Source organism: Vulpes lagopus, chromosome 19, assembly GCF_018345385.1.
Source record: "Vulpes lagopus strain Blue_001 chromosome 19, ASM1834538v1, whole genome shotgun sequence".
Taxonomy (NCBI): domain Eukaryota; kingdom Metazoa; phylum Chordata; class Mammalia; order Carnivora; family Canidae; genus Vulpes; species Vulpes lagopus.
This window is the reverse complement of record NC_054842.1, coordinates 35,243,742-35,351,851: the sequence shown is the minus strand read 5'-3', so window position 1 is coordinate 35,351,851 and position 108,110 is coordinate 35,243,742. Positions and strand designations below refer to the sequence as shown.

General features: G+C 48.0%; 2 protein-coding genes across 11 annotated transcripts; one reads left to right on the top strand and one right to left on the bottom strand.

Moving 5' to 3' along the window:
* Positions 1-8,926: 8,926 nt before the first annotated feature.
* Positions 8,927-64,688, bottom strand: MRAS (muscle RAS oncogene homolog). Of its 4 annotated transcripts, XR_005984573.1 has the most exons (7): positions 64,539-64,688; positions 39,956-40,166; positions 20,255-20,408; positions 18,809-18,908; positions 13,446-13,525; positions 11,427-12,238; positions 8,927-10,321 (listed from the first exon to the last, which is right to left on the bottom strand). XR_005984573.1 is itself a non-coding variant. In XM_041733900.1 (6 exons), exons 2-6 carry the CDS (start codon positions 40,146-40,148, stop codon positions 12,139-12,141), a joined length of 627 nt encoding a protein of 208 aa, XP_041589834.1. In that variant the 5' UTR covers positions 40,149-40,166; positions 64,539-64,688; the 3' UTR covers positions 8,927-12,138. The 4 variants fall into 4 exon arrangements, 3 of the variants coding, with proteins under 3 accessions (XP_041589834.1, XP_041589835.1, XP_041589836.1); XM_041733900.1 differs by having other exon boundaries at positions 8,927-12,238; XM_041733901.1 differs by lacking the exon at positions 11,427-12,238.
* An 8,464-nt stretch (positions 64,689-73,152) lies between these two features.
* On the top strand, positions 73,153-107,907 carry NME9 (NME/NM23 family member 9). Of its 7 annotated transcripts, XM_041734600.1 has the most exons (14): positions 73,153-73,324; positions 76,079-76,113; positions 86,479-86,515; positions 91,140-91,197; positions 95,281-95,384; positions 96,530-96,601; positions 98,476-98,592; positions 100,125-100,200; positions 102,558-102,640; positions 102,933-103,025; positions 103,970-104,124; positions 105,379-105,515; positions 107,343-107,420; positions 107,633-107,907. In XM_041734600.1, the coding sequence occupies exons 3-14, from the start codon at positions 86,483-86,485 to the stop codon at positions 107,662-107,664; spliced, it is 1,038 nt and encodes a 345-aa protein (XP_041590534.1). In that variant the 5' UTR covers positions 73,153-73,324; positions 76,079-76,113; positions 86,479-86,482; the 3' UTR covers positions 107,665-107,907. The 7 variants fall into 7 exon arrangements, with proteins under 7 accessions (XP_041590534.1, XP_041590537.1, XP_041590532.1 ...); XM_041734598.1 differs by lacking the exon at positions 76,079-76,113 and having other exon boundaries at positions 73,154-73,324; XM_041734601.1 differs by lacking the exon at positions 91,140-91,197 and having other exon boundaries at positions 73,154-73,324.
* The last annotated feature ends 203 nt before the right edge of the window (positions 107,908-108,110 follow it).

The following is a 108,110-nucleotide window of genomic DNA, read 5'->3' as shown; positions in this document are numbered from 1 at the left end:
GTGCCTGCTTCTCCCTCTGCCTGTGTCTCTGCCTCTCTCTCTAGCTGTGTCTCTATGAATAAATAAATAAAATCTTTTTAAAAATAGCTGGGTTGTACTCCATTCTGTGGGTATAGCATTACTTATTTAATCATTCTCCAATTATTGTTCACTTAGATTATTTCAATTTCTTTTGGCTTGTAAACTCAAAGATCATCTTTATTCATGATTCTTTGCATGATTTTTTTAGTGGAGGGTCCCAGGAGAGGATTTTTTAGGAGGGGGGGGGGCGTTTAAACCTCTGGATGCAGGATGCCAAATTGCTTTTCATGAAGGTCAAATCTGTTTTGATTGATATGGGGAGCTGGGTCAGAGAAGAGCTCAGACCGGGAAAGGAGAGGACAACAGGCAGAGTGAGTGGAGTGTGGAGGCCACTTTGCAGAACACTGGGACAGGGGAAGTGAGGCAGACCATTGAGAGGTAGGAGGACAGGAGTTGTGGCCAGAGGATGTGGGTGCAGGTCAGAACCTTCCAGGTTGGCCATCCAAGGGAAGGAGGACGATGGGGTGAGGCTGAGCCTCCCTGCTGATGCCCAGCTCAGGACCTGCTCCACAAGGGAGGCAGAGGGGGCTGTGCAGAGCAGCTTGGCCTAGACTGGCATCCTTGCTTGCACCCCACTTACTGGGGCTTGTGTTTGGGCAAGTTACCCAGCTCCTCCAAGCCTTAAGTGAAATGATCCATGCAAAGCACAATGACAGGTGCTTGCTAAATGTTCAATAAATGGCAGCTGGAGTTACTGGTAGATACTCCAAAAGCGTTTAGTGATTGGATTCTGGGATCTTGGCTAACATTTATTTTTTCTTTAATTTTTTTTATTGGAGTTCAATTTGCCAACATTTAGCATAACATCCAGTGCTCATCCCACCAAGTGCCCCCTCAGTGCCCATCACCCAGTCACCCCAACCCCCCCGCCCACCTCCCCCTCCACTACCCCTTGTTCATTTCCCAGAGTTAGGAGTCTCTCATGTTTTGTCACCCTCACTGATATTTTCACTCATTTTCTCTCCTTTCCCTTTATTCCCTTTCACTAATTTTTTATATTCCCCAAACGAATGAGACCATATAATAATTGTCCTTCTCCGATTGACTTATTTCATTCAGCATAATACCCTCCCTCCAGTTCCATCCACGTCAAAGCAAATGGTGGGTATTTGTCGTTTCTTTTTTTTTTTATTTTTTTATTTTTTTATTTTTTTTATTTTTATTTTTTTGTATTTGTCGTTTCTAATGACTAACATATAAATACAGATTCAATGTGCCAGCCATTATTCTAAGGGTGTATATCAGATTCAAACCTAATAATAGCCCAATAGTCCTAAGAAGTACAATTATTATCATCAACTCAATTTGACAAATGAGGTTATCAAGGCACAGAGTGGTCGGCAACTTGCCTAAGGTCCTCAGGCAGCATTATAGCTGGCAAGACCTGGACAGCCATGCTCTTACCCCCACCTACAAACCTCTGGGTACCTGTAATACTGGAAATGTCAGCAATCCCAACCACAGATAGGGAACAAAAGTCTGGATTCATTTGGGGGTGGGGAGGAGCTGTTAGAGTCCCAGAAAAAACAGTTGTAATGTCCTGCATCAAGGGTTCCCCCTGGCAGCCTTCAAGGGGGTAGGACCAATGTGGGGTGCCAGGGATCCCTAAATATGGGGTGCTCCTGTGGGCTGGAAGCGAAGGCCTCCAGACTTGAGGCCTCTGGGGTCCTATTCTACTCATTGCCAGGGGCTGGCCTGGCTCAGAAAAAGGTTGGAGAAAGGGGCAGGAGGGACAGGACTAGAGACTATGTCTCTAGGTTCCAAATGCTGCTGCTGAGTCACCGAGGGGAAGTAGATCTGCATTCTGCTCACGTGGAAGAAGACGGGATGTGGGAAATACAATGAACGATTTTCCTCAAACGACTTAAAATTAAAGAGGGTGGCGTAGCTAGCTGAGCAGCAGGTCTTCAGTGTAGGGAGGGGTGGCAGTGAACTGAGCGTGTAGCTTTGCAGCCGGATAGAGGGTAGAACCAGGTGCAAATCAGGCCCGATCACTTGGCTGTCCCCCGACTTCGGTTTCTCTTTCTGCAAAACACGCATTGTCTCACCTACTGCACAGAGGGCCCATGAGGATTAATGAGGTAACGTGTGTGTAAATAGCATAGCTTCCGGCCCACGGTCAGGGCGCGGCCCAACGCTGCTGGTAGCCGGGGTCCGTGGCACGTGCCTCCCGTGCCAAGCCCTCTGCTGAAGGCGTTACGTGCATTAGCTCATTCTGAGTTCTCAAAGTGTGCTACCAGACCTGCCACATCATGTCCCCGGGAAGCTGGGAGAAAGGCAGGTCCCCAGGCCACCCCACACCTGCGGCATCAGGAATTCCCACGTCTCTACCAGGCTCCCAGGTGCTTACGAAGGATGCTAACATTCAAAACTAAACCGCCTAGTTCAGAGCTACTGGTACGGTTGCTATAGAACAAGCAGAAAAATTTCAGGGTGCATCAAGGGCTCCCTTGAAGTAGGGTGACCAACTTCTGAGTTTAGCACTGAAAGGCCCACATCCTGGGAAACTCCTCAGTCCTGAGCAAACTGGGACTTTCAGTCACCCTATTGACGGTCAGAATGATATCACAGCCTTGGAAGGGATTATGGCGTTGTGGCACAAGAAAGCAAAGCACGCACAGTGAGGGAATCTGAGGGGTGGGTGTTTAGCTGCTCCGGGGGCTGATGGTGGTGGAAAGTCTGCCATGGCAAGGGAGAGGCCCTGACAGTGGAGGGGCCATCCTTGGGACCCCCAAGTCCTCAGCAAACTCAGGAATGGTTGCTAAGGATGAGCTTTCTTTGTGGAAACTGACAGGGGTTGAACTTGAGAGTGGGGAGGCTGTGGGATGAGTTTATCCGACTTAGGCTTAAGGCACGGAGGCCCCCGCTGAAAGCTGTAATAATTATTAATTCATGCAATAAACATTAAGCTTTGTACTACTAGGCTTCCACCAGGACCTGGGGATATAAAAATGGAAGGGATGTGAATTTGTCGATTGTGACCAGATGAATCAACAAGTCAAGCCAGGCTCCGAGAGGACCTGCTGTAACGAAAAGTGTTAGTTTACAAAAGGTTGGGAAACTGGGGTCCTTTTTAAAAAAACTTCTTAAAAGATTTTATTTGTTTATTCATGAGAGACACACAGAGAGAGAGAGAGAGAAGCAGAGACACAGGCAGAGGGAGAAGCAGGCTCCATGGAGGGACCTGGAGTGGGACTCGATCCCAGGACCCCAGGATCACACCCTGAGCCAAAGGCAGATGCTCAACCACTGAGGCACCCAGGCGCCCTGAAACTGGGGTCCTTTAGTAACTTCAGACACAGACAACTCCAGGCAGCTGTTTCTTTTATTCACTGAAAAGCCAGTGAATGCAGGGGACCAGATAGAGTGGAACCAGCCAGTGGTCTCAGCCCTGGCTATGGAGCTGAATCACCCGGTGCACTTAGAACAGTCTTCGCATCTGGGCCCCAACCCAAGCCACCCACACCAGATTCTCTGCGGTTTCTTCCCCAAGCTCCAGGGTGATATTAATACTAACGCGCAGCCCTCTGCAGACCCCTGGCCTAGGTAGTTATGAATTCAAGAAATGGCATCAGATGTCAAGTGTCTTTGCTACATGCCTTACATCCTTCCTCTGCCCCCCTTCCCCAGCGGCTTCCAGTGGCAGGCAGTGGCAGGCAGCCGGGTAGTCCTGGTGCTGTCAAGCATCCCTAATGTCCTGTCTGCATTTCATCAATTCTGGACCAGGAGGTGGGGGCCTGAGCGGCAGGTGAGGCAGACCACGGTGCGGGGGAGGTGAGTGAGTCATGTGTGGGTCACCTACTTAGTCATGTGGGGAACTGCGAGCAGGGGCACGAGCCCCTCCCTCAGGATATTGTGGGGGCAGGTTCAAGGATGTGTCAACCAATGAAGAATTTTGTCAGAGCTTCTTAGAAAAGTATGTGGATCTTTGCTCCTTTCATTTCCTCTTCCCTCTCTCAGTGCCTGCAAAACTGCCAGAAGGTCCTCAAGTCAGAAAAGGAGACTTTTTTTTAATAAATTTATTTTTTATTGGTGTTCAATTTACCAACATACAGAATAACACCCAGTGCTCATCCCATCAAGTGCCCCCCTCAGTGCCCGTCACCCATTCACCCCCACCCCCGCCCTCCTCCCCTTCCACCACCCCTAGTTCGTTTCCCAGAGTTAGGAGTCTTTATGTTCTGTCTCCCTTTCTGATATTTCCCACACATTTCTTCTCCCTTCCCTTATATTCCCTTTCACTATTATTTATATTCCCCAAATGAGTGAGAACATACACTGTTTGTCCTTCTCCGATTGACTTACTTCACTCAGCATAATACCCTCCAGTTCCATCCACGTTGAAGCAAATGGTGGGTATTTGTCGTTTCTAATGGCTGAGTAATATTCCATTGTATCTGTACAAAGATACATAAACCTGGTACATAGGTACATAGACCACATCTTCTTTATCCATTCATCTTTCGATGGACACCGAGGCTCCTTCCACAGTTTGGCGATTGTGGACATTGCTGCTAGAAACATCGGGGTGCAGGTGTCCCGGCGTTTCATTGCATCTGAATCTTTGGGGTAAATCCCCAGCAGTGCAATTGCTGGGTCGTAGGGCAGGTCTATTTTTAACTCTTTGAGGAACCTCCACACAGTTTTCCAGAGTGGCTGCACCAGTTCACATTCCCACCAACAGTGTAAGAGGGTTCCCCAGAAAAGGAGACTTAAGGTTCAGCTTTTGTTGGATAATACACAGCGGTACAGTAAGAATCTGATACAATATGAGAGGCTCCAGAAGGATGCATGTGTGTGTATATATATAAATTCTGCATATGATTTTGGGGGAGGGAAGGCAGGGTCAGCCACTCCACTGTCACCCCGGGGAGGTGAGGTTACTACCCGCCCCCCCGCTGGGATCCCTGGGTTCTAGACCTCGAGGGAGCCTCATAAACCCAATGCCAGAAGGACAGGGGCAGGACGCGGACACCTCTGTCCAGATTGCCTGCTGCTGTCCTGAAGATGAGACCAGGACAATCTGTCATTTACCTGTATGCGGTGGGGGGTTTTATTTTTACTTACATGTATTAATACAGAGGTTTTCAAACTTGAGGGAGCACCATAATCTCCTGGAGGGCTTGTTGAAACACACATTGCCAGAATTTCTGACTCAGTAGGTCAGAGATGGGGCCAGAGAATCTGCATTCCTTTAAGTTCCTTTAAGGATGCTGAAGCTGCTGGTCTGGGGACCACACTTTGCAAATCACTTATCACAATTGTTTTACTTCTGTTCATCAGCCCAGGCGTGGGTGCCAGGACTGTCTAGGAGGCGGAGTTTGAGTCAGAGTCCGTGGTTTACGACATCATTGCCAGGATGTACATTCTACTGGAAGTGTCCATCAGTGCTTGGCTCCATGTGAACTCAGTTTTCTTTTTTATGTTTACATTTTTACATTACCATGATAACGAGCTTTTTGGCATGCTGTTGGAGCTTTGCAAAGTCAAAGTCCTGGGGAACAAGAGTGTCTGCAGCTTGCATAGAACATCCTACCTGCCAAGTGCCTGAAGAACCCAGAGCTTTCCTATGTCCTTAGCTCAGATTGTGAGTTCTCTTGTTCTTTACACTAAACATAGCTGTCCACACTCGAAGGCAAATACTAGAGTGTTTGATAAGCAAACTGGGGTCCCCTTCCCTTTGTGTAAAATCTCCCTCATAACTAAGGGTGTCCCGCTGACCAGGGTTGGGGGGACACTTGTGAGCACACTGCCTTGCCAGGCAGCTCCTGCTGCTGCTACAGGCAGAGGAGCAAAACTCTCACAGCCAAGCTGAATGCCAAGGAGGCTTCGTCTGGCTGGACGTGGTTGAACAGGGTCTGAGGCTCGTGAGTCCAGGACTAGATGGTGTCCTGATGCTGGGCTGATGTTCTAAGGCATTGATAGACTTCGCTGGGCTGCACACATGGATCACCTGCAGATCTTGCTACCACGTGGATTCTGAGTAGGTCTGAACAGGACCCAAGAGTTTGCATTTCCAAGCTCCTGGGTGATGCTGACATCCATGGGACACCTGGGAACTGCCTCTTCAGATGTGCGTGGAGATGGAGGCGGAGTTTATTTTAAATAGTCCTGGGAACCTGGGCAGTTAAACCTTTAATCTTCACAAGTGATGGAACGACTGGGCCCAATATGTACCTGAAATTCTCATCTAGTCAGTGAACAACCTCCTCAACCACGGAGTACTAAGTTTATGAGAGCCCCTTGTGGCTCCCCCAGGTGGAGGGATTCCTCTTAATGCACAGATCATAATGGTTCATCATCCCCATTGGGCTGTGAATCCATGACGTGGAGACTTTTTCTAATTGAAGTATAGTTGACGTACAATGTTATTAGTTTCAGGTGTACAACATAGTGATTCTACAAGTCTATACATTACCTTGAACAAAATTCTTTTAAGTGCAATTGACACACAATGTTATATTATTTCAGGTATACCAGTTAGTGGTTTGACAAGTTTATACATTATACTATGTTCACCACAAGTGTAGCTACCATTTGTCCCATTACAACACTTATAGTTTCATTGGCTGTATTTTTTATGCTGTGCCTATTATCCCCATGACTTACTCATTCCCTACCTGGTAGCCTGTATCTCCTTCCTCTTGCCCCAATTCCCACCCTAATCTCCTCTGGCAACAAAGGTTTGTTCTCTGTATCTGCAGGTTTGATTCAGCTTTTCATTTATTCACTTTCTGTTGTTGTTGTTTACATTCTATTTGTGAGTGGAATCATATACTGTCTTTTTCTGAGGGGCCTATGGGTCTTCGTTCACTTAGCAAAATACCCTCTAGCTCCATCCATGTTGTCTCAAATTGCACAGTATCATCCTTTTTATGGCTGCATAATGTTCTTGTGTGTGTGTGATTTTTCTTATCCATTCATCTATTGGTAGACACTTATGTTGCTTCCATATCTCGGCTACTGTAAATAATGCTGCAATAAAATAAGGGTGCATACATCTTCTTGAATTAGTGTTTTGTTTTCTTTGGATAAATACCCAATGGCGGAATTACTGGATCATATGGTTGGTTGAAGACCAAGGACTGAGCGATGGGATGCTCCAACAGAGGAAGAGGATCCAGCAAAGGGGGTTAGGGAGTGACCATGAGGAAGGAGAAAAACACACAGGTATAGAATCCTAAAAGCCAACGGAAGAAAGTTGAACAAGGAAGTGATCAACTGCACTAATGAGATCAAATGTGAAAAGACTGAGAACCAGCCACTGAATTTAGCAAGATGGAAGTTATGGCTGACCTTGAGAAGAAGGGTGGTAGTGGCAGTAGAACGATGGGTCAAAGTCTGTTTAGAGTAGTTTAAAGAGAAAGGAATGCGAGCAATTCATGGACTGAGTGTAGATTACCCTTTAAAGATGGCTTCCTACAAAAGGCAACAGAGAAGCTAGTGGTAGCTGGAAAATGCAGTGTATCAAAGGAAAGTTTTGCTCTTGTTTGAAGATGGGAAAGATCCAAGAGAGAGAACAGATGATGTAGGGGAGAGAGAGATGAAGAGCCAGAGGGAGGTCCTGGATGTGTTCTCATACCCATGAGAAGGGACTGGCTTCAGCCAGGAGCATGGATGGTTTGCCTGTAGCAGCCGAGAAGGCAGTGTGTGGGTGCAGATGCTAGGAGGTGGGTGGAGGCAGTGGAAGGAGGCTGTGGAAATTCTGTTCAGCTGGCTTCAACTTTCTCAGTAAGGAAGGAGCATCAGCTCAGAGGGACGGAGGCTTGCCATAGGGAGGGGAAGGCCATGTGAAGATAGAGAAGACAGAGATTTGAAGATGTTGGCCTTGAACACTGGGGGGAAATGGTCACTAGCTATGCAATGCCAGCAGCTCCAGAAGCAGGTAGAAGCAAGGAGTGGGTTCTCCCCCAGAGCCTCCAGAGAGAGCACAGTCCTGCCCACACCTTGACTTCAGCCCACTGGTATTGAGTTTGGACTTCTGGCCTCTAGAACTGTGAGAGAATAAACTTCTAAGCCACAAAGTTTGTGGTAATTTGTTACAAGAGCCACAGGAAACTAATTCAGGACTAAAGGAGAGCTGATGACCAGAAGACTGTCTGCTCTGCTCACTATCATAGACCTACCACCCAGCCCAATTCCTGATAAATACGTGAATAAGAAATGCACAGGCAGTCAGCCCAGTGGCCACACCACTGCTCCTACACTGGTCTGCTCCCAGTCCAGAGGGTTTGAGAAGAATCTGGGTCTACATGCTTTAGCTATCACCCCCCAAAGACGTCCCGAGAGAAGGATATGGTCAGTTGGTCTCTAGTCCCTGGATAAAGGACCTAGAGAGACTCAACTTGGCCAATTGCCCACCAGGTTCAATTAATAGAGAAATGAAACCACAATGAACAAAAGACTTTGATCTTGTGGATGGGGGCAGGGGGCAGCTTCCATGGAAAGCAGTATCAGCCCAGTGTCCTTTACAGAGAGCACCATCTCTGAGATCCATACCATAACTTAGCTTCAACCTCAGTCCAGTTAGGAGGTGCACACTATTATCCCGTTCTCAGGCAGGGCAGCTGGAGACTGAAGCATGGACTTGCTCAAAGGCACATAAAAGTCGGTGGCAGAACTCAAATCTGGGGCTGCCACACATCAAGAGGCTGTGTCTCTAATCACCATACCCACTTGCCTTCATCCTCTGGCTCCTGAGAGGAAGGAGACACTCCTCATGGCCACCAGTGGTCTTCTCCCCACTTCAGGTTTACTCTGATAGGTCTCCCGGGCCAGACACGGACAACTTATAATGTTCTCAGCAAAACTTTAGGAATATCTGAATAAGAGGATATAAGACAAGTGTTCTTCTTTTCTTTATTAATGAGTTGAGATACACAAAGACTTAATAAAAAGTTACATAAAAGGCTCAAGCATCATCAAGACCCTCAGGCATCACTCCCATTTCACAACAATGGCCATCTGTTAATACCGGGTAGCAGAAGCTGTGCACTCACGGGCGCTCAACAATTCAAGTATCTTTCGTTCTATGTAAACCCAACATGGAATTTCTAACCCAGTGGGCTGCTAATGGAGGGAATCTGTGGCTCCAGATTTACTGTCACATGACTGAGGGGCCTTTGGGTCAGAGCTGCCACGTGTTAGTGGGTCACATCTCCCGGCAAAGTGAGATTGGCCACACTAGGCTACCAGGCACTCTGCACAGCAGACAACACAAGGTGGGGTCAAAGTCCTAATATAAACCATCCAAGTGACCTCCATGCGTCAAAGTATAGGAAAAGTCAGTGGCTAGAGCCCCAGGCTGTAGGGGTGGGGAAGATGGCTAAAATTACCTGTTGGATAGAAAAGTAGCCCTAGTTGGGGGTGTCAAAATTTGAGGAGGAGATTTGAGAGCACACAGTGGCAAAGGCATGGGGTGAGGGGATTTTAGGAAGCGTGTGTTCTGGGAGATGTAAAATTAGCACTATTTGGTGGTCTGGAAAACCAGTGGAAACACCAAAATGTCACCAAAGACACAAGTCCCATTGGACACCTCAAGTCATGGAGTAGCATGGCCAATGGGTATCCCAGCTGACCCTGCCACATGACCATGGAGAAGATATTGTACGGGGGATGCCCGAAGGTACACTCCATTCTGGCCTATCTGGAAGCACACAATTCTCTAAAACATGAAGAACGGTCTTTGAAAAGTGTCCTCTGTCTCACCTATGGGGAACACAGGGTGGTCATGGAAGCTGAAGCCTGACCCCTGACTCAGCAGAAGAAGGCCTTTCCTTAACCAGTTTCTCCTTCGAGCATTGTGGAGCTGAGCTGTGGGCTGACTGCAGGACAGATGTCCCGGAAGATAGGGTCGGGGTGGGCAGATGCACTGCCCCTGTTGAGGGAGGGACCAGAAGCAGATGGAACCCCTTTATTTGGTTACCTTCATGGCTAAGGGCTTCATTCTAGGTCAGCTGATCCGCCTCCAACAGGATCTCGTGCTGCCAAGAAGTTGCAGGCTCTGCAGACAGCAGGGAGCAGGGGCACGTGGTGGTCGTCTGTGCCCAGGAGCTGCTTTCCAGCAGTGGCCGCTCCCCTGTGCGCAGGGCTTCCCGCCACACTCCACCACTCCTTTGCGCAAAGCAACTCCATCCATACTTCTTCCCGCCTGTCTTGCTGCAGTCTCCTCATCCCCTTTGCACCCGCAGCTGTTGTGGACTCGGCTCAGAGGAGCAGAAGGGTCGGAAAGGGCCTTGTCCTGTGAGTGTTTAAAATGCCCATTAATATGATCGGATCTTGGGACACGCTGAAGTGCATGACCTGGAATGTTCTCTGTTCTCTTTCTTTTCAGGGTCAGGGGGAAAAAGGGCCATTTGGACAAACAAAGTTTGATTTTCCAATTAACCCAAGTCCCAATTATTTCATTCGACACAGAGTCGCTGGGCCCCCTGGTGCTGGTGATCTTGCTGAGTTAGGAACGCAGCACACTCTCAAAACCAGACAAGAATGCAGGTGTCTTGATGTCCAGTTGGGTGTTCACTTTCTCAGGGTTTCTTTCACCAAAGAGGAAGCCAGGCCACCTGTTAGGGATGCTCTAGTTTGCCTAGTGATCTGATCTGTAAATGGAAAATGAGGCCACTAGCCATGCTGCCTCATCTTCTGACCTTCTGTCAGGGGTGCACTGTTGTTGCTGCACCTTCACCCTCCCTGGCTGGGAAAATCCAGTCTTTGGATCATACCAGCAGCACCTGAGAGGGACGTGGCATCGTCAGGAAGCTGGGGGGAGATGACCCCTTATAGAAACATGACATGTGGGGGCCATGTCATCACCCCAACCTTTCTTTCTCCTCTGATTATTTTATAGTTAAGATCCAAGAAGCTAAGAAAAGTGTGTGCCAGAAAGGCAAGCTAATCGTAGGGTTGCAAATGCTCAGCAGGGTTTGCTCATTTACTGGGCTTTAAGGAGCGGTGGTTAGTGGACTCAGATGGAAAAGGCTTTGGGTCTTGGTGCTGTTTTTAGCAATAACAGTATTGGATCATTTTTGGTTAAGATTCAGCAAGAACTAGAGCCTTCTGGATGGCATCCACATGAGCCTACCGTGACGTGCTGAAACCTCCATGCCCGTGGGTTTGCATCCAAGAGGCACCAGGCAGTGCAGGTGGTGGGAAAGCAGGAAGAGATACATGCAGGAGAGCCCTCGGAGCACAGAGCTTGGTCCACATTGTCTGCAATGCAGACGAACGCTTTTGCAAAGCCAATCGGCTTAATTTCTCTATTTCCAGGATCATGAAAACCCCTCTTAAAACTGACATGCTCTTGCCAGCCTCTCCGCTCAGCAAAATACAATTCTGCTTCCTAATACCTGCAATCTCAAGCACAGTAAAACCTTCTGGGTGAACGTGTCTCTCTTCTCTCTGGTTTGGAGGCCATGAGTGGGGTGCTTCTCCCCAGGCCTCCGGCCACGAGTCTCTCGGTGCCCCCTCTTCCATGCTGAGCTGAGTTTTGGCACTGCAGGGGAAAACTCAGTTAAAAACAACAACAATATTCCAGACGTGGTCTCAGACAGGCCTGCTGAAGATACGAAGCTCTGCCAGTCAGTGGGCACAGACCCCTTTAATAAAATTATAATCACTAAAATAATTTAAAAATCTACAAAAGACACCCAAGCTCAGACTTTGGGCTGGGGGCAGGGGGGTGTGGGGGAATCGATCATGGCTTGTTTGGTACTCTGTCCATGGATCCTCGCTTCCACATCCCGCTGATACCGTGTACTTCAAAGCCACCACACAGCCACCCAGAGATGAGGGACAGCTGCTTTGAATCAACATGAGGGATGCTTGGATGCTGCTTCTGTTTCGTGTTGCTTCCCTGTCTCTTGTGAGACATGGGAAGGCTTGTGCCGTTCTGGCAAAGCCAGAGCCTACCTCCTCCCTGCCCGCCCTCCCTTTCTCCCTTCTCATGCCAGGTCCTCGGGCCAAGGGTCGTGGTTAGAAATGGTTTTCAGTGTGGTTAGGCAGTGGAGGGTCCCAAGGGCTGGCCGGTCCACGGTCACTGTCGCCAGGGCCTCAGGCCTGTCACAATATCACACACTGCAGTTTGTGGGTGCCGGTGGCCCGGTCTCCCCGCCATTTGGTTTTCTTCTTCTTCTTCTGGCTCTTTTCTGGAATCTGTTGCCTTTTGAGGACAGCAGAAAAACAGAGTCAGAATGGTCTCTGCTCCTCCTTTGCCCCTGGGTGTGCAGGTGGCAGGCCTGTTCTGGACCCTGGGGGAGGGCCTCGCTTGGAGAGTGTCTCTGGGGCAAAGAAAGTGGGAAGGCAGAGAGGACAGGGCAAAGCCTGTCTTAATACTGGTGAGAATTCCTGACATCATGCTGTGGCTGCAATTATTTAAATCATGAATTGCATTATGAGCTATTCAGTATTGGCCGCTATTTTTGTGTTTTGTATTTTAAATAAAATGGCAAGCCCCTCGAGTGTAAAAGCTTTTTATATGTTTTCTGTTAACTCTTCCTAAGTCTAAAAACCTGCCCTGGAACTACCGGTCCATAACCAAGACACCACCAGCTCTGGGCAGGGTGGCATACCCAAACTGGAGGCAAAAGCTCAAGAGAATGCAGAGCTGCCAGCTAAAGCCTAAAACGAGGGCTGCACTATCGCAGTCCATACGGGGGAATGATGAGAAAAGGGGTGTGTGTGTTTGTGCATGTGTGTGTGTGTGTGTATCCGGGGGGGCCGAGAAGTAGCAGGGGAGAGCACGAGTTCATAACTAACCGGCAGCCGTAGAACTCGCCAGCACATGGCCTCACACTACGTGCTTATGTGAGGACCACTGGTTAAGCTGATCTGTATGTTGCAGATTTAGGAAATGGGCAGATGGGAACACTTGGACACTGGCAATGTGTGCAGTCTGCAAAGCAGGCACATGTGCAACACCTCAGCATCTTGAGCTTAGGAACCCAAATGGTAGCTATTTAGGTGAAATGTTGCAGGGTGCGCTGACGTCGGTGGGTAGGGGGAAGAGCAGAGCGGCCTACTTCCTCTGGTGCTGACAGGCATGGTGTTGGGAGAACACGGAAGGCAGGCAGTGCAGAGGGCAGCAGGAGCCTGAGCTGCAGCGCCCAGGGGAAGCCAGAGAGGAGGCTGAGTTGGTACCACAGGCAGGAAGGCACCTCCCTCCAGCTTATGCTTCAGGCTTCACCTGGGGTGAGGGTGCATGTGCAAAGGTGGGTGGGAAGGGTGGGAAGGGCAGGGGAAAAAAATGGACAGAGGGATAAGAAATCCAAAACAGGCCCAGAAGCACGCAGCCCAGGCCTTGGAACAAGAAGCTGCACCCTCTGGTCCTCCTGGGGCCCACCTTGCCGCAGAGGGCCTGCTTCACTCACCTAATTACCCTAACCAGGTCATGGAAGGCTTTGTCCACGTTGAGAGGTGGGTCCTTGGCACTGGTTTCTATGTACGGAATCTGGAAGGCAAAGCTCAACTTGGTAAAAGTAGCACTGAGGTCCACAAAGCCCTATTCCCTAAAACTGTGAATTCTCAGAGGTCCCAAGAAGCCACCTGCCTTTAGAGATCCCCACAGGACCACAGCTCTAACAACCTCAGGCCCCTTGCTCTTTAAGGGTGGAAAATTCTACTGACAGCCTTTCTAATTCCCTCTTATTCTCTAGTCATAGAGATCTTTAATAGCCCCCTAAAAATAGAAAAAAAAAACCCTGATCTTTTTATATACTTGAAGACTAAAGACTGCTTCATCTATCAAACCAAAATAGGTTCTGATGTTATTCTTTTTTCTTTCTGAGGCCTGTTTCTCAACCATGAGATCTGACTCTTACCAGGCTCTCTACAGGGGGGACCTGGGTGGGAAAGGCTGAGGTGAGGCTGGGCCGTGAGCAGGACGGTGCCCCCTGGTGACCCCGAGCCCCCTGGTGACCCCGAGCCGGTCTGTGCCTCCTCATCCCCCTCCACCCCCTACCCCTGCAAGCTCGCCGGGCTCAGCTCTTGTTTGGTCTGCATCTACGAGTCCGGGAGCTTAGCCATGTTTATAGAAGGCTCATGTCTGCACGTTTAATACTGAGGAGTCATCACCCAGCTGAAAGGCAACAGACATCAGCAGTGTGGCCGAGGTAGCCCCACAAGACAGGTGTTGAGGGCCGTGTCTACACCATGTATTGGGCTGGCATGGAAGGAGAACAAAGGTTGCCTGAGGTTAGGATGCAGTCCCAAGCACCCCTCTTCTCCTGTATCAGGGACCCCACAAAGGCAAGAAGGGTTTGTGCCCACTCCCCCATGAGGGGAGAGAGTGTGGGGTTCATACAAAATACGCGGGCTTCTATGACCCAGCAATTGCACTGCTGGGGATTTACCCCAAAGATACAGGTGCAGTGAAATGGCAGGACACCTGCACCCCGATGTTTCTAGCAGCAATGTCCACAATAGCCAAACTGTGGAAGGAGCCTCGGTGTCCACCAAAAGATGAATGGATAAAGAAGATGTGGTTTATGTATACAATGGAATGTTACTCAGCCATTAGAGACGACAAATACCCACCATTTCCTTCAACGTGGATGGAACTGGAGGGTATTGTGCTGAGTGAAGTAAGTCAATCGGAGAAGGACAATCATTATATGGTCTCATTCATTTGGGGAATATAAAAATTAGTGAAAGGGAATAAAGGGAAAGGAGAGAAAATGAGTGAAAATATCAGTGAGGGTGACAAAACATGAGAGACACCTAACTCTGGGAAATGAACAAGGGGTAGTGGAAGGGGAGGTGGACAGGGGGTGGGGGTGAATGGGTGATGGGCACTGAGGAGCGCACTTGGTGGGATGAGCACTGGGTGTTACGCTATATGTTGGCAAATTGAACTCCAATTAAAAAAAATTAAAAACAAAATAAAACCAACAAAAAACCCAAAATACACGGGCTTTCCCAGGCCAAAGGGGTAGGCCAGCTGTGGTCAGACTGAAGAACTTCGGTGTAGTTCAGGGGCACCTGGTGGCTCAGCGGTTGAGCATCTGCCTTTGGCTCAGGTTGTGATCCCGGGGTCCTGGGTTGGAGTCCCGCACTGGGCTCCCTGGGAGAAGCCTGCTTCTCCCTCTGCCTGTGTCGCCGCCTATCTCTCTGTCTCTCATGAATGAATACATAAAATCTTTTTTTTAAAAAAGAACTTTGGTATATAGTTCAAAACTTTTTCCTAGTTACAAAATTAAGGCATTTCATTATAACACTGTCAAAGAAGAAAAGCCCAGTGAAGAAAACAAAAATGATCAGTTCAAATGCACGGCTGGGATGGGTGACAGGGTGAGCTGTTGTTTTAGAGGAGCATGTTGTAAACGACTGCCCAGAACAGATCCTAAAGTATCTTCACACACTGCCGTGGCTCCAAGCAGAGGTCTCGTAGCTGGCCAGGACACAGGGGAAGAGCGCACAAAACATGGCTCAGACTTTTGAAATGATCATCCAACAACTCTTTGAGCCTCTGCCCTCCACTGTAGGTCGTTTGATTGAGATAACCATGGGCCCTTTTGCCTGCCATGTATCAACATCGCTGAGCCCACTTAATCCCCACCTCAACCCTCCGAGGTAAGCAAGCATCTCCACTGTGCAGCGAGGGAGACTGAGCTCAGGGTGGTGACGTACTTGCCCAAAGCCACATGGCAGCCAGCAGAGAATCAAAGTTTGAACCAGGTGCACACTCCACTTCCTGCCTGGCTGCCCACGGACAGGTAGGGGTGTCGAGGGCAGCTTCAGGGCCTCTCCCAGGCATGGGGGGGCACCCCTGCTGGGGCCTTAAAGCCAGAATCCTGTGATATCCTGTGGTCAGGACAATGCACTTCCATGTGCACACCCAGAGTGGGGGCAGGAAGGTGCCTGTAGCTGGGGCTGGGACCCACCTGGAGCTCCTTCACATCCTGTGACTCCGGGGGCCTCAGATCACTGCTGCCTGCCATCCCACTGTGCCACTCAGAAGTACAGGAGTTGTAGCATCCCCCCCAAAGCCTCAAGAGCCCTCTGCCTTCTTTCTGGGGGTCCTGCCTCTACCACTGAAGAAAGGCTGAAGTTCTTGGAATTCTAGGGTTTCATTAGCAAGGACACTTAAACCAAGGGGAACCTTGCGATAAATGGTAGCACCATCTGACTCTACCACAGGGCTAGGAAATGCCACCTTCCGGCGCCGGGTGGGGCGCCTGCCTTGTCCACTAAGGAGGAACTTGCCTTATGAGCTCTAAAACAGGATGTTGTCCATAGCACCTCGCAGAGTCGCTTGGTCAAATGATAAGTGAGGCAGCAGGATTTGCTGCAGGAGAAAGGCAGCTGAGAGATGGGAGCCCCAGGTTGCAGTAGCAGGGGCCGTAGGGGCAGGCTGTCACTTCTCTGCACCCCCCACCCCGCCCACCCCGCTGCTTGGGAGGGTCACGCAGAAGGGGTTTGTGAGAGCCCTGAGGAAACCGCAGGCCTGTCTCTGGTCAGAGAGAGCTGCTGCGAAGCCAGCGGTCAGTCTCCAGCCCTCCTCTGGAGAGCGTGGGCAGCCCTGTCCCAGTGGATCACTCCCTCTTCCTTGGGACACGTTCTTCACTTGGCTGCCACCATGCTCCACTGTGGGCCTCAAGTGTCACCCACAGTTCAGGCCCTTTGGTGGCCTCCTCACCTTGCCACATCACTAGGTGAGGTATCCTGGCCTCGGTGCTAGGACCCCTGCCCTATCTACACTGGCTCCCTTGGCGTTCACGGCTCCAAATGCCATCTACACGCTGCCGATTGCCAATACTTACCCCATATGCTGTCTCTGACTGCTGCCTTGGCACCATCTGATTATCTACTCAGCTCCTCAAACCCCGCAGATCTGCAACCAAGTTCCTGTCTCACACACTTACTCCTACTGTCTCTCCTGCCCAATCACCGACACTCTGGTCTTTTTTTTTTTTTTTTTTAGATTTATTTATTTATTTATTCATGAGAGAGAGAGAGAGCGAGAGAGAGAGAGAGAGAGAGAGAGAGGAGAGAGAGAGAGAGGGAGAAGCAGGCCCCATGCAGGGAGCCCGATGTGGGACTCGATCCCAGGACTCCAGGATTACTCCCCAGGCCAAAGGCAGGCTCTAAACTGCTGAGCCACCCAGGTGTCCCATCCGACACTCTGGTCTTCAGAAAATTGCTCACGCCCAAACCACAGGGTCGCCCGCCATAACTTCTTTCTCTCTCACCCCACATCCAATCTGTGGATGTATCCTGTTGGCTTTCTTGGAAACATGTCCAGAATCCAACCACCTCCTTGCCACCTTCACCAGCAGCATCCTGGGCTGTGTTGACCTGTATCTGGGTTATTGTGGGAGCCCCTAACTGGTTTCCCTGCTCTCATGATTGGCCCCTAGCATCCTTCTCAACATGACCACCAGAGAGAAGCTGTTCAGCCATAAGCCAGACCTCGTCATCACTCCTCACTCAAAGCCTCTGATGGTTTCCCCTCTCCCTCTGAGTAAAAGCCCATAAAGCCTTATAACCCTCTTCTGACCTGGTCTCCTACTACCCACCCCTCCCACTTCTGCTCCTGCTGGCCTCCTTGCTGATGCTCAAATTCCTGCCGTCGTGTCTTTGCACTGATTATTACGTTGGCTGGAACATTCTTTCCCCAGAGATCTGTAGGGCTTACTCCCTCACCTCCTATAAGTCCTTGCTGAAATGCACCCTCCCTAGCAAGGCTTTCCCTAATCGCCCTATTTGGAAAAGCATCCTTCTCCACCTCAGATTCCTGACCCCCTTCCCTGATTTACTTTTTTCCATAGCACATGTCACGCTGTGTAATCTGCTTTGTTTATTATCTGTCTCTTGTCATAAGAAGTAAGCACCATAAAGTAAGTTTTATTTCCCCAGGTCTAGGGCAGTTAAATGAACATATGAATGAATACAGAAGGCAGAGATGAGGAGAAGTAACTTGGAGTGAGTCCCCTTCCTCTACTCACAGAGCTGGGCCCACCAGGCAGAGGGAAGGGGTAACCTTGCAGCAGACCTCCCAGCAGGCCGAGTGGACTTCTACATAACTGACCAATGGGGCCAGGGGCTTGGGCTGTGCCCGTGCCAGGGAGGGGTGAGAAGAAACCCAGTGACCCCACCCAGTACATCCAGAGGGCAAAGGGGCATCACAGTGAACTGAAAACAGACACACACACACACACATACACACACACACACACACACACACACACACACAAAGATGTCTGCTGGTATTCACTGTGTGGCCTGGGCAAACCTGCTTGACCAACTGTAAAATGGGCAGCCCTACCTCAACATGTGGTGGTGAGGAGTGAATGCTCCCCGGCACAAAGCCTGGCACAGAACAGGGCTTGGGGAACTGCAGCTGGTCCGATGATTCTGAGCATAATCAGGCGGCTGGCTCAGAGAATGGGACAGAAGCCAACCCTCTGCACACCCCAGAGATGAATCTGCCGTGTTGGGGGCCAGGAGGTGGCCTGAACGCCACTGCTCGCAGGCCATGAAGGTACCTGGTCCCCACATCGGAGCTCCCAATGACTGAGAAGAGGGTGCTTTCTCTCCAATCTGCTGTTTTGTTTCACAACATAGCCCTCAGCACATATGCGCTGCCAGGCGTCTCTGCAGAATCTAACCCGCTACCCAGGAGGCCCAAAGGACCACAGGAGGGATGGGCACGGACCTCTATACATCCCTGACTGCCCAGTGCACACACGCGCGCGCACACACACACACACGCACGTGCACACACGCCACCTACATTGTGTTTGGTGGCCATTTCTTTTCCTTGCTCCCTGGTGATTTTCCTCAAATGCATCAGATCGACCTTGTTGGCCACGAGGATCATCGGGAATGACTCTCTGGGAAAGAAAGGAACAGCAGCTCATGAAGTTTCGCTGCCCCACACTTGGTGAAGGTGACATAGTCACAGTACAGGCATAACACAGCCCCCATTGCCTCCCCAGTGGGCCTGGAGCTACACAACTCCAGGCAGAGGAAGGGGGGCCTGGGGTGTCTTGGTTGGCTGTCTTGGTTTGGAGTTTAGGCTTCTTGCAGGGAGAGCAAAGGGGTCCTCCCGGTAAACCCCTGGCTGAGTACCATGAGAGAGGGCCCCGGGGGGGGAGCTGCTCGAGGCGGGGGGTCTGGCTTCCCAGACCTGCTCCCTTATCTCCTGGTCACCCTGATGCACAAGCCATGCAGGGCTGCTGCAGCCATCAGCAGTGGCTTGGGAAGCACACCAGGGCCAGCACCTGGTACACAGCTGGCACTCAATAAATGGCAGCTGCAAAATTGGGATGGCTCCCAGGAGAGGAAGGGAGGGATCACAGCCACAGCTGCCTTAAAGATTCCCATCCATCTACATGGCCACACTGCTGTCTAAAGGTGAAAGAAATGCCAGGCTTATAGTATCTTTAACATCATTGGGCATTTTCATTTAAATAATTTATAATTTAACAGGTGAAAAATAATACTTTCTTATTTTCCTTTGCCCTTTGGTTAGCCAAAAGGTTGAATATTTTCCTACTTTAGAGTTATTTATGTTTTCTCCTTTGAAATTCCTATAGTCAGGGGCGTAACTGATATTACCGTCTTGGAGTTGTACATATGTGTATGAGTGTGTATAGTGTGTGAGTGTGTAATCTGTTACCTGATAAAACTGTTAACACTTTGCCAGGTATTTGGACAGGTATTAAGTATATTTTTCTGAATTTACTGAGATTTGTTCAAAGCTTGCTGCTTTCCTGTTAATTAAGCCTTTTACTCTCTTTACGATGCCTCTTTAAGAGCCAGTTAACTGAAAAGACCAGTTAGGCTTAAAAGAGACTACAAATTATTTGATTACTCCATATAATGCTAAGGAAAACAAAAACAAGCCTTTAATTAGGGGCTTGTAAATCTCACAGTCAAATGTGACTTAACCAATTGCAATGGGTACTGGAGAGGAAATTCACTGTTTCTTCGGACATGATAAGATTTGGTTAAACTAGTTAAACAGTCTGTCATTGGGGACTGTAGGAGATGGGAGGGGGCTGACTTAAGGCCCTGGAAGCAGTTTGGCCCCGTGGAAAGAACTGGGAGAGGAAGCAAAGGGACTAGTGTTTGAATTCTCCGCCCTTTTGTGCTTCAGGTCTCACCTGAGACTCAGACAGACAGACAGAGCCGCCCTGCTTCAGGAGCTGGGAGGTCCTGGCCCGGCTGCCCTTACCTGTCCTTGACACGCAGGATGAGCTGGTGGAAGCGGTCCACGTGCTCGAAGCTGGCCTTGTCCGTGACCGAGTAGACGATGAGGAAGCCGTCCCCCGTGCGCATATACTGCTCCCGCATGGCGCTGAACTCCTCCTGCCCGGCCGTGTCCAGAACTGGGGTAGGATCAGGCCACTCAGGGGCTGTCACCACCCATGGTGGAGCTCCCATGGCCTGCAGATCCCCATGCTGCTGCTGCTGTCCCCCAGGAGAGGGGGACCAGCCACCCCCAGAAGAGGCTGCGTGACTACCCTGGCTGAGGGGTGAGGGACCCAGCAGGGCCTCAACAGCTCAAAGCATGAGGCCCTAAGAGACTCACTTGTGGACCTGCCAGTTCCAACCTACTTACTTCCTGGACTTAACTGTGTGTCTGCAGAAAAGCCTCATAAAGCCAGCAATCAGCTCTGCTACGAAGTCCCTCTGGGGTCCCCACACCTGGGCTTGGATCCTCCCTGCAGTCCTTACAGGCTCATTCGTGGAAGTTTCCTGACTCTCTGAGCCCCCTTTCTTTGTAAGCTGGGAATGACGCCTCTCCCTTGCAGCCCCTAGGGAGGAGAGCCCCAGGACATGCGTTGGGGAAGCCCTGAGAAAGCCATCCCCGGTCAGGGAGGGTCCTCAGTCCCAGTGTGGCTGGAGGGCAGGCAGGAGACAGGAAAGGAGAGGCCTCTGAGAGCCAGGCTCACTTGGCCCTGGGATGGGGCTGTCACAGGGGTGGTAGGAAGGGGAGCTGAGGCAGGAAGCAAGAACAGTTGGGGAGAAGGACGGGGGACCCTCTCAGCAAAGGCTCTCTTCTTAACCCGTCCTCCCCCTCTCCCTCCCTCCATCCCATGGACTCCTGAAGCCCACTCCCCTTCAGCTTCTTCCTGCTGAGATAAAATGCTCACCCCAGGATGTTTCAGAGTGGCCACAGCCAGCTGGGGGATCTCCCTTGAGATGTGCAGGCCTGAGCCCTCAGCATCCTGCCAGCCCCTGCTGCCAGCCAGCCTTTCCAGTTTCCCAGCTCACTCTATTCTCTGACAGGCCCATTTTCTTTCTCCCTGGATTCAGAGGAGCAGGTGGCTATAGATTTTGAAGCCAGATTCTGGGATGAGTCTGGTTCTTTATTCTTAGAGTATGATATTGGGCAAACTCACTTCTCTGAGCCCTCGCTTCCACGAATGAGGATCCTAAAGGTTGTTTTAAGTGAAAATACTAAGACCTTTGGAACCATGCCTGACACAAAGAAGCCCTACAGGAATGTCTGGTGTGGGCTTGTCCTCCTCCCCTTGCTCTGGCCACCTCTGGGCCATCCATCCCCCAACCATCCCTCCTCTCCTGCTCCCTTCGCCTTGGCCAGCAGACTCTGACTCACTGCATTCGACTCACTGCATTCTGCTGCCTGAGCTCCCAGGGACACTCTCCACCCCTGTACAGACTCTTCATGGCCCACTGTCCTTCCTGCCCATTTAACAGGCCCCCAGTTAGACTATCAGCTCCAGAGACAGGGGCTTGGCCTTCTCGGAACCTGGCACAAACAGAACTCAAGAGTAGTTGGATGAATAAATGAACGTGAAGTCTACCGAATTTTGTTCATATATTCACTGAAGAAATATCTGAGAGCCTACTATGTGCCAGGCAGTGTTCTAGGCACTATAGATCTAGAGTGAATGAGGCAACATCCTTGCTCTCCTGGGCCTCATAACCTAGTAGGGAGACTGACAAACAAATGAATGGGTGATATGATTTCTGGTGGAGATAAGTATGTACTGTGAGAACAATACAGCCAGTTGAAGGTACTTGGTGGAAATTGGTGTCACCTTAGGTAGGGACCAAGGGCAACTAAATAAATCCCACCAGCAAAACAGATGAAAATGTCACAGATTTGGTTGAAAGGATGGGAAGGTGAATGGGACAGCAGAAGACATTCAGGTGATATGTCATTAATGTATTCACAGATTTCAAAGGTATGTATTGTCCAAAACAAAAATTAGAGAGATCTAGGATATGTGAAAATATGATCATTCAGAATTTGAGAAACCCAATTCAATAGAGAGCTAAAAATCAAAATGGACCCTTTGGAGAGGAAAAACGGTTATTTCACACATTGATTACCTTAAGAATAATATTATCCATGCTTTCTAAAAGAATTCTTTTTTTTTTTCTAAAAGAATTCTTGTTGGAAAAACTTCAGCAGAGTGAAAAATAGATTCATGAAAGAAAAAGATGAGTCACGTTATAAACAACGATAAACAGGGGACACAGCAAAACATAAGAATTAAGTTTAAGTAAATGCCGTGACACAATCTGAAGAAAATGAATGATAATTTAGAATTAAAATCTGTGATAACCCATATATGAAGGTAGGAACAGGGGAAAAGTAAGTTACTACTAAATTTCTTGCCTCATTTGGGAAAAGGCTGAAGATATTAATTATATCCAGATGTTAATAGAAAAAATATAGGGCAGCCTGGGTGGCTCAGCGGTTTAGTGCCACCTTTAGCCCAGGGAGTGATCCTGGAGACCCAGGATGGAGTCCCACGTCCGGGCTCCCTGCGTGAAGCCTGCTTCTCCCTCTGCCTGTGTCTGTGCCTCTCTCTCTCTGTGTCTCTCATGAATAAATAAGTAAAATCTTTAAAAAAATAGAAAAATATAATTATACATATACAAACATATGTATGTATCTAGAATAACCATAAGAAATAAAACTGAAAATTTCCTAATCATCATCAGAAAAAAAAAAAAAAAACAGAACAAAGTAAATGAGACCAATCCAACAAAAGGCAAAAATAAACTACCCCAAAATAAGAAAACTAAAAGAGGAAACATGGAGGAAGATGGTAGATGTAAATTTAACTATGACCGACAAATGCAAATGGGTTTAAGCCCACCCATTAAAGCAGACACCCAATACAAAATCCATTTGTCTGCTACTACAATTGTCTGCTACTACAAAAGACACATATAAAACAAAATGACACAGAAAGAATAAAAAGTGAAAGCATAGAAAAGGATATGCCAGCCACATATATCCACAAAATAGGATTCAAGGCCAACGCACTGAATAGGACAAACCAGTGTATTTATAATAATGGAAAAAGTACAAGCATCAAGAAATGTCAAAGTCATAAATCATAAGCATATAAAAATGTTGCCTAAAATGTACATGTATAAAAACCTGATTTTTAAACACGGGAGGTTTAGACAAATCCCATTAATCATTGTGAGGGAACTTGAACAGGCCTCTCTCTTAGAGACAGACAAGACAAGTGGTCCCCTGAAAAGTAATGATTTAAGTAATGCAATTTAAAAACTTAGTCTGAGAGGGGCGCCTGGCTGGCTCAGTCAGTAGAGCATGCGACTCTTGATCTCAGGGTCATGAGTGGGAGCCCCATGCTGGGTATAGAGATTATGTAAATAAACTTAAAAACAAAAAACCTTAATCCGAGAGAACAAACTTTACGCTCAATCAGTAAATAAGCACTTCCAAACACACATGAAATCGTCACAAAAACTGGCCACATATTAGGTCATAAATAAAAATTTCAGCAAATTCCAGAAAGCAGTTCTATGGCTGTCTTTTGCTTACATGCAATAAGATCAGAAATTAACAGCAACATGGGTATAAAAGAAACGATCCACTTGAAAGTTTGCAAAGCTATACTGCTCTATAATGCTCTAGTTAAAGAGAAAAGCAAAGCAGAAATTACAAACAATTTAGAATTGAATGACAATGAACAATAATAAAACCTCTGGTTTGAGGCCAAAGTGGTACTCAGAGGAAAATTAAAGCTTTCAATGCACTTCCAAAAAAACGAGAGAGACTGAAAGTTAACTCAGCTTTTAAATCAAGGGGTTAGGCAAGGAAAAATAAAACCAAAGAAAGAAGAAATCATCAATGAAAGTAGAAACTAAGAAAATGAGAGGAAGGAAAAAGTAGTAGATATCTAAGAATCAAAAGCTGATTCTTTGAAATAAAAAAAAAAAGCTTTTAGCAATTCTTACTAGTGACAAAAAGAGAAAAAAGACTAATAAGCCTTTGGAAAGAGGGAAGGCCTATGACTATGGATCCAGACATATATTTAATTCTGAGAGAAAACTATATGCAGTTTCGCAGCAAAAGAATTTCAATTCTTGATGAAATGGACAATTTAAGAAAATATAAATGAACAAAACTGGCTCAAGAAAATATATAATACTTGAATAGGCCAATAATTTCCCATGAAATTGAAGAGACAAATCTCCCCCATGAAAGGCACAAAGCTCTTTTTATTATCACAAACTGCTCCAGAGCCCAGAAAAGGAACTTTCCAGCTCATTGTAACAGCCCCAGCATACTCCTAATAACAAACCACCCAAGGGTGGCATGTGGTTGTGTGGCAACCGCCAGGCCTGCCCCACCTTTCGGGAAGGAGCAGCCTGGATGTGGGACCCCAAGAGGTGCATCAGTCATCCATTTGCCAGTCTTCTTCTGAGCACCTGCTCAGTGCCCACCACTCTGCTTGGTACTGGGGGTGGTTAAAGAATAAGCCGCGTCTCCCTATCAAAGTACGAAGAGGCTCCTTGGGCTGGTACCTAAAGGAAAAGAATAATGTGGGACAGAAAGTGACACATAATATCAGAGATCTAGGGAAGGGTTGGGGAGGTCCCTTCAGCTTGGAGGGATAATGCAAGGTGTTAGCCAAGAGGACATATTTATTTTGCCCTTAAAAGAATAGCATTTGACATAAAAAAAGACAGGGTCTAGGGAAGGCCTTCCGGGCAGAGAAACAGCATGAGCAAGGGCCTCGGAAGCAAACACTTGGGGTTGGTTATGGGGCCGGTGTGTTGGCATAAAAGGTCTATGGTGGGGAACAGGCAGGAGAGGGGAGACAGGGAGGCCAAAGGCTGGGGCCCTTGGATCCTGAACTAAAATGTTTAGGGGCGCCTGGGTGGTGCAGTTGGTTAAACATCTGCCTTCAGCTCAGGTCATGATCCTGGGGTCTTGGGATCAAGCTCCACACAGGGCTCCCTGCTCAACTGGGGAGTCTGCTTCTCCCCCTCCCGCTGCTCCCCCTGACTTGTGCTCACTCGCATTCTCCCTCTCAAATGAATAAATAAAATCTTCTTTAAAAATGAGCTAGGGGATCCCTGGGTGGCTTAGCAGTTTAGCACATGCCTTCGGCCCAGGTCGTGATCCTGGAGTCCCAGGATCAGGTCCCACGTCGGGGCTCCCTGCATGGAGCCTGCTTCTCCCTCTGCCTCTCTCTCTCTCTCTTTCATGAATAAATAAATAAATCTTAAAAAAAAATAAAAAATAAAAATAAAAATAAAAATGAGCTAAAAATTTTTAACTCAGTGGGTACTGGGGAGCTACCAAAGGTTTCAGAGGGAAGAGATGCAGTCAGAGAAGGGTGAGTTTAGCAGCCAAAGAGGGAAGGGCCTGGAGGGGGAGGCTGTGAAGAGGTGGAGGAGGGGCCAGGGCAGAGGCCACCAGGGTATCAGCCAAGGTAGGTGTGCCTGAGTGAGGAGAAAACAGTGAATGGGGAGACACCGAAGATGCAGGACATGGAATGGGGGCCGAGGGGAGAGAGGAGAGTGCAGGGAGCCGTGGGAATTCTAATTGGAGCCCCAGCAGGGCAGGTGCCACCAAGGAGGAGCAGTCAGGGGCTGACCTGGGCCTAGTCCCTCCCCTCCACATACATACCCCAGAAGTGCCTGGGCAACGCCCCCTGTCAGCCACTCCCTGCCTCCCAGGGGAGTAGGGGGCAGCTACACTTTTAAGAAATGATGTTTCCACCTGCATTTCCCAGGCCTGATGGTAGGAGGACTCTGGAGACAGAAAGTATTAGTCACTGGAGAGAAGAGGTGTTGTTCCAGTGTGTGTGTGTGTGTGTGACAGAGAGACAGAGACAGAGAGACAAAAAGGCAGAGGCAGCCAGAAGCAACTCACTGTGGGAGGAGGGAAGAAGACAGAGCGATTTTGGAGACAGAGGGTGCATGCTGTGCAGCTGTGGGCCCTGGCCCAGCCTTCCCACTCAGAGGCTGCTGGGGGCCCTGCAGCGAGGCTGAGGAGGGTCTACATGGAAACCCCAAGGCTGCTCTTAGATCTTACGGATTTCAGAAGCTCAGCCCCACCAGCTGGTGTGGCATTGGGAGCACCCCCAGTAGGTGAACAGCAGGCATGCGGGGGCACCAGCCTGGGTCCTGGCTGGGCCTCCCTCCTTCCCCCGCCCTCTCTTCCTCTTTTTCCACCTCCTCCTCTTCTTCCTCCTCAGGGCTTCCAGAGGGAGGCACGCCCTGGCATGGGCTTGGGGCTCGGACACTGGCGGCGGCCCAGGGTACAGTCTGAGCTCTTTGGTTGAAAATAGGCCTGCCCACCACGTTCCTACTGGCAGCAGGCACTGTGCTGGGGTTTTGTACACACACACGCCCTCTGAATCCTCTTCATGGCCTAGTACAAATGCGGAAACTGAGGCCCAGGGAGTTACAGGGATCTGCTCAAGGCCACACACTGGGAAGGAGGCCACTCCAACTTCCCCGAGGCCCAGCTGTCCCTGCCCATCCAGTCTTTTATCTTCAACCGAAGTGTGTGGGGATGGCCACCCAGAACCAGCCAGGCTGTGTCTCACTTCTAAGACTTTGCACAAGCCGTAACCTCCAATGAGGATGCCCTCTCCACCAGCCACCCCAGCCTCCCCTGAGCATGGCTATACTCTACGTCCTTTCCTAAGGGTCCTGCCTCTGACCTCTGTCTTTGAACCCTTCCTATTGTGTGTGTCCTGGGTTCTAGGAGTTCTTTGGGGTCTCCAAGTTGGTGCCTCTGGGCCTGGCTCAGCTTCCCACCGGGGGGTGGCGTTCCACAGGATGGGGTGGGAGGGGAGCCTGGCTTTCATTTCCTTGGGTCTCTCGAAAACTTCAGCACCCAATGCAGGTTCAAAAAATACTTGCAGAATGACTAGATGAATCACGTGCATGCTATAGGAAATGCAGTTGCCATGTTCAAACAGTCCTTGCCAGCTTTAAGGGAAATCACAAAAGAGTGACTTTTTGACTTGTGTAATGCACCCTTCATGGTGAGGAAAGCGTTCTGGAATATGAAACAATACAGAAAACAATTCCCAGAGATATATGTCTCCAAGGACCATGCCTGGTGTTTTCTTTCTCTAATCCACAGACCCACAGTGGGAGGCAGGAGTGATCGTGTCCATTTTACAGGGGAGTCAGGTGGGGAAGCCTATGCTCTTCCTTGGAGAAGACTCCAAGAAAAACATGCCACCTAGTCGAGCATCGGTAGTGATGTGGGCACTTGACTATTTTTCTTGTGCTCCCCTTTCCGGGTAAGAGTGCGTATGGAGTGGGCTGGGCGCCAGGCAAAAGGACTAGACCCATTGACCATGTACTGTTTCCAGAAAAAGGGCTGCTTTCTTCTCCAAAACACTGGCAGGGTGTGGAAAGTCAGGCCACCTGGGACTTTCTAAGGGGGAAGGGAGGCTAAATACTGCGGCCAGCGCGGCTGGCTCCCTGGCGATGGGGAAGCTTCCCTCTGGCAGTGGCCCCAGCGTCAACTCACTGACCCCAGGATGGCATCAGGGGAGAAGTGCTGGCCACCAGCCCCAGGGGATGCTTGCTTCCAAGGCCACACTCCTGCTAGCTAGCGGAATGGGGCAAGGAAGCTTCCATGAGGTCCCCGGATTCCCTGGCTTGGTGAACACATCACCTGTGTGGGTACACATTCTTTCAGGGAGATGGTCCATAGCTTTGTGGAATTCTCTGAGGAGTCAGGAATGCCCCCACCCCCCAAACAAATGTCACTCTTGGGAGGGTAGGGAAGGAAGAGGAGAGAGGCGGGGGGGGGGGGGGTCTCTCAGTTGTGTAACCAGTTACATCTCAGAGAGGGACAGTAGCCTGGGAGGGGCCTGGCAATGGAGGGGAACAGGAAGGCAAAGCACTGGCTTGCAACCCCATTTCTTCCTCTTAACCACTCAGGGTGAGGTGGGGAGGCAACATTTTACAGGTGACCTGCTCGGGTTCACACTGCTAGTGAGCAGGAAAGGCAGATCTAAACACCAGGCTATCTGGGGCCAAGCCTTGCTCTGTTCCTGGCACCAGCCTATCTTTGAGTGAAGAGCCAGCAGAGTCCTTGAGGCCTGTGAAGGGCAGGTCTAGACGGAGGGGGTGAGGACAGAACACTGAGGTGTGCAGAGATAGAAGACAAAGGCCTGGTGGCGATGCTTCTGACACTCACCCCACCTGTTTACCCCAAACCCTCCACCTACTTCACACCTGCCAGACCACAGCCATGGCCATACGTGGCTGGGAGGAGAGAACTCATGGCTATGCACCTGCTTCCCTTTAAAGTCCCAGCATTGACTTTTGGGGCCCTTAGATCACCCAGCAAATCTAAACACATTCCCATCCAGTGCTCTCCCACTCCGGGGCCACGGGGCCACCATATCCCACTGCCTCCTCTCCTCTAGCTTCTACTCGCTGCTGAGGGTGTGAAACAGAGATCACCAGCTAAATTCCACATCATCCCACCTCACAGACTGGCACACTGCGGGGGTGGGGGGGCAGGGGAAGCAGGTGCGACCACGGCAGAAAACAATTCTGAGTTTTCCTCAAAAAGCAAAACGTAGAGTTACCATATGACCCAGCCATCCCACGCGCAGGGACATACTCAAGAGAAGTGAAAACAGACCACACAAAGACTTGCACAAGAATGTCCACAGCAACATTATTCACTGAAGCCCCAAAGTGGAAGCAACCCAAACATCCACCAGTGGAGGAGCAGATAAAGAAAGCGTGATGCATCTGCACACCGGGATATTATTCATGTGTTAAAAGGAATGAAATTCTGACCAGTGTTACATGATGCACCCTGAAAGCAGCCTGCAGAGTGTGCAAGAGGCCAGCCTCAAAGGCCGCTTACTCTATGGTGCTGTTTATATGAAGGGTCCAGATCAGGCCAATTGGTAAAGACAGAAAGTAGATTGGAGGTTTTAGGGCCTGGGGGAAGGTGGGGGGAATAGGGAGTTGACTGTTTTAATGGGGTAAGTTTTCTAGGGGGAGGTGATGAAAATGCTGAGGAATCAGTGGTGATCAAGAGCATGCCGATTTGTGAATAATCAGCAGTTGTGGATGAACAACTGTGTACAGATACTAAAAAAACACTCGATTGTACACTTTAAAGGGGGTATTTTACTGGTGAGTTACATCTCAATTAAAAACGCTTGCATGAGGACCCTCCCCTTCTTTTCTCTGCAACACACATTCTACCTGTCTTCTTGCTGTGGGGGATGACCTGGCCCTGCTCCTGTCCGAGACCGTCCCCTCCACCTGGGCACTGGACCCTGGCCTCTGTCACCCAGACAAGGACACTGCTGCTACTGCAGCCCCTTCCCTCTCCAGCATCATCCATTTCTCTTTTGGTTTGTTTCATCAATATGTAAACATACTATAGTTTTTCTCACCTTAAAAAAAACAAACAAAAAAAAAACAGAATAAAATAAAGCCAAAAAGTAAAAAGTAGAAACCCTGCCCCTTGACCTCACATCTCCTTCCAGCTACTGTCCATGTCTCTGTTCCTCTTTCCAACCACACCCCTTGACTTGTCTATTCTGCTGCCCGCTCTTCCTCCCCTCCACTCTCTCAAACATACTATATAATCAGACTCCCATCGCTGATCACTCTATCAAAATTGGTCTTGTCAAGTCACCAACAACCTCCATGTCACTAAATCCAGTGGGCATGTCTCAGTCCTCATCCCACCATGCCATCTGCTGACACTGGAAGTGGTGGATGGTTCCCTCCTTGTCAGAGAGCCTTCTTCACTTGGCCTTGGGACATCACTCTCTCTCGGTTCTTCTCCTATTGCCATGACTGGTCCTGCTCTGTCCCCCTGTCTCCCTGTCCTCTAAACATTGGTGGGTCCCCATGCTCCGTCTCAGGACCCCTTCTCTAAACCGCGTTAACCTCATTGGCCATCTCTCCTCACATGGCATTACACGTCCATTCCCAAATTTCCATCTCCAGCCTCTACATTTCCCTTTACTCCAGACTCCAACATCCAGCTGCCTGTCTGACTTCTATTTGTATGTGAGAAAGGCACCTCAGATTTAACATGTCCAAAATTAAACTCTTGATTCCCCTCCCAAACTTGCTTTTCATCAGTCTTCCTAATGTTGATAGACACAGCTATCCTACCAATTGTGCAAGCCAAAGATTCCTCTCTCTTTACCCCACCCTATGCCATATATTCCATCCACAAATCCTGCTATTTCCTCCTTCAAAACACATCGAGAAGCGGACTCCTTCTCCCTACCTCCTTCAGCGGTGCCCCAGTCTGCCTACCTTCTCAATGGGTCCCTCTGATTCTGCCCTGGTTTCCCTGTGGTCTATTCTCCACTCTTCCTAAAACAGTCAAACTATGTCCCTCCTCTACTCAAAACTCCACTGGCTTCTTATTTTTCTACAGGGGCCTATGAGATCAGTGCCTCCCAGCTCTCTCTCTCTGACCTATTAGCACCTCTTCACTTGCTCTGCACCTTGGCTTCCTACCTATTCCCCCAAAAGGCCAAGCTGACTGCTGCCTCGGGTCCTTTCCACCTGATGCTCTCTCTGTCTGAGCAGATTCTCTTCCTTCAGGGACAGATACAGCTTTATCTTTCTGTCTCTGCTTCTACATCACCGTATCAGAAAGGCCTTCCCTGACTAGCCTACGTAAGACAGCAAGCCCTTCCTCACTGTTTCCTTTACTTTGCCTTATTCTCCTTCATAGCATTTATCATCCCCTGACACATTACATGTCTGTTTATGCTCTGTCCCTCCCATTCTAACATAGGCTTCATGAGAACAGAGACTTTACTTTGTCAAAAGCTGAGTCCTCAAAGCCCTAACGAGAGCCAGGCACATAGCAGGTACCCAGAAGTGTTTGTTGAACTCATCTGTGTACACGAAACTCAGGGGCCAGTCCACACATCACTGGAGAGGAGAGGTTGGTCGCTCCAAGTCAGGGGCTCGTGTCTCACTCCTGGAGCTCCCCAGAAGCAGGCAGATGTGTTGGTGGCCTCTCATCCGCACATGTGATAGGGCCTATCTTGAAAGCACCAAGCCACCATCATAAAGACTAATATAAATCAGAGCAATCACAGCAACAGTAGGCATCTCCTGAGGTTTACTATGTGCCAATTCCCTCACAAAGTACCTTATTCCCTCCCTCACCCTAAGTAAGTGCCAGCTCCAAGCTGGCATCAGATACCATGGTGGGCAAAGGACAGCCTCCCACAAGGAACTTAATATTTTGTATCATTTCATTTATTCTTTGCAACAACTCTGAGGCTATATCCCATTTGGGGCACAAGCCTCACCAACTGAGAGCACTCAGTCTTGGTCCAGAGACTGTTGGTGCCCAAGGGAAAGAAGAATTCACACCTAGGGCATGGTGACAACAGGCTGACAGTGGCTATGCTGGGGCTCTGGGCCTGGTGGGATTATGTAACACATAAGAAGACAGGTAAGATCTCAAACTTACTAACCTGGCTGCTGCACTCAGCCCAAATAGGTCACATGACTAAGAGCAATCAGCATGAAGTTCTGAAGTCAGGGCAAAACCCAAAATTAACTGCAGGAGTATAGGATCTGTCAGCAATATGAGAGGAACCCCACCTAGGGTTTAGAGTGCAAAATCCCCAGGACTGAGGTGTGGCTGTGTTGTGCCTTTGAAGGGGGAGGGGTGCACGGTGCACACACCTCATCACGCAGCCTTGCTGAGCTGACTCCAGGACACTGGCTGATGCGGGGGCCCCTCAGCATCCAGGCTGGGAGGCCTAAGCTGGCACAGAGCAAGACTATCCTTCACTTCGGGGTTGGAGGAATGGGGCTTTCATCAGCCATGTGACCTCGGAAGTGCTATTTCCCCTCGATGAATCTTGGTCCTCCCCCATAGGGGCCTGACCCATTTGAGGGCTGCTAGGTAGGCTCTGGAGCAGAGGGCGGGGCCCCCGGGGGAAGGGCCCTCAGGGACACAGGACAGCAGCAGTAGTGATTTTCCAGTGGCACCCAATGGCATGGACGTAGCTCACCATTTTATCAACCAACAGGGCAGTGCGGGCGCACACTGGCTGAGGTGTGGCTGTGCTCAGCGGGAAGGTGGAGATGCCAGTCTCCATGTGGCAGAGCTATTACAAGGAGAAAATAGAACAATCCCTAAAAGCCCTCAGCACAGGCTTTGGCCTTCCAGAAAAGTCTGGTCAGGAGACACTGCTCCCACTGCTAGGAACCAGAAGGAGCCACAGTGAGAGAGGGTTCGGGAGGCAGATCTGGCTTCAGGGTACCAAGAAGCACTGCCCTAGGCACTGGGAGATCAGTGAGTTGCACGTTACTGGAAGTGAGCAAGCAGTGATGGCTGATGGAACCAGGATAAAGGGTTAGGCAGGGGCCTGCAGGGCTGGATTTCATAATCTGGGGCCAGTGGCCATGTTCCCTAATAAAGGGAAAAAGGGAAATTCCTCCCATGTCACTGCTAGTCAAGAAAGTGGAGGATGGCTGGAAGGTGGATGGATAGGCCAGCTCTGTCTCTACCCCATTCTCAGTTGGGGGCCCATGGGGAAGTGCTTACTCTGAAGCTGGCCCCCCAGTAAAGCCTCTAAACCAGAAGCTTGATAAACTCAATACATGTTCGTTTTCCTCTTGCTGCCCTTCCAATATCTTCCTTCCCTCCCCCTGCCCGGAAAGAATGTGGATTCAAGTGTTCAGGGAAAAGCCAGGTCCGGGCTGCTCCGAGAAGACAACAGCACTTGTGTCTGAGGTTTGGGCAGAAGCCAGGGTGGAAACGTCCCAGCTTCTGAGGGTGCAGGAGAAGAGCTAGAGCTTTACTCTTTGCAAAGCCCAAGCTGTTGCTGGGGACACAGGGGGACAGAGTGGCTGCAGAGCTGGGCCCAAGAGCTGCAAGTGGGAAGAGGCGTTAGGAAGTTCAGCGCCACCGCTCTTCTCTGCTGGTGGAAGGAAGATGCAAGGTTGGGCAGAGGGCAGGACTGGGAACCATATGGGAGAGGAAGCTCCGCAACACCTGCCCCTATTATAAGTGGGCAGAGATCTGGTCAACATCCTACCCTGCAGGACCAAGGTTTGGGCCAAATGGGAGGCAGCCTGACAGGATGGGGTGGGGGGAATGTGCTGGGCAGAGCCATGAAGCCCTGGGCCTGGCTCCACCTCTAGCTGGATCTGACCCCAGGCAAGTCACTTCACCTGCACCAGTCTCCTCAGGTATAATGGGGGTGGGGGTGGGGGGTAGGGGGTGTAATACCAAAGAGCTCAGGAACCTTGAGCCCTGGCCTAATAGAAAAAAAAAAAAAAGGCACATGAGGACTCCAAGACAGAACAACTGAAGGCATGGATTAGAAAAGGTATGTGTGCACAGGATCAGTATTGACAAGAGCCAAAAAGTGGAAGTCACCCCCATGTCCTTTGCTAGATGAATGGGTAAACAAACCGTGATATCCACACAGTGGAAAACTGTTCAGTCTTAAAGAAGAGATGCTGACACACGTTATAACATGCATGAACCTTGAAGACGCCGTGCTAAATGAAATAAGCCAGTCACAAAAGAATGAGTACCACAGGTGTCTGCACAGAGGAGGTGCCTGGAGTGGTCAACCTCAAAGAATGTGGAGCGGTGCTTGCCAGGGGCTGGGCAGAGGGGAGCAGGAGTTCCTGCTGAGTGGGTACAGAGTGGCAGGGGGACATGAGGAAGTCTGTGGATGGACGGTGGCGGTGGCTGCAGAACAGCAGGGATGTACTTAACGCTGCAGAGCTGCACACTTATAAATGGTCACAATGGTACGCTTTATGTATATTTTACCACAATAAAAAAAAACCCCACAAGAATAAATACAAAACTTCAAGATGCTGCCTAAGGTTTGGTTCTTCCTGATGCATGAAACTTGAGAACTGGGGTATGGTGAATCCCATAACTGAAAGCCAGTGTGAGGTAGGGGTCCAAATTCAGAGGCCAGAAGAGAGAGCTGGAGCACTGGGAGGTCAGGGGGCTGGATGCAAGCCCGCAGCAGAGAGGTGGGCACCAGACAGTGAGGAGATCCTTCCAGAAATGGGCCTGCAACAATGACAGGTGAGACGGGGGTTGGGGTCCCAAAGTCCCGGGGAAAAGAACTCAAAGCAGGCTTGCTCCAAAGCTGGGGGTCCCAAACACTGGGGAGCCTGCCTGCCCGCCCCTGCCATCTCTTAGATTCTTGGAGAACCAGGGAAATGAGGTCTCTTGAAAGAAAGCAAGAAACAAGTTTGTAAGTAACCAGGAAGCTGTGAGAATCCTCAGTGTGGCAACCACAGAGAAGGCTTTTTGAACAAATTGAGGAAGAGCACACAGCCCTCTGAGGGGGCCTTGGGGAAGTTGTAAGAAGGGCAGGTAAGGGTGTCTGTTGACCCTGATAATCCAGGTCACAGTCCCCTCTCCCCCGCCAGGATTTCAGCCCCCATTCCCAGAGGCACAGGGATCAGAGTGCAAGGTGGGAGAGGATTTTCCCACCCAACCAGAATAACAGAGAGAATCCAGGAGACAAAGTGGGGTAGTTTAAGCTATCACTAGCTATGCAAATCTCCCTGCGCTTTATTTTTATGAAGATAACAACAGTAGCAAGCACAACAGTGTTTTAAGGATTAAAAGAGAGCATATACAAAGTGCTTAACATAGGGCTTCCACAGTGTAAGTGCTCAATAAATACCATTGCTGCTCTCATAATCCTCCTCCTCCTCCTCCTCATGATCAAGCTGTCATGTTTTTGCTCTTTCTGAATATGGAAGAAGAGCAACTGCAGAGTTCAGAGCACTTGGAAGGCATTCCAGGCTTAGCACCTCACTCAGGATGGTAGGGCTCCAGGGAAGCAGGATGTCAGGGCTCTGGATGCCCTGGGGAAAGTCCCGTCTATTCCAGGGCTGCCAACCACCCCAGAAGAGTCTAGCCCCAGAAGGTATCAGAGTTACATTTAGGCCTAAATACAACCAGCTTTTGATTAAAGTTCCCAAAATATGGGACATCCTTTTAAATTCCAGACTAATTAATATTTAGCTGTAATGTTTTAAGCCTTCCTTTTCTTAATATGAGACCTAATTGGGTGGAGAAATGTACTAATGTGGGCATCTCGTATCTGAGCCTGAGGCAGGCCCTGGTGGGCAAGGCCCTAAATTAGGTTTGATTCAGGTGGCAGGTTTAGAGGCATAGCACCCAAGGGGAGCCCAGATCCTGCGGAACAAAAGCTTTGCAAATTCATGCTTATAAAATAATTTGACCATGCATCCCTTTTCCTTACTGCTGCAGCTGCTATAAATGTTATCACAGGGGCACCTGGGTGACTCAGTGGGTTAAGCAGCTGCCTTCGGCTCAGGTCATGGTCCCAGGATCCTGGGATCAAGCCCCACATTGGGCTCCCTGCTTAGCATGGAGCCTACTTCTCTCTATCCTCACTGCTCATGCTCTCTCTCACTATCTCTTTCTCTCTCAAACAAATAAATAAAATCTTAAAAACAAAACAAAACAAAAAAAAGGGAAAAGAGTCGATCAGGGGGACAGAATGATAAGAGCAGGGTGGGTACTAGTATAGATGGTTTCGGCAAGGAAGGCCTCTTTGATAAAGTTAACATTTGAGTGGAGACCTATGCAAAGTGAAATATATATTTCTGAAGGAAGAATATTCTTGGCACAGAGAATACCAATGCAAAGCCCCTGAGGTGGTGCTTGGTTCCTAATGAACTATTCAAAGTTTCAGGGCTGCAGATGAACCCCTGAAGGATGGTGCTTTTTAAAATTAAGATAAATTTTTTAAAAAAGATTGTATTTATTTATTTATTCATGAGAGACAGAGAGAGAGGCAGAGACACAGGCTGAAGGAGAAGCAGGCTCCATGTGGGGAGCCTGATGCGGCATTTGATTCCAGGACCCTGGGATCACGACCTGAGCCGAAGGCAGACGCTCAACCCCTGAGCCACCCGGGTACCCCCAACATACACCTTTTTAAAGTACACAATTCAGTACAGATACAAAGTTGTTGCATTTTTAAGAAAGTAACGATTTGAAAAAAAAAAGTAACGATTTGATACTGGTTCTGACCACGATGGAGTAACAAGGATCAGATTTATCTTCTTGCCTGAAACAATAAAATATCAGACAAAATAACAGACATTCATAGAACACTCCACCCAACGATGGCAGATTACCCATTCTTTTCATGTACACATGGAACATTTACCCAGAGACACCAAATCCTGGGTCATACAAGAAGCTTCAGTAAGTTTACTGTATGTTCTCTGACACAATGAAAATAAAACAGAAGCCTATGACAGAAGGGTCCCTGGAAAATACTTGAAAACTAAATATTCCTAAATAACCTATGGGTCAAAGATGACCTCAAAAGGGAAATTAGAAAGTATTTTGAACTAAATGAAAATGAAGACACGGTCTATTAGAATAGGCGGGATGCTGCTAAATAAGTAGTTGGGAGAATTTGTAGCATCAAATGAATACCTTAGAAAAGAAGAAACGTTCCAATCGATGACCTCAGCTTCCACTTTAAAAAGAGAAGAACAAATTAAATCCAAAGTAGGCAGACAAAAGGAAGTAATGCAGGGAAGAGTGCAATCAATGGAACCAAATGGAAAAAGTCAAAGGACTCAAGAGCTGGTTCTCTTGTGAAAATCAATGGTATGGCTCCATCTGTAGCCTGCCTGATGAGGGAAAAAGGAGAAGACACAAATTAACAAGATCAGGAATGAGAGAGGCAACATCACTACAGGCCCTACCAATATTAAGAAAATAATAAGAGACTATCATGAACAACTTGATATCAATAAATTTGGTAACTCTGATGAACTGAACTTTTTTTTTTTTTTTTAAAAGATTGTATTTATTTATTCATGAGAAACACACACGCACAGAGGCAGAGACATAGGCATATGGAGAAGCAGGCTCCCTTCGGGGAGCCCAATGTGGGACTCAGTCCCAGGACCCTAGGATCACGACCTGAGCCAAAGACAGACGCTCAACGGCTGAGCCACCCAGGTCCCAAATTGAACTTTTTGAAAGACACAAACTACCAAAACTCATGAAAAAGAAACAGATAACCTGAATAGCCCTACATTTATTAAAGGAATTGAATTTGTAGCTAAAAATCTTCCAACAAAGAAAACTCCAGCCTCAAATGTCCTTGTAAGTGAATTCTACTAAACATTTAAGGAAGAAATAATATAAATTTTATTCAAACTCTTCCAGAAAACTGAAGAAGAGAGCATATTTCTCAATTAATTCTATAAAGCCTGCAGTATTCAGACATGACAAGAAAACTACAGACCAATATAGCTATCAAGAACATAGACACAAAAATTCTAAACAAAATTTTAGCAAATCAAAGCCAACAATATGTAAAAGGATAATACATCATGACCATGTGAGATTTATCCCAGGGATACACTACTGGTTTAACAGTGGAAAAATTGTGATTTGCCATACTGACATACTAAAAAAGAAATACCATCTCAATATCTCAGTAGACACAGAAGAAGCATTTGACAAAAGCCAACATCCACATCTCATAAAAATTCTCAGCAAACTAGAAATAGAAAGGAACTTCCCCAACCAGGGATGCCTGGGTGGCTCAGTGGTTGAGCGTCTGCCTTTGGCTCAGGGCGTGATCCTGGAGTCCTGGGATCAAGTCCCACATCAGGCTTCTTGCATGGAGCCTGCTTCTCCCTCTGCCTATGTCTCTGCCTCTCTCTCTCTGCGTCTCTCCTGAATAAATAAATAAAATCTTAAAAAAAAAAAAAAAAGGAACTTCCCCAACCTGATAAAGGGAATTATAAAAAGCCTATAGCTAACATCATACTTAGTGCTGAAAGACTAAAAGAAAGCTTTCACCTTAAATCAAGAACAAGTATGTCTGTAGTCAGTGAAATAAGGCAAGAAAAAGAAACAACCCATCCAGACTGGAAAGGAAGAAGAAAACTATCTTTACTCACAGACCTGACTATCTCCACAGAAAATCCAAAGGATCTACAAAAGAGCTACTAGTGCTAATAAGTGAGTTTAGCAAGGTTGCAGGTTACAGTTAATATACAAAATGCTACTGTATTTCTACATACTAGCAACAAACAATTGAAAACTGAAATGAAAAACCAGTATCATTTGTAATACAGAGTATAGATAGAAATCTGACAAAATACATAAAAGACCTATGCAAGCAAATCCGCAAAACAATTGATAAGAGAATTAAAGGAGACCTTAAAAAATGGAGAAATGCTGCATTCAAGGGTTGGAAGGTTCAACGTCGTGAGGATGTCAATCCTTTTCCTATCTAAAGATTTAACACAATCTCAATCAAAATCTACAATTTTTGAACTTAATTGACTCTAAAATTCATATGGAATACAAAAGACCTAGATGGGCCAAAGCAACTTAAAAAGAAAACAAAATTGGGAATTTAACAGTATGTGATCTTAGGACTGATTATAAGGCAATAGTTATTAAGACAGCATGGTATTGGTGCTAAGAGAGACAGATCAAACAAAAAGCATATATGGGCAACTAATTTTCATCAAAGGTACAAACGCAATTCAGTGGAGAAAGGACAATGTTTTTAACAAATAGTGCTGGAACAACTGCATCTCCATACACAAACAAACCAAAAAAAAAAAAAAAAACTTTGTTTCATACCTCACACCATATACAAAAAATTAGCTCAGGGTAGATCATAAACCTAAATATAGAGCCTAAAGCCATTAAAACTGCTAGAAGAAAACACAGAAAAAAACCTTTGTGACCTTGGGTTAGGCAAATACTTTGGACATGATACCAAAAGCACAATCCATAAAAGAACAAACTGAAAACTGGACTTCATCAAAATTAAAAATTCTGATCTTTGAAAGACACCGTTAAGAGAATAAAAAGCATGCCACAGACTGGAAGAAAATACTTGCAAATCACATATCTGACAGAGGACTGTAGCCCAATGGTTTTCAAACCTCCCCTCCTACAATGACAGTCTATCCTTAAGGGCTCTTTGTTTAAGAGAGAGACTCGGTATAAAGTCCTAACCGGTAAGAATCTGGAGCAGTGGCTCTCTACTTCAACATCACCTGGAGGGCGTGTTAAAACACAGATTGCTGGGCTCCTCCCTCAGAATTTCTGATTCAGTAGAGCCTGGGGGTTTTCATTTCTTGTAAGCTCCCTGGTAATGCTTAGGCTGCTGGCCTGGATATCACTATCTGAGAACTGCTAATCTAGACCAATTTAGACCCAACTAGAAACAAAGTCAAATGCAAGATTTTCCCTCCAAGCAAAACTAAATTATGCTCACTAAAAAAATAATTTATCCCCTTGCCTTATTTTTTTATTAGCCAGAGACATCTGTAGATGCTAATCAGCATTTCTGATCAGCAAGAAATAACAAACATGACATCACTGAATTGGCATGATTCTAGCCTTGCCTCTGTTGAATACACATCTTGGTTTCCACAAAGCTGTTCAGAATTCACCCTTGGAAAACATACACGGCCTTATACCAACCATGCCGTAATGGCGACACAAAAGAAGCCATCCCACCTCAGTGAAGTTCATCAACTTCTCCTGACCCTCCACCTAACATGGTTCCCCTTCTCCCACTCCCACCTGGCCCCAGCCCCATGCAGGGCTGCCACCGGGTCTCACCGTCCAGGATGGCCCACTGATTGTCAATCTCTGTGTGTTTCAGGTAGGAGTCTTCGATGGTGGGGTCATAGTCAGGCACAAAGATCTTCTGGAAAAACTGGATGGTAAGGGCACTCTTGCCCACACCCCCATCTCCCACCACCACCAGCTTGTAGGTGGGGAGGTTGTCACTGGGGACGGCACTGGTTGCCATGTTTCTGGTAGGTCAGACCTGCGGAGACAAGACATGTATAATGAGGGGATTTTCTCCTTTCTGACCTTGGAGGAAAATACTGAGTTTCCTCCCACCTCACACAGTGACAAATACTCTCAATTATATATTTGCTCAATCATTTGTTGAATACCAACCATGTGCCACACCTGGTCTTGGGGACATAGTACTATTAGACACCATGAGGTCTTTAACAGTCAAAGCCACATCAAAAAAGCTTTTCCACCACCAAAGTCTGCCCTATTCCTGTCCAGATAAACATGCGGATGCTAGTCCGAGCAGGGATGGCACAAATGTTTGACTCTGGTCACAGGATTGCTATGCCCGGGAGGATCTGATGCTGTCCAAGCTAAGGGAAGGCCGGCATCACAGCCTCGTGCACCAGAGTTCAGGATCTCCGTGCCCACCCCCCTCAGAATTTAGTGATCATGGCTCCTCTCCCAGTGTCTCCTTACCCCTTGTTATATAGAAAGTTGTGCTAAAATCTCTTGACATCTGGTCAACCTCCCTGTTAGCTAGGGAGGAGGCAGGGAGGAGCAGGACTCAGTTTTGTGTTAAAGATGTTGAGTGCAGCTAAGGCAGGGGTCTCAACCAGGGGCAATTCGCCTCCCGGGGACATTTGCAACATCTGGAGATAATTTTGGTGGTTAAAGCCAAGAGGGTGTTCCTGGCATCCAGTCAGTGGAGGCCAAGGCCACGGCTACACATCCTACAATGCACAGGGAAGCCCCCCACAACAAAGATTTATCCATCCCAAGGTGTCACTAGTGCTAATGAGCTAAGGTGACCAGGTAGGAGCCAGAAACATGCGGCCTGGATTCTAAAGAAAAATTGAACCTTAACAGATAAGGCCTGATTGTGAAGAGGTCGTGACAGTAGAAAAGGGAAGAGTGATCTCTGAAAGCAGTGTCATAAAGTGACAAGGAGCAGAGGGAGGCAGGCAGCACAGAAGGAGCACTCAGAAAAGGGTGGTTGTAGGGACCTCGGCTGCTCACTGCGGACCCCGCCAGGGTGCCAGGGAGAACAATGCCACCCCCTGCTGTGGAACTCCTGGGTAGCACGAAGGCTGGCCTGGTGCCGAGGGGGTGCCAGCTTGATCCTGCCACACAGTACTAGGAAAGAAAGAATCTCTGCAGAAGCTGGGAGGCAGAAAGGCATGGCATAGGTGTGACGGGGACACTTAAGGGTGTGGGGACAACGGACTGGGTGTCCTGCATGCCTCGCTGCTGCTTGGGAAGGCCACGTCGAGCCATACTTTCCTTACCTATCAGATGAAAGGGCTGGATTTTTTTTACAGTTATTTGCGGCTTTTAAATAGTCCTCATTTCTAGATATCAACAGAACGGGTGATAGACACCACTGTGGGTTATGTGGCCACACTGATTTGCATGGGGCTACGGGCGAGAGTCATTGCATAATGCTTTGCAATTACTGAAGCTTGATGTTGACATTTAGGATTTCCCTGCATCATGAGGAAGTATAGAAGCTTTTATACACAGCAGCTGAGTGTGTAAATCTGTCCCGCCTGGACTGAGAATATACTTGCATAAATATATCAAAATTTAAAATGACATACCCTCTCTCAAAGCTATATGGCCTATGAGAATTTATTCTAAGGAAATAATCAGACAAGTGTACAAAAAAATATGAAGAACTGGGAAAATGGAAATCACTTAAATATTGGGAAAGTTAGGGATCCCTGGGTGGCGCAGCGGTTTGGCGCCTGCCTTTGGCCCAGGGCGCGATCCTGGAGACCCGGGATCGAATCCCACGTCGGGCTCCCGGTGCATGGAGCCTGCTTCTCCCTCTGCCTATGTCTCTGCTTCTCTCTCTCACTGTGTGCCTATCATAAATAAATAAAATTTAAAAAAAAATTAAATATTGGGAAAGTTAAAGAAAAAGCTTATCTACACAATGCAATACTATGCAGCCATTAAAAAGGATGATAGTCACTAACCTAGAAAAAGTTTATTCATGTAGGGAAAAAAACCCAAACAGGCTGCAAAACAACAAGTACACATGACTGCACTTCCATGAAGTCACTCATCTATGAATCTGTATGTCTAGATGTGGTTCTAGGCAATATAGGTTCTCAATTTTTCTCAATACTTGCTACAACAAGCTAGTATTATATATACATATTGGGAAAGCTTGATAATATTAAAATATTCCCATCAATGGGAATAAAGGGTACGGCATAGAGAACGTAGTCAATAGTATTACAACAGCATTGCACGGTGACAGATGGCAGCTACATTTGTGGTGAGCATAGCATGGAGTTGGTGAATCACTATCTTGTACACCTGAAACTAATATAACATTGTGTGTCAACTATCCTCAAATTTTTTTTTAAAGATTTCATTTATTTATTCATGATAGACATAGAGAGAAATAGAGAGAGAGAGAGGCAGAGACACAGGCAGAGGGAGAAGCAGGCCCCATGCTGGGAGCCCAATGTGGGACTCCATTCTGGGACTCCAGGATCACACTCTGGGCCAAAGGCGGCGCTGAACCGCTGAGCCACCCAGGGATCCCCAACTATCCTCAAATTAAAAAAAAAAATTAATGTTTCTGCCAAATAAAATGTTCAGGCTACCCAAAAATGTATGACTCCATGTCCTTCGGGGAGGGATTTAAGCTGCAGCCCCAGTATCTGATGCCCTGTCTCCCCAAGTGGGGTAAAGGTGGGAACAAGCTGAGGCTTTGGTGAACTGAGCTTTCCCACATGACAAGAGATAGTGCTCCAACGGGGCCACAGAGCAGTTGGCAGGAAACAGGAATGGGGAGAGGAGGACAAAAGTCATCTCTCCCTCTCCCTCGCCTCTCAGGTAGGGGGAGCCAGGTGTAGCATGGTCTCTTCACGGCCCCTCCTTACCCCCACTGTCTTGGCCAAGGGTGGAAAGTGAGTGACACAGGGCCAGGGTGAGCATATTTGCTTGTGAAAGAGGCTGGTTTTAAAGCTCCCCTATGGGGCTCCTGGGTGGTTCAGGGGTTGGGCGTCTGCCTTTGGCTCAGGGCATGATCCTGGGGTCCTGGGATCGAGTCCTGCATCAGGCTCCCTGCAGGGAGCCTGCTTCTCCCTCTGTCTATGTTTTTGCCTCTCTGTCTGTGTCTCTCATGAATAAATAAATAAAGTCTTCAAAAAAAAAAAAAAAAAGAAAAAGAGAAAGCTCTCTTCCATTCTCTGCTGGCAGCAACATGAATAAAAAATACTCAGTGGGTGGGAAGATATCAAGAAGGAAAATTATTTCTTTTGTTTTTCTTCTCAAAATAAAACAAGATAAGAAATCCACTAGTAAGTATGACAGAGGACATGAACTGTATCTTTGAGTTGGTACTTAGACCACCCACAGCAGAATCACCTGGGGACCTGCCTGCAGAGCAAGGCAGCTGGCAGGAAACGGGTCAGATGAAAGGCTCCTTCCTTTCAGAGTCCTGCCCTCAGGGTTTGGACTTCTGAGAGACCCCAGGCAGCCAACTCAGGGTTCCTCCCCAACTAAGACTCAATGTACGCAGGTTAGAATGCACAGTTAGGGGCAGCTTGGGTGGCTCAGCCGTTTAGTGCCGCTTTGGGCCTGGGGTGTGATCCTGGAGACCCGGGATCGAGTCCCACGTAAGGCTCCCTGCACGGAGCCTGCTTCTCCCTCTGCCTGTGTCTCTGCCTCTTTCTCTGTGCGTCTCTCATGAATAAATAATAATAATAATAAAAGAATGCACAGTTAGCACAAAAATTGGTCCGGATCCCTCGTGGTTTAAAGCCCTTTGAAGGTTTTAAAGCGCCTGGGTGGCTCAGTGGGTAAGTGTCTGCCTTCGGCTCAGGTCATGATCCTGGGTTCCTCAGATGGAGCCCTGCATTGGGCTCCCTACTCAGTGAGGAGTCTGCTACTCCCTCTCCCTCTGCTTCTCCCTGTGCCTTTGCTTCTCCCCCTGCTTGTGCTCTCTCTGTCAAATAAATCAATAATATTTAAAAAAAAAAAAAAAAAGCAAGTATGGCAACATGTTAAATTTTTTTAAAAAAAGAGAAAAGAAAAAAAGAAATACCCTTTGGTGCTGCCCACATGTGATGGGCCCAGTCCCGGCTCCTTCACTGGACTTTCAAAGCTGTCACTGCTGTCACCGGTCAGCAGCGCTGACATCTCCAGTAGTAGCTGTGCCATAGCCTCTCACATTCTATTCTCTCTACCAACCAGTTCTGTGTTCGCCCAGTGTGCCCTGCGGTTACACGGAGTCCTCTGCAGACCCCAGGTCCCCCTGGGAGAGCACACCCCTCCTTACAGGCTGGGCCTGAGCGCAGGATTCATCTCCTGTGGGAGGCACCTGCTTCTACTCTGCGCCCTGCGCTTCCTTGTACGGAGGCCACCCGTACACTTGAAATGGTCTACACTTAACGTGCACAAAAGGGCGGGGACCCCCTCTCCGTACCACCAAAGTCCCCAGCAGAGCATCAGCAAGCAGCAAAGGCTAGCTGAAGGAATTGGAGGATCAACACTGGCATTTCTGAACAACTGTCAGATCACTAGCCACAGCACTGGCCCTGACCATGGAGAGGGCTAAGGGGCAACCCTCCCAGCCAGGAGTTAGGATTGCTTCCCTCCTTCTATCAAGTCAGACCAATCACACAGGAAAGCCCTGCTGGATGCAAGGGGGGCCCAGGAAGGAAAGAAGGTTGCAGGCCCAAGAGAATGAGTCCAGAACATGCCCCCCACCCAACCCCGCATCTGATTCTTAATGGCTCTTCTTCTGATGGACAGGTTTTTCCAACTTTCAGCCTCCCCCCAAATAATCCCAGACTAAATGATGTGTTTGTTAACTGGGGAGGGCAGTCAAAATGCCAAGGGGCATACACATCCAAACTCCTACAAAATAGGCTGGACTCCAGTGGTAAAAAGAAAGATTTTTCTTTTTTTTTTAGTCACCACAGGCTATGACGAAAGACACCACAGGATAAAAAGCTGGCTGGTGGTTAAGGAGCAAACTGCTTACATTCACAAGAGCTTGCCCCCAGCCTATTCAACTAGAAGATCAGAGACCTTTCCGGATCTTTTTCCGAGATCATTATAGAGTGCCCGTTCTTCGCTCTTTTGGAGGTCATGGATGGCCCCTTTGAGGTGGGAGGGTAGTGGGCCTAAGTTTCTTTTTAAAGCCCCCCCCCACCAGTTTTCCATGCTGGATACCCTCCTACTGACCAGGTGAGTGACCTTGGGCAAATCACCGTTCACAGCCTCAGTCTCTTATTTGTAAGATGGGATTGGTTAGAAAATTATACTTTGCAGGATTGCCCTAAGCATGAGATGAAAATGTATGAAATGTGCCCAGCTTAGAGGAGGCGCTCGGATGTTTGTTCTTGCGCCTTGTTTACTTTGTTCCCTGGAGAGGTTCCCTCCCTCCCCTCTCCCCCCTTCCTCCACTCAGAGGCTACCCCGGCAGAAGCCCCGCTGCCATCTCAGCTCCTCCGGGGGCTGTGTGGGAACGTCACCCACCATTTAGAACGCTGTTTCCATGGGAAATGGCTCCAAGGTTCAGGGCAGCCCCCTCCGCTCAGAAACCAACTTTTGGAACAGCAGCCACTGGGCGGGCGTTGGCGGGAGCGTGGGTTCCCAGGGCAACCAGGGCCCCCAGAGCCCCTCCCAGGCCACCGGCAGCCCAAGGCCTCGCTCCTGCTGGAAACTTTTTCCTAAAAGGCAGCATCGCTGCTTGGGCAATTTTATTTTTTTTTATTTTATTTCATTTTAAAAAAATTTATGATAGTCACACACAGAGAGAGAGAGAGGCAGAGACACAGGCAGAGGGAGAAGCAGGCCCCATGCACCAGGAGCCCGACGTGGGATTCAATCCTGGGTCTCCAGGATCGCGCCCTGGGCCAAAGGCAGGCGCCAAACCGCTGCGCCACCCAGGGATCCCTGCTTGGGCAATTTTAATGACATATATACAAAGACTCTGGGCAGCTCCCACCAGAGAAATAAGCATTTTTGGCTCTTTGGCGGCCTTCCTCCCTCAGGGTAAGCACCATACTGCAAGGTGTGGAGTTGTTTCCTGAATGGTAGATTCCTCTCCCCAAGCAGCTCAGAAGCTCCACCGGGACAAGAGCCCCATCTCCTCATTCCTTTGCCTTTTCTAGGGCCAGGTAGGACCCAACACACGGGAGGCTCGGGGTCTCTTCATTGACCGACTGCGGGATACTGCCCCAGGGCAGCCTTCTATCCACCCAGCCCTCCTTGGGCCAAGAAGCAGGGGGTGATGCTCCTAGGAGGTGGGAGGCTGGGTGGACAGATGACCCCAGCATAACTTCTTCCCCCAGCAATTTTCAGAGTGTGCTGGGAGGGTTCCAAGACCTCCTGGGGACAGTCTCCGTCAAAGCCCCACCCTGGCTCTCAAGGGGGTAGTCTGGGTGGGGGGAGTGTCATTTATAGCCTGTGACTGCAGTCAGGTGGCTTGAGTTCTGTTTGTGTCTCTGATATGGATACCCTGTGTGACCTGGAACAAGTTTCTTAACTTCCAGGAGCCGCTTCCCCACTTTAAAACAAGAGAACAGGATACTCAAGAATGTGTGAGGCCCCAGTGAACAAAATGGAAAGGCCCCCAGCAAGGGCATATTTGCACTGATAAGCAAAGTAGTTGGCCCCTGGTCTCCCTCCAACCAGGTCGACCCCAGTTATCTGGACCACTTGCCTGCCCCATCAACAGCCCTAAGAGTACCTGTACCACATAGAGCTGCTGGAGGACCCAATACAGTAGCACATATACATGCCTGGGACAACAGAGAGTTCCAGCAGTCCCGCAAACACCAGAGTCTAGTGGCAAATCTGTTGCATTCTCCGAGGTCCCCAGTTTCTAGGGGTTCTACAGAGCTTGTTTCCCCAAAGAATAGCTCAAAACACCCCCCATTTTTCTAAGTGGACACATAAAAAAAGAAAGAGCTTTGTCTGCAGACATTGTCAAGGGATCCATAGGCTCCCTGGCCTCTCTATGCACCCCATCCCCCCAACCGGCACGCTTCCAAAGCAGTGTCATACAGTCCTGGCCAGAACAACTCGTGCCCAGGAGAGGCTCCATAGCAATAACACTCCCCACCACTTAGTGGGCATCTGTAGTGGACTGGCTGGACACCAAAGGCCACCCTGGGAACCATCTCCCCACACTGCCTTAAACTCTTTGGGTGACTGGTTTTATAGCATCACAGAGCTTTTTTCTTTGACTGTCATTGTGATTTTGCTAACCCACAGGGCACTCTTCGTCCTTGTTGTTTGCTTCCCTGGCCCTGACTATAGGACCAGATTCTTGGAGCTGGGGCAGTGGCCAACCCAGAGCCTCACCCAAAGGCGTTGCTAACTTTACTGAAAGTTTAGTTTTCACTGCTTTTTGCTTCCCTAATCTTCTATACTAATTATTTTAAAGATTTCCCCAATCCCATCAGTTGAACTACAAAGTTGTCTGATAAACAAGGCTGGAAGAAAGGAACACATTCACTATTAATGGAGCTCTTGGGCGAGTGAATGGATTTTCAATCACATTGAGCTGAATCAGCTCTGGGAAACTAATCTCATCTCCATGATGTCTGGGTGTGCCCAGCTCAGGGGGATGAGGACACATTGGGGGCAGGGGGTGTGTGTGACCCAACCCATGTGGAGGAAATGGCTCTGCATTCCAGGAGCTGCCCTTCCCTTCTGCACAATTCCCAGAAATGGGCAGCTTCCCAGGGCTGCTGCCTTGCAGGCTGTACATAGATGGTGTGCGGTCCCGCCAGGGGTCTAGGCCACTTGCTATCCCTTGAGGCTTCACTCTCCACTCTTGCCCTCCTCAAAACTTTGCCCCAGCCCGTTGTCTCACATCTTTGCTAATCCAAGTCCAGCTCTGTCACTATACTACTCGACCCCTCCAGGAAACCACCAGTCCATTCAGCTCATTCCATTATTAAGACTTACCCCCCCCCACACACACACACACACTCGACCACATGTATTATTTTATGTGATAAAGAACCTTAAGCACCACTGGGTTTTAGAGGGTGAGGAGGTAGCAGGGATGCTGCTCCTCCCATTCCCATGGCAGACATCCTAATCGACCACTGTCCTCTTCCCCACTCAGTCTTAGAACCCTTTGTAATGCCCTTGGCGGCCAGAACCAGGTGACTGGGGGAACCTGTATGCCCAGATCTAACCCACTACTCTCCTGGTTCCCTCTAAAACATGTCACTTATTGGCCATCGTGTTCTGTGGAAGGGTCTCAGGACCCTTAGGGGATGCCTGCTGGTTATCTCTGGAGAACTCTGTGACCCAGGTCTTGTGTGACTACAGCAACCCCCACTTTTCTACGCCATCAAATCCAAACTCCTCTGCCAGGACCATGTCTGGACTGCTGGCATCAGGACAGAAATGGTCAGACAGGGATGCAGAGATCCAGGCAAAGGCCAACTTCTAGTGTTGGCCAGGCATAGGATGCTGTGCCCTTGGCCTTACTCATGACGCCCCAGTACCAGGGGGTTCCTCATATCATGACTATTCACACTTGGGTCTTCCTGCTAGCTTGAGAGTGCCTCCTGACAGGGCCTGGGGCCTGGGTACTTATGAACCCAGAGTCAGTTTGTGGAAATACTGCTGTAAAGATTACAGGAGCAACCAAAGTTCAAAACGATGAACAATTAAGTAATTAACGTAAGTGACGTGTCTGATGCTGTTGCAAGATTTTACCACATTAACTCCCTTAATTCTCCCAACGACCCTGGGAGGTATGATTGTCCCCATTTGACGGTTGAAGAAACTGAGACACAACAACATCAAATAACTTTTCTGAGGTCACCCAGCTAGAAAGCAGCAGCGTCAGGATCTGCAACCATGCAGTGCGGCTCCAGAGCCCGTGGCCGGCCCATCAAGCTAGGCGTTTTCTCATGGCTGGAGAGATGGTGAGTGGGTGCAAAGGCAGGTCAGGCCAGAGGCAGCTGGCCTGGGAGTGCAGGAAAGAGGTCAGCAGTGAGCCAGGCAGGTGACGTCAGAGTCCGAGAGCCCTCCGAGGCCACATCCCTGCTCCTGTCAGGGAAGTAGCTGAGCAGGTCAGGGCCCAAGAGGCACCCAGGGCAGATCCTAGTCACTGGGAACAGACATACCGCCCACCCCCCAGCCCAACTGGGACAAAGTCGGCCAAACAGTACGGGTCTCGCCCTGCAGCATGCTCCTGCCCGAGGACCAAGGAGGAAGCTGGGGGATCACGCAGCTGCCCAGCGCTGTGTGGAAGCACCAGGCAGCATTGCGACCAGTTTTCTAGCACCTCTGTGTGGTGCCTGACTGCTCGTGGCCCTGCACACCGGGCACTCCCTGCCCAGCAGCAGTTGCCCCTCACCCAGGATACCTCATCAAGGAGCGTGAGCCACTGACTCAGTCTGCAACCTTAAGCGAGCTGCTTATCTTCTGTGCCTCGGTTTATCTCTTCTATGACTGGCAGCATTTGCCTCCTGGTGGTCATGCTAGGCTACCCTGATTTGCCAGGCTGTGTCTAGCCCATGGGGAATGCTACGTAAACATCAAGTTGTTACCATCACCAGCAAGCTTCAACATCCATGCCAAGGCTTCCCCCTCCAGGAAGCCCTCCTGCCTCCCCAGAGTCCCACCTGAGCTCACGCCCTGCGACCTGGTTGGTTCCACAGGTAAACAGCTCAACAGAATTTAGCCCTCACCACTCCCTCCTCCGTGTGCTCTCATGCTGTGTGTGGGCCTCAGCTTCCTCATTCTGCCCTGGCGGGCCGCATTTACACCTTGGCCTAACCCAATCCAACGGGCCCCCAACTCTCTCTGCTGTCCACAGTCAGGTTAACCAGTGAGAAGAGCCAGGAGAGAATGGACAGCTTGCATGGGACGAACTCCGAATCCCGCAGCAGCTCCAAGGAGAGGGAAGCAGATTGGGGAGGGAGAGAGGGCCAGGCAGCAGCAGGAAGGCGATGCCGGCCCGCAGGCACAGGCACGGGGACCCAGGCACGACCATGCAGGGTGGCATTTAGCCTCCTCATTTTACAAGTGAGGAGACAGAGTCAGAAATGCTAAGGCATTTGCCCCAGGGAACAGGGTGGCAAAGGGGGAACCTTGGACTTGGTGAGTAAAAACAAAAACTGCCCCACTCATCACCCAGCTAGTCCTGGGTGCTGGTAGGTCTGAGGCTCTTGGCATTGAGGGGTTAACGAGGGCCCCAGGGTCTCAGGGCCCATAGAGCCCCTCAGAACCATGGGCCCCACTGGCATCCCCAGCTCATGGGGTGCTGCCCCCTGGCCCTCTCAGCCTCACAGGTCCTACCCCGGCATCCCCCATGCCTCCCCCATGCCTCCCCCATGTCCTACGGCCACAGGGAGGGTGGGAGTGAACTCAGTCCAGGGCTGTGGGGCAGGGCTGTCCCCTGGGTCACAGCATTCTTTAGTGGCAGCTAGAGGCAGAGAGGAGGAAATAGCCTTATGTTTAAATTCTTACTCTCAGCCCTGGGGGCCTATTAATATTTTCCTAATTCTGGGGCAATCACACCTGCAGCCAAGGAGAACTTCTCAGTCTTAGACAGGAGTCTGCATGTCCACCGGGAAAGTCATCGGGGCAGTCATCCCGCCAGCGACAGGCGGCTTCTGGACACTCTGGGGGCCCCCGAAGTGACATCCCTCGGACTCCCTAGAGGCCGGCAGGCCCCTGTCCTAGTGTCTCCCTGTTCTGATGCAGCTGCCTCCTCACAGCTCCTCTGGGGGCTGCTCAGGCTCCTCAGTGCTTCACTGAGCCTCGTCCCACTCTCCGCCCTGGCACTCCCTCCACCTTCCCTCCCGAAAACACCTCCCGCGGCATTAGTTCCCAGGCTCCAGCACTATGGCCCCTCAACCAAGGGCTGTGGATCCCCGAGCTCTCCCTGTGACCGCGCAGCCCAGGCCTCCTGACGCGGCCTCCCCTCCCCTCCCGCTGGACCCCAGCGTGGCTCCCCAGGACAGAGGCGGCGCCCAATCTGTGGGGGCTCCAGGCCCGGCAGGGTAGCCTGTAGCCTGCGTCTGCCGGTGAACGTTCTCTGCCCTTCCGTCTTTCACCACCCGGGCAAACGGGCAAACGTTCCCTGTCAGGAACAGCCTCCTGTCTTCCCCAGCCCCCTGAAGCGATCCCTTCCTCCCCGGCCCCTTTACCTTCCGGATCCCCTTCCAGGATCCCCTTCCACGCGGGTCTAGGGGTCTAGGGAGTGCTGGCCGGGGGCAGGTGGCCGCTGGGGCAGGTGGCCGCCGGGTGCTTTGCTGCCATTATGCCGTTTGGCTCCTCACAGCCGCCACACCAAGAAGGCACCGGTTAGCACCTGTCAGTGATGACCCCTGAGGTCACAGAGGTTCTGTGGCTCCTCCGAAGGCGGGTCTGACCCCAAAGCTCCTAGCTCAGCTACGCGGCCACTCTGTCTTTTCTGGGGAGCGCGCTCCTCTACTCCTCCCTTCCAATCCAGGAGTGGGGAGTGATTTTCCTGTCACAGTCCCCACGAGGGTGGGGCAGGCGGGGGTCTGAGGGCCGGGCCTCAGCTTCTCTACCTCTCTAGGGCCCTGGCACAGCTTGCCGCACAGACACTCCAGGCATCTGCTGTCTGCATTTCCACAACGCAGGGGTGACGCTGGGTGCCAGCTGGAATGGCGGCTTGGGGAGAGGGAAGGGCGGAGGTAGTGCGGGCACCATACCCAGTGGGCCAGACAGGTCCCAGGGCCGTGACTGGTGGTCCCCATAAGGGACGGATCACGCGAGGAGTTCCACCAGACATACCTGGGCACTGGCCCAGAAGGAGAAGCGGGTGACGATGAGGGGGTACTTCCCTGCCACCCACACTCGCAAACATCGAGCCCCCTGTACCTCCCAGGTCCCAGCTCCCTGACCACTCCGCCTGTTGATCTGGGGATGCCACACCTTGTCCTTAGAGCCTCCTGGTGACAATAAGGCAAATCTTCTGGTACTATCTTTCCCCTAGGTTGGGGGGGGGGCGGGTACAGCAGAGCAGAGCACAGCTTCACGGGTTGTGCCTCAGGGCTGTCCCAGCCCCGGGCTGCCCATCTCACAGAACCATGGCCTCGCACTAGCACACTAGGAAGGAAGCAGCCCAGGAGAAGGGCAGGGGTGGTGACAGACAGCAAAGGAAAGGCGCGGACGCCAGGGGCAGGCATCGCTCTGTGCCAGCAGCCCCCAGCTAGGACATGAACACTGCTGGCCAGGTCCGACTATGGCTAACTTCCAGCCCTCCCAAGTTCTGGCTGCCTCCCTACCTCAACTGCTTTACCCTGCAGCAGCAGAAAGAGGCACTCAGGAAACAAATCCCAATCTCAAGTGTTCAGTGGTCAGGCCAATAAATGAGAGAAAGGGAGCAGGTACAGGCAGTAGGGAGCAGAGGGGCCTGTGGCAAATAGGAGCCCACTATTACTTTCCAGCAACTGACTACAGAACCTGCGCATATCTGCAACAAGCTTGCCAGATACTCTACATTTTTAAACATTTTTTTTTTAATCTTTATTTATTTATGATAGTCACAGAGAGAGAGAGAGAGAGGCAGAGACACAGGCAGAGGGAGAAGCAGGCTCCATGCACCGGGAGCCCGATGTGGGATTCGATCCCGGGTCTCCAGGATCGCGCCCTGGGCCAAAGGCAGGCGCCAAACCGCTGCGCCACCCAGGGATCCCTACATTTTTAAAGAGTAGCCAGGAATCTGAATTTTTTTTAAGATTCTATTTATTCATGAGAGACACAGAGACACAGACACAGACACACACACACACACACACACACACACACACACACAGAGGCAGAGGGAGAAGCAAGCTTCATGCAGGGAGCCTGATGTGGGACTCGATCCCCGGTCTCCAGGATCACGCCCTGGGCTGAAGGCAGGCGCTAAACCGCTGAGCCACCACGGCTGCCGCCAGAAATCTGAATTTTTATGTAAAGTTGAGTTTTTAATGTTAGCTCCCCATTAAAAAGTTTTACACATCGCACAAGCCAAACGAATCACCCCTGCGGAGCTCCAGCCCGCAAGGGCACCTGCTGCCACTGCCATCCCGGGCCATCTCAAGCATGTACCAGCATGCACACACCCAGTGGTGCGTCTGCTCCAAGGCAGACAACTCTTTGCACTGCCGTGGCCTGGCCTGGCTTTGGCCCCAGAGAGGTGTGAGATTAGAGAAGGTGAAAATGACATTAAGGAGCAGCAGCAGCAACAACAGGAGCAGCAGGGGTTACTCAGCCTGGAAACCCTCCAGGCTCATAGTCCTTAGAGGGAGGGCACAGAGCCCACCCAAGGAGTGCCCAGAAGCCAGGGAGGTGAAAGGCAGAAAGGTGCACTCAAAAACGACCACTGCTTTGATTTGTTTCTATCATCTCTATTCAAGATGTCAAACCCCCATTAATGAAAAATGTAAAAACGCATATATTTGACCAAAAAAATGAGAAAGAAATGCAGTCCAGGCTCTTGCCTGAAGTGGGGAGAGGCAATCCCATCTCCCATTTTAAAATAGTAACCAGACTGTAGAGAGCTGGGCTGGAGCAAAATAAAAGGGAAACTTCCTGAAAACGAGGTGGGCATGACAATGAGCAGCTGAGGAGGTGTGGGATTTTCCTTGCAAAGGCTCTGTGAGGCAGGATGGAGGAAGGAGGAGCGTCTGGCAGCTTGGCTCCAGACGGGATGAACTAGGGCTGGGGGGGGGGAGGGTGACTTTTTTGGGATGCACCCCAACTCCAGATTTTAAGCTGGGAAGGCAGGAAGCAACTTTCACATTCCTCCCTCCTCAACTGCAAAACAGTCGCCGTAGGTCTCCTACCATCCTTAGCAGCCTGGCCAGGCCAGGTGGCTATGCCCTGGACTCAGGGGTGGAGGTGAGGGGAGGGTGTGGGGTAGGGGGGCAAGCTGGCAGACCTGCTCCAACCCCATGAGCCACTACTGGCCTCCTACATCTCTTTTTCCTACCTACAGCACTTTTATAAAAAGTCCTGCACCAAAGCATTTGCCCCTCTACTAGGTGTGTGACCTTAGGCACATCCCTCCATCTGTTTGTGCCTGTTTCCTCACTTGTGAATGACAGTATCCACCTCACAGGGTTGTTTTGAGGACAGAATGAACTAAAACAGTCAAGTGCTTAGAGCAGTGCCTGGCACATAAAGGTTGCTCTTCTTCATGTTCTCGTTACCATTATCATCATCAGTATGTTGTGGGAACTCTTGCCAATGTCCCCTTTCCACCAAACTGTACAGAGGGGTGCCTGAGACCCCACTCGGCTGTATTTTCCAAGTTGCCCCAAAGCGCTCAGGGCTAGGGGTGGGGGAGGCAGGTGCTCCCTTTGATTCACCTCCTTCAGTCTGAGAGGCTCTCAGTACAGTCCACGGCACAGAGAGACCCCAGCAGCCCCTGCTCCTGTCTCTTGGCCATCCCAGGACTTAAGAAGGAAGCACGTTTTATTTCTGATGATGGAGAAATGATCAGAATCCACTATCTGTGCTGCCTTGTTTCAGGCATCTGGAGAAAGGGGGAAGCTTTGGGGCTATGCCCCACCCCATAACCTATCTCACAGGGGGTATCCCAGGGACAGAAAGCTGGAGGCAGAGCAGATATCAGGAGCCTGGTAATGGGTCCAACACATCCAGTTTTGAATCGTGGGTGTGTCACTTCCTAGGTGTGTAATCTTGGAAAAATTATAAACCCGTCTGTGCAAAATTACTATTGGTAGAAGGAGTAACCTGCTGGAGGTGTAATCGGGCTGAGTCCTGTGGCCAGGATGGATCATTATAGTGCCCCTTTATTAAGTCCTGACCACATCCTCAGCACTTCACTTTCACGTACACCACCCTGAGCAGCCCCAGCATGGCCCAGACTAGGTGAGATTACTGTTACACCATCCCAAACACTCGGCTGTCCTTCCTGATGGCACTGCGCACGCTGCCACTCAATCCCTTACTTGCTCATAATGGCATGTGTCAGCTCCAGGAGCACAGAGGGCCTGTCCTCTGGGGACCTCTCCACTGTACCTCGGGTGCCCAGCACATGTGTGACACAAAGAAGGTGCTTAATAAATGTTTACTGATTTACGTCAGCTCTCATCCTCATGGCTATGCAGCACAATGTTCTAACAGGAAGGAAAAAAATTGACTCATGGGTTCGTTGTAATCATTGGGAGTTTGATGTGTCCAGTACTGACAGTGCTGAGTTAACACCTAGCTAGCGGTGGAAGGCTAGGGCATGTACTTCTTGCTTAGACGAGCTCTTTTAGTGGCTTTTTTTCTGAGCAAAAGCACAGGCTCGCAGCCTAGTCCAGGAAAGATTTCATTACTGCTGTGCAACCAAAAGTAATGGAAATTTGGAGTTCTCAGAAGTTCTGGAGAAAAGTGTCCAGGAAAACTAGTCCCTGGAAAATAGTAGCAAACAAGGCTTCATGAGACAGACAGGCAGGGAGAAGCCCTCTAAGGGGTGAGCAGGCAAGAGGAGGATGTCTGCTGCTTAATTTTAACTTCTGCCCTGTTCTGAGCAATGGGTAACCCCCTTTCTTATAAGCCCTTGGTGAAAGCCTGTTAGCTGGGGCTTAATAGGATTTAAGGAATGAGGAAGCCAAGCCAATTGCACACACGCATGGGGCAAAACAGGGCAGTGGACCCAGGAGGTCTGATGGCCAGGGGATATGGACCCCACTCTGACATCCTCAGAAGTGCTGCAGGCGGGGAGCATTTTCATCAGCGCTTGGGTAGTGTTTAAAGAAAAATAAATAATGGGGCACCTGGGTGGCTCAGTTGGTTAAGCGTCTGACTCTTAGAGCCTCGCACTGGGCTCTGTGCTGGGCGTGGAGCCTACTTAAAAAAATAAAACAATTTTGGGGCACTTGGGGGGGGGAAGGGGGTTCAGTGTCTGACTATTGGTTTCAGCTCAGGCTGTGATCTCAGGGTCATGAGACTGAGCCCCGTCCTGTCAGGTTCTGCACTGCGCTCCAAGTCTGCTTGTGACTCTTTCTCCCTCTTCCCCTGCCCCTCCCCCATGCACTCTCTCTCAAATGAATAAATAAGTCTTAAAAAAAAAAGAAAAAATACATAAATACAGTCAGAGAACTTCTACAGGGAGAAAATCCTTTGGGAAGAATGACGAAACTCTGGGGAAAGCACCTCCCCATTTCCACATATGTGGGATGAGGGTCAGCCCAGTGTAACTGGGGCAGGAACAACTGGGATGGGGTGCCTGGAATATCTGTGTTACGGCTGCATTGTTCCCTGTTATGAACCAGGCAAGGGAGGCTCACAGTGGCGGGGGACCGTCCAAGGTCACATGACAACAGGTGGCGGGGCAGAAAGTGGAGCAGGAGTCCTCTGGTCCTGCAGTCCATGTTTTTTCTCGCTCTCCTGTGGGTCTTCTCAGGAAGGAAAGGAGGCCTGACACCCACTCTGGCCCCCCTGGCTGCCAATTCTGAAGCCCTGTTGGTGGCCCTAGATCCTTGCCAGAGACGCTGCCAGAGGCCCTCTCCTTCCACACAAAGAGGCTCTCCCAGCCCTCCGCCCTGTCTTTCCTATTCCCTCACACCAACCCTAAATAGAAAAAAGTCCCTGTTAAATGCTTCATTAGAATGGTTATTTTGTTGGAGTGCCAAGTGACCTACTCCAGCTCTCCCTTTCCATCCCTCCAGCCGTCCCCAGTTTGAGTCCAGAAGTAAAACAAAGGCTTTGTTTCTTTATTTTTATTTCCTCTGTAAAATCTCAAACATGCAGGAAACACCCACCCAGTCCCAGATAAGTAGACTCAGGCCGCTGTCCACCGCAGGCGGGTGGGGTCAGGGGTCAGTGAGTAGGGGTGGGTGGGAAGGTTCTGAGGCCAGCAGCCCTTAGCTCCCTGGGAGGCCAGCAGGGCACCTGGGGCCTGGCTTCCTGGAGCACCAGGGCTTCCCAGCTCCTCTGCCCAAGGAATCTCAACCTGAGGAATGTGGGTGTGGAGGGATGGCTGAGAAGACAGATCTCATACAGTTAGTTTTTAATATATGCCCCCAAGGCTTTGGGACAGTGGCTCCACCCTTTTCCATCATCCCTGGTTACAATAAAGCCGTCATTGACAGAAGAGCATGATAGAGGCTATTCTGGGCTGCTGAGCTGACTTGAGAGAATGGTCCTGGCCAAGAGAGATGGGCTTGCTTCACTCTCTTCCTCAGGGTCCTACATTTCCAGGGGAATTCAAATACAAAGGGGTGGGTGAATGTGTGGGTTATCTAAAAGGGGGAATTTTCAAGAAGGTATGTTGAAACTCTAAAGGATAAAAAAGAAAAAACCTAAATGACATTAAAATTAATTTTGCTTTTGAAATGAATATATGCTGCTTTGGAGAAGCAAGAACCTGTCCCCAAAAACTTCCCCCCGCCAAATGATTAGTTTCTATGGGGTGGATGGGCCCATCTTAACCACCCCTCCGGCCACTACCACACAGCTCCATATGACACCCACAAACATTTTCACTATTTGGGTACTCGGGTATAGTCTGGTATCTGGCATAGTAGGGCAGCCTAACACATAGTATATACAGCAGATTCTTATGAAACCAGAACTTTTCTTTTGAAACTGGGTCTCATTTAAAATAAAGAGGGGTTTTGGGGGGGAGGAGGGACTTCAGGGGAGGTGCTCTATTCTGTTTCATTGACCTATCTATTCCTGTGCCAGGGCTACACTACTTTATTCTAGCTTTACAGTATTTTATTATCTGGTAGGACTAGCCCCTTCTCCTTACTCATTAAGGGTCTACAGGCACGGGAGTAAAATGCTCAGATTTGGTTCTGATATTTCTTTTTGTCCAACTTTAAGATGGATTTACAGGGGGGAAAACTAGAGACAGAGAAACAAATGATACTGCAGACATCTAAGTAAGTGATGTTAAAGCTGGGGCCAGAAAAAAAGAGGGTTAGAAATAAAGGGAGGAATTAATTACAAATAATCCAAATCACTGGATTAAAAAAAGAGAGAAGTGGGGTTGTAGACATAACATGTATGTGTCTTTCTGTATAATCAAACAGGATTTGTTTTTATAGTATGTTTAACTGCCTGCACTGGTGCAGTCTCCGATTCCATTTATTGGAAGAGAAAGCCCAATAAGCAGGTGCTTCTGAGGTCCTGGGGCTCCCAGGCTGGCTCCTGCAGCATCTGCGTCAGACTCCGGGGACGGGACGCAGGCAGTGTTGTTCCCTGTGGGGCACTCAGGGATAGTGAATATTGCAATTCTTACCGCTTAATAAAGAGGACTTGGGGACCACCTCAGGTTCCCATGTTCTCTCATGAAATTAGTTCATTCCCTCGCCACTGTGACTCCCCTCAAATGGAATCTGTATGGGGGTGGAAGGCTTTCTTGGAAGTTTCTGAATCTCTTCAGCCTGGCTTTCAAAAACACTCCTCTGCTAAATGTTCTCACCCGGGCATAAGCTTGGAGAGGGGAGGCAGGCTCAGGCTTCAGCTCCAGAGTCAGGGGGTGGGTGGAAGGGAGAAGGGTGCAAACAGCTGCCCCTCCCTCCTTCCTTGGCCCTGCAGAGCAGGGTCCAAACCTGGGTACCAGCGCTCTCCTCCTGTGGCAGCGGCCCAGTGGGGAAGCCAGGGATTGGAAAGGTACCACATTGTGCTTTAAAGGAGTTCTACACTTTGGAATAGAAAAAGGATTTTGCTAAGTTTTGTGTTTAAAATGAGCTGCTTAGTGAATCACTGCCATCTAATTATAAAAAGAAAATCATGGTTTTTTTTCTCTCTCTTTTCTGAATATACATGTCTGCCATTTAAACGGTGCTCGCTTGGGGCAGGTGTGCTCTGCAGCCTGGCTGACCCTGCAGTGATCCAGCAGGTGCTTCCGAGAGCAGATCCACTTTTTTGATAAGGGTGAAGCCCAAAAGCCCCCTCCCAGGTGGGTTCTCCCTAGCTATGGGCAACCAACCAGGTGGCACCTGCTGAATTCGTAGGGGACAGGAGGCTGAAAGAGCCCATAAGAGAAAACCCAGGACCCAGGCTCAGAAGCTCGCCTCAGTGGGGAGGACAGGCCCAAACCAGCCAGGCCTAAGGACCAGGGACACAGCTGAAGTCCTGACCTACCGTGCGATGGATTGAGTGTAGGCTAAATAGCCACATCTGTTCCTTTTGGGTACGGGCACGTGGTGCTTGTTGTATGATCCTTTATATTTTAATTTTTTCATTTTTCAAAATTAAAAAATAAACCAATTGCACAAATTATTTAGGGGTTCACAGCTGACTGTAAGATTAATGGGAGTCAGGGAAAACCACTGCCACCCAGGCTCTCTGCCTCTCTGCACCGACCAGCTCCTTCTGTGCCTTGGTGGCTTCAGCTGCCTCATCACATCCTCTAGCAGAGGCTGCATGGTCTCCTTTCCTCATGAGGGCTTTGCTCCGCTGCAGCACTGATCTTGTGTGAACAGACACCTGAGGGGCACAGCCCCATGAGCACTAGGAAACAGGAGATGTGTCATTTTTGGTCACCCAGTTCTGGGAGCAGCTCAGTGTAACAGAAGGAGCATGTACTTGGGGACCAGATGGACCTTGGTCAGACTCCTGGGCTCTGCTTTTCTCGGGCTTTGACTGGAAGTGGCCTATTCAATCTCCCTGAGCCTCAGTTTCCACACATGTAAAAGGCTAATGGCAACTGTTGTGAGGCCTAGATGTGGCTAATATAGTGTCTAGCCTGGGGCCAGCCCACAAGTCTTTGTTGAAGGGAGGGAGGGAAGGAGGAACGGAGAGGGGAGAGTGGGAGAGGAGGGAATGGGGAGGAAAGGAGAGAGGGGAAGAGGAGGGGAGTGAGGGGAGAAGGAAGGAGGGAGGGGGAATGGAGTGGGGAGGTAAGAAAGAACTCAACAAGGACAAGAATCCCCAAATGGAAAAGTGGATGGATTTGGGGGCAGCAAGCTCCCTATCCCTAGAGGGGTGCAGCAGAAGCCAAGGGAGTAGGGGAGGGACTGTAAGGGAACCACTCCCCTATTCAGTCTCCCAGCCTTTATTCAACGGGTCACCTTCCCATTTGGACTGTATTTGTTTACTACTGAACTATTACTGGCTTAACCTTTACCTTAAAATCACCATACTTTTGGGTTGCCTGGGTGGCTCAGCGGCTGAGCATTTGCCTTGAGCTCAGGGCATGATCCTGGAGTCCCAGGATCGAGTCTTGCATCGGGTGGGCTCCCTACATGGAGGTTGCTTTTCCCTTTGCCTGTGGTCTCTGCCTCTCTCTCTCTCTCTGTCTCTCATGAATAAATAAAACAGACACCCGGGACACCCGGGTGGCTCAGGGGTTGAGCATCTGCCTTCACCCCAGGGTGTGATCCTGGAGTCCCCGGATCAAGTCCCACATTGGGCTCCCTGCGCAGGAGCCTTCTTCTCCCTCTGCCTGTGTCTCTGTGTCTCTCATGAATAAACAAATAAAATATTTTTTTAAAAAGTAAAAAAATAAAACCTTAAAAAAAATCACCATACTATTTACTTTTTTTTTTTTTCAGTAATCTTTATACCCAACATGGGGCTTCAACTCACGACCCTGAGATCAAGAGCCATGTGCTCTCCACCATACTTTTTAACTTAAAATCTTTAACTTAAAATCTTTCTCTAAGCTTAATTTGAACAAAATATCCATTTTAAAAATTTGAGTTTGATTGGATGCCTGTATTTTTATAACATACATAAACAAGTATATTAAGATGAAATGATGTCATATGTGCCCCACCTAAAATCCTCTCCCTGACCACTCTGAGAAATGTGCTCTATGGGATCTGAATCTACTACTATGCTCCAGGGGCCCCTTCTGGATCTATGATTCTGTTGTCTGAGGTTGCTTGAATATTGATGATGCTCTTAATACTTATGGCCCTTTCTGGTCTCCCAAGCATGTTCTCATCTGTGTATTTCATCTAATCCCATGACAACCCTGAGGGCAAGGAGAGAAGTCACAGATGGTGCCTGGGCCCTTGTAGCATGGGATGTGCCCAAGGCCCTCTAGTTAGTCACAGAGGACCAGAACGAGGGCGCAGAGCGCCCAACTCTCCATCCTCTCCTACCACCACACTGCTGCAGAGCCAGCCAAATCCATCCTCATCCACCCTCGGTGCTGTCCCAAATCTCATTAGCATTACAACCCAGACGTAAATCACGGTGTTTTATCCATCTAGGTGGCCAGATGCCAAGTTCTGGAGATGAAAACCCCTCTGATGTCACTTCAGCAACCAGCAATGACCTATATTGCCGTTTGGCCTCTGGCCATCAGCACACCCCACTTTGAAAAGCTTCCATAAATACTAAAGGTCAGTGAGAGGGACATTAAAAAGTTAAATACACACTGCTACTTCATGAACCCTACAAGAGGGATAAATGCAGAAAACTGCCTTGGATTATGCTAACCTGGTGCTCAGTGGGGGGAGGGGGGGAGGGCTGGGGCAGGGGTGGGGTCTCTGGGAGCAGGTGAAACCAACCTCATCACATGCAGCAGAAACATCACCCAGGAGACTGGAGATGAGCACCAAAGAGTGTAGGCACCGAGGGGTACAACACGGCTGTCACCTCAGCCTCGACAAGGTCAGCTCTGTTGTCTGAAACATGCACCAGCAACTGGCCCTCTCATTTTCACTCCTGACCCCTGACTCTGCTATCCCAAGAGCCATAGTCTGGCGGGGAGGGCAGAGCCACAGAGTAAGTCCTTGGTAAAGAGCAGGGACACAACATGGCTTAGACCAGGGGACCTAACCTGGAATCCAGGGCTTGTTTTCAGAGATCCATGAATCCCCTGAATTGTATGCCCCACTCTGTACACCCAAGCAACTTTTCCTGGGCTTCTCACTGGCATACTAAAGAGGCTGTGACCCAATAAGGTAAAAACCATTGATCTGGTCACCAGACCCTCAGCTTTCTTGGCTGCCTTTCCCACGCAAGGGCTTGCTGGAAGTGCCACTAGTATCTCATCTCTGTGTAGAGCAACTTCACATCTTCGGCATCTTTGGAAAACCTAAACTCTGCTTAATGTGCTATTCCTTGGGTTTTGTTCTTTGCAGCCAAAGGCAACCCCTCTGGTCCAGCACCGCAAGGCCCAATGGTGACACCCAAGACTAGGAAGGTTGGCAGGGCCTCAGAGTCCACCAACAAAATTTCTCTAGGAGCCTGAATTCTCTGCTCAGCCTCTAGATAACAGATACTTGCTAGATGCCCCAGGGGCCAGGGAGTCATTCAGCTCCTCCCTTTTTCCCATTCCCACACAAAGGTAACTGTACATCTGTACATCTTAGATGGCTGGATGCCTGCCTTGAGGTTCAGAACCTCTGTAACTCTTGATGCTTGAGAATATTCCAGCTTGGCGCAAGAACATATTCCCAGTTAGTTCACGTTATGTATGGTTTTACAAACTACACAACGCTCCCGAGTAGGTATGTTTTCAATCACTTGCAGGGAAGAACACTCCGTGTGGGGGCACTTCATTGGTAGAACTCATTACTCACATGTGAAATATAAAGCAGAGGTCACGCTTCCCTGAGAACTCACTTGATCCAGCAGGCTGGTCCCCACACAAATCTGACTGAGGTGAGGACCAGTCACCCCAGGAGCTGGCTCAGTTCATCGGATTTGGTAGTCCTCCTTGGCTCCGGGTGATCACTCAAACTCAAGAACCACCCCCAGAGATCTGTCACGTTAGAAGCAGCTCAGATCAACTCAAAATGTGAAATACCTATGGTTAGAGCTAATAATAAAATAAAAGTTCTACCTGCCGCAAGAATGTCTTCTGTAGGCGAAAGCATGAGTGGGGGAAAATGCAAACTGCCTTTTTTGAGAGCAAAGCAGGCTGCCCTAGAAGACTGTCTCCTGCGTCACTGGGGTTCAGCAGGGGGCTTTGACCCTTTTTTCTACATGAAGAAATGTTGAGGCCAGTGGTGGGGGGTGGGCAGTTCTACTAGAGCACCCGGCTTACTCAACACCACTGGCATCTAAGAGAAACTGGCAGCCCCTGCAGCCTTGAAAACCCCAGAGCATCAAAGCCCAATACCTCCTGACCCGGCAGAGAAAGTACAAACTTCACCATAAACCGCAGACCGAGGAACTAACTGGCTGCCGGGAGTGAGGACAGACCCAAGGTTGAAAACCATGGCCCGAAACATTTTCAGGCCTAGTCAGCAGGGACTTGCAATTTACAGGAAATTAGGAGATTTATAAAATGTTAGCTAGCTCAAGTTTCTTCCCTGGGAAGAGAAGGAGAAACTCTAAGAACCGCTTCGGAGAAGTGCTTTGTTCACTGCAGAGTCCCTGACACGTGTCGGTTGTTAATACCAACAGCTCACCCCCCCCCCCCAGCTCCAACCCACCCGTGCTTGTCAACAGTGCAACAGCTTGCCCCACAGGCTGTACCTGGAGCCCTCCAGCCGGGACAGCCAGGCCCTCAGAAGAGAGGCCTGGGCAGCCACCCGGGCTCTAGGTAGATCTTGGGCAAGTGGCAGCATCTCATCTGCAGGTGGGGATTACAATAAAGCATCTGGGAGAGTCTTGTCAAACGATGAGCAAGCTCGCTCCGGTCGAGTGCCTGGTCTGGGCGAGCCCTGCGAGCCGCTACTGCTTCGGTGGGGCTACAGGGTCTTCGAGTCAGACCCCCCTTATTACTCCTCCGAGGGCTGCGCTCTGAGCCCTGCCAGTCGTCCTCTCTGGTCCGGTCCAGCGCGGAGTGCGTGTGCCTCGGACATGCAAGAACCATTTAGCCAAGGAGGCTCCGGGGGGAGGCGGGGGAATCCCAGGGCTCCGGGGTCAGGGCGCGAGGAGGTGGCCCTTGTCTCTCCCTCCGGGCTCGGCTTCCCGCGGCCAGCGCGGACCTCAGTTCCGGCCACCGGGTGTCCGCGCTCCCGCCGCGCTCCCGCCGGGCATCGCCCCCCCCCCCGGGGCCTTCCGTGCGCTCCCGCAGCGGCTGCCCCGAGCGCAGCTCGCCCCGCCGCGCCCCCGGTCCCGCCACGCCGCGCCGTGCGCCCTCCCGGGCTCGCGTCGCCCTCGCAGGCCCGGCCCTGCCCGCGGCCGCTGAATGAGCCGGGGCCGCAGGCCGCCTCTCCCCCGAGCCCCGGCGGGCCCCTGCCGCGGCAGCGCCATCTTAGAGAACCGGGGAGACGGCGCCCCCCGCCCCGCCCCGCCCCGCCCCGCCCGCCGGTCCTCGCCCCGCGGCCGAGAAGCCCAGGGCGGCTCCGCGAGCGGGCTCCGGGCGGACGGGCCTCCGCTGGGCGCTCCGCGGCGGCTCCCTCGACCCCCACGCTCCGCCCGGGCCCGCGGCGCCCGCAGAGGCCACTCCCCGGGGGGCCCGGGGCGCACTGGGCGCGGGGCGGGCGCGCAGGCCGGGGCGGCCACACCTCCCGCGCGGGACAAAGCGCGGCCCCCGCCCCCCGCGGCCGCGACCACTCACCGCGCGCCGCACCCGGGGCTCCGGGCAGGCCGCCTGCTGCAGGTCCGCGCGGCCGGGACGCAGCGCCGCGCCCGCCGGCCCCGCTGCGGCCGCACTGGCGGCTCCCGGCCCGCGGGCCCTCGGCCGCTCCGGCCCGTCCCCGCCCCGGCGCCTCCTTAAAGCGACCGCGCAGCCCGCGCGCGCCCCGAGCGCCCGGCGCGCCGCGCATTCCTCGTATTGCAACAGCGACGGCTAAAAATAGCGCTCGCGGCGGGCGGGGGCGGGGCGGGGGCGGGCGGACGGGGGGGGCGCTCCGGGTGGGGGGGGTGGGAGGGGGCGGGCGGACGGGGGGGGTGGGGGGGTGGGGGGGCGGCAGGAGGCGGGGGCGGGCGGACGGGGGGGGCGGCAGGGGGCGGGGGCGGGCGGACGGGGGGGGCGCTCCGGGTGCGGGGGGGCTCGGGGGGGGCGGCGGGGGGCGGGGGCGGGCGGACGGGGGGGGCGCTCCGGGTGCGGGGGGGCTCGGGGGGGGGGGCGGCGGGGGGCGGGGGCGGGCGGACGGGGGGGGGCGCTCCGGGTGCGGGGGGGGGCGGCAGGAGGCGGGGGCGGGCGCTCCGGGTGTGGGGGGGCGGCAGGAGGCGGGGGCGGGCCCTCCGGGGGGGGCGGGGGCGGGGGCGGGCGGGCGCTGGGGGGGGAGGCCGGCGCCGCGACCCCGCCGCCCCCCGCGCGCCCCCGGGTCCGCTCGGTCCCCGCCACCCGCGCAGACTCCCGGCCCCCGACCCCCCCCCCCGCCGGCTCCCAGGGGGCCCCCCCCCGCCCCGCGCCCCCCGGTCCGCTCGGTCCCCGCCACCCGCGCCGGCTCCCGGCCCCCGACCCCCCCCGCCGGCTCCCAGGGGGCCCCCCCCGCCCCGCGCCCCCCGGTCCGCTCGGTCCCCGCCACCCGCGCGGCCCCCGACCCCCCCGCCGGCTCCGAGGGGCCCCGCGACCCCGCCCCCCCGCGCCCCTGCGCACTTACCGGCTCAGACCCCAGGTCCGGGGCGCTGGAGGGCAGAGCGCGGGGGCCCCTCCGAGAGCCTTGGAGTCTCCGCTCGGCTCGGCAAGTTCTGAGCCCGCCGCCGCCTCCGCAGCCCGCAGCGCCCCGGGCCGCCACCTCGACCGCGTCCGCCGCGACTCCCGGGCGTGCTGCTGCTTCCCAGACCCTGGCCCCGCGTCTCTGGCCCGGGCCCCCCCGGCGCGCCGCTCCCCGGCCCAAGTCCGGTCAGACGGATGCGACGGACTCGGGCGAGCCCCGCGCTCCATCTCATTGTTTTCAGTTCTGCGAACTCCTTTCGATCGGTTGACATTTTTTCCTTATTAAAAAAAAGTGGAAATATAATTCATATGCCATAAAACCAGCCTTTAAAGGTGTACAGTTACCTGGGTTTTAGTATATTCGCAAAGTTGTGGGGACCATCACGATTTTTAATTCCAGAACATTTCCATCCCCCCCCTACCAAAATACCTTACCCATTTGCATTCATTCCCCATTCCCCACCCCCCCCCCCCCCCCCAGTCGCTGGAAACCACTCATCTGCTTCCTGGCTCTATGGATTTGCCTATTCAGGACATTTCATACAAATGGAATCATACCACATGTGGTGCTTTGTGACCAGCTTCTTTCACTTAGCATCTTTTCGAGGTTCATCCGTGTTGCAGTGCGAAGCAGCACCTCATTCCTTTTCGTGACCAAATAATATTCCAATGGATGTATACACCACATGTTGTTTCTCCATTTCAGAAGGTGGACAGTTGGGCTGTTTGTACGTTTTGGCTGGTATGAATAATGCTCCTGTGAGCATTCGTGTACAGCTCTTTGTATGAACATGTTTTCACTTCTCTTGGTGACATATCCAGGAGCAGAACTGAAGTACCAGTAGAGTTGTGGGCCATATAGGTTTAGCTGTGTTTGACATTTTGCGGAAGCCCCCAACTGTTTTCCAGAGCAACTACACCACATTCCCACCAACGATGTGGGAGAGAGCACCAAGGTCTCCACATACTCACTATCTTTTTGATTATAGCCACCCTAATGAGACTGAAGTGGTATCTCACTGTAATTTTGATAACTGGTGTCAGTTTTGAGGACTTTTTTTGGTGGCCGGACCTTGGTGATGACTTGGAACCATTTTACACATCCAGAGAACTCATCCCCTTGTCATTTTGAGAGCTTCACCTTCTACCCCAACCCTAGGGGGAGTCTCTTGTGCTGTGCTGGGGCTGCCAATCCCATGCAAGTTTTGATGGTCATCCCAGGTACCCGTACAGCCATTTGGTGTCCCTCCACTTCCACTTGCTGCTCTGAAGTAGACCACAAGAGTCCTCGTGTCAAGGGGGAGTGCATTCAGAGCTATCAAGGATCTAACCTGGGTAGGGGGTAAAAGAACTGGCTGAGGAAGAGGCTTGGGGCAGACAGATGCTCATTGTGATTGGCTGGGTCTTGCCACTTTCTTCCATTTACCACAGGCCTTGGGAGGTCTGTGTATCCTGGTTGTCTCTTGGCCCCTCCTGGGCTCCCTGTGTCAAGAAACATCCTCTCCCGGCCCTGAATGGCACGGGGCGGGGGGGGGGGGGGTTAGCAGGGTTGCCCTCAGCTTGAGCTGAGACAGCGCCTGCACAAGATCAAAGATTCATCTTTATACCACTTTCATACACAAGTCTTTAAAAATCCATCTCTGCAGAAATGGCACTTAAACAGCTAGGAACCACATGCAGGTACCTGGGATTCTCTAATGTAGGTCGTGGCTTACAACAGGGCACCTGTCCCATTTGGGCTGCCTCCTCTATCCCTGAAATAAAGCATAGCTCAGTTGCTGGCAAACAGAGGCACCGGACAGGAAAGTGGGGCCAGAGTTAGATAATTCTTTCATTGAGTAAACACCTCCAGAGCACCTACTGTGTGCCAGCTGTGGTGGCAGGGACCCACCTCCAAGCAAACGCAGAGTGCCCGCAGAGGGCAAATGGTATGGAAGAGAGAGGCATGTGTGTGCCCAGAGGAAGGGCACCTAACCCAATGTGGGGAGGGCATGCATGCCCAGGGCGGGCTTTCTGTGAGAGGTGATGGTTGAGCCAGGGCTTGAGGAACAAGTAACACTCAGGCTGAGAAGAGAGAGACAAATCTTTATATGCTGAGGTATGACGGAGATGAAGTCTTTCCAAAAACTTCTGCAGATCCACGTGGCTGACCAGGTGTGTTCACAGCACGACAGAAGGCCAGACTCCTGGCCCAAACGACTCCTGGCTAAAAACCCAGACTGGGCTCAGGCCCAAGTTTCAGGCCCTGAAGTCCAAGGCCAGCCACAAGGCCAGGAGCCAACTCTTGCAACAGGGCAAAGACGAGAGTTGCTGGGCCGACCCAGAGAACCTTCTGGCTCAGAGACACAGCAAATGTTCCACATCCACTGCCCTGTCCTGTGCTGGCCTCTCTGCCCCAAGGCTTGCTGAGTGCCATACCTCAGAATAGACCCAAACTGGTGCCTGGGGGTTCAGTGGCCAGAAACCAGCCCAGTCATTGTGGCACAGCGTTCCTCCAGAACTACCTGTCCCAGTGTGGTCCCTGGGGGTAAAAGCAGCTCTGAGCTCCTGAACACTCACGGTGTGCCAGACGTGGGCATGATGATGAGTCTGCACATCTCCCAATGACCTGTGCAGATCTTACCTGCCCTGTTTTAGACATGAAGAGACACGAACCCAATCCCTCCAGCCAATAGACTCAAAGTCAAGGGCTTCAGACCCCAGAGCCCATACTCTTTCCCCTGTCTGTTGGCCTCGATGGGCTGGTCAGTTGTGTTTGTGTTTGGTGTTGAGAAAGCAGGGAGAAGGTGAAAAGGATACTAGCCTCATCAGGTCTGTGGCTAGACTTAGATGGTTCGCTAACTCTGAAGCATCCACCATAGGTTAGCAGAAGAGCCTCAGTTGACCTTTCTTCTGGGCCAAGTGCAGTCTTTTATTGGCTGGGCTAACTATGATATGGCACCAAGAATGGCACAGTCTTGTCTCAGGGTTTTCATGGCTTGTACCAGTCCAAATTCAGTCATCTCTCATCTTTGGCTCTCCCTGCTACACCCTCTGCAGATCCCCAGCTGCCCCAGCCCCATGAGGAGCCAAGCCTCACAGGATTTTCTTCTCCGATGCTTGTGGTTTCTCCCTCACGTGGATTCCCTCTTGTTTGTTGGGGACTGAAGAGCAGCTTTCAATCAGCCCATTTCCCCGTCATGGCCAAATGTCTCCAAAAAGTTATCCATATTCAATGGATACTTTTGTTTCTGATCATTTGTTTTCCTCTCCCTCTGCTCTTCCTCTGTTTAAACTAACAGTGGCTTTTAAACATTTTTGGCTGCAACCCATAGAAATGAATAGGTTTTACCTTGAAAACCAAACATATGCACACACAAGTGAAACAAAAGTTTCACAAAACAATACTTATCTTCACTGTATGTGATACACTCTGATCTATTCTATTCTGTTTCATCTAAAAATGTTATCAAGAGCTATTAAACTGATTTCATGCCCCATTAATGGGTTATGACCTACAGTTTGAAGAACATTGAACGCAGATATTTTGACATTCAGAGCCTCAAGTTAGTAACATTACAGCAGAAATTTGTCAAGAAAGAAAAGTCAAATCTAAGATTTTGAAACACAAGCTACAGACAGAAGTTTGAAAAGAAGAGTTTTGAGTTTCAAAAACCTAGATTTCCTCTTCTAGTAGGTTGTGGCAGGTCAATGCTCCCACCGCAGCAAGATGAGGTGAGTCTCTCCAGCTATCCCCCCACTCCTCTCCCTGAACATTTGCCAGTTGGGGGTATTGCCTAACAATCAAGCTTTGCCAAAAGAAAGATCTCTAATGGAGGAAAGAGAGATCAGTAAAGCTATTAGTGGCTACATGGTACTAGAATGAAAAATGGGAATATGAGGCTTTAAAAACACAACCCATTTTCTCCACAGGACATTTGTTGAGTTCTGGGTTTGAGTGTACATCTAAAAAGCAGAGTGAAATCTTCCCCAGTCTTACTGCACTTAGAAAACAAAGTCTCTCCAAGAGTAAAGGGCCTGCCTCAAATACAAGGCCAGCTCCTACCTCAAGACATTTGCCAGATTTTGAATCTACAGGGGGACAGAATCTAGACAGTTGGATTAGGAACCTCTGAAGAGCAGAACTAAATCTCTACAGTCCTTCATGCCTAACGGTACAGAGATCTGCAAGGTTCTCCAATAAAATCCACATGTGAGGAAAGGGGGTAAACAGAGATAGACTGTTTTGCAAAAACTGAAATCCAGCCTTGATTCAGCTTAACCCTTCGCCAGACTGAGGCAATTATCCCTTATGGCCGTCTGCTTACTGGAGGAAAGAAGGAACATTCTGTGTAGCAAATTATATCATCATATCTATGGCTCTAACATACAATGTCTGCATATAGTAAAAAATAATCAGGTAAAGAGGTGGGAAATGATAACTGACAAGCAAGAGAAAAAATAGGCAATAGAAGCAGATACATGGATCATTCAGGTGTTGGAGTTAGTAGATAGGACTCTAAAATAATGCATTGTAGAAGCACGGGAACTCTCATACATTGGTGGTGGAGATGTCAAATGGCATATCCATGTATCAGCCAGGGTTCACTAGGATACAGAAAACACACAGTAATTTGGATAAGGAAATCTTAATGTAAAGAATTATTAAGTATAAAAGGGGACTGCGTACTAAGAGGAAAAAGAGAATTCTAAGGAATATAGTTTTAGCAGATATAAGGAGTAGCCTCTGGGGCTGAAGCAGAATACCCAAGGAAGGAGCAAACCTGTATGAGGTCCCTCCTTACCTTCTACTGCCAGGCTGAGGTCCATACTTTGTTGGAGACAGTGCAGCCATGACTCACTGGATGATAAAGTTTGATGAAGTTCCATGCAGATGCAATGCACTGGAAAGCATTTCTCTTGGGTACTGAGGGATGCCATCCATGGAAAGGTGTTGCACTTTGGAATTTGCTGGAAAACTTCCCACAAGAATGATGCATTCAAGAGCTGAGCTCTGTGGTATTGGAGGAGGCTATCAATGGAGATCTACTTTGTGTTTCTGGCTGCCACATGTGTAGGAACCATGTTCTGCAGGAACCAGGAAGAGAAGCCACTTTCTCCTATGGTGGCTGCTAGTACTCTCTATGAGCCAGATGGCAGAAGAGAAATGTTTACAGGGTTCAGCTTCATTATCACAGGACAGGTAATAAGGATGGAGCAGCAATAGGTTGATAATTGGCACAATCATTTTTGAAAAGATGTTTAGTAGAACTTACTAAAGCTAAACATACATCTACCTTCTGATTCAACATTTCTACTTCCAAGTACATACTTAAGAGAAAAGAGCAGCTATGTTCACCAAAAAACATATATGAGAATATTTATAAGCAGCTTTAGTCATAATGGTCTGAAAGTGGAGACAACACAAATGTTTATCAACTAGAGAATGAATATATATATTGTGGTCTATTCATACAACGAAATAACATATTATAATAAATAAGAATCATGTACTGATACAAAAGCAATGTGAATGAATCTCACAGACATTATATTAAGTGAAAGGAGCCAGATAGAAGAGACAACGTTTATGAAGTCCAGTAAATAGTAAAACCAATTTATGGTGAAAGAAAAATAGTGTTTATCTCTTGGGGGAGGGGAGTGATGCCCTTTCTTCTACAATGGAAAGAAATTCCAGAAATATTGTGTATCTTGATGTGGGTGATGGTTAGTTACATGGATAGACACAAATGTGAAAATTCACCAAACTGTGCATTCACAATTAGCACACTTTATGTATCATTGCATGTGTGTTATGCTTCGAAAATTTAAAATATTCTCACTTAGATTAATATGTTGAATAAACTAGAAGACGAGGTAGGTAAAATAGATAAAAGGAAAGGAAATGTCACCGGCTATGTGGAATCTACAAAAAATAAAAGTAGAGATAAAATGCACACTCTAGAACTTATAAACTCTATTACCAGAAGTCAAGAACTCATTGGATGAGTTTAATAGCAGGTTGAACACAGCTGAACACAGGATTACTGGACTTGAAGACAAATTTGAAAATACATTAAACAAAAGCACAGGAAAAAAGACCGAGAGAAAAAGAGATAATAGCATAGAAGATAGACATTTCATATACAAATGTCTAAACTTCATATCACTGGAGTCCCAGAGGGAGAAGAGAAAGAGAATGGGACAGAAGCAATAGTCAGAGAGGTAACAGCAAAACATTTTCAAGCTGGTGAAAGACATGAAATTCATAGATTCAAGGAGCTTGGTGAATTCCAAAGAGGGTAAGCACAGAGAAAATTATATTCAGGCACATCAAAGTGAACTGCTGAAAACCACATAAAACAGAATTTTAAAAAAGATTTATTTATTATTTATTTATTTAAGAGAGAGAGACAGATTGTGAAGAAAAAAAGAGAGAGAGAGAGAGAGAGAGACCGACAGATAGAGAGTGCACATGTGGGTGGGAGGAGGGGCAGAGGGAGAGAGAGAATCTCAAGCAGACTCCCTGTTGACCCCAGAGCCTGGATCGAGCCTTGATCTGTGGACCCCTGAGATCATGACCTGAGCTGAAACCGAGTAGGATGCTCAGCAGACTGAGCCACCCAGGTGCCTCTCAAACATAATCTTTAAGCATCTTCCTTCATGAGGAAACCCTTTGATGAACAGATTCTGGAGCTGAGAAGAAGCGGAGCTGGGATGAGAGCCATTCCCTGCCATATGAACAACCCGGCATGGCCTAGCCTCTCTACAGGAGATGATGATATTCTGCATTTAGGAGGCTGAGACCAGCATCCTGAGCATCTCTCCTCCTTAATCACCCAACCCCAGCTGGTCAAACAGTGGAGAAATGATCGACCTTTGGAGTCACATGTGTTCGTTAGTCTTAGTATTTGAAATACTGTAATACCCAGTTAGAGAAACAAAAATTGCCTGGATTTTGAACCTGAAATGCAAATGCAGGATTTGCTCATTTTTATTTAGCCCCATTCTCTGAAATTCAATTAACATTACCCCTGCTGATAAACAGGACAGAAAAGTTTTAATTCTTTGATGGTTAGAATTTTAAAACATTATTTTTACACTAAAACAACTATGAATATTGTATGTAGCATTTCAAAATATGCACACATCTTAGCAAAGTTTAGAGAACCCAGGAGGCTGTTGAGCATTAAGCCTTCAGATGCCTGGGGCAGTCATTCAGGAAGCTTCCGGGGAGCAGAGTCTTTAGTAATGAGATCCGTGTGGCTGACTGAGATCCAGATCTGCCTCAAAAGCTTCTTTTGTCTGCCCAGAAAAGATGGGCAAGGAGTTCTGTTCTAATGAGAAGTTAGATGGGAAAGAAGTCCTGCTCTCTAGTCACCCAGGAGAGCCCAAACAATCAAGGGCCAAAGCTCACTACCTCTTGGGAGGTATCAGGAACTATGAAGGTCTGAGATTTTTATCCTACTTGCAAACTAACAAGTGATCTTTTTCAAAGTTGTTTGGAAACTGGCAGAAAACATGAAACTCCTGGGTCAGAGGTGAAGGGTAGGTTATTACACACAGCAATAGCAGTCATCAGGGTATTTGCATTTTTGCACAGGATTCCTGAACCTTGATTCCCAGAGGACAACACAGACCTCTTTGCTCGTGCAGGAGGTTGTGTTAAGAAGAACTCCGAGCTTCGGGAAACCAAGTTTCACATTGGAGAGTGAGTCTGCTTGCTGTAGAGGGAGACACGACCTCCATCTTCCAAGTCTGTAAGTGCACCCGCCTTTTGTTTTAGAATATGCTAGGGCAGCCTGGGTGGCCCAGTGGTTTAGCACCGCCTTCAGCCCAGGGTGTGATCCTGGAGACCTGGGATCGAGTCCCACGTCGGGCTCCCTGCATGGGGCCTGCTTCTCCTTCTGCCTGTGTCTCTGCCTCTCTCCCTCTCTCTCTCTCTGTCTCTCATGAATAAATAAATAAAATCTTAATAAAATAAATTTTATTTATTTTAAAATTTACCTCTACCCCTTAATAAATAAATTTATTTATCTTAATAAATAAAATAAAATAAATCTAAATAAAAAAAAAAAAAGGAGATGCTATCTCTATCTTTCAAGGTTGTTCACTGTGTAAACATTCCTGAAAAGAAAGTTGAATAAGGGCAGTCGGTGCTTCTGCTTGCAAAATGGGTAGCCTTGGAGGAATGCTGCCCACAGGAACCTGGGATCCGACTACTGTGCGCATGTCTCCTTGCTACCTCCTTTGTCCTCTGGATAAGCCAGAGTGGTGGGCAGCACAGGGCTCGTTAGTCCTGCTCATGAGGGGAAACTGGTCTCTGTGTAAGAGTCACTAGGAAGTAGTTGAGACCCACCCTGGTCTATAGGGGACTCACAATACAATTCAGCAGTTTGATGGGACCCCCAGTGACGGCTACAACGTGAAAAAAAATGCAAGACTCCAACACAGGTTGGTGGACTCAGAGGTAGGCTGCTTTCATTTTGTGGCTCACTAGCTTGTTTTCAACAAAATCAACAAATCAACAATCAACAAAAAACTACTAGAACTAATAGGTAAAGTTAGCGAGGTCTCAGAATACAGTCAACACACAAGACCCAGTGTATCTTTCTTTCTTCCTTCCTTCCTTCCTTCCTTCCTTCCTTCCTTCCTTCCTTCCTTCCCTCCCTCCCTCCCTCCCTCTTTCTTTTTCTTTCTTTCTTTCTTTCTTTCTTTCTTTCTTTCTTTCTTTCTTTCTTCTTTCCCTCTTTCTTTCTTTTTTTAAGATTATATTTTTAAGTAATCTCTACATCCAATGTGGGGCTGAAACTTACAACCCTGAGATCAAGGGTTGGTCACATGCTCTGCTGACTGAGCCAGCCAGGCGCCCCACAAAATCCAGTGTGTTTCTATGAACCAGCAGCACATAATTGGAAATGAAGTAAAAACATAAAAGTAATTTCTAATAATAGCATTAATAAACATGAAGTGCAAATAACTTCCAACAACTATAAACACTGCTAAAATGAAAGAGTAAATAAATGGAGGGGTGCCTGGGTGGCTGGGCTGGTTGAGTGTCTGACTTTTGGTTTCCAATCGAGTCATGATCTCAAGGTCCTGAGATCGAACCCTGCATGGGACTCCACGCAGCGCAGAGTCCACTTGGCATTCTTCCTTTCCCTCCTCCTCTACCCCTTCCCCACTGAGCTCGCACAAGCTCTCTCTCAAATAAAGCCTTTTTTTTTTAAAGAGTAAATAATGGAAAGATACCATATTCACGACTGGAAGACTCAATATCATTAAGATGTCTATTCTCCTCAAGTTAATCTTTAGATTTAATGCAATCCTAATCAAATTTCCAATAGGATTGTTTAAAAGATACTAACAGACATTTTAAGATTTGTATAAAAATGGCCAAAAGCATTTTCAAACAGAAAAACAAAGTCAGAGGAGGACTCAAGATGACCCAATTTAAAAAAAAAATTTTTAGTTTTTATTTATTTATTTTCTATTTTTTATTTTTGTCAGCACAAGTCACTGTTTTTATTTATTTTTTAATTTTTTTTAAAATTTCTTTTTTATTGGAGTTCAATTTGCCAACATATAGCATAACACCCAGTGCTCATCCCGCCAAGTGCCCCCCTCAGTGCCCATCACCTAGTCACCCCAACCCCCTGCCCACCTCGCTTTCCACTGCCCCTTGTTTCCCAGAGTTAGGTGTCTCTCATGTTTTGTCACCCTCACCGATATTTTCACTCATTTTCTCTCCTTTCCCTTTATTCCCTTTCATTAATTTTTATATTCCTCAAATGAATGAGACCATATGTTTGTCCTCCAACTGACTTATTTCACTTAGCATAATACCCTCCAGTTCCATCCACGAGACGACCCAATTTTAAGACTTACTATGTCTTAGCCTGGGCTGCTATAACAAAATACTACAAACTGGGTGGCTTATCAACAACAGAAATTTATTTCTCATAGTTCTGGAGGCTGGAAGTCAGAGGTCGTGATGCCAGCATAGACAGGTTCAGGCGACAGTGTTCCTGGTTGCAGACTGCTGATGTTTCCATGTGTCCTCACATGGCAGAAAGAGAGCTAGCTATCTCTCTGGCCTCTTTTTCTTCTTTTTATTTTCAACTTTGACCCTCTTCACCTCTTTCTCCAATCTCCCATTTCTGGTCTCTGGTAACCATCAATCTGTTCTTTGTATCTACAAGCTTGTTTTTTGTTTGGTTGGTTTTGTTTTGTTTTCAATTCCACATATAAGAGGGCTCGTACAGTATTTGTCTTTGACTTTTTCATTTAGCATAATGCCCTTGAGGTCCATCCATGTTGTCACAAATGGCAAGATTTCATGCTTTTTAATGGTTGAATAACATCCCATTGTTTATATACAGCACAGTATTTATCCATTCATCCATCAATGGACATTTCGGTTGGTTTCCATAATCCTGGCTATTGTAAATAATGCTACAAAGAACATGGGAGTACAGATAACTTTTTTCAAGTTTGTGTTTTTGTTTTTTTAGATAAATACCCAGAAGTGGAATTGCTGGTTCATATGGTAATTTTATTTTATTTTTTCATTTGTTTTTAAGTTCAATTTGCCAACATATAAAACACCCAGTGCTCAGTCCATCAAGAGCCCTCCTCAGTGCTCATCACCCAGTTACCCCATCCCCCCCCACCTCCCCTTCTGCAACCCTTTGTTTATTTCCTAGTTAGGAGTCTCTCATGGTTTGTCTCCCTCTCTGATTTTTCCCACTCAGTTCCCCTCCTTTTCCTTATAGTCCCTTTCACTATTTCTTATATTCTATGTATGAGTGAAACCATATGATAATTGTCCTCCTCCGATTGACTTATTTCACTGAGCATAATACCCTCTAGTTCTATCCACTAGAACTAGAGCAAATGGTGGGTATTTATCCTTTCTGGTGGCTGAGTAATATTCCATTGTATATATAGACCACATCTTCTTTATCCATTCATCTGTCAAAGGGCATCATGGCTCCTTCCACAGTTTGGCTATTGTGGACATTGCTGCTAGAAACATTGGGGTGCAGGTGTCCCGGCATTTCACTACACCTGTATCTTTGGGGTAAATACTCTGTAGTGCAATTGCTGGGTCGTAGGGTAGCTCTATCTTTAACTCTTTGAGGAACCTCCACACAGTTTTCCAGAGCGCTGTACCAGTTCACATTCCCACCAACAGTGCAAGAGGGTTCCCCCTTCGCCACATCCTCTCCAACATTTGTTGTTTCCTGCCTTGTTAATGTTCCCCATTCTCATTGGTGTGAGGTGGTATCTCATTGTGGTTTTGATTTGTATTTTCCTGATGGCAAGTGATGTGGAGCATTTTCTCATGTTCTTGTTGGCCATGTGTATGTTTTCTTTGGAGAAATTTCTGTTCATGTCTTCTATCCATTTCATAATTGGATTTTTTGTTTCTTGGGTGTTGAGTTTGATAAGTTCTTTATAGATCTTGGATACTAGCCCTTTATCTGATATGTCTTTTGCAAATATCTTCTCCCATTCTGTAGGCTGTCTTTTAGTTTTGTTCATTGTTTCTTTTGTTGTGCAGAAGCTTTTTATCTTGATGAAGTCCCAAGAGTTCATTTTTGCTTTTGTTTCCCTTGCCTTCCTTCATAGATGTATCTTGCAAGAAGTTACTGTGGCCAAAAAGGTTGTTGCCTGTGTTCTCCTCTAGAAATTTGATGGATTCTTATCTTACATTTCAACCATTTTGAGTTTATCTTTGTGTATGGTGTAAGAGAATGGTTTAGTTTCATTCTTCTGCATGTGGCTGTCCAATTTTCCCAACAACATTTATTGAAGAAACTGTCCTTTTTCCAGTGGATATTCTTTCCTGCTTTGTCAAATATTAATTGACCATAGAGTTGAGGGCCCATTTCTGGGTTCTCTATTCTGTTCCATTGATCTATGTGTCTGGTTTTGTGCCAGTACCACACTGTCTTGATGATCACAGCTTGTAGTACAACTTGAAATCCAGCATTGTGGTGCTCCCGGCTCTGGTTTTCTTTTTCAATATTTCTCTGGCTATTTGGGGTCTTTTCTGATTCCATACAAACCATAGGATTATTTATTCCAACTCTGTGGAGAAAGTCCATGGTATTTTTTTTTAAATTTTTATTTATTTATGATAGTCACAGAGAGAGAGAGAGAGAGAGAGAGGCAGAGACATAGGCAGAGGGAGAAGCAGGCTCCATGTACCGGGAGCCCAACGTGGGATTCGATCCTGGGTCTCCAGGATCGCGCCCTAGGCCAAAGGCAGGCGCTAAACCGCTGCGCCACCCAGGGATCCCAAGTCCATGGTATTTTGATAGAGATTGCATTGAATGTGTAAATTGCCCTCGGCAGCATTGACATTTTCACAATATTTATCCTGCCAATCCATGAGCATGGAATATTTTTCCATCTCTTTGTGTCTTCCTCAATTTCTTTCAGAAGTGTTCTGTAATCTTTAGGGTATAGATCCTTTACCGCTTTGGTTAGGTTTATTCCTAGGTATCTTGTGCTTTTGGGTGCAATTGTAAATGGGATTGACTCCTTAACTTCTCTTTCTTCAGTCTCATTGTTAGTGTATAGAAATGCCACTGATTTCTGAGCATTGATTTTGTATCCTGGCACATTGCCGAATTGCTGCATGAGTTCTAGCAATCTTGGGGTGGAGTCTTTTGGGTTTTCTATACACAGTATCATGTCATCTGTGAAGAGGGAGAGTTTGACTTCTTCTTTGCCAATTTGAATGCCTTTAATGTCTTTTTGTTGCCTGATTGCTGAGGCTAGGACTTCCAGTACTATGTTGAATAGCAGTGGTGAGAGTGGACATCCCTGTTGTGTTCCTGATCTTAGGGGAAAGGCTCTTAGTTTTCCCCCATTGAGAATGATATTCACTGTGGGCTTTTCATAAATGGCTTTTAAGATATTGAGGAATTGTTCCCTCTATCTGTACACTTTGAAGAGTTTTAATTGGGAATGGATGCTGTATTTTGTCAAATGCTTTCTCTGCATCTATTGAGAGGATCATGTGAGGTTCTTGTTTTTTCTCTTGTTTGATGTGATCTATCACGTTGATTGTTTTATGAGTGTTGAACCAGCCTTGCATCCCGGGGATAAATCTCACTTGGTCATGGTGAATAATCCTCTTAATGTATTGTGGGCTAGTATCTTGGTGAGAATTTTTGCATCTGTGTTCATCAGGGATATTGGTCTATAATTCTCCTTTTTGGTGGGGTCTTTGTCTGGTTTTGGAATCAAGGTAATGCTGGCCTCACAAAACAAGTTTAGAAGTTTTATTTGTAATTTTTTGAGATACCTCCATACTGTTTTCCATGGCAGCTCCACCAATTTCATTCCCACCAAGAGCGCACAAAGGTCCCCTCTTCTCCACATCCTCACCAACACTTATTATTTCTTGTCTTTTTGATAATAGCCATTTCTAACAGGTATGAGGTGATATCTCATTGTGATGTTGATTTGTATACCTCTGATGATTAATGATGTTGAGCATCTTTTTATGTACCTGTTAGCTATCTGTATGTCTTCTTTGAAAAAGAAAAATACCTATTTAGATCCCCTGTCAATTTTTTAAATTGGATTGGTTTTTGCTATTGAGCTGTATGAGTCCTTTATATATTTTGGATATTAACCCCTTATCAGATACAGGATTTGCAAATATTTTCAGTAGGTTGCTTTTTCATTACTCCCATTCAGATGGTTTCCTTTGCTGTGCAGAAGCTTTTCATCACAATGTCATTCCAGTTATTTATTTTTGCTTTTGTTGCTTTTGCTTTTGGTGTCAAATTTAAAAAAATTGCTTATTGCTTATCTTTTCTTCTAGGAGGTTTATGATTTCAGGTCTTACATTCTTTAACCCATTTTGAGTTAATTTTTGTGCATGGTGTAAGAGAGTGGTCAAGTTTCATTCTTTCGCATGTGGCTGTTCAGTTTTCCCAACACAATTTATTGAAGAGACTACCCTTTTTACCAGTGTATATTCTTGGCTCTTTTGTCATCAATTAATTGACTGTATATGCATGAGTTTACTTCTGAGCTCTCTATTTTGTTCTTTTGATCTGTGTGTCTGTGTTTATGCCAATACCACACTGTTTTAGTTACTATCACTTTGTAATATAATGTGAAATCAGGAAGCATGACGTCCTTAGCTCTGTTCTTTTTCAAATTTGCTTTGGCTATATCTGGGTCTTTTGTGGTTCCATACAAATTTTAGGATGGCACATGGCAGAAAGAGAGAAAGGTAGCTAGCTCTCTGGCCTATTCTTATAAGGGCACTAATTCCATTCACAAGGGCTTTACCCTCGTGACCTAATTATCTCCCAAAGACCTCACCTCCAAATATCATCTCATTAGGATTAGGGTTACAACATATGAATTTTGAAGGGATACAAACATTCAGTCCATAACTTGATTACATCAGTAATCAAGACAGAGAAGTACCAGCATAAGGATAGATAAATAAATCAGTGGGATAGACTAGGGAGTCCAGAAAGAAACTCAACTGATAATCAATTGATATATGCCAAACATGCCAAAACAACACAGTGGAGTAAAGCAAAGTTTTTTCAACAAACGGTACTTGCATAACCAGAAATCCATATGGAAAAAAAAAAAAAGAAATTTGACAGCCACCTCCCATCCCATAAAAAAGTTAATTAGAAGCAGACTACAGTACACCTATGCATGAAATATGCAGCAATAACAAGGAACAAAATATTGGTATATACAACAACTTAGATGATTCTCCAGGGAATTATGCCGGGTTAAGAAAAGCCAATCCCAAAAGCTACATGCTATATGATATGATCTATATATCATTTTTTAAGTGACAAAATTTTAGAAATGGGGGACAGGCTAGAGGTTGTCTGAAGTTAAGAGAGATACCGGAGAGAGGTGGGTATAGCTATAAAGGGCAATACAGAGGATCCTTGTGTTTAGGATCCTAACTATGGTCATGGATATGTGAATCCACACAGGTGATATATATAGATACACACACACAGGTGTACAACTAAAACTCAGGAAATCTGATTAAGACAGGTAGATTGTATTAATGTTGATATCCTGGTTGTGATCATTATACTATAGTTTTGCAAAATGTTACCATAGGGGGAAACTGGGCAAAATGTACAAAGGATTCCATGTTATTCTTACAACTGCATGAACCTACAATTAGCTTAACAAAAATTTCAGTTAAAAATGAATTTGAAATGGATCAAGGTCTAAATGTAAAGTTTTAATAAGTCCTTTCATTATAACTTTTTAAATAATTCCTGGGAGAAAATAAACCTTCATGACCGGGGGGGTAGGAAATCCTTAGAAAAAGATTTCTTTAAAAAAGCAGTAAACAGAGAATAACAACTGAGCATTTGTGGCTCAGTAGGTTAAGTGTCTGCCTTTGGCTCAGATCATGATCTTGGGGTCCTAGGATGAACCCCCATATTGGGTTCCCTGCTCAGTGGGGAGTCTGCTTCTCCCTCTCCTTTGCCCCTACCCCCGGCTCGTGCACTCTCTTGCTATCTCTCTCTCTCTCAAATAAATACTCTTAAAAAAAAAAAAGGAATAAAAACTGACAACTTTCATCAAATTAAAAACATCTCTGGTCATTAAAGCCATCCTGGTAACTCTGAGTTCACAGATGGGAGCAGAGTGTGTGTGTGTGTGGGGGGAGGTTCAGAGGCAATGCTTATCAATGCCACCCTGATTGAGGAAAACTAATCAAATGGCTCCATCTGGCTGCCAGTGCTGGGGGTGGCCACTGTGAACCATGCCAGGAAGCTGCCTCCCAGCCTAAGCTGTGAAGAGAGGATGACACCTCAACATGGCAGCAAAAATGGCCTGATTATCAAGACAATTTGGAAGACATTGTCTCTGTCCACAACATTCCTGAAATGTAGTTGCTATACTCCCCATTTTAAAGACTGGGAAACTGAGTCTGAGGAAGATAAAGTAGTGTACCTGAGCTCACACAGCTGGTGGCTGGTAGGTCCAAGGACCCAAACCACGTCTGTGAGATTCTAATGCTCCTGGTTCGACTACTCCTAGGTGCCTTCCTCAGAGCCAGTCACAGTAGGGACATGCTAGTAATTATGGAAAAAGAAACCGTAAGATCTGGAAGCAGAGAGGTGTCAATATGTATACATTCTTATCAGCTAACATAAAAAACTGGTTTTGTGATTTGCTCTTAAAGTACGTAAGTTCATTCTTGTTTCACACAGTCACGACACAATTCTAAGTGTTTAAATAAAGAAAATGCTCCTGGCATCCAATTTGGATCACAGAAGGGTTTCCCTTGAGTAAACCATCATCTTGTGGCAATAAACATAACTTGCAAGGGAAAGAATTATTTTTGTTTGTTTTTTCAGTCTTTCAGACACCATAACACAGCAGCAACCCCTGAAGTTAGAAGTTTTTGTATTAAACAAAGCAAAACAAACAAAGCACCTTCCCTAGGGGAGGACTTTTGGGCAACACAATCCAGTCACTGATGGATATCATAAAATATGTGAAAGACTGAACTTTCATTAAATCAAGATGTCAAAAGCGGGGGTGATCCATTTGGGAAAAATTGAGGAGGCTCCATATTGACCAAACTGTACACTTTTGAGAGCAAAAAGGGCTGCTATAAATAATTGCACAGGACAACAGGTATAAAGTCAGGGTGTAAAGACATGTGTTTGCTTAAGTTTGTTCTGTGGTTTAACTTGGCAAAGATGTGACTACATTCTATAGTAGAGACAACCAGAAATCGAACTCTTCCAAAAAGAACACAAAGCATCTTTCAGTGTCCTGGCAGAATTTAATACTTGATTTGAATGTTATTTTGGAAATGAAGTTCTAAGGGAAATTTCAAACCATTCAAGAGCTTGAGTAACCACCACCCCGTGGCAACAAACATCAGTTGCATTTAGTAGATCCAATCTGCAATGCAGTGTCTTACAGACACCGCTGTATGGATGTGGCTCAGTTTGCTTATTCATTCACCTATTTAGAACATCTTCATTATTTCCAATTTGCGAATAAGGCTGCTATAAACATTACATAGAGGGTTTTATGTACACCTAAGTTTTCCAATCAATCGAATAAACATATAGGAGCATCATTGCTGGATCATATAGTAAGACTATATTTAGCTTGTAAAAAACTGCCAAACTGTCTTCCAAAGTGGCTGTATATCATTTTGCATTCCCACTAGCAATAAATGAGGGTGTCTATTGCTCTGGTGCTCTTCACCAACTTTTGTGAATCAATATTGTCAATTTTGGGAGTTTGAGCCATTGTAATGGGTGTGTAGAAGGATCTCATTACTGCTTTAATTTGTAATCCCTACAGACAAATGAAGTTGAGGTTTTTTTCATTTATTTACTTTTCATCTGTATATCTTCTTTGGTGAGGTATCTGTTCAGATCTTTTGCCTATTTTTTAATTGGGTTGTTTGTTTTCTTATTGTTGAATTTTGTGTGTTTTGGGTAACAGTCTTCTTTCAGATATGTTTTACAAATACCTTCTCCCAGCTTATGGCGTTTCTATTTAATTATCTTAACAGTCTTTTGCAGAGCACACATTTAAATTTTTGTTTACCTATTTAAAAAAAATTCAGGGCAGCCTCGGTGGCGCAGCGGTTTAGCGCCGCCTGCAACCCACAGCGTGATCCTGGAGACCGTGGATCGAGTCCCACGTCGGGCTCCCTGCGTGGAGCCTGCTTCTCCCTCTGCCTGTGTCTCTGCCTCTCTCTCTCGCTCTGTATCTCTCATGAGTAAATAAAATTAAAGTTCTTTAAAAAAAATAAAAATAAATAAAAATTAAAAAAATTCATATTTGGGGATCCCTGGGTGACTTAGCGGTTTGGCGTCTGCCTTTGGCCCGGGGCGCGATCCTGGAGTCCCGGGATCAAGTCCCACATTGGTCTCCCGGCATGGGCCTGCTTCTCCCTCCTCCTGTGTCTCTGCCTCTCTCTCTCTCTATGTCTATCATAAATAAGTAAATCTTTTTTAAAAATTTCAAATTTGAGTATAGTTGATGAAGTTGTTAATTTTAATGAAGTCCAAGTTATATTTTTTCTTTCATGGATCATGCTTTTGGTGTCATGTCTAAAATGCCAAATTCGAGATCACCTAGCTTTTTTACTGTATTTCCTTCTAGAAGTTTTACGGTTTTGCATTTTACACTTATGTCTATGATCCATTTTGAGTTAATTTTTGTAAAAGGTATAAGGTCTGTGTCCAGAGCCAGTAGTACAGTCCCAGCACTATTTTTTGAAAAGACTATTCTTTCTTCATTGACTTTCCTTTGGGCCTTTTTCAAAGATGAGTTGACCACATTTGTATGGGTCTGTTTCTGGGCTCTATTCTGTTTCACTGATCTATGAATCTATTCCTTCACTAATATCATGCTGTGTTGCTTATAATAAGTCTTGAAGTTCAGTTGTGTCAGTTCTCCAACTTTGTTATTCTTCTCCAGTATTACATTGGCTATTCTGGGTCTCTTTATCTTTTTATATAAACTCTGGAATAAATTTATTGTTATCCACAAAATAGCTTACTAGTATTTTGACCAAAATTGTGCTTAATGTATACATCACATTGGGAATGGTTGACATCTTAAGAAGATTGATTTTTCCTATTCACAAACATGGAATAGCTCTTCACTTATTTAAATCTTTTTGATTTTTTTTAAATGATATAGTACATTCTTATTTTTTTAAGATTTTATTTATTTATTTATTCATGAGAGACACACACACAGAGAGAGAGAGAGAGAGAGGCAGAGAGAGAAGCAGGCTTCATGCAGGGAGCCTGACATGGGTCTCCAGGATCATGCCCTGGGCCGAAGGTGGCACTAAACCGCTGAGCCACCCAGGCTGCCCTCTTTTGGATTTCTTATATCAGCTGGTACTTATTTCTAGTTTAATTCTATTGTGGTCTAAGAACAGACTCTGTATAATTTCTGTTCTCTTCAATTTGTTAAGGTATGTTGTATGACTTGAAGTGTGGTCTGTCATCGTGAATATTCCATGTGAACTTGAGAATAATCTGTATTTTGCTGTTGTTGGATAAAGTATTGTCTAAATGTCAGATCAGGTTGACTGATGTTCTTGCTCAGTTCAACTATATCCTTGCTGGATTTGCCTGCTGGATTTAGTCATTATTTAAAAATGGTGTTGAAGTTATCAGTTATACTTGTAGGTTCATCTGGGTTATACTTGTGGGCTCATCTGTTTTTTTCTTACAGTTCCATACATTTTTTGTTTCATGCATTTTGATGATCTCTTGTTAGGTGCATACACATTAAGTATTGTTATGTCTTCCTGGGAAACCGACTCCCTTACATTATGTATTGTTCTCTCTTTATTCCTGATAAATTTCCTTGTTCTGATGTCTGCTTTGCTTGAAGTTAATATAGCTACTCCAGCTTTCTTTTGATTAGTGTTAGCACAGGCACAGCTTTCTCCACTCCTTTACTTTTAACTTCTCTGTGTCTTTATATTTATTTTTTTAATTTTATTTATTATTCATGAGAAACAGAGAGACAGACAGACAGACAGACATAGGCAGAGGGAGAAGCAGGCTCCCTGCAAGGAGCTGGATGCGGGACTCAATCCTGGACCGCTGGATCACACTCTGAGTCATTTATTTATTCATGAGAGACAGAGAGAGAGAGACACAGAGACACAGACAGAGGGAGAAGCAGGCTCCATGCAGCGAGCCTGACGTGGGACTCGATTCCGGATCTCCAGGATCAACCCCGGGCTGAAGGCGGTGCTAAACCGCTGAGCCACCCGGGCTGCCCTGTCTTTAAATTTAAAGTGAATTTCTTTGGGCACCTGGCTGGCTCAGTCTGAAAAGCATGCAATTCTTAACCTTGGGGCTGTGAGTTTGAGCCCCACATTGAGGGTAAAGATTACTTAAATAAATAAAACTTAAAAAAATAAAGTGAATTTCTTATAGACAATACATGGTTGGGCCTTTTTCTTTTTTTTTTTTAATCCTTTGACTCTTATAATTGGTATAGACTATTCATGCCGCGTTTGTAACCGTTTTCTATTTGCTCCACTTGACTTTCAAGCATAATTTTGACTTTGTAATGTTGCATTCTTTGTTGAAGGGAATCCCTTCAGATCCCTCCGAACCTGGAGCCGCCCCTGCGTGGCAATAAGTAACAATAGAGAGGCTGCTCCGGCTGGGCAGCAGGTACGCAGGCCTCCGGGGACGCGACTGTGCAGCCCCAGAGCGCACAGGGTCTCTGCTGGGTGAGGCCAAACCCCCCGACGCTGACACCGCATCAGCCAATGAGAGCGTCCCTCGGGCCAGTTCGGATCCCGAGGGGGCGGCCTCCCTCCGCCCTTCTGGGCCCCGGTGGGCGTGGCTTGTTACCCGGGCGACTCGGGCCGCGCGGAGCTGCCCCCGCGACTGTGGCCGGGTCGCTGCAGACCAGCTGGGAACTCGCTGCACCTCGAGGACCGCGTACCTGTCGAGAGGTCCTTCGCGGTGGCTCAGTTTCCCAGGACTATATTGCAACAGTAGGGATAACAGGGTTCGGGGGCCTCTTCCTCCCGAATTCCTCGGCAAGCGCTCCGATGCCTGAAGGGCTGCCTCGCCGGGCTCCCCCCACCCCCACCCCCACCCCCATCCTGCGAAGGGGCTTTGCAGAAAACTAGCTGGCGAGCCACGACCCTGAGGGCTGCAGGCTCCGCTCCCCGCCCCCCCCCCCCACGCCCCGGGGGGTGTTCTTTTCGCACCAGGGCATTGCTTTGCTGTCACTTACAGTTACCTTAAAGGGACGGAGGCTTTGTCTGCAGGAGGCTCTGGGTTTGCTGGTCTTCGCAGCGGTTTGTCCCCAGGCTGCTGCTAGCCAGAGCCCGAAGTAACAGAGCTTCTGTCTTCTTTTGCAGAGCCATGGGCAGCAAGAAGAAGGAAATAGCCCTGCAGGTAAGCCTTCCGGGGCGCTTGCTTCCAGCCCTTGGTTGGGGGTAGGGGTTGAGGAGTGGAAAGAAATCTATAAAAGTGATATTAGTTGCCAGCAGTACAGTGACCTTGTTCTCAAACTTGAATATTGTACCCTTCCATCTTAGAGGGGGAAAAAAAACTCCAACAAACTTATCTCGATTCCCTAGTGACAACTTTTTTTGTGCCCTTAAATATAAGCAAACATAAAACTGGGTGTAAGCTCCTTTAGGCTTATAGTGTTTATGTTTTGATGTTTTATGTGCCACCCATTCATCGTATAGAGTACCTCATCTGTACCTGGAACAAATGACTCTGTCCTCTGGGGCATGGGCACTTTCCATGTGAATTTCCAAAGCCTAATGATTTAAAAAGGAAGAAAGCAACGTCATTGTAAGGATAGCATGTACTAGGAGAGGGTGGGAAGAGCTTTGCATTGAAAGTCTGAAGATCTGACATAGTTCTGACTCTTCTAGTCACTCTGAGAGTTGAAATAAATCACATAGCCTCCCTGGCTATATAGCTTGCCCATCTGTAGAATGAGTGAGCCGTTCCTCGGGGCCTTCCAGTACTGATGCTCTAGTGATCCAGAGTTATGAAACTTTTCATATGTCTACATGCTGTCTGTAAATAAGTTCTGAGCACCTGGGCCTACCATTTACTGCTTTGTGAATGATTTCCTCAGCCTCTCTAAGACTCCATATCCTTTCTGTAAACAGGAAGGATGATACATAGCCTGCAGAGTTGTTGTGACAAGACCCCTTTAGGCATTTCAGGGCTGGACTGATTGCTCTCTGTGGTGGCTCTAAGATTTCTGTCCCATACAATTATCTTTTCATCTGTCTATGCCCTGTATCCCCTTTGGGGATAATATTTTTTGATGATTTAAAAAAAAAAAATGTTATTCCCCAGAGCTCTGAATTCAATGTGATACTCCAAGTAAGTATTCCCACTTCTTGAGGAGGAGAGTGAGTGGGTGCGCTTGGAGACATCTGTGTAAGCATTGCCTTACACAAGTGTACTGGGTCAGCTCCTTGAAAGAAGTCCTCTAGGGTTTTCCAGCCCAGGAACCCTGTCCTGTCTTTGAGTAAGACTATTTAGGGCTCCATTCTATGACCGAGATAGAAATCACAGGATGGGGATCCCTGGGTGGTGCAGTGGTTTAGCGCCTGCCTTTGGCCCGGGGCACGATCCTGGAGACCTGGGATCGAATCCCACGTCGGGCTCCTGGTGCATGGAGCCTGCTTCTCCCTCTGCCTGTGTCTCTCTCTGCCTCTCTCTCTCTCTCTCTCTCTCTCTCTCTCTCTGTGACTATCATAAATAAATAAAAATTAAAAAAAAAAAAAAAAGAAATCACAGGATGTCAAGAGACAGTCTGGCCAGAATGTGCCACACGTTCCCCACTCATTCCCTACCAAATGTAGGGCTTAGTGACATCAAGACACTTCCCATACTCTTCTGCTCCTGCCCCGTTCTTCAAATGTTCAGATTCCTGGTCCTGCTGCTGGTGTGGCTTCTTCCATGACAGCGGGGTACCACAGAGTTGCTGCAGCTGAGCCACTGGAAGCGACTCATGAGAGAGGGTCGGGGCGGGGACTCTTCTGAAGCCTCCGTCACCTTCTTCAGGACTATGGTTGTGAGCCCAAACTGACTTTAGTCCAAATTTCTTAGAGCACTCAAAGCACCCAGAAGACTTTTCTTTTTTTTTTCCATAGGGAAAAAAAATGTATGAAGATATTATTTCTTTAGAAAGATGAATCTTTAGTAGAAGATTTGCAGATGTTATATGTTTCCAGCCCCTTTAAAGGAATAAAGAGGGGAGCCCGGGTGCTCAGCAGTTTAGCGCTGCCTTTAGCCCAGGGCCTGATTCTGTAGACTTGGGATCGAATCCCATGTCAGGCTCCCTGAGTGGAGTCTGCTTCTCCCTCTGCCTGTGTCTCTGCCTCTCTCTCTCTGTGTGTATGTGTGTGTGTGTCTCTCATGAATAAATAAATAAAATCTTAAAAAAATAAAGGAATAAAGACCTTAGGATATCCATATTAAGAGTGAGTGATAATTGCCATGGTCTTTTGATTTTTATAGATTTTTTTAAAAAAAGATTTTATTTATTTATTCATGAGAGACACAGAAAGAGAAAGGCAGAGACACAGGCAGAGGGAGAAGCAGGCTCCATACAGGGAGCTCAATGTGGGACTCGATTCTAGGACCCCAGGATCACACCCTGAGCCAAAGGCAGATGCTCAACCACTGAGCCACCCAGGAGCCCCTGATTTTTTATAGTTTTAAACTAGCTTCACCAAAACTTACTAATTACAAACGGAAAGAGAATAATTTCATGATGCAGACCACCTTAATCAAGTGATCAAAGTGAACATCAACAATAAAGAGCAGATCAAAATTGCATGTCACCTGATAGGCTGCAATGAGAGAACACTCTTCTGCTTCTCTGATATTCCAGCCAACCCAGTTCCAACCAACTCAATGATACACAGCCTGAATCTAATCAGGAAACATCAAACATACCCAAACTGAGGGACATTCCACAAAATAACCCTCCCATAGTCTTCAAAAGTGACCCCGAGGTCATGAAAATCAAGGAAAGACTGAAGAACTATTCTAGACTGAAAGAGACTAATCCAGTACTGATTCTGGCAAGATCCTTTGTTATCCAGGACATTATTGGGATGATGGTAAAAGCTGAACAGGATCTGAAGGTAGTCTAGTAATAATACATTAGTGTTTTTCCTGACTTTGATGGTTGCATTATGGTTATGTAGGATAATATATTCAGAGATAATGGAATATCAGGTTGGTAATTTAAATTCAAACAATTTCAAAATAATTCAGGTTATTTAATAATTTAAATGATTTCAAATAATTCAAGAAGTTCTTTATACTGTACTTGCAAATATTCTATAAGTTTGAAATTGTTTCAAAATAAAAACACTATGCAAAAATGTACACTATTAGTAATGTACTATGTATAACATGTATTTCTCCTTAAATTTCATTTATGATGGAAACCAGAATACTTCAGAGGTAAGAGAAAAATGTGAAGAAATAGCAATAAATTCACCTATTATTTCTGGTGTAGATGTTTGGATATAATAAGTAACAAAAGATGTGGAAAACTTATACACCAAAAAGCATAAAACATGCTTTAAAAATTAAATAAAATTGAATAAGTGATGAGAAACATGGTGTTCTTGGACTGGAAGACTCAATGTTGTGAAGATTCCATTTTTTTCCAAGTTGATTTTTCCATTGATCCATAGATTCAATGCAATCCCATTAAAATCTCTGCAGGAGTTTTTGTAGAAATTGGCAAGCTGGTTTTAAACTATATATGGAGATTTAAAGGATCACGAATAGCCAAACAATTCTGAAAAAGAAGAACAAATATGGAAGCCCATCCTGCCTGACTCCAAGACTTAATATAAAATTACAGTAACCAAAAGAATGTGGTGTCAGCGAAAGAATAGTAGATAGGTCAATGAAACAGAATAGGGTCCAAAATAAACCCATGCTTATTTACTCAACTGGTTTTCAACAAAGGTGCCCAAACAATTTAATGAGGAAAAAAATCTTTTCAAGAAATTTTGCAGAAACATCTGTACCTCTAACATGGAAATAATATAACATAGTAATAATACTAACTCCTTCACAATATAGACAAAAATTAATTTCAGATGGCTCACCTACTTAAAAGTGAAAGCTTAAGTTATAAACAAAGACTCTGGAAGAAAATAGGAGAGCATCTTTGTGATATATATAAACTCTACAATCTAATAATAAAAAGGCCAACAATCCAGTAAAGAAAATGGACAGATCAACGGGCACTTCTCAAAGAAGTTATATATGCTGCGCTATTCCATTTATAGACAGTTTAAGAATAGACACATTTATTGTGTGACAATAGGTGGGTCAGTGTTCACCTGGGGTGAGGAGCAGGTGTGACTAGGAGAAGACAGAGGAACTTTCAGGGATGATGGGAAAGTTCCGTGTTGTGATAGAGCTGTGATGACCTGGGTATATGCATTTGCCAGAACTTGGCGAACTGTAATGCTTTAGTTTTGTGTTTTTCACTATACATAAATTATATCTCCAGAATATGTAAAAAGACCAAAAGAAAAAAAATGAATGAATGCCTCTCTGTATATGAATCAAGATAAATGTCAAAACTCGATTTGAGTGAGAACAAAAATTGCAAAAAGATCTCTATAGTATGATATCATTTATGTACATTTTATGGATACAAAACAACTTTATATATTGTTTTTTTGGACAAGCAACAAGATAAAATTATTTTTAAAAAATGACTGAGATTTTCTTAGGTTAGTGGTTATTCCTGGGGATGGAGGCAGAAGAGACAGGAAGAGAAAGGCAGACTGGGGAGAGAAGACAGCTTGAGCTGTATTTGTACCTATTTCAGAGAGGGAGGAAAGGAGGGAGAGAGGGAGGAGGGGGAAGAGAGGGAGAGAGGGAGCAAGGGAGAGAGGGAGGGAGGGGGGAGGGAAGGAGGGAACAGGGGTAGCAAGAGGTAGGTAGGTATCTGGAGCAAATGCATTACATCATTTCCCCATCCTTGCCCTTTGTTCTTTGATGTTAGGTTAACATCAGCACCCAGGAGCTTTGGGAGGAAATGCTCAGTTCCAAAGGACTAACTGGTAATTTAAGATAATTTTTTAGATCCATCCTTTTCAAAATTGCTAAATGGCATCTTGAACCATGAAGAGAAAAGCTGCAATGAGCACCATTTTCCTATTATCTTGAATTTCATTAAATGAAGAACCAGGTAATTTCTTTGTGTGTGTGTATATATATCTGACGTGCACATCTGTAGTAAGTTCAGTTCAGGAAAGCAGTACTGGTAGGTAACAGGGTTCCCTTGTTACGGAGCCGACTGTCGGACCCAAGGGTTGTTTTAGTGGGAAGGAGTGAAAACCTCTGACTACCTGAGGCATAAAGGGGAATATGTTGGAAGGGATATGGGGATCTTGTGGAACTCCGAGGCTGGAAGGAGAGCCAGGCGTCCCAAGGGGCTGGAACCGGAGACTGCGTGGTCATTCGGATACCGCAGAGCCCCTGTCCCTTGTGGGCCTCCTCTTCTCTTGTATGTTATCTGTTACCTATTGCAACAATTTACCCCAAATCGTAGTAGTTTAAAAAAACCAAACATTTATCATCCCACTGTTTCTGTGGGTCTGGAATCCAGGTGTTGCTTAGCCTCTGGTTTGGGGTGTCTCTGGTTTGGGGTCTCTCACCAGGCTGCAGTTAAGGAGTAAGACAGGGAACGTCAAAGCTCAACTGAAGTCCAGTTTGCTTCTAAGCTTGGTCATGTGGCTCTGACAGATCTTAGAAGGTCATTTCCAGCTTCATTCATGTGGCCGTTGGCAGGACCCAGGGCCCTGCTGGCTACTGGCCAGAGACATCAAGTCCTTGCTCTCAGCATCTCCGTAAGGCTGCTTACAACAGTAACTTTCTTCCCCCAGAGGAAGCGGCAGAGGGGGAGGGACAGACATGCAAGTCAAAGTCTTGATGTAACTGAGTCTCAAAAGTGACATCCGATCCCTTTGGCCTACTCGATTTGTTAGAAGCCAGTCACTAGGTCCAGGCTTCATTCAAGGGCCAGGGGTCACACAAAGGCACACAGCCCGGGAGGCAGGAGTCCCCGGCATCTTAGAGGCTTCCTACCACACCTGCCCCCACTGTTCTCTTTCTCCTTCACTCACTGTGCATTGTCTCTGGGCTCCCCTTCTCCCTCTGCATCTGCTCAGTTCTTCTCCCTATAAACACACCTGCCGAGCCAGCTTGTATCTGCTCCTCTCTCCCCAGCACCACCCGCACCCAGTGACTGCAGCTTTCAAGGCCCCTACCCCTTTCCTCTCTCATGACTCAGTTTGTCTTTCTAGCCCTGTCACCCACTGTTCCCTGAGATATGTCCTGAGCTCCAGTCTGTTTCCTGAACATGCCACAGGTTTCCACATTTGCTCACTTTTATCCATGTTGTCCCTGTTCCCTGAAATATCATGACTCCATCATAAGCTGGAGATATCTCCTTCATTCCCAGGCCCAGCTCCAGAGCAGCAGTCTCCTTGCTTGACATCTTCCCAGAATCTCTGCATGGTCACTTCCCCTGGGAGTCACCTGGCCATTTGGGGGGGGGGGGTCTTTATTCCCTCACACCTCTCCCCTAACCCACACCAGCTTGGTGTGGCCCCGGTCTGGAGGAGCGCTCATGGTTTTCCCTCTAAACACAGGGGTATTGTCTTTTTCGTCTCTATCTCTAGCAGACTTGCCCAGGCCTGGGGCAGAGTGGGTGCTAAATAAATGCTGGTTGTATTGATCCAGCAGTGTGGGTGTGAGTCTTGCCACATTCTACTACTTGAGGGATTACACAGCTTTTTTGATGGTGCCAGGTCTCAACTATTTTGTCTGCATGTCTTGTCCATGCAACTAGAACATGTCTCTAGGGCGAAACAACTATTACTTCTATTTCTTTAACAGTAGTAAGAAAACTACCACCTCATCAATTTTTTTGAGAATTTGCCATGTCCCAGGCACCCTATGAGATCACAGCTGACATCTGCTGGGTATGGACACTGTCCGCCCTGCTCTAAGCAGTGCCAGGGAATTGTGTTGGCTGGAGGCAGCAGGGGCTCATCCTCCCTTTATTGAACCGTCTCCGGGAAGACAGGCTCTTCATTCTTTCTAGAACCAGTGGAAATTTGCTTCCAAAGTCAACCACCATCTTGGAAGTCTTGCCTTCTGCTGGCTCATTTTCATCTGCCTTCAAACGTGCAAGTCTATCCAGATTCACACATGCACTTGTGTGTATTTACTCTATTACACTTATACATGCAAAGGCATGTGGACACACCCCTTTTCATTTTCTCTGCCATTTCTTTCCTTCCAGATGTCTTCTCTGTCTTGCTTCACATCTTTCAAATGCTTGATACACTTCCTCTCCAGCCCTGTTCTCTCCCCCATAACCTTGTGAAGTATGCCTTTGCCGCCCCCCCCCCCCACCACTGCTCAGAGAGCCAGGGGCAACAAGGGGAGATGGGAAGCTGAACTATGGGTGCAAATCCTGCGGAGAGACTGGTAGCTAATTAGGCCCTGTTTTTTTCCCCAGTGGGACGTGAACCCGCTTTCCTTGGTGGGCCCAAACATAGGACCTCTAAGTCTTCAAAGACTTTTTCCTGGCTTGACCCAAATGCCATCCTCCCCCATTACTATGATGTACTGAAATCCCCAGCCTCCTCTAGTGTTGTTGTCCTCAGAGAAACTCAGAGCTTTATCCTCCATGTGGCTGCACAGGAGGCTCAAATCTGTCTCCTGTCCCTGCTGGTGTCTGGTTGCCTCTGAGACCACTGGCCTTAGATTCTCTTGTTCGAACTGGAAACCCAGCATGTCTAGAATCTAGTTGACTCTTCTTCCCTCAGATGATCTCTCCTTATCACCACCAGTTCTTTTCCTCTGCCAGGCTCCAAGGTGGAGTCCTTTCCGCACCCACGTGACTTTCACTGCCTGTCTTTCCCTTCCTTTTCAAAATCTTGTGGTTTCCTCCCTTCCTTCCTTCCCACCCCCACTGCCCCCCTGTGCCTTGCTTCCTCATCCCTCCCATACCCAACTTGGTTCCTACTTTCTCTCCAAAAACTATGCTGCTTGGCTGAGACTAACCAGCGCTCCTGAATTCATGCATCTTCTTTCCTGGAATAGTTGAAAGAGCATGCACTCAGACAAACCTGGATTCAAAACTTGAGAATTTAATTTTTTTTTTTTTTGTATCTTGGGTTAGTTACTTCACCTCTTTGAACTTCACACAATCTCATGCTAGCTGTGTTGGGCTGGGCACATCCTGTATGTATCTGGTACATGAGTGTTGGCTTAGCTTGCTTAGCTTCCTCCCAGGCCCTGTGGCCTCGTGCAATCAGACGAGAGGGTTCCCTTAGACTCAGTCCTGGCACACTCCATAGATGAGGACCCACAAAGAAAAAAGCAGCCAAGTTTCCACCAAGGTCTGTATCAGGTACACTTGTCAGAACAATGTTGATTTTATAGAGTAAATAAAAGTCTCCTTTACCCAAGGCAAGTGGCTTTTAATCCATCAGGGGAAAATGTCAAAACTGTGTTTATTATCAAAGCAGCTGAGAGTTGATTTTAGGCTGACAGGCCACCTACGGTGACCTCTTTCTTTTAGAACAGATAGTTCTAGTACAATTCAAATATGTATTGAGGGCCATCTGTACCAGCCTGGCCATGAATGTAGCCTAAAAATTTACTTCAGGTAAAGCATCTGTGTTAAGAAAATTCTTTTGCTGGGATGCCTGGGTGGCTCAACAGTTGAGCGTCTGCCTTGGGCTCAGGGTGTAATCCCAGGGTCCTGGGATTGAGTCCTGCATCGAGCTCCCTGCAGGGAGCCTGCTTCTCCCTCTGCCTATGTCTCTGCCTATCTCTGTGTGTCTCTCATGAATAAATAAATACAATCTTAAAAAAAAAAAAAAGAAAACTTTTCTATCACACTTACTTCATTATGTTCAGAATTCTGACCACTGAGTTTGTAAGAATGAGGGCAGCTGTGTCTCCCTGCTGGCTCCTACTCCAACGGGATGATAAATCCCTTGACCCATAAATAACGCTGCAAGCAGCTGTCCACCGGAGAGGTGTTCGAGTTGGCAGGTGTGAATTTTGCCTGATGTGGTGAGTGTCCGTGCCTGCTGAGTGTCCTGCTTCTTGCTTTCACATAGTGGTCGACGTCTATCAAGGCTGGTGCGGCCCCTGCAAACCCATGGTGAGCCTCTTCCAGAAGATGAGGATCGAGGTTGGCCTGGACCTTCTGCATTTTGCATTGGTAAGACCCTCTTTCTCCGCAGAGTGTCACACAACGTTGCAAAAAGAATTGAACACTTAAAAAAAAGCAGGAACAGGAAGCATGGGCCGCGTTTTCCAGGTCATTGAAGAGGCATTGGTTGTGAAATTTTGGGCCATCAGACATGATGCTTTATAGTCTCTCTGGAGATAAAGATTCCTACCCCCACGCCCAGCCCGACAGTCCCTCTGAGCTCAGGCATCTTTTGTCCCCGTGCACAGGGAAGGGGTGCATGTCACTCAACACGTGTGTTCCTTGTGGCTCATGAACGCCGAGGCTTTGAAGTCTTACTCTCAGAGCACAGCGCTTCAAGATTTTTATTCTCTGCTCTGTCGTGGGGAACTTGTAGCAAATATTTACTTGGATGGGTGCATGGAAATGAGAACAAATCCCAGAGAAGCCTGCGAGGGACACTCAGTGGGCTGCTCGGATTAGAGGGTCACAGGTGGAACACAGGAGGAAATACACCTGCAGTGACCTCTCAAGGACTTGGCACTTTCTTCACCGGGAATCAGCTCTGACACTTCTGGAGAGAGTGTGTGGTGCAAATGCCTGCCCCCTCCAGGGTTTACCAGATACGGAAGGCGAAGTCCGAGGACCTGCCACTTCTGTGGTTGTGGCAGCAGGAGGGTGTCAGACAGTGGAGGCCCCTGGCTCCGGAGCAGTGGCTGGCTGGGGAGAAGCCCTCGTATCCTCCTTGTCTGATCCTTCAAAAAAGCACACTGTCAACAGTTTTCACCAATATGTTGACAGGAGGGGTATTCTGCTGAAAAGACATTAGACGAAAAAGCATGAGAGCCAGCCAGGGCATCATCTGGGAAGGACAGTCACAGTGTGGATGTGAGTGCGGGGAGGGGTGTGTGTCAATGAGTGTGCATGGGGCGGTGTGTGTAGTGCGTATATAAGAGGGATATGTGTGTGTGGGGTATGTGTGAGTATATACACATGGGGTGTGTGTAGAGAGGGTATGTGGGAGGTATGTATGCGTGTGCCATGAGTATATGTGGGGGGACGTGTGTGTGTAGAGGGTGTGTGTCTCTGTGTGTGTTGTCCCATGTGGTTCTCCCAGCGCCATGCCCCTGCGTCCCCAGCACCCCAGGGCTCTCCTAACAGCTTGTTTTCTTTAGGCAGAAGCAGATCATCTTGATGTCCTTGAAAAATACCGAGGGAAGTGTGAGCCGACCTTTCTGTTTTATGCAGTAAGTACATTTTCAGGACCAGAACGATTGCAGATCATCAGGGTTCTGACAGAGGCATCTCCCTGAGAGTCACCCCGGGGGGACTGGCTCTTGACTGCTCCAAACACGTGATTGTTTCCTCCTCGACCGCATTTGTTGTTTCGGATGAGGCTAGGCATACTTAAGTCCTGGTCGTGTGGGTCCCTGCCTAGGATGGTGGCACTGCTCGTTGGTGGGAGGGCGGGGGTGACATGGCTCCTGATGGCCACTCCGGGCTCGGCGGCCTTCCTGACTGGCTGTACATGGGAAAGAACGGGAGTCACTCAAATGCATATGCTCCTTCTGGCTCATGGACACTCCTGACTGACGTTTCACAATCTGAGCACAAGGTTTTGGGATTTCTATCCCCTGCTCCGTAGAGGGAAGCTCTCAGCACACATACTCTAATGGGGTAGACGAGCTCTGCGTTCACTTTCATTTAATCATAAGATGCGAAGACAGGTTTACAGAATTCAGAAATGAAAGGGACTATTGAGGAAGCCAAGTAGCTCAGTGTTTTGAAAGATCACTTAGATGTCTTTGGGTGTGACATCCATGCTCTGGCCCCATGCCCCTCCGGGCCCACCGCCTCACACCTGGCTTCCTAGCTTAGGTCACCTGCTAGGCTCTGAAGACAACTGATGGATATGCTACCCCTGACTGCAGCCCCCTCCTCACACGGTCAGGGGCAAACAAGGCCTACCCGCCCACGTCTCCTGACAGCCAGGTCCGGGTTGTGCAGTTTGGAAACCTTCGGGCTCCTGCCCTTGGCACTGCAAGTCTTACAAATTGGAAGCTGATGGTACACATTATTTGAGTGCTGATTCTTGACGGACGACCGAAGTTAGATGCTGAAGTGTGGGTGAGGACGGAGTCAAAGTGACAGTGGAGCAGAAGTGCAGAAATGCCATCGCTGTCACATGGGTTCACCAGCTTGAGCCTTTAGTGATTGAGGCGTGAATCACAGGGGCCGAGGCAGCAGGCTCCCTCACCACCTCTCACCCTCTGCTGGGTGGGTGGAAATGCGAGATGGCCCACTCTCCATGAACTACTTCTTCTTCTTCTTCTTCTTCTTCTTCTTCTTCTTCTTCTTCTTCTTCTTCTTCTTCTTCTTCTTCTTCTTTTTTAAAGATTTTATTTATTTATTTGAGAGTGAGGGAGTGAGTGAGTGAGAGAGCATGAGCTGAGTAAGGGGCAGAGGGAGAGGCAGGCTCCTTGCTGACCTGAGCTGAAGGCAGACGCTTAACCAACTGAGCCACCCAGGCGCCCCTCCATGAGCTTCTGTGAGTCATAGGCAGAGACTGCGGAAAAGGTTAAAGCAGGAGACTCAGTCACCCCCACACACACCACCTCCACTGTGAAGTCTCCTCTGACCACCCCGCTGGAGCTGGGAAGCCATTCTTGCCTCAAATGCCAAGCATCCTTGTAAAGTGATGATCTTATTCTATTGTAATTGTGTCTTTGATACAGCCACAGAAGTCTCTCCCCACTTGACTTCCCATTCACGGAAGCAGACAACCATGGCTTTTCACATTGACTGTTGATACTCTTTGCTGAGGTCTTGGTGCTCGGCAGAGTAAGCGTCCCATAGATATTTGTTGCATGGATGAGCCACATATAGGCCACGCTTGGTCACTCAACCTCACGTGCCCGGCTCCTCCCTTAACTAACTCCCTGTTTCCCTGAAGGAAGTTCTGGAAGGCCAGGCATGGGGTAGAAGGCAGAGAAGTGGATGAGCCCTCGCCCTTGGGCACACTCCTAAGCAGAGCTCTCGGACACTCACTGTCTCCTGAAAGATGGAGATCTGTGGAGATGAGTTCAAGTGGCTTGAGTAGGGCATGTGTTCCGTGCTCTAGGGTGGAGAGCTGGTGGCAGTGGTTAGAGGAGCCAATGCCCCGCTGCTGCAGAAAACCATCCGAGAGCAGCTAGAGGCTGAAAAGAAGGTGCTGGCTGAAGGCTGCGAACGGAAAGTGGTAAGAAGCACTTCCACAAGAGGCGAACTCAGTGTCTCCCTACCCCACTAATTTTTCCCGGAGTGCTCAGTGATAAGTGTCATTAAATGCCCACTTGGGGGTCCCTGAGGGCTCAGGGGGAGGCAGTGCCTACCAGGACATACGTTCATTTTAAAGCCTTCTTTGAAGAAGTCACCCCCTTCCTCCAGAGCACTTGAACTTCTTTTACCCAGGGATGCCTGAGAGTGGCTCGGTGGTTGAGTGGCTGCCTTCGGCTCAGGGTGTGATTCCGGGGTCCTGGGATCAAGTCCCACATCAGACTCCCTGCAGGGAGTCTGCTTCTCCCTCTGCCTGTGTCTCTGCCTCTCTCTCTGTGTCTCTCATGAATAAGTAAATAAATATATATATAAAAAAACTTCTTTTATCCATTTCCCGTTCATCCCCCACTTCTTTTTTCTTAAGATTTTATTTATTTATTAGAGAAAGAGTGACAGAGCACAAGCAGGGGGAAGGGCGAGGGAGAGGGAGGGGAGAAGCAGGCTCCCTGCTGAACAGGGAACCTGATGTGGGGCTCGATCCCCAGACCCTGGGATCATGACCTGAGCTGAAGGCAGATGCTTAAGGCACTGAGCCGCCCAGGCACCCTGCCCCCACTTCAATTCTTAACAGGGGTTTCTGGAATCCTGATAATATGAGTTCAAAAATGAAAATAAAGTTATGGAGTCAAGTAATTGGTAGGAGAAGTCAGCCTCAGGGTGACCTCTCTCCTGGTGACCTGCCCTCACCTCCCATTCCTGAAAGTTTTGTGATCCCTGAGGGTTCATTTAATTTAGAAATTAAGCTCTGTACAAGAAATAAGATCAACATAGCTTGTGATTTTGATAAATTACTTCCATGACAACACAGACTACAAGTTTTTCACAAAAACTTGGCTACCATTGAAACGGACACCACCTCAGATAAAGAGAGAGGCATTTCCTGGTGCTTTGAGCTTCCGTCCAGTGAGCCTTAACGTTGTTCAGTGTTCGTTGTTTAAGTTTTCATATTCAATTCCAAATAGCAAAGCCCTGTGTTTATAGAATGAATTAGAATCAATCCTATTTTTTTCCCAAAGATCACATATGCTTGTGCCCCCTGCAGGGGGAGATGCTGTCTGTCTTCACCACTTCCCTGTATGGGAGCTCGGGGGTGGGGGGGTGGGGGGAGCCAGGTGCTAGTATCTCCTTGTATGTCAGTTCTTCCCTTGTCTTCTAGCCAACTCCCTATTTCACCTTGTCTACTTGATGCTTGTGGAAATCGACAGCACCTAAACCTTAAAGTCAGCATGGATTTCCTGGTCTTCAAACACCCTCACCCCCACCATCATCCAGCTACTAAAAAGGGTCTTGTAAAGTTTCCAAGGCTGATGATCTTGACTGCCTTCTTTTTGGCTCTGCATGTTGGGTCTTTGCTTTTTTTTTTTTTTTTTCTTTCTTGGCTTCTGTCAGTTTTGGAAGGTCTTTGTGGTAATTTAATTAGTTAACTACTTTTTGTTCATGACTAATTTGTACTAGATTAGAGACGAGGCTCTGTCTGATGAAGATGGATGCCTCTCCCATGATGAAGATAATGGTGAAGATGAAGACATGGGTGAGTAGAGAACCACTAAGCAAGACGAAAAGGCAAAGCATATGAGTAAGCAGTGTTTTGGGCAATCTGAACTGTGGGAAGATGAACCCTGAAACATTTCAATTCCAATCACTTGACTTCACACATTTTGTGTCAAGTCTCCCTTCTGCCCTTTCTTGGCATTGTAGATACCTTTCACAGCTTTCTGATCATGCTCAAGTATGACAAATATGACTTTCAAGGCAAGTACCCCACATCGGGAAAAGCCCCACTTAATAAAAAGGAAGGTGGAATTTCAAGTAATGATGCTGGTGCCTCCTTAGTCTTCATTTGAGCTAAAGAGCTCATTTCCTTTTTGCGCCTTGTTTCTGAAGGGTCCAAAAGTCAGCTGTGCTGCTGAACGCCTTCCTACCCCACGGCCCCGCACCAAGTATCAAGTCACCGATTTTATACTTCTGGGCATCTCAGTTCTTCCTGAACCTTTACTAATGGAAGAACACCTTGATCTGACAGTAGGGAAAGCCAGAAGTTCAAAGGGCCATTGCTGGGAAGGTGGCTCATGACAGTAATGGAGACTCCAGGGGAAACCAGCATTCAGTTCAGGATGCCAGTTGGAAAGAGGAGGACGATGTTTATTATTGTGTGAAGCAAAAAAGCTCTTTATTTGTGTGTGGATAACGAGGACTGTTTGAGTTGGATTCTAACAAGGCAAGAGGTACAGTTCAGGAGAGCAAAAAAAATTTTTTTTTCAAGTGTGAAAAAATATCAGTGTTTTGGCTTCTGCAGGAAGCATTTGTTAGCTCCTTTTTTGGATGATCTCCTCTTCCCTCCTTCATTATCTCCTCTCAAATCAAGTCTCTTCACCTAGAAAATAAAACAAAAGCCTGTCCTTGCCCTTAGCCTTCCTCTCCTCCATGCCTGAGCTTCCTGAGCGTCCATAGTCCTTGGGCCAACCCCTCATCTTTGGCTCCTGCCTGACCTGCTTCAGTCTGGCCTCTGTGTCTGCCCCTCCCTGGTGCTCATGGGGGCACCACTGACCATCATGGTGCCAAGCCAACAAACGGTGTCTGGTCATATCCTATAGCCTCTGAGGAGTTGGATGATGTCGATGGTGTCTTCTTTCTCCAAAGCCTCATCTCTTTTCGTTTCTGAGATATCATGACCTTTCTCATTTTCCTTCTACCTCTCTGGCCTCTCTGCAGCCTCCCCTTCATTGGCCTTTACTTGTTTGCTCCCTTTTCAAGCTGGAATTCTCTGGGCCCTGATCTGGCCTCTTCTCTCCTACGCTGCACTTCTAGGGGATCTCATTAATGGGTCAATGTATAAGGAGTCCCTTATACATTGTAAGAGTCCCTTAAAGACTATGTGTTCATGGGACGTTAGAAATAATACAGAAAAATGAATAGATTTATTGCTTAAAATGATTCACATTTTTGCAGTACATGTTTTTGAGATTTCCAGAGTAGGAAGCTGTCCTCAAATGCAGATTTTATCATGTTTCTTTACCACACAACTGATACAAAGGTTGAGAACAGAAAAGAGGCTATGCGGGATACAGAGTCTGTGGAGAATATAGGTAGCTCACCAAGGCCAAGTTCATACAAGCAGGAGTACAGTAGGGAGGGGCTTATGGACTGAACACCAGGCCCCCACAGCTTCTGCAGGCCTGAACAGGGACTATAATCATGTGCCACTTCTCTCATGGCCACAGCTGACTGGACTTATGAACACTGATCAGGACACTGGTCAGGGAGCTATGACTGCTATGTTGGTCCCAAACAATGAGCTGGCCAGTCTGGTCTTCTTTCAGGAGAATTTGTGGAGATAGAGAAGATGGTAGCTCCAGTTTGTTAGAATGTGCTGGTGCTGAAAAGTCAGATAGACTCAGGGCCTGGGGCCATCATAATTCCCCATAGGCCAGAAAAGTCCAAAAGAAGCCTTAGCGAAGGAGCCAGCAGAGTGAGAGAAGACAATGGACAGCAGTGAGAGGCTCAGAATCATGAGAGGTGACCGGAAGGCACAGGAGAGGCCAGGCCCGTGTTGCCTCTGCTCCAGCTCTCCCCCACTCCAAGCCAACTCTTTTATTTGTTGCTGGGGTTCTGCTCCTCAGTAGTCTCTGATCTCCTCCCTGCCCACGCCCACCCCCACCCCTTTTCTCCCAGGTTCAAGTCCCTGGCATGTCTCTGTCCCTTGTAGCCAGGTTGAGGTTGAGGTCTGCAGCCTGACCTGTGCCTCCACTAGAGTCCAAGTGCGCAGCGGGGGGAGCCCCAGGAGCTGTGTGCAGAGGCTACATGGCCCCTGTGGTTGGCCCCCTGAGAGCCTCAGAGATGGGTGCCGTGAGTCCAGCGTCTGACAGCACCACCCTCTGCTTATTGCAGCTTCATCAGGGAAGACCTGCACCTTGGCCATCATTAAGCCAGATGCAGTGGCCCATGGAAAGACGGATGAGATTATTATGAAGGTAAGAGGGATGACGCTTCCCTGACAGACTGCCCCCGTCTCCTCCGGTGGAAAAGCAGGGGCGGGGCATCGAACAACAGTGTGCTAGTGGGAAAAGGAGGCTTCTGAGGAGCTTCAACCAAAATTCCACTGAAGTAAATTAAACATTTTCAATCCATTTGGGACAGATATAATGAGGATGAGGGTCTTGGCTGCTTTTAATGTTACCCTTCCCATTATCTTTTACTGTTCAGCACATTTAAATGTGAATTTGGGCTTGATTTACCCTTTCACAATATATGTATATTTTACAGATCCACGAAGCCGGTTTTGACATTTTAACAAATGAAGAGAGAACCATGACAGAGGCAGAAATGCGACTTTTCTATCAGCACAGAGCTGGAGAGGTCAGCTCATCTGCTTCCACACATCCAACACACTCTCATTTCTTTCTCTTTCTCCAACATTATGTTTATAGGTTGATGTTAATTTGGGAGAAAATAGATTACTAGGAAAAACGAGAATATGAACAGCAATAAGGCCATGAATTTGCTCTCAGAATGGTGATTATAGTCTGTATCAGGTAAAAGTTCTTTGGCTGCAAGGAAGAGATTTTGATTCTAAGTTAAGCAATGACATAAAGGATTTATTGGAAGGCTACCCCATAATTCCTAGAACTGAAGAAGAGAGTTGAAGTAGTTGAGCAAGAAGGTGTTGGGGAGAAGAAGAACCAGGGCAGTTGTAGGAATCTTAGGAGCAGAGTCCCATGGACAGTCGTTTTAGGTACTGCTGTTGGACAACTCAGATTCAACTACTTTCCACTTGCTTCTGACTCTCCTCCTTGGGATGGAGGCCTAGTTGACCTAGCTTGGTCGTAGCCCCACCTCTCAGGTGAGGTGTGTGTGTTTGGTGGAGGTGGAGGGGGTGGAGAGGCATCTGGTTGTCAGCCAGACTAGGCCAAATGAAATGGGAAGGGTTTCTCCCCAAAGGAAAACCAGAGTATTGCTACTTGAAGCAGCAGGAAAGGTTGTGAGGCATTGCAAAAAATAAGTCTTAGCTAATTCCACCCCATGGTTATCCAGCATCCATATGATTTGCATACACGTCCCTATTTAACTTGTTATAATCTCTCATTCAACCCAAAGTTTCATTTTCCTGCCTTAGCTTTTATCTGGGTTCTCTGGGTGTGGCTGGTCATCACCACCACCCATCCCTGGGCCTTTCATGGGCATGCTGGCTGGTGGCAAGGCTGCTCACTGACCCTCTCCCTTCCTGTGGGTGGGATAGGCCCACTGATTCACTATAGGCCCCAGGACCCCTACCCTGGGTCAGTTACCTCTCCCTGTACTAGGAGGCATTTGAGAAGCTGGTACATCACATGTGCAGCGGACCGAGCCACCTCCTGATCCTCACCAGGTCTGAGGGCACTGAGGACGTGATCACTGCCTGGAGAATGCTCATGGGGCCCTGTGACCCTGATGTGGCAAGGAGGGAGCAGCCTGACAGGTGATGTCACCAGCTGTGGTCTTTTCATTTGTCACAAAACTTGCATCCAAGGAAGCTGAGAGCCCTGCTCTATATTCAGCCCTGAATCCCCCCTTTATGTATATTGGGACAGACCCTGGCCTCTTTGTTATCTATTTGAGGAGACCCTGATATCTTCACCCTCTGATCCAGTCCTACAGCTAGAGGGTTCTGCAGTGTGGTCCCAGAAACTCATGCAATATTCATCCAGGAAATACAGATTGCCGGGCCCCACTAAAGCCTGCCAAGTCAGAGACTCTGGGCAGGGCCTAGAGATCTGCATTGTAGACTCAACCCTTTCCACCCTCTTCCCACTCAGGGTGTCCTGACACCACCTAGAGTCTGAGCACCCAGTTCTACACTCTGCACTAGGCTGCCTTGGTCCTGTATTTAGCCTGGCATCGCCAATGCCAAATCCATTGTGTCTTGCCTTGGAAGCTGAGAGCGCCCCAGCCAATAGAAAAGAAATGAGCTGGGGACTAAGTAACTGCAGTTGTACCTTGCAGTTTAGGGGGCCAGAACATTCATATGTGAGGACTACTAAGACAGCCCAGGGTTCAGATCCTAGGCTACCACATACTGAGGCAAGTCCTTTCTCTGAGCCTCAATTCTCTCATCTGTAAAATGGGGTTATGACATCTATCATGGGAGGCCACAGAATGTTAAGAGCACTTCCTTAGGCCCATGCATGAATCCCTCTGTGCTTCAATTTCTTCATCTGAAGAATAGGTACTACAATGCCTCAGGCATTGACGTGATGATTAAATGAGCATATGTATGTATGTGTGTGTACATATGTGTGAGTATACATGTATGTGAAGCACTTGGAACAGTGCTCGACACAAAGGAAGCCCTATCAGTATTAGTATTATCTTATGGGGTTATTGAAGAATTAAGTATGCACACCTATATCGAGCTCTTGGCAGGGTGCTAGTCCCTGGGAGTGACATCAACAAAATGGCAGCTGCCAAGCTTACACCATGACTCAAACATGTTTAAATGGAGAATCATGTATGTGAAGTACCCGGCAACCTGCCCAGAATACCATCATGATGGAATAGATGTCAGCTACTATCCTTGTTGTTGTTCTTGGCATTTCCGATGGAGAAAGCCGTTTCACAGAAACGCCCGTGCTAGCTGGTTGCTGGTGACCATGTTGCCAGAGGTTGCCAGACAGCAAAACGTTTCTTTTCAAATGAAACAACTGTTTGTTGTGCATTTTGCCAATGTTCCCAGTCTCCGCGCTCAGTTCGGCACAGAAATGCCCTTTAACGCAGTCCACGGAAGCCAGGACAGAGATGACGCCAGCAGAGAACTGGCATTGCTCTTTCCCACTTTTAAGTTTTCAGACGAAGTTCCAGAAGCTTCTCTGGGTAAGTCATCAAGGCAGTTTTGGCCTTTATTAAATCTGCAGGGTTTTTTTTTGGGGGGGGGGCTGATAATAACTATGTGGTAACTAAGTCTTCAATCTAGTAAGGAAGGTCCTATTTGAAAAAGAGGGGCCATTATATAACTTTGGTAGCAATCCCATCTGTTCTGTGCTTTCCCAGAGTAATTATCTTGCTTTTTAATACTTTTTTTTTTTATTTCCTGCATTCTTACTTTGGAGTCATATTTCCATTGCAAAGTTACTTTGCATTTTCTTGTGGAAACCACTGGGAAAATGTAACTAGCTTTCTAGAATCTTGCTTCAAAGTCAGCTAGACGCTAGACGCTAGATGTCACTACCTCACTTCCTCTGTGCTTCCACACACCCCACACCAGGCCCTTAGTAGGGTTGCTGGCCCTGGAGTTTTATACAAAAGGCCCCGGAGCCTGCTGTGACTCTTCTATCCCTCAGCCCCCACATTTTGGGAAAAGTTTGCCAGGTCATCTCTATCTCCAAATCTGGGTGAGAAAGAAATCCAAGGGGTTCAGAGTGCACGTGACTTACCCTACTCCACACGTAGAACTAGGACTGGCCCATGATGTTCCTGCAACTGAATTGGCTATCTGCAGTTTGAGCCTGAGGTGAGGAGGAAGGGGCCAGGGGGTGAGGATCCTGGAAAAAGCAAAGCATGTGAGGGTGGAGTTCCTGGGAGAAAGCTCCACACAGATCTGAAATGGTAATAACATACTTGTGCACAAATGTTTGGGTTTTAACCAACATATTTATGTAAATGTTTCATATGTTCACAGTCTCAAGATCTGAATCCAGCCAAGTAAGAGTAGGTGGTCTGAGGGCAACAGAAGATGGGACGGGAGCTGGACCCTGCTGGCCCTCATTGAATCTTTGTGGCTGCCTCCTGCCAGCTGAGAGACAAGCCGGGTGGGGTGGGGTATAGAGTAGAGAGATCAAGGGAAGTGTAGCTTTATATGGATCACAGAGACCCAGGTTGACACATGCAAATGTAAAGCTGTGGTTCTCTAAAGCCATTCACCTGCTGGGAGGAAATCTCACTCTGGTGACAGTGGCACCATTAGGGCCAGCTTTCCTCTAGGGACCTGCCCTCAGAGACAGCCCATCATGCATTTCATTGTGTCCAGGGTCATGGCACATCTTCATCCTTTTAGGGGAGGATTGGAAAAGTAGTATAACTGAGGGCCAAGTCTGGGAAGGGAGGATAGCGGCCTGGCTGGGAAATACTCATTGGAGCTATTGCAGAGAGTGTTGGGAGATCACTAGCCTGGCTTTTGGGCCCCAGGTGATAATGAGCAAAGGGGACAATTCCTGGGGGGCGGGGGGGTCTGAGCCCAGACACATCCCAGGAATAAATGCCAGCCTCTTGAGAGCATGATTCTGCAGCAGCCTTGCTGGGGTGCTATGTTCCCCTCATTTGTTTGATGTGTCATGCCTCCTCAGTTTTGTCAGGAGCACAGTGTGCTTCCAACTTACCATCACTTTCTCTGCTAAGGGTCACTGGTCAAGGGCACTGCATACAAGACCATTCTGGGTTTGAATCCTGGCTTCGCTATTCACCAGCTAAATAGCCTCGGAAAGTTACTTACCTTTCTGGGCCCCGTATCTGTGAAATGGAGATAATGACAGACCCATTATTAGCTCCATAATAATATCTCCACAATAGTGATCTTCCTCACAAGGGCTGCCGTGAAGATGGAAGCTGACAAAGGATATTAAAGTTCTTAGCCTGGGGCCTGGCACATATTGAGTCCTCAACAAATTACTCTCCTGATTTTTTAAAAAAGGTTTTATTTTTCAGTAATCTCCACACCCAACACAGGGCTCGAACTCACAACCCCAAGATCAAGTCGCATGCTCCATCAATCAAGCCAGCCAGGTGCCCCTCATTCTCCTAATTTTTAATTCCTGGTCCTGAACACACATATAGTAGGACGTTTCTCTGCTGTCCTTTCCACCCTGGCCCCTCACTCCATCGTCTGTGATGTAGTGAGATCCCCTTTTCCTGCTTCTTTGTGGATGGTGAGTGGGACAGAGGACAGGCACAGGGCTATGTTTCAGAATTCCTGCAAAACATCTCTTGTCCCACAGGCCCTGGGGCAAGGAGCGGTGGGCCCCACTGAGGCATGTCACTTCCCTGAGGACATGGATTGAGAGGCTGGGCTGCAATTCTGGAACATGTGACCAGGGACAAGGCCACGAGATGAAATGTCAGTACACTCGAATCCGCTACACGTAGGAAAGCTCCAGAATTGGAACTTAACTCTTTTCAGCATCAATACTTTTTTGGTTTGGCTAATTCTCAAGAACGATAAAAACAAAAAATAGTATATTCTTTCCTGCCTTATTAAACAGTATAAAACATATAGCTTGTTTTTGTTTTTTGCTACCTCTTGGATTTTAAAAAATAAGTGGACATCTGTTATTGTACCCTCATGTGATATGGTGTCATCTCAGAGGATACTGAGCTGCATAGGGCAGTGTTATCTATATAAGAAATTGACATTATGGATTAAACAAGTTTAGAGTTCAAGTTGATAATTATGAACTTGAAAATAGTGCAAATAGA

Excerpts from the sequence above, each read along its gene's own strand:
- MRAS (XM_041733900.1), bottom strand. The coding sequence starts at position 40,148 with ATGGCAACCAGTGCCGTCCCCAGTGACAACCTCCCCACCTACAAGCTG. Across the intron at positions 13,526-18,808 it reads AAATGGCCACCAAACACAAT|ATTCCGTACATAGAAACCAG; the intron begins GTAGGTGGCGTG and ends TTTGCCTTCCAG. Across the intron at positions 12,239-13,445 it reads GACCTGGTTAGGGTAATTAG|GCAACAGATTCCAGAAAAGA; the intron begins GTGAGTGAAGCA and ends TGTCCTCAAAAG.
- NME9 (XM_041734600.1), top strand. The coding sequence starts at position 86,483 with ATGGGCAGCAAGAAGAAGGAAATAGCCCTGCAG. Across the intron at positions 96,602-98,475 it reads CGACCTTTCTGTTTTATGCA|GGTGGAGAGCTGGTGGCAGT; the intron begins GTAAGTACATTT and ends TCCGTGCTCTAG. Across the intron at positions 98,593-100,124 it reads AAGGCTGCGAACGGAAAGTG|ATTAGAGACGAGGCTCTGTC; the intron begins GTAAGAAGCACT and ends AATTTGTACTAG.